A 131,384-nucleotide genomic window follows, 5' to 3' on the forward strand; every position below is an offset into this window, starting at 1 on the left:
GTTCTGGATTCAGCTCACCATCAATCCCTTGGACTTCCTTCCGGACCCGTTTACTCCTGTCCCAATCCAGCTCCCTCCAACCTCAGCCTCTACATCCGGTTTCCTACAACAGCATTTGGTTGGGGCTTAATGGGACTATAGGACAATGACCCAACACACCTCCAGGCTGTCTAAGGGTGATTATGACCAAGAAGGACAGTGATGGAGTGCTGTATCAGATGATCTGGCCTCCACAATCACCCAACCTCAACCCAATTGAGATGGTTTGGGATGATTTGGACCTCAGAGCGAAGGAAAAGCAGCCAACAAGTGCTCAGCATATGTGGGAACTCCAAGAGTGTGCAAAGCTGTCAAGGCAAAGGGTGGCTATTTAAAAAAAAACATGTTTTGGTTACTACATGTGTTATTTAATAGTGTTGATGTCTTCACTATTATTCTACAATGTAGAAAATAGCACAAATAAAGACAAAACCCTGAGTAGGTGTTGTAACACTTTCACCAGTAGTGTAGGGTAGCCTAGTGGTTAGAGTGTTGGACTAGTAACCAGCAGGTAGGCTAGTGGTTAGAGCGTTGGACTAGTAACCAGCAGGTGGCCTAGTGGTTAGAGTGTTGGACTAGTAACCAGCAGGTAGCCTAGTGGTTAGAGTGTTGGACTAGTAACCAGCAGGTAGCCTAGTGGTTAGAGTGTTGGACTAGTAACCAGCAGGTAGCCTAGTGGTTAGAGTGTTGGACTAGTAATCAGCAGGCAGCCTAGTGGTTAGAGCGTTGGACTAGTAACCAGCAGGTAGCCTAGTGGTTAGAGTGTTGGACTAGTAACCAGCAGGTAGCCTAGTGGTTAGAGTGTTGGACTAGGAACCAGCAGGCAGCCTAGTGGTTAGAGTGTTGGACTAGTAACCAGCAGGTAGCCTAGTGGTTAGAGTGTTGGACTAGTAACCAGCAGGTAGCCTAGTGGTTAGAGTGTAGAGGCGGCAGGTAGCCTAGTGGTTAGAGTGTTGGACTAGTAACCAGCAGGTAGCCTAGTGGTTAGAGTGTTGGACTAGTAACCAGCAGGTAGCCTAGTGGTTAGAGTGTTGGACTAGTAACCAGCAGGTAGCCTAGTGGTTAGAGTGTTGGACTAGTAACCAGCAGGTAGCCTAGTGGTTAGAGTGTTGGACTAGTAACCAGCAGGTAGCCTAGTGGTTAGAGTGTTGGACTAGTAACCAGCAGGTAGCCTAGTGGTTAGATTTTTGGACTAGTAACCAGCAGGTAGCCTAGTGGTTAGAGTGTTGGACTAGTAACCAGTAGGTAGCCTAGTGGTTAGAGCGTTGGACTAGTAACCAGTAGGTAGCCTAGTGGTTAGAGTGTTGGACTAGTAATCAGCAGGTAGTCTAGTGGTTAGAGTGTTGGACTAGTAACCAGCAGGTAGCCTAGTGGTTAGAGTGTTGGACTAGGAACCAGCAGGCAGCCTAGTGGTTAGAGTGTTGGACTAGTAACCAGCAGGTAGCCTAGTGGTTAGAGTGTTGGACTAGTAACCAGCAGGTAGCCTAGTGGTTAGAGTGTAGAGGCGGCAGGTAGCCTAGTGGTTAGAGTGTTGGACTAGTAACCAGCAGGTAGCCTAGTGGTTAGTGTTGGACTAGTAACCAGCAGGTAGCCTAGTGGTTAGAGTGTTGGACTAGTAACCAGCAGGTAGCCTAGTGGTTAGAGTGTTGGACTAGTAACCAGCAGGTAGCCTAGTGGTTAGAGTGTTGGACTAGTAACCAGCAGGTAGCCTAGTGGTTAGATTGTTGGACTAGTAACCAGCAGGTAGCCTAGTGGTTAGTGTTGGACTAGTAACCAGCAGGTAGCCTAGTGGTTAGAGCGTTGGACTAGTAACCAGTAGGTAGCCTAGTGGTTAGAGTGTTGGACTAGTAATCAGCAGGTAGTCTAGTGGTTAGAGTGTTGGACTAGTAACCAGCAGGTAGCCTAGTGGTTAGAGTGTTGGACTAGTAACCAGCAGATAGCCTAGTGGTTAGAGTGTTGGACTAGTAACCAGCAGGTAGCCTAGTGGTTAGAGTGTTGGACTAGTAATCAGCAGGCAGCCTAGTGGTTAGAGTGTTGGACTAGTAACCAGCAGGTAGCCTAGTGGTTAGTGTTGGACTAGTAACCAGCAGGTAGCCTAGTGGTTAGAGTGTTGGACTAGTAACCAGCAGGTAGCCTAGTGGTTAGAGCGTTGGACTAGTAACCAGCAGGTAGCCTAGTGGTTAGAGCGTTGGACTAGTAACCAGCAGGTAGCCTAGTGGTTAGAGCGTTGGACTAGTAACCAGCAGGTAGCCTAGTGGTTAGAGTGTTGGACTAGTAACCAGCAGGTAGCCTAGTGGTTAGAGTGTTGGACTAGTAACCAGCAGGTAGCCTAGTGGTTAGAGTGTTGGACTAGTAACCAACAGGTAGCCTAGTGGTTTGAGTGTTGGACTAGTAACCAACAGGTAGCCTAGTGGTTAGAGCGTTGGGCCAGTAACCAGCAGGTAGCCTAGTGGTTAGTGTTGGACTAGTAACCAGCAGGTAGCCTAGTGGTTAGTGTTGGACTAGTAACCAGCAGGTAGCCTAGTGGTTAGAGCGTTGGACTAGTAACCAGCAGGTAGCCTAGTGGTTAGAGTGTTGGACTAGGAACCAGCAGGTAGCCTAGTGGTTAGTGTTGGACTAGTAACCAGCAGGTAGCCTAGTGGTTAGAGCATTGGACTAGTAACCAGCAGGTAGCCTAGTGGTTAGTGTTGGACTAGTAACCAGCAGGTAGCGTAGTGGTTAGAGCATTGGACTAGTAACCAGCAGGTAGCCTAGAGGTTAGAGTGTTGGACTAGTAACCAGCAGGTAGCCTAGTGGTTAGAGTGTTGGACTAGTAACCAGCAGGTAACCTAGTGGTTAGAGCATTGGACTAGTAACCTGAAAGGTTGCAAGTTCAAATCCCCGAGCTGACAAGGTACAAAATCTGTCGTTCTGCCCCTGAACAGGCAGTTTAACCCACTGTTCCTAGGCCGTCATTGAAAATAAGAATTTGTTCTTAACTGTCCTATGGCCTGACAGTGACCATACAAGTTCAGAACAGGAAGCAGGATAAAATCCCTGCCCTCTTAAAAAAAGATCAAGTTGCATTCCCAGTTCAAACAAGCTACTCAGACGGAGGTTGAATACATAAAGTATCTCTATAACTATATACAAAAACAAATGAAGTGGAATGTTGGTCCATCCATAATTTTGCTTTGTTTTATTTATTTCAGACCTTTGGAGTGAACAGACACAACAACTGATGACAAATTGATTATGAGAAAGTTACAAAAAATAAACTTGAATGACTTCAAGAAACATGATAGTCAGGTGAAAGTTCTAGAAAGTTCTAGAAGAGATGATCCTTTTATTCCGTACTGGATCATTGGAGCGGTTTCTTCGTTACGAAATCACGTTCAGACGGCACAGACAAATGCCTGCATCCCAAATAGGGCCCTGTTCCCTCTATAGCATACTAGGGGGGGCCCTGTTCCCTCTGTAGTGCACTAGGGGGACCCTGTTCCCTCTGTAGTGCACTAGGGGGACCCTGTTCCCTCTGTAGTGCACTAGGGGGACCCTGTTCCCTCTATAGTGCACTAGGGGGGCCCTGTTCCCTCTATAGTGCACTAGGGGGGCCCTGTTCCCTCTATAGTGCACTAGGGGGACCCTGTTCCCTCTATAGTGCACTAGGGGACCCTGTTCCCTCTATAGCGCACTAGGGGGACCCTGTTCCCTCTATAGCGCACTAAGGGGACCCTGTTCCCTCTATAGCGCACTAGGGGGACCCTGTTCCCTCTATAGCGCACTAGGGGGACCCTGTTCCTTCTACAGCGCACTAGGGGGGCCCTGTTCCCTCTATAGCGCACTAGGGGGACCCTGTTCCCTCTATAGCGCACTAGGGGGACCCTGTTCCCGCTATAGTTCACTAGGGGGACCCTGTTCCCGCTATAGTTCACTAGGGGGGCCCTGTTCCCTCTATAGCGCACTAGGGGGACCCTGTTCTCTCTATAGTGCACTAGGGGGACCCTGTTCCCTCTATAGTGCACTATATATATATATATATATAGTTATGTAGTAAGGTAGAACTCAGACGGAGCCCTGATCTCTCACATTTACCTGGAACCCAAACACCTTCATGAGAGAAGCATTCGTTCATAAAACACAAGTGTAAAATCAGAAACAGGAAACTTCAGACCATGTCGTCATGATGTCATCATCACGTTGGAGAGGAAATCAACCCCCCCCCCCCCCCCCCCAAACAAAAAATAATTCTCTAGTGTTCATATAGTGTTACTATGTTTCACGTACATGGCATCTGTATGTACATCACTGAACAACAGTGGATTAATACATGTTACAGTGAGTTAAGAGCTAGGTACCTGGAGAGAATACAGAAATACACAACATACTTTGAAGAAAGACATTTCTGAGGAAGAGGAAGATGACTGAATCTTCATATTTGAGTCAGTCCAGTATCCAAAACGTTTCTCCATCAGACGGGAGTTTTTGTTTGTGTTTTTGTTTGTAGAAGTCAGCGATTAAATTGCATCTCGCAGAGACACAAAATACCATGATGGAGGAAGGAGTGAGAGAGTGATCTACAAGGAACGAAAACAGGAAAATCGTCAGACAGGTCTGGAGCGGTCTATTCTGTTCAGAAAAGCCTAGGCAGAGGTGAACTCAAGTCAGGACGAGCACTCTCCTCTCTGTCCCACGCAAACCGTCCTGTCGTCTCCCTCTCCTCTCTGTCCCACGCAAACCGTCCTGTCGTCTCCCTCTCCTCTCTGTCCCACGCAAACTGTCCTGTCGTCTCCCTCTCCTCTCTGTCCCACGCAAACTGTCCTGTCGTCTCCCTCTCCTCTCTGTCCCACGCAAACTGTCCTGTCGTCTCCCTCTCCTCTCTGTCCCACGCAAACTGTCCTGTCGTCTCACTCTCCTCTCTGTCCCACGCAAACTGTCCTGTTGTCTCCCTCTCCTCTCTGTCCCACGCAAACTGTCCTGTCGTCTCCCTCTCCTCTCTGTCCCACGCAAACTGTCCTGTTGTCTCCCTCTCCTCTCTGTCCCACGCAAACTGTCCTGTCGTCTCACTCTCCTCTCTGTCCCACGCAAACTGTCCTGTTGTCTCCCTCTCCTCTCTGTCCCACGCAAACTGTCCTGTCGTCTCCCTCTCCTCTCTGTCCCACGCAAACTGTCCTGTCGTCTCACTCTCCTCTCTGTCCCACGCAAACTGTCCTGTCGTCTCCCTCTCCTCTCTGTCCCACGCAAACTGTCCTGTCGTCTCCCTCTCCTCTCTGTCCCACGCAAACTGTCCTGTTGTCTCCCTCTCCTCTCTGTCCCACGCAAACTGTCCTGTTGTCTCCCTCTCCCTTCACACCATACCCACCACCATCGTCATTAACCAACCCAACCCTCTGTTGTCTGAAGGTGGTAGGTCACTTGGTAAAGGCGGCCACCACGGCCCACAACAACTCATTGGCGTTGGTCTTCGTGCTCTCCCCCTCTGGCTCCAGGTCCAGGAGCTGCCGTACTCTCTTCATGGCCAGGTCATACTGGTCGTCCAGCAGAGGGGAAAAGGCATTCTCCAGGACATCAGACGAGTGGGCCAGGAAGATGAGGGCGAGCATCCGTTTGTCCATGCGGTGCGGGTCGTTGACCCATTTCTCCAACACGGCCTCCTGAACCCTCTTGATGAGGCGTTGTTTGATGTTGTTGTTGGTGAGCGGGTGAGTGGTCATGTCGAAGAGGAGGAAGTTCTGTTTCTCCGTGGTCAGCACGCCCTTTTCCACCAGGTTCTTGGCCAGGCGCTCCCTCACGTTCCTCAGCTGATAGTGAAGCTTCAGAGGGTTCCACGTCTCACCTACAGGGAGAAGAGAACAGAGGAGTTAAGACCTATAGTGGAATGGGGACAGGTATTTGTTTCATTAGACCATTGCTGACATAAGCAAAACATTTTGGGACTGTCAGCAATCACGTTTTCAAGATATGTAACTTTCAAAAAGACAAAAACCATCCCCTATGGATTATTTTGTAAAACTATTGGGGGGAGTGGTGTTAAGACGTATAGAAGTGGTGTTAAGACCTACAGGGGGAGGGGGGGAAGAGAGAGAGAGACAGAGAGACAGAGAGACAGAGAGACAGAGAGAGAGACAGAGAGATAGACAGAGAGAGAGAGAGAGACAGAGAGAAAGAGAGAGAGAGAGACAGAGAGACAGAGAGAGAGACAGAGAGATAGACAGAGAGACAGAGAGACAGAGAGAAAGAGAGAGAGAGAGACAGAGAGACAGAGAGAGACAGAGAGAGACAGAGAGAGACAGAGAGAGACAGAGAGAGACAGACAGAGAGAACAAATTCCATTGTATTGCCTTTTTAGTTTGTTGCATCTCATTCGTTGTCTTATTTTTATTGTAATAAGTCTTGCCATTTTACAAGCCCTTCAAACCAGGTTGATGGTTACAACAGTAGCAAGGCCACACGATGTGGGCTTTGAATGTTTGCTATGACTACGAGTCTTCAGAGGAATTATAAACAACAGAAATACAGCCAAAACATCAGATGTTGTTTGATTGCGCAACATTTACAACAACAACAAAAATGTAGCCATAAACATTAGTTTAAATCTAAAAATGAAAATAAATAAAATAAACAGAATATACCCTACTATTACAACTAGGCGTTTACCAATCCAGAGTTATGATAAGCCAGATCTCAGGCGTGGGTCTGGACTCTGCCACACGGTTGAGTGACTACATCATTGCACTATATTTTGTCAAATAGTAGAGCTGGCCTGGTAACATAAAAAAAAAAAAATTAAAACATGACGTTTCAGATGTCAAATCCCTTGTTGGCTGAGCTGATTTCCCTCCTGTGTTTTTCCAACAACCGAGACACTTTGAACCGCTTTTTTTTTGGTCGTTGGCCTTGCTGAGACTCCCCCAACTTTCTCCAGAAGCTTCTATATGACCTTTGGACCCTCAGAGATGCCAGCCAATAGAGTACCACTTCCTCCTGAGGTCTCAGGCAACAAAAGCCTGTCCGTCTGAGTTAATGACTTAAATCCAAACGATGTAAAAGATGCTCTGTCCTGTGTCATCTTCACAGTGAGCGTACTTGGTATGATCGGAGTATGATAAGAGTATAAAATGACTATCTTAAAAGTAACGACTCGGGACGTCGGTTGAGAGATGAAAGCGTATTTTATTAATAAATACCTGCTCACATTACATTTCACCACTTTAGATTCTATAAAACAATAAAATAAAAGTAGATAGCGAAAGCCAGGATAAATTACTTGTCACTTGTACATAAAAAAAAAAAGAAGTTTTAAACGAGAACGCGGCAGTTAACTTCCTGTCGCAAGGCATTCTGGTACTTAAAGTCAACAGCGTAATCCAATACTAACCAATAACCAACAGAAATATGTACACAGTTCTCAATCTCCTTAACATGAAATCTAATACAATTACTCTTGTACATATGTAAATAACTAGAAAGAACATATATTTCAGATACAGCTCAATGAATTAACTGTAAACATTAACTCTGTAACCCAATAAAGTTAAAACAAAGAGAAGACGTATATAATGATACATTTCTTGGCTGAGACCACTCTGTTAGTAGTGAACCTCTGTTTGGTGGCTGAGACCACTCTGTTAGTAGTGAACCTCTGTTTGGTGGCTGAGACCACTCTGTTAGTAGTGAACCTCTGTCTGGTGGCTGAGACCACTCTGTTAGTAGTGAACCTCTGTCTGGTGGCTGAGACCACTCTGTTAGTAGTGAACCTCTGTCTGGTGGCTGAGACCACTCTGTTAGTAGTGAACCTCTGTCTGGTGGCTGAGACCACTCTGTTAGTAGTGAACCTCTGTCTGGTGGCTGAGACCACTCTGTTAGTAGTGAACCTCTGTCTGGTGGCTGAGACCACTCTGTTAGTAGTGAACCTCTGTCTGGTGGCTGAGACCACTCTGTTAGTAGTGAACCTCTGTCTGGTGGCTGAGACCACTCTGTTAGTAGTGAACCTCTGTCTGGTGGCTGAGACCACTCTGTTAGTAGTGAACCTCTGTCTGGTGGCTGAGACCACTCTGTTAGTAGTGAACCTCTGTCTGGTGGCTGAGACAACTCTGTTAGTAGTGAACCTCTGTCTGGTGGCTGAGACCACTCTGTTAGTAGTGAACCTCTGTCTGGTGGCTGAGACCACTCTGTTAGTAGTGAACATCTGTCTGGTGGCCTGGCTGAGACCACTCTGTTAGTAGTAAACCTCTGTTTGGTGGCTGAGACCACTCTGTTAGTAGTGAACCTCTGTCTGGTGGCTGAGACCACTCTGTTAGTAGTGAACCTCTGTCTGGTGGCCTGGCTGAGACCACTCTGTTAGTAGTGAACCTCTGTCTGGTGGCCTGGCTGAGACCACTCTGTTAGTAGTGAACCTCTGTCTGGTGGCTGAGACCACTCTGTTAGTAGTGAACCTCTGTCTGGTGGCTGAGACCACTCTGTTAGTAGTGAACCTCTGTCTGGTGGCTGAGACCACTCTGTTAGTAGTGAACCTCTGTTTGGTGGCTGAGACCACTCTGTTAGTAGTGAACCTCTGTCTGGTGGCTGAGACCACTCTGTTAGTAGTGAACCTCTGTCTGGTGGCCTGGCTGAGACCACTCTGTTAGTAGTGAACCTCTGTCTGGTGGCTGAGACCACTCTGTTAGTAGTGAACCTCTGTCTGGTGGCCTGGCTGAGACCACTCTGTTAGTAGTGAACCTCTGTTTGGTGGCTGAGACCACTCTGTTAGTAGTGAACCTCTGTCTGGTGGCCTGGCTGAGACCACTCTGTTAGTAGTGAACCTCTGTTTGGTGGCTGAGACCACTCTGTTAGTAGTGAACCTCTGTCTGGTGGCTGAGACCACTCTGTTAGTAGTGAACCTCTGTCTGGTGGCTGAGACCACTCTGTTAGTAGTGAACCTCTGTTTGGTGGCTGAGACCACTCTGTTAGTAGTGAACCTCTGTCTGGTGGCTGAGACCACTCTGTTAGTAGTGAACCTCTGTCTGGTGGCTGAGACCACTCTGTTAGTAGTGAACCTCTGTCTGGTGGCTGAGACCACTCTGTTAGTAGTGAACCTCTGTCTGGTGGCCTGGCTGAGACCACTCTGTTAGTAGTGAACCTCTGTTTGGTGGCTGAGACCACTCTGTTAGTAGTGAACCTCTGTCTGGTGGCTGAGACCACTCTGTTAGTAGTGAACCTCTGTCTGGTGGCTGAGACCACTCTGTTAGTAGTGAACCTCTGTTTGGTGGCTGAGACCACTGTTAGTAGTGAACCTCTGTCTGGTGGCTGAGACCACTCTGTTAGTAGTGAACCTCTGTCTGGTGGCTGAGACCACTCTGTTAGTAGTGAACCTCTGTCTGGTGGCTGAGACCACTCTGTTAGTAGTGAACCTCTGTCTGGTGGCTGAGACCACTCTGTTAGTAGTGAACCTCTGTCTGGTGGCTGAGACCACTCTGTTAGTAGTGAACCTCTGTCTGGTGGCTGAGACCACTCTGTTAGTAGTGAACCTCTGTCTGGTGGCTGAGACCACTGTGTTAGTAGTGAACCTCTGTCTGGTGGCTGAGACCACTCTGTTAGTAGTGAACATCTGTCTGGTGGCTGAGACCACTCTGTTAGTAGTGAACCTCTGTCTGGTGGCTGAGACCACTCTGTTAGTAGTGAACCTCTGTCTGGTGGCTGAGACCACTCTGTTAGTAGTGAACCTCTGTTTGGTGGCTGAGACCACTCTGTTAGTAGTGAACCTCTGTTTGGTGGCTGAGACCACTCTGTTAGTAGTGAACCTCTGTCTGGTGGCTGAGACCACTCTGTTAGTAGTGAACCTCTGTCTGGTGGCTGAGACCACTCTGTTAGTAGTGAACCTCTGTCTGGTGGCTGAGACCACTCTGTTAGTAGTGAACCTCTGTTTGGTGGCTGAGACCACTCTGTTAGTAGTGAACCTCTGTCTGGTGGCTGAGACCACTCTGTTAGTAGTGAACCTCTGTCTGGTGGCTGAGACCACTCTGTTAGTAGTGAACCTCTGTTTGGTGGCTGAGACCACTCTGTTATTAGTGAACCTCTGTCTGGTGGCTGAGACCACTCTGTTAGTAGTGAACCTCTGTCTGGTGGCTGAGACCACTCTGTTAGTAGTGAACCTCTGTCTGGTGGCCTGGCTGAGACCACTCTGTTAGTAGTGAACCTCTGTCTGGTGGCTGAGACCACTCTGTTAGTAGTGAACCTCTGTCTGGTGGCTGAGACCACTCTGTTAGTAGTGAACCTCTGTCTGGTGGCTGAGACCACTCTGTTAGTAGTGAACCTCTATGTTAAAGTGTGGTTCTAACACACTCACCGCTGAGCAGCTCAATCCAGCTCTGCACCGTCTCTGGGGGCTGGGTCTCCTTCACGTGTTTGAGAGCCTCGTCCAATAGCACGTCCCCTGTCGGAGCATCTGACTTACAGATCACCTGGAGACAATAGAACCACACAGTCAGAATCAGAATCCCACGAGGGTATAGGTTACATACAGTCAGAATCCAACTAGGGTATAGGCTATATACAGTCAGAATCAAACTAGGGTATAGGTTACATACAGTCAGAATCCAACTAGGGTATAGGATACATACAGTCAGAATCCAACTAGGGTATAGGATACATACAGTCAGAATCCAACTAGGGTATAGGATACATACAGTCAGAATCCAACTAGGGTATAGGCTACATACAGTCAGAATCCAACTAGGGTATAGGCTACATACAGTCAGAATCCAACTAGGGTATAGGCTACATACAGTCAGAATCCAATTAGGGTATAGGCTACATACAGTCAGAATCAGAATCCAACTAGGGTATAGGCTACATACAGTCAGAATCCAACTAGGGTATAGGCTACATACAGTCAGAATCCAACTAGGGTATAGGCTACATACAGTCAGAATCCAACTAGGGTATAGGCTACATACAGTCAGAATCAGAATCTAACTAGGGTATAGGCTACATACAGTCAGAATCAGAACACAACGATAATGTTACGGGTGTAAGATGGCACAGTGACGCCATCTGTTGGTCAATGTTAATTACTGCAACTCCAGTGTTTTTAAATCGATGTGCTTGAGATACCCGGATGTATTGTAATGTACTGAACAAGACTGGTTACTCGCATCAATGCCTCTGTCTCGTCATTTAACATTCAAACAGATACTGCCATGTGATGGCTTCCAGACCACCTGCAGACAACTTCAGTTGTCTAGAATGTTCCACTGGAAATGTGTCTTCGGCTCTGCTCTCCACCTCCCAGCCCAACAAAACACACATTAAAGAGGAGCTAATATGGGGAGTTAAGTGCCTTGCCTTACTTGGGGGTGTGGGGGCTCTCTACACGGAGTAAACTGGCTTCAATTTGTTTGGGTGGGGGGGGGGGGGGATTAACAGCCAGTGTTGCCTACAATTGTTCAGTGAGATTCACTATCGGGGGTGTCCATGGCCGTGGTAGGGGTGTCCGCGGCGCTGGTAGGGGTGTCCGCGGCGCTGGGAGGGGTGTTTGCAGCGCTGGTAGGGGTGTCCGCGGCCGTGGTGTCCGCGGCGCTGGGAGGGGTGTCCGCGGAGCTGGTAGGGGTGTCCGCAGAGCTGGTAGGGGGGTCCGCGGAGCTGGTAGGGGGGTCCGCGGAGCTGGTAGGGGGGTCCACAGAGCTGGTAGGGGTGTCCGTGGCCGTGGTAGGGGTGTCCGCGGAGCTGGTAGGGGTGTCCGCGGAGCTGGTAGGGGTGTCCGCGGAGCTGGTAGGGGTGTCCGCGGAGCTGGTAGGGGTGTCCGCGGCCGTGGAGAAGCACTTAAGTCCCAAGTAGCTCCGGGAAATGTTTGTTCCCTTGGACTGTCAGTGTTCAGCAGTGAAAACTCCTTTGAGTCTGCAGGGGACTCACTTTATTTCTCCATCTCATCCAGAATAATGTCCTTTATTTCTCCATCTCATCCATCATAATGTCCTTTATTTCTCCATCTCATCCAGAATAATGTCCTCTATTTCTCCATCTCATCCATCATAATGTCCTTTATTTCTCCATCTCAGCCATCATAATGTCCTTTATTTCTCCATCTCATCCAGAATAATGTCCTCTATTTCTCCATCTCATCCAGAATAATGTCCTTTATTTCTCCATCTCATCCAGCATAATGTCCTTTATTTCTCCATCTCAGCCATCATAATGTCCTTTATTTCTCCATCTCATCCAGAATAATGTCCTCTATTTCTCCATCTCATCCAGAATAATGTCCTTTATTTCTCCATCTCATCCAGCATAATGTCCTTTATTTCTCCATCTCATCCAGAATAATGTCCTTTATTTCTCCAACTCATCCATCATAATGTCCTTTATTTCTCCATCTCATCCAGAATAATGTCCTTTATTTCTCCATCTCATCCAGAATAATGTCCTCTATTTCTCCATCTCATCCAGCATAATGTCCTCTATTTCTCCATCTCATCCAGCATAATGTCCTCTATTTCTCCATCTCATCCATCATAATGTCCTTTATTTCTCCATCTCATCCAGAATAATGTCCTTTATTTCTCCATCTCATCCATCATAATGTCCTTTATTTCTCCATCTCATCCAGAATAATGTCCTTTATTTCTCCATCTCATCCAGCATAATGTCCTTTATTTCTCCATCTCATCCATCATAATGTCCTTTATTTCTCCATCTCATCCATCATAATGTCCTCTATTTCTCCATCTCATCCATCATAATGTCCTTTATTTCTCCATCTCATCCATCATAATGTCCTTTATTTCTCCATCTCATCCATCATAATGTCCTTTATTTCTCCATCTCATCCAGCATAATGTCCTCTATTTCTCCATCTCATCCAGCATAATGTCCTCTATTTCTCCATCTCATCCAGAATAATGTCCTCTATTTCTCCATCTCATCCAGCATAATGTCCTCTATTTCTCCATCTCATCCAGCATAATGTCCTCTATTTCTCCATCTCATCCAGCATAATGTCCTTTATTTCTCCATCTCATCCAGCATAATGTCCTCTATTTCTCCATCTCATCCAGAATAATGTCCTCTATTTCTCCATCTCATCCAGAATAATGTCCTTTATTTCTCCATCTCATCCAGAATAATGTCCTCTATTTCTCCATCTCATCCAGCATAATGTCCTCTATTTCTCCATCTCATCCAGCATAATGTCCTCTATTTCTCCATCTCATCCATCATAATGTCCTCTATTTCTCCATCTCATCCATCATAATGTCCTTTATTTCTCCATCTCATCCAGCATAATGTCCTCTATTTCTCCATCTCATCCATCATAATGTCCTTTATTTCTCCATCTCATCCAGAATAATGTCCTCTATTTCTCCATCTCATCCATCATAATGTCCTTTATTTCTCCATCTCATCCAGAATAATGTCCTTTATTTCTCCATCTCATCCATCATAATGTCCTTTATTTCTCCATCTCATCCAGCATAATGTCCTCTATTTCTCCATCTCATCCAGAATAATGTCCTCTATTTCTCCATCTCATCCAGCATAATGTCCTTTATTTCTCCATCTCATCCAGCATAATGTCCTTTATTTCTCCATCTCATCCAGAATAATGTCCTTTATTTCTCCATCTCATCCATCATAATGTCCTTTATTTCTCCATCTCATCCAGAATAATGTCCTCTATTTCTCCATCTCATCCATCATAATGTCCTTTATTTCTCCATCTCATCCATCATAATGTCCTTTATTTCTCCATCTCATCCAGCATAATGTCCTCTATTTCTCCATCTCATCCATCATAATGTCCTCTATTTCTCCATCTCATCCATCATAATGTCCTCTATTTCTCCATCTCATCCAGCATAATGTCCTCTATTTCTCCATCTCATCCAGAATAATGTCCTTTATTTCTCCATCTCATCCATCATAATGTCCTCTATTTCTCCATCTCATCCATCATAATGTCCTCTATTTCTCCATCTCATCCATCATAATGTCCTTTATTTCTCCATCTCATCCAGCATAATGTCCTCTATTTCTCCATCTCATCCATCATAATGTCCTCTATTTCTCCATCTCATCCAGCATAATGTCCTCTATTTCTCCATCTCATCCATCATAATGTCCTCTATTTCTCCATCTCATCCAGCATAATGTCCTCTATTTCTCCATCTCATCCAGCATAATGTCCTTTATTTCTCCATCTCATCCAGCATAATGTCCTCTATTTCTCCATCTCATCCATCATAATGTCCTCTATTTCTCCATCTCATCCAGCATAATGTCCTCTATTTCTCCATCTCATCCAGCATAATGTCCTCTATTTCTCCATCTCATCCATCATAATGTCCTCTATTTCTCCATCTCATCCAGCATAATGTCCTCTATTTCTCCATCTCATCCAGCATAATGTCCTCTATTTCTCCATCTCATCCAGAATAATGTCCTCTATTTCTCCATCTCATCCAGCATAATGTCCTCTATTTCTCCATCTCATCCAGCATAATGTCCTCTATTTCTCCATCTCATCCAGCATAATGTCCTTTATTTCTCCATCTCATCCAGCATAATGTCCTCTATTTCTCCATCTCATCCAGAATAATGTCCTCTATTTCTCCATCTCATCCAGAATAATGTCCTTTATTTCTCCATCTCATCCATCATAATGTCCTTTATTTCTCCATCTCATCCAGCATAATGTCCTCTATTTCTCCATCTCATCCAGAATAACGTCCTTTATTTCTCCATCTCATCCAGAATAATGTCCTTTATTTCTCCATCTCATCCAGCATAATGTCCTTTATTTCTCCATCTCATCCAGAATAATGTCCTTTATTTCTCCATCTCATCCAGCATAATGTCCTTTATTTCTCCATCTCATCCATCATAATGTCCTCTATTTCTCCATCTCATCCAGCATAATGTCCTTTATTTCTCCATCTCATCCAGAATAATGTCCTCTATTTCTCCATCTCATCCAGCATAATGTCCTCTATTTCTCCATCTCATCCAGAATAATGTCCTCTATTTCTCCATCTCATCCATCATAATGTCCTCTATTTCTCCATCTCATCCATCATAATGTCCTCTATTTCTCCATCTCATCCATCATAATGTCCTTTATTTCTCCATCTCATCCATCATAATGTCCTTTATTTCTCCATCTCATCCATCATAATGTCCTTTATTTCTCCATCTCATCCAGCATAATGTCCTCTATTTCTCCATCTCATCCAGCATAATGTCCTCTATTTCTCCATCTCATCCATCATAATGTCCTTTATTTCTCCATCTCATCCAGCATAATGTCCTTTATTTCTCCATCTCATCCAGCATAATGTCCTTTATTTCTCCATCTCATCCATCATAATGTCCTTTATTTCTCCATCTCATCCAGCATAATGTCCTCTATTTCTCCATCTCATCCATCATAATGTCCTTTATTTCTCCATCTCATCCATCATAATGTCCTTTATTTCTCCATCTCATCCATCATAATGTCCTTTATTTCTCCATCTCATCCAGCATAATGTCCTTTATTTCTCCATCTCATCCATCATAATGTGGCTTTATTTTGTTTGCGCAACACAGGAGTGTTATAAATGTCAAGTAATCCGACTATAGATAAGGATGTGCAACACCTCGCTGGCAACACCCACACACACACACACACGCACACACACACACGCGCACACACACACACACACACACACACATGTTAGTGAACATAGAGCAGCCGGTTGGTCAGGATCCCCTACCTTCCTGGCGAGCAGGCTTTTCCTCCTCATGCCACAGGTCTCCAGCTGTAGTCGTCCTCTGATGGCCAGCTCTATGAGCATGCAGCCACGCAACCCCGACGAGATGCAGTCGTTCCAGAATGACGTGTAGCCCTGAGAGAGGAGGAAATGGGGTGAGTGTGTGTGTGTGTGGGCAAACAGCCACAGAGCCCTGATGAACGACGTGTAGCCCTGAGAGAGAGGAGGACAGGGATGAGTGTGTGTGTGTGTGTGGGGGCATACAGCCACAGAGCCCTGATGAACGACGTGTAGCCCTGAGAGAGAGGAGGACAGGGATGAGTGTGTGTGTGTGTGTGGGGGCATACAGCCACAGGACAGAGTGTGGTCACTACAAGGTAGAACTGGGCGATATGGTCAAAAACATCCCACATCAAGATAAATAGATTGAATTATCCTAACGATAAATAGATTGAATTATCCTAACGATAAATAGATTGAATTATCCTAACGATAAATAGATTGAATTATCCTAACGATAAATAGACCGATATGTATCGAACATTAATGTGAAACCGGTTAGAATACCTTTGTATATTACCATACCATTAAAACTAGTATTTTGAATGTTGTAAATATTAAAAGTTGGCCTTGTTAGCAATATTGGCAGACGTTTAATTTCAAAACGTCATATTTCTCTAGTATAGGCTACTTACCCTGATTATCGATATCCGTAACAATGTCCTTGATAAATTGTTGGTACGGTCTCGGCTTAGCAGCCGGGCTCTACTTGCTACATACACGAGCTACATACACGAGCTACATACACTAGCTACATACACGAGCTACGTACACGAGCTACATACACGAGCTACATACACGAGCTACATACACTAGCTACATACACTAGCTACATACACGAGCTACGTACACAAGCTACATACAGGAGCTACGTACACGAGCTACGTACACGAGCTACATACACGAGCTACGTACACGAGCTACGTACACGAGCTACGTACACGAGCTACATACACGAGCTACGTACACGAGCTACATACACAAGCTACATACACGAGCTACATACACGAGCTACATACACGAGCTACATACACAAGCTACATACACTAGCTACATACACGAGCTACGTACACAAGCTACATACAGGAGCTACGTACACGAGCTACGTACACGAGCTACATACACGAGCTACGTACACGAGCTACGTACACGAGCTACGTACACGAGCTACGTACACGAGCTACGTACACGAGCTACGCACACGAGCTACGTACACGAGCTACGTACACGAGCTACGTACACGAGCTACGTACACGAGCTACGTACACGAGCTACTTACACGAGCTACGTACACGAGCTACGTACACGAGCTACGTACACGAGCTACGTACACGAGCTACGTACACGAGCTACGTACACAAGCTACGTACACAAGCTACGTACACGAGCTACGTACACGAGCTACGAGCACGAGCTACATACACGAGCTACGTACACGAGCTACGTACACGAGCTACGTACACGAGCTACGTACACAAGCTACATACACGAGCTACATACACGAGCTACGTACACGAGCTACATACACGAGCTACATACACGAGCTACATACACGAGCTACATACACAAGCTACGTACACGAGCTACATACATGAGCTACATACACTAGCTACATACACGAGCTACGTACACAAGCTATATTCTGGAGGAGGACCTGTAGCCCTGTCGCAAAGACAAGCGGACAGGGAGCACCGTCGCTACACGGTTGGTTCAATTAGTGTCCCCTTGCCTGATCTGAAGATGATCCGAACATTTACGAGTAGGCTTACGCGGTATATACCGTATCAGGAAATAGCCATGGGCTGGTTTTTCCAATACTGCTGAAACAATTTCTCAGTTGTTTTTTCCAAAACATTTAAATATTTGTAGCTACTTTAAGTGAATACCTGCAGCCCACTTGTGCAATACGTTAGGAGATAAAGATCTTCATTTCACCTGTCACGTTATGAGGCTTACTGTCGTTCTCCAGAACAGTTGAGCCAGTCACGTTATGAGGCTTACTGTCGTTCTCCAGAACAGTTGACCCAGTCACGTTATGAAGCTTACTGTCGTTCTCCAGAACAGTTGAGCCAGTCACGTTATGAGGCTTACTGTCGTTCTCCAGAACAGTTGAGCCAGTCACGTTATGAAGCTTACTGTCGTTCTCCAGAACAGTTGAGCCAGTCACGTTATGAAGCATTCTGTCGTTCTCCAGAACAGTTGAGCCAGTCACGTTATGAGGCTTACTGTCGTTCTCCAGAACAGTTGAGCCAGTCACATTATGAGGCTTACTGTCGTTCTCCAGAACAGTTGAGCCAGTCACATTATGAAGCTTACTGTCGTTCTCCAGAACAGTTGAGCCAGTCACATTATGAAGCTTACTGTCGTTCTCCAGAACAGTTGAGCCAGTCACATTATGAAGCTTACTGTCGTTCTCCAGAACAGTTGAGCCAGTCACATTATGAAGCTTACTGTCGTTCTCCAGAACAGTTGAGCCAGTCACATTATGAAGCTTACTGTCGTTCTCCAGAACAGTTGAGCCAGTCACATTATGAAGCTTACTGTCGTTCTCCAGAACAGTTGAGCCAGTCACATTATGAAGCTTACTGTCGTTCTCCAGAACAGTTGAGCCAGTCACATTATGAAGCTTACTGTCGTTCTCCAGAACAGTTGAGCCAGTCACATTATGAAGCTTACTGTCGTTCTCCAGAACAGTTGAGCCAGTCACGTTATGAAGCTTACTGTCGTTCTCCAGAACAGTTGAGCCAGTCACGTTATGAAGCTTACTGTCGTTCTCCAGAACAGTTGAGCCAGTCACGTTATGAAGCTTACTGTCGTTCTCCAGAACAGTTGAACCAGTCACATTATGAAGCTTACTGTCGTTCTCCAGAACAGTTGAGCCAGTCACATTATGAAGCTTACTGTCGTTCTCCAGAACAGTTGAGCCAGTCACATTATGAAGCTTACTGTCGTTCTCCAGAACAGTTGAGCCAGTCACATTATGAAGCTTACTGTCGTTCTCCAGAACAGTTGAGCCAGTCACATTATGAAGCTTACTGTCGTTCTCCAGAACAGTTGAGCCAGTCACATTATGAAGCTTACTGTCGTTCTCCAGAACAGTTGAGCCAGTCACATTATGAAGCTTACTGTCGTTCTCCAGAACAGTTGAGCCAGTCACGTTATGAAGCTTACTGTCGTTCTCCAGAACAGTTGAGCCAGTCACATTATGAAGCTTACTGTCGTTCTCCAGAACAGTTGAGCCAGTCACGTTATGAAGCTTACTGTCGTTCTCCAGAACAGTTGAGCTAGTCACATTATGAAGCTTACTGTCGTTCTCCAGAACAGTTGAGCCAGTCACATTATGAAGCTTACTGTCGTTCTCCAGAACAGTTGAGCCAGTCACATTATGAAGCTTACTGTCGTTCTCCAGAACAGTTGAGCCAGTCACATTATGAAGCTTACTGTCGTTCTCCAGAACAGTTGAGCCAGTCACGTTATGAAGCTTACTGTCGTTCTCCAGAACAGCTGAGCCAGTCACATTATGAAGCTTACTGTCGTTCTCCAGAACAGTTGAGCCAGTCACGTTATGAGGCTTACTGTCGTTCTCCAGAACAGTTGAGCCAGTCACATTATGAAGCTTACTGTCGTTCTCCAGAACAGTTGAGCCAGTCACATTATGAAGCTTACTGTCGTTCTCCAGAACAGCTGAGCCAGTCACATTATGAAGCTTACTGTCGTTCTCCAGAACAGTTGAGCCAGTCACATTATGAAGCTTACTGTCGTTCTCCAGAACAGTTGAGCCAGTCACATTATGAAGCTTACTGTCGTAGTACAGAACAGTTGAGCCAGTCACATTATGAAGCTTACTGTCGTTCTCCAGAACAGTTGAGCCAGTCACGTTATGAGGCTTACTGTCGTTCTCCAGAACAGTTGAGCCAGTCACATTATGAAGCTTACTGTCGTTCTCCAGAACAGTTGAGCCAGTCACATTATGAAGCTTACTGTCGTTCTCCAGAACAGTTGAGCCAGTCACATTATGAAGCTTACTGTCGTAGTCCAGAACAGTTGAGCCAGTCACATTATGAAGCTTACTGTCGTTCTCCAGAACAGTTGAGCCAGTCACGTTATGAGGCTTACTGTCGTTCTCCAGAACAGTTGAGCCAGTCACATTATGAAGCTTACTGTCGTTCTCCAGAACAGTTGAGCCAGTCACATTATGAAGCTTACTGTCGTTCTCCAGAACAGTTGAGCCAGTCACATTATGAAGCTTACTGTCGTTCTCCAGAACAGTTGAGCCAGTCACATTATGAAGCTTACTGTCGTTCTCCAGAACAGTTGAGCCAGTCACATTATGAAGCTTACTGTCGTTCTCCAGAACAGTTGAGCCAGTCACATTATGAAGCTTACTGTCGTTCTCCAGAACAGTTGAGCCAGTCACATTATGAGGCTTACTGTCGTTCTCCAGAACAGTTGAGCCAGTCACATTATGAAGCTTACTGTCGTTCTCCAGAACAGTTGAGCCAGTCACATTATGAAGCTTACTGTCGTTCTCCAGAACAGTTGAGCCAGTCACATTATGAAGCTTACTGTCGTTCTCCAGAACAGTTGAGCCAGTCACATTATGAAGCTTACTGTCGTTCTCCAGAACAGTTGAGCCAGTCACGTTATGAGGCTTACTGTCGTTCTCCAGAACAGTTGAGCCAGTCACATTATGAAGCTTACTGTCGTTCTCCAGAACAGTTGAGCCAGTCACATTATGAAGCTTACTGTCGTTCTCCAGAACAGTTGAGCCAGTCACATTATGAAGCATACTGTCGTTCTCCAGAACAGTTGAGCCAGTCACATTATGAAGCTTACTGTCGTTCTCCAGAACAGTTGAGCCAGTCACATTATGAAGCTTACTGTCGTTCTCCAGAACAGTTGAGCCAGTCACATTATGAAGCTTACTGTCGTTCTCCAGAACAGTTGAGCCAGTCACATTATGAAGCTTACTGTCGTTCTCCAGAACAGTTGAGCCAGTCACATTATGAAGCTTACTGTCGTTCTCCAGAACAGTTGAGCCAGTCACATTATGAAGCTTACTGTCGTTCTCCAGAACAGTTGAGCCAGTCACATTATGAAGCTTACTGTCGTTCTCCAGAACAGTTGAGCCAGTCACGTTATGAAGCTTACTGTCGTTCTCCAGAACAGTTGAGCCAGTCACGTTATGAAGCTTACTGTCGTTCTCCAGAACAGTTGAGCCAGTCACGTTATGAAGCTTACTGTCGTTCTCCAGAACAGTTGAACCAGTCACATTATGAAGCTTACTGTCGTTCTCCAGAACAGTTGAGCCAGTCACATTATGAAGCTTACTGTCGTTCTCCAGAACAGTTGAGCCAGTCACATTATGAAGCTTACTGTCGTTCTCCAGAACAGTTGAGCCAGTCACATTATGAAGCTTACTGTCGTTCTCCAGAACAGTTGAGCCAGTCACATTATGAAGCTTACTGTCGTTCTCCAGAACAGTTGAGCCAGTCACATTATGAAGCTTACTGTCGTTCTCCAGAACAGTTGAGCCAGTCACATTATGAAGCTTACTGTCGTTCTCCAGAACAGTTGAGCCAGTCACATTATGAAGCTTACTGTCGTTCTCCAGAACAGTTGAGCCAGTCACATTATGAAGCTTACTGTCGTTCTCCAGAACAGTTGAGCCAGTCACATTATGAAGCTTACTGTCGTTCTCCAGAACAGTTGAGCCAGTCACATTATGAAGCTTACTGTCGTTCTCCAGAACAGTTGAGCCAGTCACATTATGAAGCTTACTGTCGTTCTCCAGAACAGTTGAGCCAGTCACGATATGAAGCTTACTGTCGTTCTCCAGAACAGTTGAGCCAGTCACGTTATGAAGCTTACTGTCGTTCTCCAGAACAGTTGAGCCAGTCACGTTATGAAGCTTACTGTCGTTCTCCAGAACAGTTGAACCAGTCACGTTATGAAGCTTACTGTCGTTCTCCAGAACAGTTGAGCCAGTCACATTATGAAGCTTACTGTCGTTCTCCAGAACAGTTGAGCCAGTCACATTATGAAGCTTACTGTCGTTCTCCAGAACAGTTGAGCCAGTCACATTATGAAGCTTACTGTCGTTCTCCAGAACAGTTGAGCCAGTCACATTATGAAGCTTACTGTCGTTCTCCAGAACAGTTGAGCCAGTCACATTATGAAGCTTACTGTCGTTCTCCAGAACAGTTGAGCCAGTCACATTATGAAGCTTACTGTCGTTCTCCAGAACAGTTGAGCCAGTCACATTATGAAGCTTACTGTCGTTCTCCAGAACAGTTGAGCCAGTCACATTATGAAGCTTACTGTCGTTCTCCAGAACAGTTGAGCCCGTCACGTTATGAAGCTTACTGTCGTTCTCCAGAACAGTTGAGCCAGTCACGTTATGAAGCTTACTGTCGTTCTCCAGAACAGTTGAGCCAGTCACGTTATGAAGCTTACTGTCGTTCTCCAGAACAGTTGAACCAGTCACATTATGAAGCTTACTGTCGTTCTCCAGAACAGTTGAGCCAGTCACATTATGAAGCTTACTGTCGTTCTCCAGAACAGTTGAGCCAGTCACATTATGAAGCTTACTGTCGTTCTCCAGAACAGTTGAGCCAGTCACATTATGAAGCTTACTGTCGTTCTCCAGAACAGTTGAGCCAGTCACATTATGAAGCTTACTGTCGTTCTCCAGAACAGTTGAGCCAGTCACATTATGAAGCTTACTGTCGTTCTCCAGAACAGTTGAGCCAGTCACATTATGAAGCTTACTGTCGTTCTCCAGAACAGTTGAGCCAGTCACGTTATGAAGCTTACTGTCGTTCTCCAGAACAGTTGAGCCAGTCACATTATGAAGCTTACTGTCGTTCTCCAGAACAGTTGAGCCAGTCACATTATGAAGCTTACTGTCGTTCTCCAGAACAGTTGAGCCAGTCACATTATGAAGCTTACTGTCGTTCTCCAGAACAGTTGAGCCAGTCACATTATGAAGCTTACTGTCGTTCTCCAGAACAGTTGAGCCAGTCACATTATGAAGCTTACTGTCGTTCTCCAGAACAGTTGAGCCAGTCACATTATGAAGCTTACTGTCGTTCTCCAGAACAGTTGAGCCAGTCACATTATGAAGCTTACTGTCGTTCTCCAGAACAGTTGAGCCAGTCACGTTATGAAGCTTACTGTCGTTCTCCAGAACAGTTGAGCCAGTCACGTTATGAAGCTTACTGTCGTAGTCCAGAACAGTTGAGCCAGTCACATTATGAAGCTTACTGTCGTTCTCCAGAACAGTTGAGCCAGTCACATTATGAAGCTTACTGTCGTTCTCCAGAACAGTTGAGCCAGTCACATTATGAAGCTTACTGTCGTTCTCCAGAACAGTTGAGCCAGTCACATTATGAAGCTTACTGTCGTTCTCCAGAACAGTTGAGCCAGTCACATTATGAAGCTTACTGTCGTTCTCCAGAACAGTTGAGCCAGTCACATTATGAAGCTTACTGTCGTTCTCCAGAACAGTTGAGCCAGTCACATTATGAAGCATACTGTCGTTCTCCAGAACAGTTGAGCCAGTCACATTATGAAGCTTACTGTCGTTCTCCAGAACAGTTGAGCCAGTCACATTATGAAGCTTACTGTCGTTCTCCAGAACAGTTGAGCCAGTCACATTATGAAGCTTACTGTCGTTCTCCAGAACAGTTGAGCCAGTCACATTATGAAGCTTACTGTCGTTCTCCAGAACAGTTGAGCCAGTCACATTATGAAGCTTACTGTCGTTCTCCAGAACAGTTGAGCCAGTCACATTATGAAGCTTACTGTCGTTCTCCAGAACAGTTGAGCCAGTCACATTATGAAGCTTACTGTCGTTCTCCAGAACAGTTGAGCCAGTCACGTTATGAAGCTTACTGTCGTTCTCCAGAACAGTTGAGCCAGTCACGTTATGAAGCTTACTGTCGTTCTCCAGAACAGTTGAGCCAGTCACGTTATGAAGCTTACTGTCGTTCTCCAGAACAGTTGAACCAGTCACGTTATGAAGCTTACTGTCGTTCTCCAGAACAGTTGAGCCAGTCACATTACGAAGCTTACTGTCGTTCTCCAGAACAGTTGAGCCAGTCACATTATGAAGCTTACTGTCGTTCTCCAGAACAGTTGAGCCAGTCACATTATGAAGCTTACTGTCGTTCTCCAGAACAGTTGAGCCAGTCACATTATGAAGCTTACTGTCGTTCTCCAGAACAGTTGAGCCAGTCACATTATGAAGCTTACTGTCGTTCTCCAGAACAGTTGAGCCAGTCACATTATGAAGCTTACTGTCGTTCTCCAGAACAGTTGAGCCAGTCACATTATGAAGCTTACTGTCGTTCTCCAGAACAGTTGAGCCAGTCACGTTATGAAGCTTACTGTCGTTCTCCAGAACAGTTGAGCCAGTCACGTTATGAAGCTTACTGTCGTAGTCCAGAACAGTTGAGCCAGTCACATTATGAAGCTTACTGTCGTTCTCCAGAACAGTTGAGCCAGTCACATTATGAAGCTTACTGTCGTTCTCCAGAACAGTTGAGCCAGTCACATTATGAAGCTTACTGTCGTTCTCCAGAACAGTTGAGCCAGTCACATTATGAAGCTTACTGTCGTTCTCCAGAACAGTTGAGCCAGTCACATTATGAAGCTTACTGTCGTTCTCCAGAACAGTTGAGCCAGTCACATTATGAAGCTTACTGTCGTTCTCCAGAACAGTTGAGCCAGTCACATTATGAAGCTTACTGTCGTTCTCCAGAACAGTTGAGCCAGTCACATTATGAAGCTTACTGTCGTTCTCCAGAACAGTTGAGCCAGTCACGTTATGAAGCTTACTGTCGTTCTCCAGAACAGTTGAGCCAGTCACGTTATGAAGCTTACTGTCGTTCTCCAGAACAGTTGAGCCAGTCACGTTATGAAGCTTACTGTCGTTCTCCAGAACAGTTGAACCAGTCACATTATGAAGCTTACTGTCGTTCTCCAGAACAGTTGAGCCAGTCACATTATGAAGCTTACTGTCGTTCTCCAGAACAGTTGAGCCAGTCACATTATGAAGCTTACTGTCGTTCTCCAGAACAGTTGAGCCAGTCACATTATGAAGCTTACTGTCGTTCTCCAGAACAGTTGAGCCAGTCACATTATGAAGCTTACTGTCGTTCTCCAGAACAGTTGAGCCAGTCACATTATGAAGCTTACTGTCGTTCTCCAGAACAGTTGAGCCAGTCACATTATGAAGCTTACTGTCGTTCTCCAGAACAGTTGAGCCAGTCACATTATGAAGCTTACTGTCGTTCTCCAGAACAGTTGAGCCAGTCACATTATGAAGCTTACTGTCGTTCTCCAGAACAGTTGAGCCAGTCACATTATGAAGCTTACTGTCGTTCTCCAGAACAGTTGAGCCAGTCACATTATGAAGCTTACTGTCGTTCTCCAGAACAGTTGAGCCAGTCACATTATGAAGCTTACTGTCGTTCTCCAGAACAGTTGAGCCAGTCACGTTATGAAGCTTACTGTCGTTCTCCAGAACAGTTGAGCCAGTCACGTTATGAAGCTTACTGTCGTTCTCCAGAACAGTTGAGCCAGTCACGTTATGAAGCTTACTGTCGTTCTCCAGAACAGTTGAACCAGTCACATTATGAAGCTTACTGTCGTTCTCCAGAACAGTTGAGCCAGTCACATTATGAAGCTTACTGTCGTTCTCCAGAACAGTTGAGCCAGTCACATTATGAAGCTTACTGTCGTTCTCCAGAACAGTTGAGCCAGTCACATTATGAAGCTTACTGTCGTTCTCCAGAACAGTTGAGCCAGTCACATTATGAAGCTTACTGTCGTTCTCCAGAACAGTTGAGCCAGTCACATTATGAAGCTTACTGTCGTTCTCCAGAACAGTTGAGCCAGTCACATTATGAAGCTTACTGTCGTTCTCCAGAACAGTTGAGCCAGTCACATTATGAAGCTTACTGTCGTTCTCCAGAACAGTTGAGCCAGTCACATTATGAAGCTTACTGTCGTTCTCCAGAACAGTTGAGCCAGTCACATTATGAAGCTTACTGTCGTTCTCCAGAACAGTTGAGCCAGTCACATTATGAAGCTTACTGTCGTTCTCCAGAACAGTTGAGCCAGTCACATTATGAAGCTTACTGTCGTTCTCCAGAACAGTTGAGCCAGTCACGTTATGAAGCTTACTGTCGTTCTCCAGAACAGTTGAGCCAGTCACGTTATGAAGCTTACTGTCGTTCTCCAGAACAGTTGAGCCAGTCACGTTATGAAGCTTACTGTCGTTCTCCAGAACAGTTGAACCAGTCACATTATGAAGCTTACTGTCGTTCTCCAGAACAGTTGAGCCAGTCACATTATGAAGCTTACTGTCGTTCTCCAGAACAGTTGAGCCAGTCACATTATGAAGCTTACTGTCGTTCTCCAGAACAGTTGAGCCAGTCACATTATGAAGCTTACTGTCGTTCTCCAGAACAGTTGAGCCAGTCACATTATGAAGCTTACTGTCGTTCTCCAGAACAGTTGAGCCAGTCACATTATGAAGCTTACTGTCGTTCTCCAGAACAGTTGAGCCAGTCACATTATGAAGCTTACTGTCGTTCTCCAGAACAGTTGAGCCAGTCACATTATGAAGCTTACTGTCGTTCTCCAGAACAGTTGAGCCAGTCACGTTATGAAGCTTACTGTCGTTCTCCAGAACAGTTGAGCCAGTCACGTTATGAAGCTTACTGTCGTAGTCCAGAACAGTTGAGCCAGTCACATTATGAAGCTTACTGTCGTTCTCCAGAACAGTTGAGCCAGTCACATTATGAAGCTTACTGTCGTTCTCCAGAACAGTTGAGCCAGTCACATTATGAAGCTTACTGTCGTTCTCCAGAACAGTTGAGCCAGTCACATTATGAAGCTTACTGTCGTTCTCCAGAACAGTTGAGCCAGTCACATTATGAAGCTTACTGTCGTTCTCCAGAACAGTTGAGCCAGTCACATTATGAAGCATACTGTCGTTCTCCAGAACAGTTGAGCCAGTCACATTATGAAGCTTACTGTCGTTCTCCAGAACAGTTGAGCCAGTCACATTATGAAGCTTACTGTCGTTCTCCAGAACAGTTGAGCCAGTCACATTATGAAGCTTACTGTCGTTCTCCAGAACAGTTGAGCCAGTCACATTATGAAGCTTACTGTCGTTCTCCAGAACAGTTGAGCCAGTCACATTATAAAGCTTACTGTCGTTCTCCAGAACAGTTGAGCCAGTCACATTATGAAGCTTACTGTCGTTCTCCAGAACAGTTGAGCCAGTCACATTATGAAGCTTACTGTCGTTCTCCAGAACAGTTGAGCCAGTCACGTTATGAAGCTTACTGTCGTTCTCCAGAACAGTTGAGCCAGTCACGTTATGAAGCTTACTGTCGTTCTCCAGAACAGTTGAGCCAGTCACGTTATGAAGCTTACTGTCGTTCTCCAGAACAGTTGAACCAGTCACGTTATGAAGCTTACTGTCGTTCTCCAGAACAGTTGAGCCAGTCACATTACGAAGCTTACTGTCGTTCTCCAGAACAGTTGAGCCAGTCACATTATGAAGCTTACTGTCGTTCTCCAGAACAGTTGAGCCAGTCACATTATGAAGCTTACTGTCGTTCTCCAGAACAGTTGAGCCAGTCACATTATGAAGCTTACTGTCGTTCTCCAGAACAGTTGAGCCAGTCACATTATGAAGCTTACTGTCGTTCTCCAGAACAGTTGAGCCAGTCACGTTATGAAGCTTACTGTCGTTCTCCAGAACAGTTGAGCCAGTCACGTTATGAAGCTTACTGTCGTTCTCCAGAACAGTTGAGCCAGTCACATTATGAAGCTTACTGTCGTTCTCCAGAACAGTTGAGCCAGTCACATTATGAAGCTTACTGTCGTTCTCCAGAACAGTTGAGCCAGTCACGTTATGAAGCTTACTGTCGTTCTCCAGAACAGTTGAGCCAGTCACGTTATGAAGCTTACTGTCGTAGTCCAGAACAGTTGAGCCAGTCACATTATGAAGCTTACTGTCGTTCTCCAGAACAGTTGAGCCAGTCACATTATGAAGCTTACTGTCGTTCTCCAGAACAGTTGAGCCAGTCACATTATGAAGCTTACTGTCGTTCTCCAGAACAGTTGAGCCAGTCACATTATGAAGCTTACTGTCGTTCTCCAGAACAGTTGAGCCAGTCACATTATGAAGCTTACTGTCGTTCTCCAGAACAGTTGAGCCAGTCACATTATGAAGCATACTGTCGTTCTCCAGAACAGTTGAGCCAGTCACATTATGAAGCTTACTGTCGTTCTCCAGAACAGTTGAGCCAGTCACATTATGAAGCTTACTGTCGTTCTCCAGAACAGTTGAGCCAGTCACATTATGAAGCTTACTGTCGTTCTCCAGAACAGTTGAGCCAGTCACATTATGAAGCTTACTGTCGTTCTCCAGAACAGTTGAGCCAGTCACATTATGAAGCTTACTGTCGTTCTCCAGAACAGTTGAGCCAGTCACATTATGAAGCTTACTGTCGTTCTCCAGAACAGTTGAGCCAGTCACATTATGAAGCTTACTGTCGTTCTCCAGAACAGTTGAGCCAGTCACGTTATGAAGCTTACTGTCGTTCTCCAGAACAGTTGAGCCAGTCACGTTATGAAGCTTACTGTCGTTCTCCAGAACAGTTGAGCCAGTCACGTTATGAAGCTTACTGTCGTTCTCCAGAACAGTTGAACCAGTCACGTTATGAAGCTTACTGTCGTTCTCCAGAACAGTTGAGCCAGTCACATTACGAAGCTTACTGTCGTTCTCCAGAACAGTTGAGCCAGTCACATTATGAAGCTTACTGTCGTTCTCCAGAACAGTTGAGCCAGTCACATTATGAAGCTTACTGTCGTTCTCCAGAACAGTTGAGCCAGTCACATTATGAAGCTTACTGTCGTTCTCCAGAACAGTTGAGCCAGTCACATTATGAAGCTTACTGTCGTTCTCCAGAACAGTTGAGCCAGTCACATTATGAAGCTTACTGTCGTTCTCCAGAACAGTTGAGCCAGTCACATTATGAAGCTTACTGTCGTTCTCCAGAACAGTTGAGCCAGTCACGTTATGAAGCTTACTGTCGTTCTCCAGAACAGTTGAGCCAGTCACGTTATGAAGCTTACTGTCGTAGTCCAGAACAGTTGAGCCAGTCACATTATGAAGCTTACTGTCGTTCTCCAGAACAGTTGAGCCAGTCACATTATGAAGCTTACTGTCGTTCTCCAGAACAGTTGAGCCAGTCACATTATGAAGCTTACTGTCGTTCTCCAGAACAGTTGAGCCAGTCACATTATGAAGCTTACTGTCGTTCTCCAGAACAGTTGAGCCAGTCACATTATGAAGCTTACTGTCGTTCTCCAGAACAGTTGAGCCAGTCACGTTATGAAGCTTACTGTCGTTCTCCAGAACAGTTGAGCCAGTCACGTTATGAAGCTTACTGTCGTAGTCCAGAACAGTTGAGCCAGTCACATTATGAAGGTTACTGTCGTTCTCCAGAACAGTTGAGCCAGTCACGTTATGAAGCTTACTGTCGTAGTCCAGAACAGTTGAGCCAGTCACATTATGAAGCTTACTGTCGTTCTCCAGAACAGTTGAGCCAGTCACATTATGAAGCTTACTGTCGTTCTCCAGAACAGTTGAGCCAGTCACATTATGAAGCTTACTGTCGTTCTCCAGAACAGTTGAGCCAGTCACATTATGAAGCTTACTGTCGTTCTCCAGAACAGTTGAGCCAGTCACGTTATGAAGCTTACTGTCGTTCTCCAGAACAGTTGAGCCAGTCACGTTATGAAGCTTACTGTCGTAGTCCAGAACAGTTGAGCCAGTCACATTATGAAGGTTACTGTCGTTCTCCAGAACAGTTGAGCCAGTCACATTATGAAGCTTACTGTCGTTCTCCAGAACAGTTGAGCCAGTCACATTATGAAGCTTACTGTCGTTCTCCAGAACAGTTGAGCCAGTCACATTATGAAGCTTACTGTCGTTCTCCAGAACAGTTGAGCCAGTCACGTTATGAAGCTTACTGTCGTTCTCCAGAACAGTTGAGCCAGTCACGTTATGAAGCTTACTGTCGTTCTCCAGAACAGTTGAGCCAGTCACATTATGAAGCTTACTGTCGTTCTCCAGAACAGTTGAGCCAGTCACATTATGAAGCTTACTGTCGTTCTCCAGAACAGTTGAGCCAGTCACATTATGAAGCTTACTGTCGTTCTCCAGAACAGTTGAGCCAGTCACGTTATGAGGCTTACTGTCGTTCTCCAGAACAGTTGAGCCAGTCACATTATGAAGCTTACTGTCGTTCTCCAGAACAGTTGAGCCAGTCACATTATGAAGCTTACTGTCGTTCTCCAGAACAGTTGAGCCAGTCACATTATGAAGCTTACTGTCGTTCTCCAGAACAGTTGAGCCAGTCACATTATGAAGCTTACTGTCGTTCTCCAGAACAGTTGAGCCAGTCACATTATGAAGCTTACTGTCGTTCTCCAGAACAGTTGAGCCAGTCACATTATGAAGCTTACTGTCGTTCTCCAGAACAGTTGAGCCAGTCACATTATGAAGCTTACTGTCGTTCTCCAGAACAGTTGAGCCAGTCACATTATGAGGCTTACTGTCGTTCTCCAGAACAGTTGAGCCAGTCACATTATGAAGCTTACTGTCGTTCTCCAGAACAGTTGAGCCAGTCACATTATGAAGCTTACTGTCGTTCTCCAGAACAGTTGAGCCAGTCACATTATGAAGCTTACTGTCGTTCTCCAGAACAGTTGAGCCAGTCACATTATGAAGCTTACTGTCGTTCTCCAGAACAGTTGAGCCAGTCACGTTATGAGGCTTACTGTCGTTCTCCAGAACAGTTGAGCCAGTCACATTATGAAGCTTACTGTCGTTCTCCAGAACAGTTGAGCCAGTCACATTATGAAGCTTACTGTCGTTCTCCAGAACAGTTGAGCCAGTCACATTATGAAGCTTACTGTCGTTCTCCAGAACAGTTGAGCCAGTCACATTATGAAGCTTACTGTCGTTCTCCAGAACAGTTGAGCCAGTCACATTATGAAGCTTACTGTCGTTCTCCAGAACAGTTGAGCCAGTCACATTATGAAGCTTACTGTCGTTCTCCAGAACAGTTGAGCCAGTCACATTATGAAGCTTACTGTCGTTCTCCAGAACAGTTGAGCCAGTCACATTATGAAGCTTACTGTCGTTCTCCAGAACAGTTGAGCCAGTCACGTTATGAAGCTTACTGTCGTTCTCCAGAACAGTTGAGCCAGTCACGTTATGAAGCTTACTGTCGTTCTCCAGAACAGTTGAGCCAGTCACGTTATGAAGCTTACTGTCGTTCTCCAGAACAGTTGAGCCAGTCACGTTATGAAGCTTACTGTCGTTCTCCAGAACAGTTGAACCAGTCACATTATGAAGCTTACTGTCGTTCTCCAGAACAGTTGAGCCAGTCACATTATGAAGCTTACTGTCGTTCTCCAGAACAGTTGAGCCAGTCACATTATGAAGCTTACTGTCGTTCTCCAGAACAGTTGAGCCAGTCACATTATGAAGCTTACTGTCGTTCTCCAGAACAGTTGAGCCAGTCACATTATGAAGCTTACTGTCGTTCTCCAGAACAGTTGAGCCAGTCACATTATGAAGCTTACTGTCGTTCTCCAGAACAGTTGAGCCAGTCACATTATGAAGCTTACTGTCGTTCTCCAGAACAGTTGAGCCAGTCACGTTATGAAGCTTACTGTCGTTCTCCAGAACAGTTGAGCCAGTCACGTTATGAAGCTTACTGTCGTTCTCCAGAACAGTTGAGCCAGTCACGTTATGAAGCTTACTGTCGTAGTCCAGAACAGTTGAGCCAGTCACATTATGAAGCTTACTGTCGTTCTCCAGAACAGTTGAGCCAGTCACATTATGAAGCTTACTGTCGTTCTCCAGAACAGTTGAGCCAGTCACATTATGAAGCTTACTGTCGTTCTCCAGAACAGTTGAGCCAGTCACATTATGAAGCATACTGTCGTTCTCCAGAACAGTTGAGCCAGTCACATTATGAAGCTTACTGTCGTTCTCCAGAACAGTTGAGCCAGTCACATTATGAAGCTTACTGTCGTTCTCCAGAACAGTTGAGCCAGTCACATTATGAAGCTTACTGTCGTTCTCCAGAACAGTTGAGCCAGTCACATTATGAAGCTTACTGTCGTTCTCCAGAACAGTTGAGCCAGTCACATTATGAAGCTTACTGTCGTTCTCCAGAACAGTTGAGCCAGTCACATTATGAAGCTTACTGTCGTTCTCCAGAACAGTTGAGCCAGTCACGTTATGAAGCTTACTGTCGTTCTCCAGAACAGTTGAGCCAGTCACGTTATGAAGCTTACTGTCGTTCTCCAGAACAGTTGAGCCAGTCACGTTATGAAGCTTACTGTCGTTCTCCAGAACAGTTGAACCAGTCACGTTATGAAGCTTACTGTCGTTCTCCAGAACAGTTGAGCCAGTCACATTACGAAGCTTACTGTCGTTCTCCAGAACAGTTGAGCCAGTCACATTATGAAGCTTACTGTCGTTCTCCAGAACAGTTGAGCCAGTCACATTATGAAGCTTACTGTCGTTCTCCAGAACAGTTGAGCCAGTCACATTATGAAGCTTACTGTCGTTCTCCAGAACAGTTGAGCCAGTCACATTATGAAGCTTACTGTCGTTCTCCAGAACAGTTGAGCCAGTCACATTATGAAGCTTACTGTCGTTCTCCAGAACAGTTGAGCCAGTCACATTATGAAGCTTACTGTCGTTCTCCAGAACAGTTGAGCCAGTCACGTTATGAAGCTTACTGTCGTTCTCCAGAACAGTTGAGCCAGTCACGTTATGAAGCTTACTGTCGTAGTCCAGAACAGTTGAGCCAGTCACATTATGAAGCTTACTGTCGTTCTCCAGAACAGTTGAGCCAGTCACATTATGAAGCTTACTGTCGTTCTCCAGAACAGTTGAGCCAGTCACATTATGAAGCTTACTGTCGTTCTCCAGAACAGTTGAGCCAGTCACATTATGAAGCTTACTGTCGTTCTCCAGAACAGTTGAGCCAGTCACATTATGAAGCTTACTGTCGTTCTCCAGAACAGTTGAGCCAGTCACGTTATGAAGCTTACTGTCGTTCTCCAGAACAGTTGAGCCAGTCACGTTATGAAGCTTACTGTCGTAGTCCAGAACAGTTGAGCCAGTCACATTATGAAGGTTACTGTCGTTCTCCAGAACAGTTGAGCCAGTCACATTATGAAGCTTACTGTCGTTCTCCAGAACAGTTGAGCCAGTCACATTATGAAGCTTACTGTCGTTCTCCAGAACAGTTGAGCCAGTCACATTATGAAGCTTACTGTCGTTCTCCAGAACAGTTGAGCCAGTCACATTATGAAGCTTACTGTCATTCTCCAGAACAGTTGAGCCAGTCACATTATGAAGCTTACTGTCGTTCTCCAGAACAGTTGAGCCAGTCACATTATGAAGCTTACTGTCGTTCTCCAGAACAGTTGAGCCAGTCACATTATGAAGCTTACTGTCGTTCTCCAGAACAGTTGAGCCAGTCACATTATGAAGCTTACTGTCGTTCTCCAGAACAGTTGAGCCAGTCACGTTATGAAGCTTACTGTCGTTCTCCAGAACAGTTGAGCCAGTCACGTTATGAAGCTTACTGTCGTTCTCCAGAACAGTTGAGCCAGTCACGTTATGAAGCTTACTGTCGTTCTCCAGAACAGTTGAACCAGTCACATTATGAAGCTTACTGTCGTTCTCCAGAACAGTTGAGCCAGTCACATTATGAAGCTTACTGTCGTTCTCCAGAACAGTTGAGCCAGTCACATTATGAAGCTTACTGTCGTTCTCCAGAACAGTTGAGCCAGTCACATTATGAAGCTTACTGTCGTTCTCCAGAACAGTTGAGCCAGTCACATTATGAAGCTTACTGTCGTTCTCCAGAACAGTTGAGCCAGTCACATTATGAAGCTTACTGTCGTTCTCCAGAACAGTTGAGCCAGTCACATTATGAAGCTTACTGTCGTTCTCCAGAACAGTTGAGCCAGTCACATTATGAAGCTTACTGTCGTTCTCCAGGACAGTTGAGCCAGTCACGTTATGAAGCTTACTGTCGTTCTCCAGAACAGTTGAGCCAGTCACGTTATGAAGCTTACTGTCGTAGTCCAGAACAGTTGAGCCAGTCACATTATGAAGCTTACTGTCGTTCTCCAGAACAGTTGAGCCAGTCACATTATGAAGCTTACTGTCGTTCTCCAGAACAGTTGAGCCAGTCACATTATGAAGCTTACTGTCGTTCTCCAGAACAGTTGAGCCAGTCACATTATGAAGCTTACTGTCGTTCTCCAGAACAGTTGAGCCAGTCACGGTATGAAGCTTACTGTCGTTCTCCAGAACAGTTGAGCCAGTCACGTTATGAAGCTTACTGTCGTTCTCCAGAACAGTTGAGCCAGTCACGTTATGAAGCTTACTGTCGTAGCCCAGAACAGTTGAGCCAGTCACATTATGAAGCTTACTGTCGTTCTCCAGAACAGTTGAGCCAGTCACATTATGAAGCTTACTGTCGTTCTCCAGAACAGTTGAGCCAGTCACATTATGAAGCTTACTGTCGTTCTCCAGAACAGTTGAGCCAGTCACATTATGAAGCTTACTGTCGTTCTCCAGAACAGTTGAGCCAGTCACATTATGAAGCTTACTGTCGTTCTCCAGAACAGTTGAGCCAGTCACATTATGAAGCTTACTGTCGTTCTCCAGAACAGTTGAGCCAGTCACGTTATGAGGCTTACTGTCGTTCTCCAGAACAGTTGAGCCAGTCACATTATGAAGCTTACTGTCGTTCTCCAGAACAGTTGAGCCAGTCACATTATGAAGCTTACTGTCGTTCTCCAGAACAGTTGAGCCAGTCACATTATGAAGCTTACTGTCGTTCTCCAGAACAGTTGAGCCAGTCACGTTATGAGGCTTACTGTCGTTCTCCAGAACAGTTGAGCCAGTCACATTATGAAGCTTACTGTCGTTCTCCAGAACAGTTGAGCCAGTCACATTATGAAGCTTACTGTCGTTCTCCAGAACAGTTGAGCCAGTCACATTATGAAGCTTACTGTCGTTCTCCAGAACAGTTGAGCCAGTCACATTATGAAGCTTACTGTCGTTCTCCAGAACAGTTGAGCCAGTCACATTATGAAGCTTACTGTCGTTCTCCAGAACAGTTGAGCCAGTCACATTATGAAGCTTACTGTCGTTCTCCAGAACAGTTGAGCCAGTCACATTATGAAGCTTACTGTCGTTCTCCAGAACAGTTGAGCCAGTCACATTATGAGGCTTACTGTCGTTCTCCAGAACAGTTGAGCCAGTCACATTATGAAGCTTACTGTCGTTCTCCAGAACAGTTGAGCCAGTCACATTATGAAGCTTACTGTCGTTCTCCAGAACAGTTGAGCCAGTCACATTATGAAGCTTACTGTCGTTCTCCAGAACAGTTGAGCCAGTCACATTATGAAGCTTACTGTCGTTCTCCAGAACAGTTGAGCCAGTCACGTTATGAGGCTTACTGTCGTTCTCCAGAACAGTTGAGCCAGTCACATTATGAAGCTTACTGTCGTTCTCCAGAACAGTTGAGCCAGTCACATTATGAAGCTTACTGTCGTTCTCCAGAACAGTTGAGCCAGTCACATTATGAAGCTTACTGTCGTTCTCCAGAACAGTTGAGCCAGTCACATTATGAAGCTTACTGTCGTTCTCCAGAACAGTTGAGCCAGTCACATTATGAAGCTTACTGTCGTTCTCCAGAACAGTTGAGCCAGTCACATTATGAAGCTTACTGTCGTTCTCCAGAACAGTTGAGCCAGTCACATTATGAAGCTTACTGTCGTTCTCCAGAACAGTTGAGCCAGTCACATTATGAAGCTTACTGTCGTTCTCCAGAACAGTTGAGCCAGTCACGTTATGAAGCTTACTGTCGTTCTCCAGAACAGTTGAGCCAGTCACGTTATGAAGCTTACTGTCGTTCTCCAGAACAGTTGAGCCAGTCACGTTATGAAGCTTACTGTCGTTCTCCAGAACAGTTGAGCCAGTCACGTTATGAAGCTTACTGTCGTTCTCCAGAACAGTTGAACCAGTCACATTATGAAGCTTACTGTCGTTCTCCAGAACAGTTGAGCCAGTCACATTATGAAGCTTACTGTCGTTCTCCAGAACAGTTGAGCCAGTCACATTATGAAGCTTACTGTCGTTCTCCAGAACAGTTGAGCCAGTCACATTATGAAGCTTACTGTCGTTCTCCAGAACAGTTGAGCCAGTCACATTATGAAGCTTACTGTCGTTCTCCAGAACAGTTGAGCCAGTCACATTATGAAGCTTACTGTCGTTCTCCAGAACAGTTGAGCCAGTCACATTATGAAGCTTACTGTCGTTCTCCAGAACAGTTGAGCCAGTCACGTTATGAAGCTTACTGTCGTTCTCCAGAACAGTTGAGCCAGTCACGTTATGAAGCTTACTGTCGTTCTCCAGAACAGTTGAGCCAGTCACGTTATGAAGCTTACTGTCGTAGTCCAGAACAGTTGAGCCAGTCACATTATGAAGCTTACTGTCGTTCTCCAGAACAGTTGAGCCAGTCACATTATGAAGCTTACTGTCGTTCTCCAGAACAGTTGAGCCAGTCACATTATGAAGCTTACTGTCGTTCTCCAGAACAGTTGAGCCAGTCACATTATGAAGCTTACTGTCGTTCTCCAGAACAGTTGAGCCAGTCACATTATGAAGCTTACTGTCGTTCTCCAGAACAGTTGAGCCAGTCACGTTATGAAGCTTACTGTCGTTCTCCAGAACAGTTGAGCCAGTCACGTTATGAAGCTTACTGTCGTTCTCCAGAACAGTTGAGCCAGTCACGTTATGAAGCTTACTGTCGTTCTCCAGAACAGTTGAGCCAGTCACGTTATGAAGCTTACTGTCGTTCTCCAGAACAGTTGAACCAGTCACATTATGAAGCTTACTGTCGTTCTCCAGAACAGTTGAGCCAGTCACATTATGAAGCTTACTGTCGTTCTCCAGAACAGTTGAGCCAGTCACATTATGAAGCTTACTGTCGTTCTCCAGAACAGTTGAGCCAGTCACATTATGAAGCTTACTGTCGTTCTCCAGAACAGTTGAGCCAGTCACATTATGAAGCTTACTGTCGTTCTCCAGAACAGTTGAGCCAGTCACATTATGAAGCTTACTGTCGTTCTCCAGAACAGTTGAGCCAGTCACATTATGAAGCTTACTGTCGTTCTCCAGAACAGTTGAGCCAGTCACGTTATGAAGCTTACTGTCGTTCTCCAGAACAGTTGAGCCAGTCACGTTATGAAGCTTACTGTCGTTCTCCAGAACAGTTGAGCCAGTCACGTTATGAAGCTTACTGTCGTAGTCCAGAACAGTTGAGCCAGTCACATTATGAAGCTTACTGTCGTTCTCCAGAACAGTTGAGCCAGTCACATTATGAAGCTTACTGTCGTTCTCCAGAACAGTTGAGCCAGTCACATTATGAAGCTTACTGTCGTTCTCCAGAACAGTTGAGCCAGTCACATTATGAAGCTTACTGTCGTTCTCCAGAACAGTTGAGCCAGTCACATTATGAAGCTTACTGTCGTTCTCCAGAACAGTTGAGCCAGTCACATTATGAAGCTTACTGTCGTTCTCCAGAACAGTTGAGCCAGTCACATTATGAAGCTTACTGTCGTTCTCCAGAACAGTTGAGCCAGTCACATTATGAAGCTTACTGTCGTTCTCCAGAACAGTTGAGCCAGTCACATTATGAAGCTTACTGTCGTTCTCCAGAACAGTTGAGCCAGTCACATTATGAAGCTTACTGTCGTTCTCCAGAACAGTTGAGCCAGTCACATTATGAAGCTTACTGTCGTTCTCCAGAACAGTTGAGCCAGTCACATTATGAAGCTTACTGTCGTTCTCCAGAACAGTTGAGCCAGTCACATTATGAAGCTTACTGTCGTTCTCCAGAACAGTTGAGCCAGTCACATTATGAAGCTTACTGTCGTTCTCCAGAACAGTTGAGCCAGTCACGTGTTTTTTGTTTGTAAATAGTACAGCGGGAGAAAGAGGCGGCAGGTGTGTTGACAGGTGTTGGGATTTATATTGAATGTTATTTTTTGTTGTGTGTTTTCAACAAACTGATCAGGGACATAGAAAATATACAGTGGGGCAAAAAAGTATTTAACAAAGGATTGAGAAACTTTTGTTATTGACCAAATACTTATTTTCCACCATAATTTGCAAATAAATTCATAAAAAATCCTACAATGTGATTTTCTGGATTTTTTGTCTGTCATAGTTGAAGTGTACCTATGATGAAAATTACAGGCTTCTCTCATCTTTTTAAGTGGGAGAACTTGCACAATTGGTGGCTGACTAAATAATTTTTTGCCCCACTGTACCTCCTAGATTGACCCATTTTGCAAACCAGGCAAACTAGACTCAAAAGCTTTATTAGCTGAAGTAACAGCCTTGCTATGCCACAGAGCGAAACAGAGATGCCATTTCCTGAAGTAACAGCCTTGCTATGCCACAGAGCGATACAGAGATGTCATTTCCTGAAGTAACAGACTTGCTATGCCACAGAGAGGTACGGAGATGTCATTTCCTGAAATAACAGCCTTGCTATGCCACAGAGAGGTACGGAGATGTCATTTCCTGAAGTAACAGCCTTGCTATGCCACAGAGAGGTACGGAGATGCCATTTCCTGAAGTAACAGCCTTGCTATGCCACAGAGAGGTACGGAGATGTCATTTCCTGAAGTAACAGCCTTGCTATGCCACAGAGCGGTACGGAGATGTCATTTCCTGAAGTAACAGACTTGCTATGCCACAGAGAGATACGGAGATGTCAATTCCTGAAGTAACAGCCTTGCTATGCCACAGAGAGGTACGGAGATGTCATTTCCTGAAGTGACAGCCTTGCTATGCCACAGAGAGGTACGGAGATGTCATTTCCTGAAGTGACAGCCTTGCTATGCCACAGAGAGGTACGGAGATGTCATTTCCTGAAGTAACAGCCTTGCTATGCCACAGAGCGATACGGAGATGCCATTTCCTGAAGTAACAGCCTTGCTATGCCACAGAGAGGTACGGAGATGCCATTTCCAGTTACACTTCTCAACCTTCCTAAAAATTCTCTATTGTATTAGAAATAATAGGATCAAAATACAGTACATTTCTTATTAGATATACCAGAAAATAACATCCTGCAGTCTAATAGGAAACAAGTCCTTGCTCAATAGTTCTAAGAGACTGAAGTAGACGGACCAAACCATTCTCTAAACGGGAGTGCCTGGAAAGACTGCTGGTATAAATACTAACATTCGGTAAGTCCACCACTTCTGTCATTGTTAACGCCTCAAACCCGTTCTTTAGATGTTTGCCATTCCAAAGGTATTGACGTATACGTTTATCAATCGTTCCCCAAAAGCTTACTGGGATCATGATGCCCCGGATTCAATTTAAAAAAAAATATATTTTACCTTTATTTAACCAGGCAAGTCAGTTATGAACAAATTCTTATTTTCAATGACGGCCTAGGAACAGTGGGTTAACTGCCTGTTCAGGGGGCAGAACGACAGATTTGTACCTTGTCAGCTCGGGGATTTGAACTTGAAACCTTTCGGTTACTAGTCCAACGCTCTAACCACTAGACTGCCTGCTGGTTACTAGTCCAACACTCTAACCACTAGGCTACCTGCTGGTTATGAGTCTAACAACTAGGCTACCTGCTGGTTATGAGTCCAACACTCTAACCACTAGGCTACCTGCTGGTTATGAGTCCAACACTCTAACCACTAGACTACCTGCTGGTTACTAGTCCAACGCTCTAACCACTAGGCTACCTGCTGGTTACTAGTCCAACACTCTAACCACTAGGCTACCTGCCGCCTCTACACTCTAACCACTAGGCTACCTGCCGCCTCTACACTCTAACCACTAGGCTACCTGCTGGTTACTAGTCCAACGCTCTAACCACTAGGCTACCTGCTGGTTACTAGTCCAACACTCTAACCACTAGGCTACCTGCCGCCTCTACACTCTAACCACTAGGCTACCTGCTGGTTACTAGTCCAACACTCTAACCACTAGGCTACCTGCCGCCTCTACACTCTTAACCACTAGGCTACCTGCCGCCTCTACACTCTAACCACTAGGCTACCCTGCCGTCAAATACATGGCAACACATTAATGTTTTATGGAAGCGACCCTAGTTTGCAAGGAAACAGGCTGAAACCCATGCGGCCAAATGTTTAAATCTCGTTCCCAACCTCCTTGTGAATGTACTCATAATAAAACCTTCACCAGGCCGTGCAGAGATGTTTGTATACTAACACCCAAATAAGTGAACTGCGTTTTCAGAGAAATTGTTGAGGGAAGTGAAACTTTTTTTGGGCCGATTATTTTGTACAATTTATCTTATACCCGGACAGCAATTGGAATTCTTCAAATGTAGATAATAAAGATGGGATTGAATTCTGGATTATATATATATATATATATATATATATATATAGGAGGATATCATCCACATGATTGGATGATTTAATCAGTATAGGAGAAGAAATTCCATCCTGTCTCAGATGTTGGGATAAAGGCTCTAGCGACAGAATGAATAACGTTGGGGATCGGCCGCCACCTCATCTGCATCCCCAAAGAAAAGGGGATGGACCTCTGAGAGTATGGCGTCACTAGACACACCATAGCAACAGGGTTAGCATATAAAACACACAAACCATATCGATAACATTCTTTCCCAAACCAAATTTCTCCATGTACTGCCATTCAAGCCTGTCAAAAGCCTTCTCAGCATCTAGAAATCAAATCTAATTTTATTTGTCACATACACATATGGTTAGCAGATGTTAATGCGAGCGTAGCGAAAATGCTTGTGCTTCTAATTCCGACCATTCAGTAATACCTAACAAGTAATCTAACCTAACAATTTCACTACAACTACCTTATAAACACAGGAACAAATAAGAATATGTACATAAAGATATATGAATGAGTGATGGCCGAACGGCATAGGCAAGATACAGTAGATGGTATAGAGTACAGTATATACATATGAGATGAGTAATGTAGGGTGTGTAAACTGTAAACGGCACAGCACACGATACAACTGCTGTGTTTAATGTATTACATTCACTCATCATCTATTATTAAATTGACGGACAGGTGCCCCCCCTTGTGTAGTAAGCCGGTAATACCGTAAATCTCAGGATCAGAGAAGAACGGTATGACTATATGGAAACATCTGAATACAGTCCAACCCTGTGTTAGGAGCCAAACAAGTTTTCGTTTACCGTCATCAGATCTCTGCTTGAGGGAAACGTTCATCCTACAGCATATTCTTAGCCAGCTATTTCAGCTATCCTGTCTGAGAAGTCCTTCAGCTCTATGCCATTATCTGGATCAACGGGCCTCGTAGCCATATCCTTAACGCAGAAGATGCTATCCTAGGCCTCCCGGGTGGCGCAGAGACCCTGGGTTCGCGCCCAGGCTCTGTCGTAACCGGCCGCGACCGGGAGGTCCGTGGGGCCGACGCACAATTGGCCTAGCGTCGTCCGGGTTAGGGAGGGTTTGGCTGGTAGGGAAATCCTTGTCTCATCGCGCACCAGTGACTCCTGTGGCGGGCCGGGCGCAGTGCGCGCTAACCAAGGTTGCCAGGTGCACAGTGTTTGCTCCAACACATTGGTGCGGCTGGCTTCCAGGTTGGATGCGTGCTGTGTTAAGAAGCAGTGCGGCTTGGTTGGGTTGGGTATCGGAGGACGTATGACTTTCAACCTTCGTCTCTCCCGAGCCCGTACGGGAGTTGCAGCGATGAGACAAGATAGTAGCTACTAAAACAATTGGATACCACGAAATTGGGGAGAAAAAGGGGTAAACAACAAAAAATAAGAAGAAGTCCTTCAGCGCTAGCTGACTAGTTATCATATCCATCCATTTTCCTGAAACAGGAGAATGATTCTACATACCCTTAGATTTACAGATGATTTACTGCTTGCTTCCCCGACAGCCACATGGTTTCAATTCAACATCAAACATCATTGGGCTCGGCTTGGGGCGGAACTCAGGGGAACTCAGGGAAACCCAGCATCAACATCATCTAAGACTACTCTGTCATTAAGGAAAAACAAGATGGTCGCCACCGATACCCAGCAAAGACAGCTGGTTACCATTCCCTCCCTCTGTGTCGGGGGACTGGAGAATTCAGAGGGGGGGTCTGAATGGAGTAAGGAGAGAATGGGCCGTGTTCATCTCATGTTAGACTAGTGGGCTGTGTTCATCTCATGCTGCCTGTTAGACTAGCGGGATGTGTTCATCTCATGTTAGACTAGCGGACTGTGTCCATCTCATGTTAGACTAGTGGGCTGTGTTCATCTCATGTTAGACTAGTGGGCTGTGTTCATCTCATGCTGCCTGTTAGACTAGTGGGATGTGTTCTTCTCATGTTAGACTAGTGGGATGTGTTCATCTCATGCTGCCTGTTAGACTAGTGGGATGTGTTCATCTCATGTTAGACTAGTGGGATGTGTTCATCTCATGCTAGACTAGTGGGCTGTGTTCATCTCATGCTAGACTAGTGGGCTGTGTTCATCTCATGTTAGACTAGTGGGCTGTGTTCATCTCATGTTAGACTAGTGGGCTGTGTTCATCTCATGTTAGACTAGCAGGATGTGTCCATCTCATGCTGCCTGTTAGACTAGTGGGATGTGTTCATCTCATGCTGCCTGTTAGACTAGTGGGATGTGTTCATCTCATGTTAGACTAGTGGGATGTGTTCATCTCATGTTAGACTAGTGGGATGTGTTCATCTCATGCTGCCTGTTAGACTAGTGGGATGTGTTCATCTCATGCTGCCTGTTAGACTAGTGGGATGTGTTCATCTCATGCTGCCTGTTAAACTAGTGGGATGTGTCCATCTCATGTTAGACTAGTGGGCTGTGTTCATCTCATGTTAGACTAGTGGGCTGTGTTCATCTCATGTTAGACTAGTGGGCTGTGTTCATCTCATGTTAGACTAGTGGGCTGTGTTCATCTCATGTTAGACTAGTGGGCTGTGTTCATCTCATGCTGCCTGTTAGACTAGTGGGATGTGTTCTTCTCATGTTAGACTAGTGGGATGTGTTCATCTCATGCTGCCTGTTAGACTAGTGGGATGTGTTCATCTCATGCTGCCTGTTAGACTAGTGGGATGTGTTCATCTCATGTTAGACTAGTGGGATGTGTTCATCTCATGCTAGACTAGTGGGCTGTGTTCATCTCATGTTAGACTAGTGGGCTGTGTTCATCTCATGTTAGACTAGTGGGCTGTGTTCATCTCATGTTAGACTAGTGGGCTGTGTTCATCTCATGTTAGACTAGTGGGCTGTGTTCATCTCATGCTAGACTAGTGGGCTGTGTTCATCTCATGCTAGACTAGTGGGCTGTGTTCATCTCATGTTAGACTAGTGGGCTGTGTTCATCTCATGTTAGACTAGTGGGCTGTGTTCATCTCATGTTAGACTAGTGGGCTGTGTTCTTCTCATGTTAGACTAGTGGGATGTGTTCATCTCATGCTGCCTGTTAGACTAGTGGGATGTGTTCATCTCATGCTGCCTGTTAGACTAGTGGGATGTGTTCATCTCATGCTGCCTGTTAGACTAGTGGGATGTGTTCATCTCATGTTAGACTAGTGGGATGTGTTCATCTCATGTTAGACTAGTGGGATGTGTTCATCTCATGCTGCCTGTTAGACTAGTGGGATGTGTTCTTCTCATGTTAGACTAGTGGGATGTGTTCTTCTCATGCTGCCTGTTAAGACTAGTGGGATGTGTTCATCTCATGCTGCCTGTTAGACTAGTGGGATGTGTTCATCTCATGTTAGACTAGTGGGATGTGTTCATCTCATGCTGCCTGTTAGACTAGTGGGATGTGTTCTTCTCATGTTAGACTAGTGGGATGTGTTCATCTCATGCTGCCTGTTAGACTAGTGGGATGTGTTCTTCTCATGCTGCCTGTTAGACTAGTGGGATGTGTTCATCTCATGCTGCCTGTTAGACTAGTGGGATGTGTTCATCTCATGCTGCCTGTTAGACTAGTGGGATGTGTTCATCTCATGCTGCCTGTTAGACTAGTGGGATGTGTTCATCTCATGCTGCCTGTTAGACTAGTGGGATGTGTTCATCTCATGCTGCCTGTTAGACTAGTGGGATGTGTTCATCTCATGTTAGACTAGTGGGCTGTGTTCAGCTCATGCTGCCTGTTAGACTAGTGGGATGTGTTCTTCTCATGCTGCCTGTTAGACTAGCGGGATGTGTTCATCTCATGCTGCCTGTTAGACTAGTGGGATGTGTTCATCTCATGCTGCCTGTTAGACTAGTGGGATGTGTTCATCTCATGCTAGACTAGTGGGATGTGTTCATCTCATGTTAGACTAGTGGGCTGTGTTCAGCTCATGCTGCCTGTTAGACTAGTGGGATGTGTTCTTCTCATGCTGCCTGTTAGACTAGTGGGATGTGTTCATCTCATGCTGCCTGTTAGACTAGTGGGATGTGTTCATCTCATGTTAGACTAGTGGGATGTGTTCATCTCATGTTAGACTAGTGGGATGTGTTCATCTCATGCTGCCTGTTAGACTAGTGGGATGTGTTCTTCTCATGTTAGACTAGTGGGATGTGTTCTTCTCATGCTGCCTGTTAGACTAGTGGGATGTGTTCATCTCATGCTGCCTGTTAGACTAGTGGGATGTGTTCATCTCATGTTAGACTAGTGGGATGTGTTCATCTCATGTTAGACTAGTGGGATGTGTTCATCTCATGCTGCCTGTTAGACTAGTGGGATGTGTTCTTCTCATGTTAGACTAGTGGGATGTGTTCATCTCATGCTGCCTGTTAGACTAGTGGGATGTGTTCTTCTCATGCTGCCTGTTAGACTAGTGGGATGTGTTCATCTCATGCTGCCTGTTAGACTAGTGGGATGTGTTCATCTCATGCTGCCTGTTAGACTAGTGGGATGTGTTCATCTCATGCTGCCTGTTAGACTAGTGGGATGTGTTCATCTCATGCTGCCTGTTAGACTAGTGGGATGTGTTCATCTCATGCTAGACTAGTGGGATGTGTTCATCTCATGTTAGACTAGTGGGCTGTGTTCAGCTCATGCTGCCTGTTAGACTAGTGGGATGTGTTCTTCTCATGCTGCCTGTTAGACTAGCGGGATGTGTTCATCTCATGCTGCCTGTTAGACTAGTGGGATGTGTTCATCTCATGCTGCCTGTTAGACTAGTGGGATGTGTTCATCTCATGCTAGACTAGTGGGATGTGTTCATCTCATGTTAGACTAGTGGGCTGTGTTCAGCTCATGCTGCCTGTTAGACTAGTGGGATGTGTTCTTCTCATGCTGCCTGTTAGACTAGCGGGATGTGTTCATCTCATGCTGCCTGTTAGACTAGTGGGATGTGTTCTTCTCATGTTAGACTAGTGGGATGTGTTCTTCTCATGCTGCCTGTTAGACTAGTGGGATGTGTTCATCTCATGCTGCCTGTTAGACTAGTGGGATGTGTTCTTCTCATGTTAGACTAGTGGGATGTGTTCTTCTCATGCTGCCTGTTAGACTAGTGGGATGTGTTCATCTCATGCTGCCTGTTAGACTAGTGGGATGTGTTCATCTCATGTTAGACTAGTGGGATGTGTTCATCTCATGCTGCCTGTTAGACTAGTGGGATGTGTTCTTCTCATGTTAGACTAGTGGGATGTGTTCATCTCATGCTGCCTGTTAGACTAGTGGGATGTGTTCTTCTCATGCTGCCTGTTAGACTAGTGGGATGTGTTCATCTCATGCTGCCTGTTAGACTAGTGGGATGTGTTCATCTCATGCTGCCTGTTAGACTAGTGGGATGTGTTCATCTCATGCTGCCTGTTAGACTAGTGGGATGTGTTCTTCTCATGTTAGACTAGTGGGATGTGTTCATCTCATGCTGCCTGTTAGACTAGTGGGATGTGTTCATCTCATGCTGCCTGTTAAGACTAGTGGGATGTGTTCATCTCATGTTAGACTAGTGGGATGTGTTCATCTCATGCTAGACTAGTGGGCTGTGTTCATCTCATGCTAGACTAGTGGGCTGTGTTCATCTCATGTTAGACTAGTGGGATGTGTTCATCTCATGTTAGACTAGTGGGATGTGTTCATCTCATGTTAGACTAGCAGGATGTGTCCATCTCATGCTGCCTGTTAGACTAGTGGGATGTGTTCATCTCATGTTAGACTAGTGGGCTGTGTTCAGCTCATGCTGCCTGTTAGACTAGTGGGATGTGTTCATCTCATGCTGCCTGTTAGACTAGTGGGATGTGTTCAGCTCATGCTGCCTGTTAGACTAGTGGGATGTGTTCATCTCATGCTGCCTGTTAGACTAGTGGGATGTGTTCATCTCATGCTGCCTGTTAGACTAGTGGGCTGTGTTCAGCTCATGTTAGACTAGTGGGATGTGTTCTTCTCATGCTGCCTGTTAGACTAGTGGGATGACTTCAGTTCAACACACCTAGTTAAGGAAACAAGAGTCGCACCACACCAGTACTTCACTGGCGAGATGAGACCTGCATCCAAAGCTGTTGAACTAATGGACTGTCACCTCTCAATGCATTAAGCCTCTGGTTCAGATCTTTACCGTGCTCTACTGCAGTGTGTGGGCTCAGCTACAGTCAGAGACACAATCACATGATAGTTGCTGAATAAGACATGTTTCCTAGTATAGGACTGAGTTCAGCGCAGCATTGGGGGGGGGGGGGGGGGGGTTGTGTAACTTTGAAATATGCATCATGACACTTCTCTTTCACAGCAGAGCCGGCTCAGCTAGTTCCAGTGAGAGATGTCACTCATTTCTGCCACACTCTGTGATTTATTATATTCAGATGGAAATGCATTTGCTCCAGTGAATCTCATACCCAGAGCATCAAGCCTGAAGCATTTCCAGGACACAAATTAAGCCTCGTCCAGAAGTAAAATATATAAAATATATGCTCAATGGAGAATCTTCACTGAAAGTATTTCTTAGATCCGGACTTTAGAAGCCATGGAAACTTGGAAATAATGAGAAACATATCCTGACTAAAACAATGACAACAGGAGACCAGAACAAGCATTCAAATTAGAGCAAGTTGGGCAACTTTGATGGGGGTGAAGTCATCATGGGGGGAGGGCTCACGGGTCTGCATATCCATACCCACACATGTAGTCAGAGCCAGCCCTATGAAGAACCTCATCAACAGCCCAAGGACCCGGTTAGAAGAACCTCATCAACAGCCCAAGGACCCGGTTAGAGGAACCTCATCAACAGCCCAAGGACCCAGTTAGAAGAACCTCATCAACAGCCCAAGAACCCGGTTAGAGGAACCTCATCAACAGCCCAAGGACCCGGTTAGAAGAACCTCATCAACAGCCCAAGAACCCGGTTAGAAGAACCTCATCAACAGCCCAAGAACCCGGTTAGAAGAACCTCATTACCAGCCAGAGGAGCCGGTTAGAAGAACCTCATAATTTCAGGCTAATACACGACAATGCTGATAATCTGTGGTCTCCGGTTGCACGATACATTGTGTGTTCGAAGCACTTCATCACCCGTAAGTGGCAAGCACTTGTTTGTATCTAACTAGCTATGTGTATTGCATAAAGCTTGCTAATTAGCTTGTAGTAAGGACTAGTGAGATGTATCTGTCTAAATAACAGCTATAATATTCTTCTGCATTTGGATATTTATACAACCCTGGAGATTCCACTATGTAGGTGTAGATATCGCCATAGGCTACTTTAGGCCATTTGGTAGGGTTGTCTGCACAGCTGGTCTCCAGGAAGTTGAAAGAACATACAGACGGACGGAGGGCAAGTCAACAACAAATAAACTTTTCTAAATACCTAGAAGGTTCAAGGTTAGCGAAAAGACTGGAAGTAGTAACGAGACATATCTAATGGCGAAAAATATCGACATTAACTTCTCTCGCTAGCCAGCCAGCTAACTTCAGTTTACTGGCAAAACAAACAAAAAAAATATAGAGGGGGGTAAACAAACCGTGACGTAGATATGCTGCGACAGCTTTACTATATTCACTGTCAATGTCAGCAGGTCGAGTAACAACCTCCCGAGTGGCAGAATTAACTATCATGCAAATAAGTTATTGTTGTGACAGCCCATGTGTGTTTAAAATGACACTTGGGACTATTGAAAACGTTTATAGAAACAATAGTCTGCTTAGGATACCGCCAAAAAATAAGGGTAATTACAATGAGAGTACCCGATTAGCTGTACTTTACACGGGGGCGTGGTGAAATGAAGCCATGCCTCGCCGTGTGTATCTTTAAAAAGGTATCAAGTTAACATCTAGGTTTTATTCATTTTTTTAAATATATTTTATTATCGCTGATATTATGAAAATTCCTTATGCTTCCAAAACCTTGATCATCAAAGTCTCTTTTTGGCGCTAAACTACCTATCTAAAACCCTGGTCAATGTAGCCAGCAAGTCAATATAAACCTAACTGCACAGTTAACTAGCAATAATTATATTGACAAAATCTATCGAGTTAACGTTAGCTATCGCCTATTAGTACATGCTATTTTGACGTCTTTGAATTAACGTTACCTAACTAGCTAAATATAGTTTTAGTTACAAAATAAATACACAATTATACCTCGCGGTCCTTTAATCCTAAGAGTAGTACTTCTTCCATCAAAGTGAGTCGAGTTTCTTTGGAGTCTCCTTTGTCCTGTTCCTCTTGTTCTTCCCCGCTGCAGCGGCGGCGGGGCTCGAAGTCGTCATCCCCGGACCCTCGGTCCTTGTCGGCGGCAGCCGTACGAGAGGCCTCGGTCCGTCTCTGCACTAGGCCCGAGCTCCGCTGTATCAGGGAAGTCATGTCTACAAGTTCCAACAAGCAACGAAGGGGGAAAAAAAAAACACCCAGCTCGACTCGGTCTCTCACTACTCTGCCGTGATTTTTGAAAACCACTTTACATTTTCCCCCTCGGATACATACAGCTACGGACTCCCAATTATTATTTTTTTTAAATATATATTTAATTTTTTATCTCTGGTAAATGACAACTATACCACAACCAATTTAGCGACATATAAGCAATATTTCAGTGTTTCCCTCAGCCTCCATTCTCCCCCCCACCCCACCGTCCACTGGTAGTTTATCCAATATGGCGGTGAGCGATGACGAGAGCAGTGGATGTGGCACTTGAGTTGAGCTTGTTTGCGCGTCCCACAGGTAAAGACAGGGGAGGAGAAAAGTAGATGTCAATAACAGGGGACAGATTCCCATTTGGCTGACGACAGTTTTGAACACTTTCAGGTATGATGTCCCTAGGTCAACCTATAGGTATGCCCCCGGCCTAGCGCAACAGATATATGGGGGGTGTAATACACTGAGTGTACAAAACATTAGGAACACTTGCTCTTTCCATGACAGACTAATCAGGTGAAGGCTATGATCCCTTCTTCTTCGTGATTGGGTTGGCCCGGTCGCATCCAACTAAAGGTGCATACACCACCAACTACTGTGCTAAAGTGAAGAGGCCAGTCACGGCCTACCTGCATTAAAGTCTCTTCATTATTCCTGTTCCTAAAATAATTAATTGCACCAGCCACTAGGCCTACACCTATATACCACCCTGTCACTCTTCTGGAGTCAAATCTGGTATACACCCAAATACTTCTCTGCAGCTGCCACCACAACATCTATTCTCTGTGATTTACTTTCCAGTTTTTTGTGGTACAGTTGATAACTATTGCAATGAATGCTAAGAAGCCAACCTTACTGAAGCATAACTCACTCATTACCCTATCCCTCTGTGCTGGCACAAATCCTCTCAGGATCCCCTCACCCTTGACCCATCCTCCTTCACTTTCTTCACTGCCTCAGCATACGACACCCTCTGCACTACTCTGACTATGGCCACTTCAATCTGCCTTTCTTGAACCGGACACTTCTGATCCCCAGCAATATGAGCACCCCGACAATTGACACACACAACTTCATCCACTGAAACAACACAATCCTCTGTCCCATTGCCCTCCGCACACTTCCCACATCTTGGAATTTCCCTCCTACACCCTGCTGCAACATGACCATGAACCTACACCCTGCTGCTACAGGACCATGAACCTACACCCTGCTGCAACATGACCATGAACCTACACCCTGCTGCAACATGACCATGAACCCACACCCTGCTGCAACAGGACCATGAACCTACACCCTGCTGCTACATGACCATGAACCTACACCCTGCTGCAACATGACCATGAACCTACACCCTGCTGCTACAGGACCATGAACCTACACCCTGCTGCAACATGACCATGAACCTACACCCTGCTGCAACATGACCATGAACCTACACACTGCTGCAACATGACCATGAACCTTCACCCTGCTGCTATAGGACCATGAACCTTCACCCTGCTGCAACATGACCATGAACCTACACCCTGCTGCAACATGACCATGAACCTACACCCTGCTGCAACATGACCATGAACCTACACCCTGCTGCAACATGACCATGAACCTACACCCTGCTGCAACATGACCATGAACCTACACCCTGCTGCAACATGACCATGAACCTACACCCTGCTGCAACATGACCATGAACCTTCACCCTGCTGCAACATGACCATGAACCTACACCCTGCTGCAACATGACCATGAACCTACACCCTGCTGCAACAGGACCATGAACCTACACCCTGCTGCAACATGACCATGAACCCACACCCTGCTGCAACAGGACCATGAACCTACACACTGCTGCAACATGACCATGAACCTACACCCTGCTGCAACATGACCATGAACCTACACCCTGCTGCTACATGACCATGAACCTTCACCCTGCTGCTACAGGACCATGAACCTACACACTGCTGCAACATGACCATGAACCTACACACTGCTGCAACATGACCATGAACCTTCACCCTGCTGCTACATGACCATGAACCTACACCCTGCTGCAACAGGACCATGAACCTTCACCCTGCTGCAACATGACCATGAACCTACACCCTGCTGCAACATGACCATGAACCTACACCCTGCTGCAACATGACCATGAACCTACACCCTGCTGATACATGACCATGAACCTACACCCTGCTGCTACATGACCATGAACGTGGCACCTGAAACAGCGCAGTGAATTCGGCACAAAAGCAGTCTTTTTAAAAAATATATTTTTATTTCTACCTTTATTTAACCAGGTAGGCTAGTTGAGAACACCTTTATTTAACCAGGTAGGCTAGTTGAGAACACCTTTATTTAACCAGGTGGCCAGTTGAGAACTAGTTCTCATTTACAACTGCGACCTGGCCAAGATAAAGCAAAGCAGTGTCGACACAAACAACAACACAGAGTTACACATGGAATAAAAACAAACGTACAGTCAATAACACAATAGAAAAGTCTATATACAGTGAGTGCAAATGAAGTAAGATCAGGGAGGTAAAGGCAATAAGTAGGACATAGTGGTGAAATAATTACAATTGAGCAATTAAACACTGGAGTGATAGATATGCAAGTAGAGATACTGGGGTGCAGAGGAGCAACAAAAAAACAAAACAAAAATATGGGGATGAGGTAGTTGGGTGGGCTATTTACAGATGGGCTATGTACAGCTGATGCTTAAGTTAGTGAGGGATAACTGATATATCCTAATCTGACTTTGTCTGGTAGAGACTCTGACTCAAAACTCTAAAGGAGTGACAGCGGGCTTCACAAACACCGGGAATTTCAATTGCTCCACCTCCACACGTAACACTACCCCAGAAACCCCTCCTTTCACTGACGCACTGTTCCTAAGAGCAAAGCAAGAAACAGATCTTGACCCAAGTTGTGTGACACGAAGCGTCTTCTCACTCTGGTCAGAGGTAACAAAAACAAATAACAGAAGTCCACTACAGGTTACCGAGGTTACCTTCACTGATTCAACTACACCCAACTCCTTTCTCACCCAGCCTGAAACCACAAATGGATCGGCCAAAAGGCAAGGGTCCACGTTCTCCAAAAATGTCACTCGTCCACATTCTTCTTTATCATGTCATTCTTCCTCAAAACACATCTTCCCACTCCACTCGGATCATCTTCTTTCTCGTTGTCCATAACCACATCTATCTGTTCACCAGTGCCACGCCTTCATCCACTGCATTGCTTGCACAGCACACACTGATAGTGTTTCTCCAAAGCCCAACTTCAGTTCCTTAGCCCACTTTACAAGTCTGGCTATCTCTGACTTCTCCAAGCGTCCTCCGTCTCCTTCCGAGCGCCTACAAACTCCTAACTCAACTACCAAGCAACAAATCATGGTCACAGCAGCTATGATCCCTTATTGATGTCACTTGTTAAATCCACATCAATTGGTGCAGATGAATGGGAGGCAGGTTAAAGAAGGATTTTTAAGCCCTGAGACTTTTTTATTTATTTTCATTTTTTTAAAATATTTTTTATTATAATATATATATATTTTTTTTACCCCTTTTTCTCCCCAATTTCGTGGTATCCAATTGTTTTAGTAGCTACTATCTTGTCTCATCGCTACAACTCCCGTACGGGCTCGGGAGAGACGAAGGTTGAAAGTCATGCGTCCTCCGATACACAACCCAACCAAGCCGCACTGCTTCTTAACACAGCGCGCATCCAACCCGGAAGCCAGCCGCACCAATGTGCCGGAGCAAACACCGTGCACCTGGCAACCTTGGTTAGCGTGCACTGCGCCCTTAACCACTGCGCCACCCGGGAGGCCCCGCCTTGAGACATTTGAGACATTGATTGTGTATGTGAATGGACAAGACAAATATTTGTGTCTTTAATTGAGTTATGGTAGTAGCCAGGCGCACCGGTTTCAGTCAAGAACTGAAACGGGTGGTAAGTTGGTGGTTGAAGATATCCCTCTAGTGGTGTGGGGGCTGTGCTTTGGCAAAGTGGGTGGGGTTATATCCTTCCTGTTTGGCCCTGTCCGGGGGTGTCCTCGGATGGGGCCACAGTGTCTCCTGACCCCTCCTGTCTCAGCCTCCAGTATTTATGCTGCAGTAGTTTATGTGTCGGGGGGCTAGGGTCAGTTTGTTATATCTGGAGTACTTCTCCTGTCCTATTCGGTGTCCTGTGTGAATTTAAGTGTGCTCTCTCTAATTCTCTCTTTCTTTCTCTCTCTCGGAGGACCTGAGCCCTAGGACCATGCCCCAGGACTACCTGACATGATGACTCCTTGCTGTCCCCAGTCCACCTGGCCGTGCTGCTGCTCCAGTTTCAACTGTTCTGCCTTATTATTATTCGACCATGCTGGTCATTTATGAACATTTGAACATCTTGGCCATGTTCTGTTATAATCTCCACCCGGCACAGCCAGAAGAGGACTGGCCACCCCACATAGCCTGGTTCCTCTCTAGGTTTCTTCCTAGGTTCTGGCCTTTCTAGGGAGTTTTTCCTAGCCACCGTGCTTCTACACCTGCATTGCTTGCTGTTTGGGGTTTTAGGCTGGGTTTCTGTACAGCACTTTGAGATATCAGCTGATGTACGAAGGGCTATATAAATAAATTTGATTTGAAACGCTGCTGTTTTTTTCACACTCAACAGTTTCCAGTGTGTATCAAGAATGGTCCACCACCCAAAGGACATCCAGCCAACTTGACACAACTGTGGGAAGCATTGGAGTCAACATGGGCCAGCATCCCCGTGGAACGCTTTGGACACCTTGTAAAGTCAGTCCATGCCCCTATGAATTGAGGCTGTTCTGAGGGCAAAAGGGGTATTCTTGAATATGGTCCCTACTGGGACACCATAGGCCTACATGAAGTCCCTGGGACAATATGGACAAAAACCTGTATGATGAGACAACATTAAGATTTGTTCCTGAATGAGGCCCAAGACAAACATCTCTCAAACCATGAACCCTCAGCTATTTGACTGCAGTCTGAGTGTGACATTGTCACGCAGTAAGCCTAAGTAAGTAAGCAGTAAGTCAGTAAGTGAGCAGTAAGTCTAGACACATTTTGCACATCATTAACATTTGATGAGATCACTTTTTTTGGAGGTCCAGAGTTTATATGACTCCAGTATTGTGACAGATTGAAGGCCCAGCTAGTCCTCTTCGGGATTGTTCAATTCTGTTAAGTCTAGAAATCCAGCCTAATCCTGATCAAATTACCCCTTCTTTTTACATTCCATTCTCAAATTGCAACCACAGAGCTATCTATGTGCAGTGATAGATTTAGGTATCGGCGACATGGGAAGTGGCCCAGGGCGGCATCTTGCCGGGCACGGCACGGCACGGCACGGCACGGCACGGGGCACGGCACGGGGCACGGCACGGCACGGCACGGCACGGCACCCAAAAATTCGGAATGGTGACATTTTGTGCAATAGGTTTTCTATCGCTCATTTGCACGTCAAGTCAATGATATCATGTCACCGTGTGGGACTGTGGGTCAATGATATCATGTCACCGTGTTGGACTGTGGGTCAATGATATCATGTCACCGTGTGGGACTGTGGGTCAATGATATCATGTCACCGTGTTGGACTGTGGGTCAATGATATCATGTCACTGTGTTGGACTGTGGGTCAATGATATCATGTCACTGTGTGGGACTGTGGGTCAATGATATCATGTCACCGTGTGGGACTGTGGGTCAATGATATCATGTCACCGTGTGGGACTGTGGGTCAATGATATCATGTCACCGTGTGGGACTGTGGGTCAATGATATCATGTCACCGTGTGGGACTGTGGGTCAATGATATCATGTCACTGTGTTGGACTGTGGGTCAATGATATCATGTCACTGTGTTGGACTGTGGGTCAATGATATCATGTCACTGTGTTGGACTGTGGGTCAATGATATCATGTCACTGTGTTGGACTGTGGGTCAATGATATCATGTCACTGTGTTGGACTGTGGGTCAATGATATCATGTCACTGTGTGGGACTGTGGGTCAATGATATCATGTCACTGTGTGGGACTGTGGGTCAATGATATCATGTCACTGTGTTGGACTGTGGGTCAATGATATCATGTCACTGTGTTGGACTGTGGGTCAATGATATCATGTCACTGTGTTGGACTGCGGGTCAATGATATCATGTCACTGTGTGGGACTGTGGGTCAATGATATCATGTCACCGTGTGGGACTGTGGGTCAATGATATCATGTCACCGTGTGGGACTGTGGGTCAATGATATCATGTCACCGTGTCGGACTGTGGGTCAATGATATCATGTCACCGTGTGGGACTGTGGGTCAATGATATCATGTCACTGTGTGGGACTGTGGGTCAATGATATCATGTCACTGTGTGGGACTGTGGGTCAATGATATCATGTCACCGTGTGGGACTGTGGGTCAATGATATCATGTCACCGTGTGGGACTGTGGGTCAATGATATCATGTCACTGTGTGGGACTGTGGGTCAATGATATCATGTCACTGTGTTGGACTGTGGGTCAATGATATCATGTCACCGTGTTGGACTGTGGGTCAATGATATCATGTCACCGTGTGGGACTGTGGGTCAATGATATCATGTCACCGTGTGGGACTGTGGGTCAATGATATCATGTCACTGTGTGGGACTGTGGGTCAATGATATCATGTCACCGTGTGGGACTGTGGGTCAATGATATCATGTCACTGTGTGGGACTGTGGGTCAATGATATCATGTCACTGTGTGGGACTGTGGGTCAATGATATCATGTCACTGTGTGGGACTGTGGGTCAATGATATCATGTCACCGTGTTGGACTGTGGGTCAATGATATCATGTCACTGTGTGGGACTGTGGGTCAATGATATCATGTCACTGTGTGGGACTGTGGGTCAATGATATCATGTCACTGTGTGGGACTGTGGGTCAATGATATCATGTCACCGTGTTGGACTGTGGGTCAATGATATCATGTCACCGTGTTGGACTGTGGGTCAATGATATCATGTCACTGTGTGGGACTGTGGGTCAATGATATCATGTCACTGTGTGGGACTGTGGGTCAATGATATCATGTCACTGTGTGGGACTGTGGGTCAATGATATCATGTCACCGTGTTGGACTGTGGGTCAATGATATCATGTCACTGTGTGGGACTGTGGGTCAATGATATCATGTCACTGTGTGGGACTGTGGGTCAATGATATCATGTCACTGTGTGGGACTGTGGGTCAATGATATCATGTCACTGTGTGGGACTGTGGGTCAATGATATCATGTCACTGTGTGGGACTGTGGGTCAATGATATCATGTCACCGTGTGGGACTGTGGGTCAATGATATCATGTCACTGTGTGGGACTGTGGGTCAATGATATCATGTCACTGTGTGGGACTGTGGGTCAATGCAGCCTACTTCCTGGGAAGGTCTCCCACTCAGAAGTACGAGATGGGGGGGGGGGGGGGGGGGTAGGTTGACCTCAGGTCTCCCCACTGGAAGCCCGAGGTAGGGGGGTGGGGGTAGGTTGACCTCAGGTCTCCCCACTGGAAGCCCGAGGTAGGATGGCGGGGGTAGGTTGACCTCAGGTCTCCCCACTGGAAGCCCGAGGTAGGGGGTGGGGGTAGGTTGACCTCAGGTCTCCCCACTGGAAGCCCGAGGTAGGGGGGGCGGTGGAATCTATCAAATAGCGTGCCTCTAACTTAGTACAGTTCTAAGGCAGTTAGTAAAATCAGTCACACTACGACAGGGCTGCCCAACCCTCTTTCCGGATATCTACTGTCCTGTAGGTTTTCAGTCCAACCCTAATTTACTGTATCTGATTCAGCTAGTTAAGGTCTTGTTGAGCAGCTAATTAGTAGAATCAGGTGTGTTAAATAAGGGTTGGACTGAAAACGCACAGGACAGTAGATCTCCAGGAAGAGAGTCGGGCTGAACCTACAGGACAGTAGATCTCCAGGAAGAGAGTTGGGCTGAACCTACAGGACAGTAGATCTCCAGGAAGAGAGTTGGGCTGAACCTACAGGACAGTAGATCTCCAGGAAGAGAGTTGGGCTGAACCTACAGTACAGTAGATCTCCAGGAAGAGAGTCGGGCTGAACCTACAGGACAGTAGATCTCCAGGAAGAGAGTTGGGCTGAACCTACAGGACAGTAGATCTCCAGGAAGAGAGTTGGGCTGAACCTACAGGACAGTAGATCTCCAGGAAGAGAGTTGGGCTGAACCTACAGTACAGTAGATCTCCAGGAAGAGAGTTGGGCTGAACCTACAGTACAGTAGATCTCCAGGAAGAGAGTCGGGCTGAACCTACAGGACAGTAGATCTCCAGGAAGAGAGTTGGGCTGAACCTACAGGACAGTAGATCTCCAGGAAGAGAGTCGGGCTGAACCTACAGGACAGTAGATCTCCAGGAAGAGAGTTGGGCTGAACCTACAGGACAGTAGATCTCCAGGAAGAGAGTTGGGCTGAACCTACAGGACAGTAGATCTCCAGGAAGAGAGTCGGGCAGCCCTGCTCTACAGAATGCTACCAAATAAACCCCAATTCATTCATAATACTGTGAATATATAATTTTGACATATTGTTGCATTTTTTTTCTGGTTTGTGTGAAATCGTTAATAATAATATAAAACCAGTCTGCAGACCACCAGGTGAACTGGTTTAGTCTTGACTCTTGGTTGACAGTGTTGGGTGATGGGTAATGTAGTCTTGACTCTTGGTTGACAGTGTTGGGGGATGGGTAATGTAGTATTGACTCTTGGTTGACAGTGTTGGGGGATGGGTAATGTAGTCTTGACTCTTGGCTGACGGTGTTGGGGGATGGGTAATGTAGTCTTGACTCTTGGTTGACAGTGTTGGGGGATGGGTAATGTTGTCTTGACTCTTGGCTGACGGTGTTGGGGGATGGGTAATGTAGTCTTGACTCTTGGTTGACAGTGTTGGGTGGATGGGTAATGTAGTCTTGACTCTTGGCTGACGGTGTTGGGGGATGGGTAATGTAGTCTTGACTCTTGGTTGACAGTGTTGGGGGATGGGTAATGTTGTCTTGACTCTTGTCTGACGGTGTTGGGGGATGGGTAATGTAGTCTTGACTCTTGGTTGACAGTGTTGGGGGATGGGTAATGTAGTCTTGACTCTTGGTTGATAGTGTTGGGTGATGGGTAATGTAGTCTTGACTCTTGGTTGACAGTGTTGGGGGATGGGTAATGTAGTCTTGACTCTTGGTTGACAGTGTCGGGGGATGGGTAACGTAGTCTTGACTCTTGGTTGATAGTGTTGGGTGATGGGTAATGTAGTTTTGACTCTTGGTTGACAGTGTTGGGGGATGGGTAATGTAGTCTTGACTCTTGGTTGACAGTGTTGGGGGATGGGTAATGTAGTCTTGACTCTTGGTTGACAGTGTTGGGGGATGGGTAACGTAGTCTTGACTCTTGGTTGACGGTGTCGGGGGATGGGTAACGTAGTCTTGACTCTTGGTTGACAGTGTTGGGGGGATGGGTAATGTAGTCTTGACTCTTGGTTGACAGTGTTGAGGGATGGGTAATGTAGGTTTGACTCTTGGTTGACAGTGTTGAGGGATGGGTAATGTAGTTTTGACTCTTGGTTGACAGTGTTGGGGGATGGGTAATGTAGTCTTGAGTCTTGGTTGACAGTGTTGGGGGATGGGTAATGTATTCTTGACTCTTGGTTGACAGTGTCGGGGGATGGGTAATGTAGTCTTGACTCTTGGTTGACAGTGTCGGGGGATGGGTAATGTATTCTTGACTCTTGGTTGACAGTGTTGGGGGATGGGTAATGTTGTCTTGACTCTTGGTTGACAGTGTTGGGGGATGGGTAATGTAGTTTTGACTCTTGGTTGACAGTGTTGGGGGATGGGTAATGTAGTCAAATCAAATGTATTTATAAAGCCCTTCGTACATCAGCTGATATCTCAAAGTGCTGTACAGAAACCCAGCCAAAAACCCCAAACAGCAAGCAATGCAGGTGTAGAAGCACGGTGGCTAGGAAAAACTCCCTAGAAAGGCCAGAACCTAGCCAGCCAGTCCTCTTCTGGCTGTGCCGGGTGGAGATTATAACAGAACATGGCCAATATGTTCATAGATGACCAGCAGGGTCAGATAATAATAATCACAGTGCATGACCCTGCTTGAGCTGCTGATATTAATACACAAAAGAGAGCTGTCAGAAATGTATCCACATTTGTGGCCTGCTCTCAGAATGTCTTACTCTTCCAGTGACCGTAGCTGAAGCTCAACAAATCCTACCTGAGGTCCACCATGTCACAGGAACGCCTTAGTGGCCTTGCAGTCATCAGTATTAACCATGCAATTGCTGGGCAGATTTCTTATGATGTAATTGATGACTTTGCATCAAGGAAGGTCAGAAAGGTCAGGGTTCAGATGGCGGTTGTGCAATTTAGTTTGTGTGTTTCTTGTTTGTAGACCAATAGTGTAATCAGGTTCTCTTCTGTATAAGTGTGTTATTCTATTTGTGCAATTTAGTTTTGTTTGTTGTTTTGTTGTTGTTAGTAATAGTGTAATAATTCAATTCTCTTTTTTTATTTGTATTTAAATTGTACAATGTGTTTTTCTATTTGTCTTTGTTACTTCTTTTTGATATTTCGGTGGGGGGGGGGGCGGTAGGTTAATCAATTCCAGATACACACTGTATTACTGAGTAGGCGAATCTATTCCAGATTCAGATTGTTACAGAGTAGGCCTGGAGCGAAGCCAAAGTCATTCCGCTACCCAAGAGTGGTCAGTTAGGATCACCACTTTATTTTAAGAATGTGAAATGTCAGAATAATATTAGAGAGAATGATTTATTTAAGCTTTTATTTCTTTCATCACATTCCCAGTGGGTCAGAAGTTTACATACATTCAATTGGTATTTGGTAGCATTGCCTTTAAATTGTTTAATTTGGGTCAAATGTTTCGGGTAGCCTTCCACCTTCCACAAGCTTCCCACAATAAGTTGGGTGAATTTTGGCCCATTCCTCCTGACAGAGCTGGTGTAACTGAGTCAGGTTTGTAGTCCTCCTTGCTCGCACACACTTTTTCAGTTCTGCCCACAAATGTTCTATAGGATTGAGGTCGGGGCTTTCTGATGGCCACTCCAATACCTTGACTTTGTTGTCCTTAAGCCATTTTGCCACAACTTTGGAAGTATGCTAGGGGTCATTGTCCATTTGGAAGACCCATTTGCGACCAAGCTTTAACTTCCTGACTGATGTCTTGAGATGTTGCTTCAATATATCTACATAATTCTCCATCCTCATGATGCCATCTATTTTGTGAAGTGCACCAGTCCCTCCTGCAGCAAAGCACCCCCACAACATGATGCTGCCACCCCCATGCTTCACGGTTGGGATGGTGTTCTTCGGCTTGCAAGCCTCCCCCTTTTTCCTCCAAACATAACGATGGTCATTATGGCCAAACAGTTCTATTTTTGTTTCATCAGAACAGAGGACATTTCTCCAAAAAGTACGATCTTTGTCCCCATGTGCAGTTGCAATCCATAGTCTGGCTTTTTTATGGTGGTTTTGGAGCAGTGGCTTCTTCCATGCTGAGCGTCCTTTCAGGTTATGTCGATATAGGACTCGTTTTACTGTGGATAAAGATACTTTTGTTCCTGTTTCCTCCAGCATCTTCACAAGGTCCTTTGCTATTGTTCTGGGGTTGATTTGCACTTTTCGCACCAAAGTACGTTCATCTCTAGGAGACAGAACGCGTCTCCTTCCTGAGCGGTATGACGGCTGCGTGATCCCATGTGTTTACACTTGCGTACTGTTTGTACAAATTAACATGGTACCTTCAGGCGTTTGGAAATTGCTCCCAAGGATGAACCAGACTTGTGGAGGTCTACAATTTATTTTCTGAGGTCTTGGCTGATTTCTTTTGATTTTCCCATGATGTCAAGCAAAGAAGCACTGAGTTTGAAGGCAGGCCTTGAAATTCATCCACAGATACACCTCCAATTGACTCAAATGATGTCAATTAGCCTATCAGAATCTTCTAAACACATGACATAATTTTCTGGAATTTTCCAAGCTGTTTAAAGGCACAGTCAACTTCTGACCCACTGGAATTGCGATACAGTGAAATATAAGTTAAATAATCTGTCAGTAAACAATTGTTAAAAAAATGACTTGTGTCATGCACAAAGTAGATGCCCTAACCGACTTGCCCAAACTATAGTTCGTTAACAAGAAATTTGTGGAGTGGTTGAAAAACTAGTTTTAATGTAACCAACCTAAGTATATGTAAACTTCTGGCTTCAACTGTATCAGGTTGCTGCCAACTCTTAGCGAACTGTTGGAAAAAATGCTGAGCCTTTACGTTGAAGCACAGGTCAGGAGTTGCCATACCAGGCTTTGATGCAACCAGGTTGCTCTCGATGTTGCAGCTGAGGAATCTTTTGAGGATCTGAGGACCCATGCCAAATCTTTTCAGTCTCCTGAGGGGGAAAAGGTTTTGTCGTGCCCTCTTCACAAATGTCTTGGTATGTTTGGACCATGATAGTTTGTTTGTGATGTGGACACCAAGGAACTTGAAACTCTCGACCCGCTCCACTACAGCCCCGTTGATGTTAATGGGGGCCTGTTCGGCCCACCTTTTCCTGTAGTCCATGATCAGCTCCTTTGTCTTGCTCATTGAGGGTGAGGTTGTTGTCCTGGCACCACACTGCCAGTTCTCTGACCACCTCCCTATAGGTCGTCTCATCGTTGTCGGTGATCAGGCCTACCACTGTTGTGTCGTCAGCAAACTTAATAATTGTCGTGTTTGGCCACGCAGCCGTGGGTGAACAGGGAATACAGGAGGGGACTAAGTACACACCCCTGAGGGGCCCCAGTGTTAAGGATCAGCGTGGTAGACGTGTTGTTACCTACTCTTACCGCTTGGGGGCAGCCTGTCAGGAAGTCCAGGATCCAGTTGCAGAGGGAGGTGTTTAATCCCAGAGTCCTTAGCTTAGTGATGAGCTTCGTGGGCACTATGGTGTTGAACGCTGAGCTGTGATCAATGAACAGCATTCTCACGTAGGTGTTCCTTTTGTCCAGGTGAGGAGTGTGGAGTGTGATTGAGATTGCGTCATCTGTGGATCTGTTGGGGCGGTATGCGAATTGGAGGGGGTCTAGGGTGTCCGGGAGGATTCTGCTGAGTGAGCCATGACCAGCCTTTCAAAGCACTACTGACATGAGTGCCACGGGGCGGTAATCATTTAGGCAGGTTACCTCCACTTCCTTGGGCACAGGGACTATGGTGGTCTGTTTGAAATAAACATGTAGGTATTACAGACTCGGTCAGGGATAGGTTGAAAATGTCAGTGAAGACACTTGCCAGTTGGTCAGCGCATGCTCGGAGTACACGTCCTGGTAATCCGTCAGGCCCTGTGGCGTTGTGAATGTTGACCTGTTTAAAGGTTTTGTTCACATCAGCTACCGAGAGCATTATCACAGTCATCCAGAACAGCTGGTGCTCTCGTGCTTCAGTGTTGCTTACCTCGAAGCGACGTATGCTGATGATTCAACCATATATGTGTCAGCAACCACAGCAAATGAAGTCACTGAAACCCTTAACAAAGAGTTGCAGTCTGTTTTGTAATGGGTCCAGTCAAGTGCTGCAAAGAAATACCTAGTTAGGCTGCAGCTGGCCCAGAACAGAGCAGAACGTCTTGCTCTTCATTGTAATCAGAGGGCTGATATTAATACTATGCTGCCAGTCTCTCTTGGCTAAGAGTTGAGGAGAGACTGACTGCATTATTTTTATTTATTTATAAGAAATATTAATGTGTTGAAAATTCCAAGTGGTTTGCATGGTCAACTAACCAACTAACACACAGCTCTGACACACACACTTATCCCACCAGACATGCCACCAGCGGTCTTTTCACAGTCCCCACAGTCCCCAGAACAAATTCAAGAAAACATACGCTATTATATAGAGACATTATTGCATGGAACTTCCTTCCATCTCATATTGTTCAAATAAACAGCAAACCTGGTTTCAAAAAACAGATGAAGCAACACCTCGCGGCACAACGCCTCGCGGCACAACGCCTAGCGGCACAACGCCTCGCGGCACATCGCCTCGCGGCACAACGCCTCGCGGCACAACGCCTCGCGGCACAACGCCTAGCGGCACAACGCCTCGCGGCACATCGCCTCGCGGCACATCGCCTCGCGGCACATCGCCTCGCGGCACAACGCCTCGCGGCACATCGCCTCGCGGCACAACGCCTCGCGGCACAACGCCTCGCGGCACATCGCCTCGCGGCACAACGCCTCGCGGCACATCGCCTCGCGGCACAACGCCTCGCGGCACATCGCCTCGCGGCACAACGCCTCGCGGCACAACGCCTCGCGGCACATCGCCTCGCGGCACAACGCCTCGCGGCACAACGCCTCGCGGCACAACGCCTCGCGGCACATCGCCTCGCGGCACAACGCCTCGCGGCACATCGCCTCGCGGCACATCGCCTCGCGGCACAACGCCTCGCGGCACAACGCCTCGCGGCACAACGCCTCGCGGCACATCCCTTCGCAGCACAACGCCTTTCCCCTATTTTGACCTCGATAGTTTGTATGTGTGTTTTAATATGCAGACTTCGTGTGCCACTTTTAAATGCATGTCATTCTGTTCTTGTTTGTTAATGTTCTGTACTATGTCATGTTTCATGTTTTTGTGTGGACCCCAGGAAGAGTCGCTGAGGCTTTCACAACAGCTAACTGGGATCCTAAAAAAAATAATAAATCTATTCCAGATTCAGAGTATAAAACAAAAAACGCATTATTCAAATCATTATTAAGCAACCTTTTGATTTTGTATGTATGTAATAAAACGATTATTTTAACATTTTGTAGAGAGACACGTGGGGATCATCTGACAAGTTAGATATGTTTACAGTATCAGACAGGGATACAATGTGCAATTTAGGTGTGACAATTTAGGTGCGACAATTTAGGTGTCACAATTTAGGTGTGACAATTTCAGTTTCTGCCATAAAAAAATAGAAAGCGACTCATTTCAGTAGCAAATATCTTATTTCTTTACGTATTTCAGTGCTCTCTGGAATCTGCGGAAGGGGGGAACCAGCGCCACCGTTGTTACTGTTGTTGTCGAGCTGAGGAGCGTCGCACAGCATAATAAATATTAGTAGTACTATATGCTGTAGTAGTACTATATGCTGTAGTAGTACTATATGCTGTAGTAGTACTATATGCTGTAGTAGTACTATATGCTGTAGTAGTACTATATGCTGTAGTAGTACTATATGCTGCTGTTCTATCGTGCATGCAATAATGTCCGAGGGGGAAAAACATATTTTGCAGTAACTTCATTGTTGTTGTAACATCGCAAACAGACGTGGCAGTTTCACCATTTTAAGGATTCACAGGTTTTAATTTCATTAAAGTAGGCTGCAGTACAGGATGGTCCATAAGAAAATAAAGTTTTCATATTTTCTAAATGGCTTCATAACTACGGTAAACATGCATAAAGATTGTGGGCACAGGACATTATCAATGCTTCCTTGAAAAGGGCATGCTATATGGATCAAATGTAAAATGCATGCATTCAATATGCACATTTACAGTATATCAATATTTGGGCATCAGTTTCAATATAGTTCAACCACCATTTATTGCCACATCCCAACTTTCAAATACAAATCAAATTATAATTCTCATAAAAATTAACAGAATTTTGCCATTAACAGTTAAGATTCTTATCTTAGTTGTGGAGCCACTAGAGTTTTCCTGAGCTGACCATTTTCAGTCATCAATCTTTTCTACTGTGGGAGAATAATACAATGCTGCTTCCTCCTGACGTTACAGAGCGCAGTTATTCTAGTCACCAGCAGAGGGCGCTGCATTGCAATAATAACCAAACTTACTGTACATTTCCCTGAAGAGGAAATCATCAAACCAGCCAAGAGCAGTAGTCATCAAACCAGCCTAGAGCAGTAGAGTCATCAAACCAGCCTAGAGCAGTAGAGTCATCAAACCAGCCTAGAGCAGTAGAGTCATCAAACCAGCCTAGAGCAGTAGAGTCATCAAGCCCAGAATAACACAGTCATCAAGCCCAGAACAATACGGTCATCAAGCCCAGAACAACACAGTCATCAAGTCCAGAACAACACAGTCATCAAACCCAGAACAATACGGTCATCAAGCACAGAACAACACAGTCATCAAGCACAGAACAACACAGTCATCAAGCCCAGAACAACACAGTCATCAAACCCAGAACAACACAGTCATCAAGCCCAGAACAACACAGTCATCAAACCCAGAACAGTCATCAAGCCCAGAACAACACAGTCATCAAGCCCAGAACAACACAGTCATCAAGCCCAGAACAACACAGTCATCAAACCCAGAACAACACAGTCATCAAGCCCAGAACAATACGGTCATCAAGCCCAGAACAACACAGTCATCAAGCCCAGAACAACACGGTCATCAAGCCCAGAACAACACAGTCATCAAGCCCAGAACAATACAGTCATCAAGCCCAGAACAACACAGTCATCAAGCCCAGAACAATACGGTCATCAAGCCCAGAACAATACGGTCATCAAACCCAGAACAACACAGTCATCAAGCCCAGAACAATACGGTCATCAAGCCCAGAACAACACGGTCATCAAGCCCAGAACAACACAGTCATCAAGCCCAGAACAATACGGTCATCAAGCCCAGAACAATACGGTCATCAAGCCCAGAACAACACAGTCATCAAACCCAGAACAATACGGTCATCAAACCAGCTTTATATATTATTTATATATACCTGTATATATTAAAACAACTGCAGCTATATGGGCTGTATTGTAATACCTGTATATATTAAAACAACTGCAGCTATATGGGCTGTATTGTAATACCTGTATATATTAAAACAACTGCAGCTATATGGGCTGTATTGTAATACCTGTATATATTAAAACAACTGCAGCTATATGGGCTGTATTGTAATACCTGTATATATTAAAACAACTGCAGCTATATGGGCTGTATTGTAATACCTGTATATATTAAAACAACTGCAGCTATATGGGCTGTATTGTAATAGCATTTGATATTATTGACCCTAACCTGTTGTTGAAAAAACGTATGTGTTATGGCTATTCACCCTCTGCCATACAGTGGATTCAGAGCTACCTATGTAATAGAACTCAAAGGGTTTCCTTTAATGGAAGCGTCTCTAATTTCAAACATGTAAAGTGTGGTGTACCGCAGGGCAGCACTCTAGGACCTCTACTTTTTTCTATTTTTTTACCAATGACCTGCCACTGGCATTAAACAAAGCATGTGTGTCCATGTATACTGATGATTCAACCATATACCCATCAGCAACCACAGCAAATGAAGTCACTGAAACCCTTAACAAAGAGTTGCAGTCTGTCTAAAAGTATTGTATTTGGCAGAAATCATTCCTTAAGTTCTAGACCTCAGTTGAATCTGGTAATGAATGGTGTGGCTGCTGAACAAGTTGAGCTAGCAACAACAAGCTTCTGCCATGTGGGTAATCGTATTGGTGGCTCGTTTCAGCTCTTCTTGTTATTGAGAACATGTCATTTTGTGTTTTGACAGATTTCATGTCTATGCTAATATGTCAAAAACAATTCACTAGCTAACCAACTAATGTCTATGCTAATATGTCAAAAACAATTCACTAGCTAACCAACTAATGTCTATGCTAATATGTCCAAAACAATTCACTAGCTAACCAACTAATGTCTATGCTAATATGTCCAAAACAATTAACTAGCTAACCAACTAATGTCTATGCTAATATGTCCAAAACAATTCACTAGCTAACCAACTAATGTCTATGCTAATATGTCCAAAACAATTCACTAGCTAACCAACTAATGTCTATGCTAATATGTCCAAAACAATTCACTAGCTAACCAACTAATGTCTATGCTAATATGTCAAAAACAATTCACTAGCTAACCAACTAATGTCTATGCTAATATGTCCAAAACAATTCACTAGCTAACCAACTAATGTCTATGCTAATATGTCCAAAACAATTAACTAGCTAACCAACTAATGTCTATGCTAATATGTCAAAAACAATTCACTAGCTAACCAACTAATGTCTATGCTAATATGTCCAAAACAATTCACTAGCTAACCAACTAATGTCTATGCTAATATGTCAAAAACAATTCACTAGCTAACCAACTAATGTCTATGCTAATATGTCAAAAACAATTCACTAGCTAACCAACTAATGCGTTTGATACAAAGTGCTCAATGTACGGTTCCAATAAAACAGAGACTAAAATAGTTGATAAGCCGTATGTTTTGCCCCACAAGTTGTGCTCGCGTCAGTTTTGTTGTTAAACAACCAACACATCTGTAGGTTTTGTTGCTAAACAACCAGTCCGTTTGTATTTATGGATCCCCATTAGCACACTCTCCCTGGGGTCCAGCAAAATTAAAGGCAGTTTATAAAATTTTTAAAAAACATTCACATATTTTACAACACACCGTGTGCCCTCGGGCCCCTACACCACCACATATCTACAGGTCTAAATCCATGTGTGTATGTTATCGTGTGTGTTCATGCATGTGTCTGTGCCTTTGTGTTGCTTCCGTCCCATAAGGTGCATCAGTTACCCGATGTGGAATAGGTGTTCCATGTAGTCATGGCTCCATATAGTACTGTGTGCACCTCCCATAGTTTTGGGGACTGTGAAGAGACCTCTGGTGGCATGTCTTGTGGGGTACGCAGGAGTGTCCAAGCTGTGTGCCAGTAGTTCAAACAGACAGCTTGGTGCATTCAACATGTCAATACCTCTCATAAAAACAAGTAGTGATGAAGTCAATCTCTCCTCCACTTTGAGCCAGGAGAGATTGACATGCACATTATTAATATTATCTCTCTGTGTACATCCAAGGGCCAGCAGTGCTGCCCTGTTCTGAGACAATTGCAATTTTCCTAAGTCCCTTTGTGGCACCTGACCACACGACTGAACAGTAGTCCAGATGCGACAAAACTAGGAACCTGTAGGACCTGCCTTGTTGATAGTGTTGTTAAGAAGGTAGAAACTAGGGCCTGTAGGACCTGCCTTGTTGATAATGTTGTTAAGGTAGAAACTAGAGCCTGTAGGACCTGCCTTGTTGATAGTGTTGTTAAGAAGGTAGAAACTAGGGCCTGCCTTGTTGATAGTGTTGTTAAGAAGGTAGAAACTAGGACCTGTAGGATCTGACCAATCAGTCAAAAAGGAAGCCCCACTAGAACAGTTTCCTAGAGAAAGACTTAACCTGATGAAGTAAACCGAGGAGAAACAATTTAGGTTATCGTCTCAGAGATTACCTTTACTCTCAAGTCCGTGTACTAAAATGAGACCTGGTGTGAGGTGGACTGTTGAACAGAGAGCAAAAAACACAAACTTCACCACGAGTCCTTCATTGAGGAAATGTCTTTATTCTGCCCATGGTAAAGCAGGTACTGAGACAGAGAGGCTGACAGTCAGGCATCAAAGAGTGGCTCTACATTTAAACCTCAATTACAACATCAACATTACAATTTTTTTAATTTTTACTCAACAGTTTTTTTTCATTTTCTATAGATTTTTCAAATTAAACTATATGTATACAACATTAAACCAAGATTAGGGGCAAGCCATTACATTTCCCATTATAATTCATCTGTAAAAACCAAAACATGTTAAAAGCCATAAAATAACAAAAAAAAAAAATAAGTGAACACACAGCCATGCGCACTCTTCAACAAACCAAACACTTTATTTTGATCCGTTGCGAGATTATTAAAGGTATATTTTCGTATGTTAGAGAATAACTGCATTACTAAACAACGAATAAGAAAATCAGTCTTTTCTTCAGATAACGTAGTATAACGGGGGGGGGGGCCTGTGTGAAACATTAGAACACATTGCAGTCTGGCCTTATTGAGGACAAGACCATTTTACACCACTTTATGCATTATGCCACTTAAAAAAAAGAAAAAAAGAAACTATATTCAAAATTACAGCTTATTAGGAAAAGAAAACATTACTGGCGACTGATTAAATTATGGGCTTCACAACGAGGTATTAAACTCTCTCACTAACAACCAACACTGACTGTATGCAACTAGAAATAACATACATGTTAGGTAGTAACATGGATCATGATCCTCCGGATTTATTAACAATTAGATGAGTCTTTTTCATAACTTCAACCAGGGAAGTCGGTCCCGAAAATAAGAGGGAGGGTGGGGGGGTCTAAAAGGAGTAGATGCTGAGGAGGCCCCGTTGTCATGGAGAAGCAGAGAGGGTACAAGTAGTATCAGCTTGGAAGGAGAAGTTTTAGGTCCCAACCACAGGTCGTATCAAATCGCTAGCCAAAACAGAAACATCGTGGACAAACTGGGTGCTGCAGTAAGCCTATACAGTGAGCTGCAGAACAAAATAGGGTCTTATTTATTAGGCAACAAACGGAAGAAAACAGACTCCCATTTGTTTGAAAATTGTCCGAATTAGAACTCGTTTCTTTTTTTCTGTTGCAAAACACTTAAAAAACGTGTGCCCTAATGAACGCGTCGCTAGTCTATACGGCTGACAGGACCAGGCCCTATCCGATGTGGTCTTTAGATTCTAAACAAACCCCTTGGTTAATATCAGAGACAACAGAATTAAAAAAAGGTACATATAGGCAAGCGTTTCAGGCCGACTACATTGCAGTCTTTCTACGGGAATCAACCAATGGCGATGTGTCACGTTTATGACTGCGCAAACTGGCATATCATACAATGCGGTTAACTCACATTTTTAAAAACACCTATCCAGGTGTCGTGAGATCTGGCAGGCGACTGTAATGTAGTCTGTCTGGAACGTGGCCACAGACTACTTTAAATGAATAAGGGGTGACTGGGAGGGAAGGGGGGGGGGGGGGACAGGTCCTAGTAACTACTGTCGAAATCTTTCTTGTCCTTCTTCCCTTCGCCCTCGAAGCCGTCCGCTCCGTCGTTGTCGCGGCGACGCTTGCGGTTGTGGTGGACGTTGAAGCGAGGGTTCGTCTGGGGCAGTGGGTCCATGCCCAGCACCTTGTGGATCTGACGGAAGGCTAGCAGCCGCAGAGCAAACTGGACAGAGACACAAGCGAGTCAGCCCAGTAACTACACACGGTACATTTATATTTATGGTGTACCTCAAGGATCTGTTGTTGCGCCGTTATCGTGTATATAGAGACCAATCAATATGTGCCTCTGGAGGATCAAGTACCACAGGATTACAAATCAGACACCATTTTATATTTAATCCCAGGCCCTCTTCCCCGCAGGAAGCCTTTTGGTAGGCCGTCATTGTAAATAAGAATTTGTTTTTAACTGACTTGCCTAGTTAAATAAAGGTTAAATGAAGACTATGTTCATGGTCATCGGTTCCTGGGTCATTATGGTTTTATATAAAATGATTCGGCAGCGGTATCACGTACAACCATTTTTTTATTTTTTATTTTTTTACAGACGATGAGTTTATACTGCTTTCCAACAAGTCTCAAAACCTTTAAGGAAAAACCATTACAATGCATGTTGGATGGCCAGTACCTTCTATTGATGGTGTAGCTCAAATTATCCTTTCTGGAGGCTTTTATAACGTGGACATTATATAGGAGTTATTCTAAACCCCCGTCAGTACCTGGGCACTTGAGGTGATGTCCTCTCTGTGCTGCTCCTCCATGGTTGTCAGGGTGTCAGTGGGGTTCTTCTCACACGGGTCGACCAATCCCGGACCACCTAGGGAGGACAGACCGACACCTATCAGCATTCTGCTAACCCCACAACACCGGGGAGGGGGGGGGGGGGGGGATGTGTATCAGGATCGTCAAAAATAGTCGGCCATGATGGTCAAAATCCAGGTATAAAAATAAAGATAAACACTGGTACTGACAGGTAAGAATGTCTATACCACCAGCCACGTTGGTGGGCGGCCCATTTGAAGGGCTCTACAGTGCGAGCATTACACTAGGGCATTTACACTAGGGCATTTACACTAGGGCATTTACACTAGGGCATTTACACTAGGGCATTTACACTAGGGCATTTACACTAGGGCACTAACACTAGGGCACTAACACTAGGGCATTTACACTAGGGCATTTACACTAGGGCATTTACACTAGGGCATTTACACTAGGGCACTAACACTAGGGCACTAACACTAGGGCATTTACACTAGGGCATTACACTAGGGCATTACACTAGGGCATTTACACTAGGGCATTTACACTAGGGCATTTACACTAGGGCATTTACACTAGGGCATTAACACTAGGGCATTTACACTAGGGCATTAACACTAGGGCACTACACTAGGGCATTTACACTAGGGCATTAACACTAGGGCATTTACACTAGGGCATTAACACTAGGGCACTACACTAGGGCATTTACACTAGGGCATTACACTAGGGCATTACACTAGGGCATTTACACTAGGGCATTTACACTAGGGCATTAACACTAGGGCATTTACACTAGGGCATTAACACTAGGGCACTACACTAGGGCATTACACTAGGGCACTACACTAGGGCATTTACACTAGGGCATTTACACTAGGGCATTTACACTAGGGCATTTACACTAGGGCATTAACACTAGGGCACTACACTAGGGCATTTACACTAGGGCATTAACACTAGGGCATTTACACTAGGGCATTAACACTAGGGCACTACACTAGGGCATTTACACTAGGGCATTACACTAGGGCATTACACTAGGGCATTTACACTAGGGCATTTACACTAGGGCATTAACACTAGGGCATTTACACTAGGGCATTAACACTAGGGCACTACACTAGGGCATTACACTAGGGCACTACACTAGGGCATTTACACTAGGGCATTAACACTAGAGAATAACTGTCCAAAGTGTGAGCACATTTAAGGTTAGAAGAACACTGCAGTAGCCGTTTTCAAAGTGTTTCTGCGGTTCTGTTTCATAGCTGCACTAAGAAATACGAATCCTATATCCAGCCTCGCGCAGCAACAACACCGCCTGCCCAGTGTGAAATAGTGGAGGTGCTGCACACAGGCAAAAACAGTCTAATTTACACAACAGTCTACAAAAATGAGACTGTCCTCATATTTCTTGGCTGTTTACATTTGTTTTGTTCGCAAGCTTGCCTGTTTATCAATGTTAGTTTGTTAGTTTGAGTCTGCTGCGTCAACTGATCGCGAAGAGACGCCCTAGTCAGGTCCCCACAGGTGACTCAAATGGCTACGTTACCACGGCAACCTCCCGCCCCCTTAAAAAGGGACAGCTGAACATTTTTTTGTCTTGCTATTTTTGTTGAAAAGACTGAGGTCGCAAAAAACGATTATGAAATGTAGCCGTACACGACTAATTCTTACGAATACATTTTCTTGATTTAGAAACATTTACAAAGCACATTTAATGCAATTATAGGAGAAACTAAAATTTGGCTAGTAAAATGTTTTACAATCTACCTGCCACGGTGACTAGTGGGACCAGAAAGCACACGTTACACCCTGATCAAAATAGTCTATCACAATAGGATGTCGTCATGGTTACCGGGGAGCAGAATCCCAGAGGAAATACACTCAAAGACTCGTCTCAGTGCGTCGCCTGGGCTCAGGGGGCCAGAGGCACTGCTAATGGTCTTCTCTACCAGCAGCTCCATGGCCTGGAGGAAAAAAAAGACACCAAAATCACAGGAAAGGGAGAATGTACAGGTCAGTAAAGCAGGAGAACATTTAAAAAAAAAAAAAAAAGGTCCTTCTGGCTTTTAATTCCAGTCTGGAAAGACTAGGGACACAAGAGAAGTCATTTCTATCACGCTCCCTCTGCTTCAAAAACATTATAGAGAGGGAACACAGCCATCACTTTATAACGTGGAAGATAAAGAGAAATATCAGCCTGACAACGAACTCACCCAGCTGGGGAAGGAGGACCACGTGGGGACCCTCTGACAGAGGTCACGCAGGATTCGAATAACAATCACGCAGGACTGGAGTCCGTTGGCCCTAGCCTTGCGGTGCAACGACACGTTTAGTTTAGAGACAGTAAGAGACTGGGGCAGACAACAAGGGATCATAGTACACAATATATATACACACACACACACACATTACAACAGGTCTGTCAGAGGTCCAAATACTACTGTGCACAATGGAAGCTTGTGATTGGTTGATTGATTGAAGCATTGTTATAAATGGCCGTAATTGGTTGGGAATCAGCTGCCATTTCCAGGAGTATTTCACCTCGTCGTAACGTTAGTGAAGAGAGAGAGAGTTCACAGTTTGCAAGATGAAACAAGAAAAATGTAGGTTTTAGTTTCCTTGTCATCTTATAAACTTTGACTTCTCGGGTTGTTCCAGGTGTTTCACAGACAGTCCGGTACTAAAGAAGATATAGGGGGACAGAGAGTGGAGGGAATCCGCTTTACTTTGCCTGTGTGTTTGCTTTTCGGACATGGCAGCGACACAGTAAACTAATCAGATGTCCCTTCTCTCAATCCCCATCATTCTACTAACAGAAAATAAAAGCTACAAATGCTCAACATGGAAGCTCTTATCAGATGACAAAGATATCTCTGCAGCCTTATGGAATCATGTGTTAACACTAAGAAAACTGTCTGTTATGGAGCCAAGGGAAAAACAAAAGGAATGCCATTTATTCTAAAAAATTTTGGACCAGAAAATTAAACAATTCTAAAGTTTAACGGAATAAATATCATAAAGATGAAATAGTCAAATCTGGTCAAAAACAAACATCATTACAAGGCTGGCATCCTTGAATATTCGTATTTATAAATTAAAATCAGTTTTGTTGACGCTTAAAATTCATTATTAAATAATTCCTTCATTAAAAAAAAATTAAAACCCAAAAGGTAAATCAAAAAATAAATGCATCTCATAAGGCTACAATAAGAAAGTAAGATGGATGTGTCCGAACCTGGAACCACTTAGCGTGCCGCAGAGCCGCCAGAGCGGCAAGGCATTTTAGCCTGTCCAAGACGTCCTCTGGGTCTTTCACCAAGGTTACATCTAAAAACGGATGAGTCCAATTGTCAAAATGGTGATCGGTTGAGTTGGTGGTTGTGGTGAGGAAGAGGAGGAAGGAGAAGGAGGAGGAGGAGGAGGAGGAACGGGTGTTTGACCAGGTAAAGCAAGACTCATTGGGCTTGAAGACACAAACACATTGCCACACATACCAAGTTTCAGGGTTTCAGGAAGGAACTAGGAATTTAACTACTCTTTTATTTATTTTCTGCCAAATGAACGACCAAGCAACCTGAACTCACCTCGATATTACTAGGGATTGGAGATGTAGTGTCATGAACGTAACATTAGATTCACATTGGTGTGAGGTGTTTGGTTATATGTTTAGGTTAGGGGGGGGGGATTGTCAATTATGGGACTGGCGTAAAATGCTGACCAAAATAGAAGCAGGATGAGTTCAACCACAGAGCTACAACAGCCAGAGAATGATCAAACAACTCTTGCTTAGGTCTTGCGTGAAGGCTGACCTAGTTGTCCCCACAGTGATCATATAGCCCCCCCCCCCCAAAAAAAAACTCAACTGTAATATATTGGTAACGTGTTGAAATGCAACACCCGACAGAGAAGTTTAAAATCTTTGAAAAAAAAAAAACGGAGAAGTTTGCTCGTTAATGTAAGCAACGTTACGCCAATCATTAGTCAATTTTCAGTCTTACAATCCTCTACCGAGTTGACAGTGTAGGTGGATTCCAATGGGTCTATGGGTATAAATAAATATAAATAAAATATATATAAGTAGAACAAACAAAGGAGAGACAGAATCTGAAGTCCATCTGTGAACAGTAATGACTTGTTGCTTGGCGTGTGAACGCAGTTGCTACTAACAGCAAGTGGCGTGGCAATGGTAGGTGTGGCAGAGTGTTTAGCTGTTTGGAAGGGGGGGGGGGGGGGGGGGACCTTGGTCAAAAATCCTTCCGCAGGAGCTGGTTGGCTGGGGTTGGAAACCTCTCATACATTTCAGAGGGCTTTGGGGCTGGACCAGTCAGAAAGATGGAAATTATGGTGACAGCAGCGTGTTGGAAAGCAGACACAACAACATGCTCCCCAGCAGCAAATATAATGGTTAGATTGGACATCACTGCATGCATGGCTGGGGTGAGTCATACCTGGCTGATAGGTTGGCAGACACTACTGATACTAACTCAGGTCCAACCACAGAGTCCTCTGCCAAAAGCCTTCATCCCTGGCCTACCGGAGGTGGACCACGTCCCCATTTTGTGCAACTTTTCTCGTGAAGTGTGCACTTGCTCAATTTCTGGACACTGGATTTACCACTGGGGGACAATCAGGGAAATAGTCTCGGGGACAGAACACCAATCCCATGCTTTCAAATCCATTGACAAGAGTGCACAAGTGTACACTTCTGGAAAGGGTGGAACATTTGGCACAACAAAACATATAGGTGCGTGCTAGAAACACGAGTGTTCCATTGTTGAGACGGACATAGACCAAAAACAATAAGAGGTCCATTTCAGCCTGGCAACACTCACTACTTCAACCCTCCATTGTCAACAAATGCAAAAGAGGATCGAAAAGGGCTTTAAGTCATATCTGACAGAAGGATGAGCTACAATCAGGAAATGGAGTGCGATCGTTCTGAACACTAGGCTTTGGTATGAAGGAGGACACCAGTTCACTCAGGGAGTACTTCACAACTACCTCACTGCCAGACAAAAAAGTATGATTTGTTTCCTGTGTGGGGGGGGGGGGATGTGTGATCCTACTTCCTGTTTCCTGTTTGTGTTTAGAAAACGGTCTGTTCTGTAACCCTTTTCTATCTACACTAGTCATTTGGGCAAATCCCAAATAAAATAAACTTTTTTTTTTTTTTTGCTGAAAAATCTCCCCGGTGACATCAATCTATGAACGATTTGAGTTCTGAGCACATTTCAGTGAGCCCACCACTTCCCTGTCCAAATGGTATCCTCTGTAGAGAGAAAAACAAAAAAAGTTTCTCTGATGTGTGTAGTTCTGAGCTAAATAACGATTGACCCGGTAGGAAAGTTGGTTTAACGTAGCGATGCAACTGAAAAAAAAAAAACCCGAAACCAAAAAATGTATCTTACCTGTGAACAAAAAAAAAAGGAAAAACAGACTGCGTTGTCAAACACTGATCATGCTTTGTTTGTAAAGGGGACAGCTTTTCAAGAGGGCACCGACGCCGAGTTGGAGATCTAAGATCTACTCTGCTGGCACCATGACAACAGGATCTGAACTTCACAAGGAGTGCTGAGCTAACCATGACTAGAGGGAAGGGGTTTATTTCCCTCCAATGACGAGTCTTTGATGCAGATTTTCCTTTACGGCACAGATTTGTTATTTATTTTTATTAAAAAGATGGCTTCTCGAACTTCAAAAAATAAAAAATTATTATTTTTTTTTTTTAAGTATTGGACAATCTGAATTCTTGACCAAATGGTAGTTCCTTGTATTATTTTTCATATCGTGAGTTAAAAAAAAAAAAAAACACTAAGCTAAATTAGAATGTCTACCCCAAGGTTTAGACGACACGCTAAGCACGAGTACTGTTTTTGAGAATGAACCAACCAGCTTCTCCTGTCATGACATGCTCCGGCACCTCCTTGGTTGAAGTTTAAAACAACTAGCGTTTCTAAAAGACAAAAAAAATGAAAAGATAAAAAAATCTTGAGCGAGAGGCTTGGATGCCCAATAGATTAAATCCACTTAGTGGCCAGGGCAAACTATAAAGTCACATTTAAAGTGCCACCAGGGTAGGTCTCTTCAGGATCAATCAACATAAAGGAATTTATCTTACAGGGTACATTTATTTGTGCTTGCCCAGTGGCCCCAGGTGAGCAGAGATGTCACATTAGGACTATTGAAATAGCCCAAAACATGTAAACTCCACACATCCAGCGCTCCTGGACAAACTAAACTAACACACCCATAGCTAGGTGGCAGAGAGAAGGAGAAGGAGCAAGGGCTGAGAGAAGAGGGAGGGAAGGGCTGAGAGAAGGAGGAAGGGAAGGGCTGAGAGGAGGAGGAGGAAGGAGGGCGATGTCTTTCCAACCTCCATCCCGTGGCGGGGGTGTGGCAGGGGTCTCCTCCTCTCGGATGCTTGGGGAGGTCAGGGTGACGGTGACTGTCATTTTGGGGTCGGCTTCTGACGTCAGGATGATGGAACAGTCCTCGATGGAACTCTTTACCTCGTACTTCTCTGGGGTCACCAGCTGTCAATCAACCAAATCAAATCAACAGCTGGCACACAGGAAGGAAGTGTGTGACGCTATGCAGAGTGGACTGTGTGTGCGCGCGCAGAGTGGAGTGTGTGTGTGTGTGTAAGAGAGAGACGCTGTGCAGAGTGGACTGTGTGTGTGCGTGTGTGTGTGCGCAGAGTGGAGTGTGTGTGTGTGTGTAAGAGAGAGACGCTGTGCAGAGTGGACTGTGTGTGTGTGACGCTGTGCAGAGTAGTGTGTGTGTGAGACGCTGTGCAGAGTAGACTGTGTGTGTGTGACGCTGTGCAGAGTGGACTGTGTGTGTGTGTGTGTGTGTGTGTGACGCTGTGCAGAGTAGACTGTGTGCAGAGTGGACTGTGTGTGTGAGACGCTGTGCAGAGTAGACTGTGTGTGCGTGAGACGCTGTGCAGGGTGGACTGTGTGCAGGGTGGACTGTGTGCAGAGTGGACTGTGTGCAGAGTGGACTGTGTGCAGAGTGGACTGTGTGCAGAGTGGACTGTGTGCAGGGTGGACTGTGTGCAGGGTGGACTGTGTGCAGGGTGGACTGTGTGCAGGGTGGACTGTGTGCAGGGTGGACTGTGTGCAGGGTGGACTGTGTGCAGGGTGGACTGTGTGCAGGGTGGACTGTGTGCAGGGTGGACTGTGTGCAGGGTGGACTGTGTGCAGGGTGGACTGTGTGCAGGGTGGACTGTGTGCAGGGTGGACTGTGTGCAGGGTGGACTGTGTGCAGGGTGGACTGTGTGCAGGGTGGACTGTGTGCAGGGTGGACTGTGTGCAGGGTGGACTGTGTGCAGGGTGGACTGTGTGCAGGGTGGACTGTGTGCAGGGTGGACTGTGTGCAGGGTGGACTGTGTGCAGGGTGGACTGTGTGCAGGGTGGACTGTGTGCAGGGTGGACTGTGTGCAGGGTGGACTGTGTGCAGGGTGGACTGTGTGCAGGGTGGACTGTGTGCAGGGTGGACTGTGTGCAGGGTGGACTGTGTGCAGGGTGGACTGTGTGCAGGGTGGACTGTGTGCAGGGTGGACTGTGTGCAGGGTGGACTGTGTGCAGGGTGGACTGTGTGCAGGGTGGACTGTGTGCAGGGTGGACTGTGTGCAGGGTGGACTGTGTGCAGGGTGGACTGTGTGCAGGGTGGACTGTGTGCAGGGTGGACTGTGTGTGTGTGTGCGTGTGCGTACCACCAGCTGTTTGGGCAGGTGTTCCACTATGCAGCTCAGCAGGGTCTTGGTGGGCTTCTCTGAACAGAGCAGGACCAGGTTGACGTTCTTGTCTCCGCGGAGCAGCAGTCCTTTAGCCAGCACCCCCACCCGCATCACCCCCTTCAGAGCTCTACAGGAGGGAGGTGTTCATTAGGTATCTAACGTTAGAAAACAGACTGAAACAGAGCAGCAGTCCTTCAGAGCTCTACAGGAGGGAGGTGTTCATTATGTATCTAACGTTAGAAAACAGACTGAAACAGAGCAGCAGTGCTTTAGACATCACCCCCTTCAGAGCTCTACAGGAGGGAGGTGTTCATTAGGTATCTAACGTTAGAAAACAGACTGAAACAGAGCAGCAGTCCTTTAGACATCACCCTCTTCAGAGCTCTACAGGAGGGAGGTGTTCATTAGGTATCTAACGTTAGAAAACAGACTGAAACAGAGCAGCAGTCCTTTAGACAACACCCTCTTCAGAGCTCTACAGGAGGGAGGTGTTCATTATGTATCTAACGTTAGAAAACAGACTGAAACAGAGCAGCAGTCCTTTAGACATCACCCCCTTCAGAGCTCTACAGGAGGGAGGTGTTCATTAGGTATCTAACGTTAGAAAACAGACTGAAACAGAGCAGCAGTCCTTCAGAGCTCTACAGGAGGGATGTGTTCATTAGGTATCTAACGTTAGAAAACAGACTGAAACAGAGCAGCAGTCCTTTAGACATCACACCCTTCAGAGCTCTACAGGAGGGAGGTGTTCATTAGGTATCTAACGTTAGAAAACAGACTGAAACAGAGCAGCCGACTCAGAGTTCTATGCTTGACGTAGACGTTCCGCTATGCAGTGACGCAGGGTCTTGCTGGGCTTGTCTGAACAGAGTAGGACCAGGTTAAGCCAAAGGCAACAAATCAGATGTCACACGGGAAAAAATGACCCCAGGAATCAATAGAACGTGGCTCAGGTGGACAAAAACAATATAACATTCAAAATGGGTGAACCTCCTCCTCCTCCTCACCTGTCTTGGGCAGTCTTTGGGACCTCCTTCTCTTTCTCCTCCCCAGTCGTCTCCTTGGTCTTCTCCTGATCTGTGATGTCCGAGACCAGTTTGAGGGCTCTCTCTGTGATGGAGACGATCTTCTGGACGGCCTGCAGCTCCTCCTCAGAAGGGTAGATGGCCGTGTGCTTCGTCATCACGTAGCGATCGTCTGACGAGTCCGGGCGACGGGGAGGCTGTCAAGACAACACAAAAACGTCTCAAATCGTCTGTAGAGTAAAAACATCACGGGGTTTGGGCCAATTAAAATGCCACAGCACTGCCTTGGACTGGATTGATGCCTCTTTTATAGTCCCCAGTGCATTTTCACTAGATCATGCAGCAATTACATCGAGTGTGTGTGTGTGTATATATACACATGGGGTTGTCTTCTACCACAGGTCCCTGTGGCTGAGAGATGGGCATGGTGGATTGTGTGTGGATCTACGTGTGTGGATCTGTGTATGTGTGTGGACTGGTAGATATGCTACCACAGGTCCTTGTGGCTGAGAGATGGGCATGCCAGGCCGAACCCCCAGTAGTCCAGGTGGGCCAGGAGGCCCCTGGAGGTATGGTCCGTCCCCTGGCATCCTGGGCCCCCCACGTCTCTCGTCCCAGTGGTGCTGCTCCTCCATACAACGCCAGTACATGTCCTCCTCATAACGTCTAGAGCGACACACGCACACACACACACACGAGAGAGAAAGAGTCAGTTTCTCCACCCTTCCCCCTTTAGTGTTCACTCAGTTAACATAAGAGGGTTAGCTAAGGAGGTTCGTCCGTACACTAGGCCGGGGGCCTCTGTACACTAGGCCGGGGGCCTCTGTACACTAGGCCGGGGGCCTCTGTACACTAGGCCGGGGGCCTAGTACTACTAGGAGTAGTACTGTTGACTAGTACCCCTGAAGGGGGTGTACACTTCAGCTATCGAACTTTAGACTTCGCACAAACAGACAGAAAAAAAACCTGTCGAACTACAAAAAAATTACAATTTTACTTAAAAACTATAATTTTATCATAATATGAGTGTGAACTGTTTCAACTGGGAAGCGACAGGCTTTAGTGACGTGTGTCCCCCCCCCCACCCCGTACCTCATCTCCATCCTCCATCTCTCCTCTTCCTCTCTCCTCCTCCAGTACTCCTCCTTCTGCATCTGTTTCCTCATCTTCTCTTCCTGGATCTTCCTGGCTCTGATAGAGGGCTTCACCTCCACCTGCAGCTCCGGGTTCACCTTTTTCTACAGGGAGGGGGGGGGGGGGGGGGGGGGCAACAACGTGCTGTTGAGAATGGCGCTGCGTTGCATAGCAACCGTTTAAGGGGCTCGTGACCAATTCATGAGCTCCGTTGGAGACTGTCCTAGCAACGGGATCTGAAGAACTAATATCCTGTTTCACAGAGTCGTGGCTGAGCGAGGACAACACATCTAGCTGGTTTCTTTTCTTTACGCAAACGGCAGGACAGTACAGCAGCGTCGGCTAAATTCAAGGGAGGTGGTGTTTTTTAAATTTTTTTATGTATTTATACTTTTCGAATGCACTGTAAGCATGTGATGAATAAAATTGGATTTTGATCTCAGCTCTGATAGAGGGCTTCACCTGTAACGTCTCATTTAAGGGTTACCCAAAAAGGGTCATCCGAAATGGCCTGGTCAGACAGCCACACCTTCAAATACCAATGTGACTGACTGGATATTCAAACACTTGTGGTTTCATGACAGTGGGCAACAGAGTCGACCTGTTAAAAAAAAAAACTCCACTATCTTCGTACTGCAGGCGGTGTCTCCTGCCCTTCAGTGACTCCACTAACCTCATACTGCAGGCGGTGTCTCCTGCCCTTCAGTGACTCCACTAACCTCATACTGCAGGCGGTGTCTCCTGCCCTTCAGTGACTCCACTAACTTCTTACTGCAGGCGGTATCTCCTGCCCTTCAGTGACTCCACTAACCTTGTACTGCAGGCGGTGTCTCCTGCCCTTCAGTGACTCCACTAACTTCTTACTGCAGGCGGTATCTCCTGCCCTTCAGTGACTCCACTAACCTTGTACTGCAGGCGGTGTCTCCTGCCCTTCAGTGACTCCACTAACCTCATACTGCAGGCGGTGTCTCCTGCCCTTCAGTGACTCCACTATCTTCGTACTGCAGGCGGTGTCTCCTGCCCTTCAGTGACTCCACTAACCTCATACTGCAGGCGGTGTCTCCTGCCCTTCAGTGACTCCACTAACCTCATACTGCAGGCGGTGTCTCCTGCCCTTCAGTGACTCCACTAACCTCGTACTGCAGGCGGTGTCTCCTGCCCTTCAGTGACTCCACTAACCTCATACTGCAGGCGGTGTCTCCTGCCCTTCAGTGACTCCACTAACTTCTTACTGCAGGCGGTATCTCCTGCCCTTCAGTGACTCCACTAACCTTGTACTGCAGGCGGTGTCTCCTGCCCTTCAGTGACTCCACTAACCTCATACTGCAGGCGGTGTCTCCTGCCCTTCAGTGACTCCACTAACTTCTTACTGCAGGCGGTGTCTCCTGCTCTTCAGTGACTCCACTAACCTTATACTGCAGGCGGTGTCTCCTGCCCTTCAGTGACTCCACTAACCTCATACTGCAGGCGGTGTCTCCTGCCCTTCAGTGACTCCACTAACTTCTTACTGCAGGCGGTGTCTCCTGCTCTTCAGTGACTCCACTAACCTCATACTGCAGGCGGTGTCTCCTGCCCTTCAGTGACTCCACTAACTTCTTACTGCAGGCGGTATCTCCTGCCCTTCAGTGACTCCACTAACCTTGTACTGCAGGCGGTGTCTCCTGCCCTTCAGATGCATCTCTTTGGCGTTGGGATCGTTGAAGCTGCATTCACACAGCTTACAGTGGAAACGGATCACCTTGCCTTCATCGTTACGCACCTACAGATAGAAAATAAATTTTACATTTTTTTTAAAGGCTATAGAAGTTAGTGTTTCAGATACTGCTTTCATTATCCAACAGTGAAGACCTAGGTCTCTTTTTCAAAATGTGCCCTGTATACAAAACATTCCCCCCCCCCCCCATATCCACACACGACCAAATAAAAATGTGTGGACACCTGCTCTTCAAACATCAAATTCCAAAATCAAGAGCATTAATATGGAGTTGGTCCCCCCTTTGGTGGAACAGCCTCCACTCCTCTGGGAAGGCTTTCCACTAGATGTTGGAACATTGTTGCTATAACAGCCTCCACTCTTCTGGGAAGGCTTTCCACTAGATGTTGGAACACTGGTGTTGGGCGATTAGGCCCGGGTGTTAGAATTAATCCCAAAAGGTGTTCGATGGGGGATGAGGTCAGGGCAGCAGTGGAGGCTCCTCAGAGGCCATAGACTTACACAGTAATTATGACAACTTCCGGAGGATATCCTCCAACCTATCAGAGCTCTTGCAGCTTGAACTGACATGTTGTCCACCCAATCAAAAGAAGAAATCTAGTACTGAAAGCATAAGCTTCAGCATAAAATGCAGTGTTTACTAACACATTAGTTCTATTAGCTATGCTGACTATGATGTTATGTTATCTACTTTGGGGACAACGATGTAGGCTGTGTGTAGCGGATTGGCTTGGAAAAGGTTCTCTCCTTGTCACATACAGCTGATGTGTTCTGCATTGAAGCCCACAAGCGAAGGGAAAAGGTGAGAAGGAATACAACGTGGCTGCTATGAAAGTGAACTGTGTTTGTGTGATCGGGTGTATTCATTCCACCGATTATGTTGAGAAACATTCCTTAAAAACGGAAACGAACAGAAAAGGTGAGAAACATACCCGAATTTGTCCAATAGAAACTCTCGTTTGCTACGGTTGGACCGTGGATTACATCCTAGATCAGCTAGATGCAGGCAAGAGTGTTCAAGGCGGTATTGAATGTCACCGTCTGTCACCTCAAATTTCTTGACCGGTGTGCAGCCATGTTTTAATCTTTCAGTCGTAGGCTTCGTTGTAGCAACCTCATGATGGGTATAGGGAACATTCTAGTAGCCTAAACCTGTCAATATTACATTGAACTGGGTGAATGGAATATGAATGACAGTCATCCAAAATGCTCTAATGCGGCACCAGAAATAAAACTATAAACCGTGAGTCTCAAATAGCCACCTGTCCATTTTAATAGCCCGGGCAACGACAAACATTTCAGTCCAGACCCCCAGAAAGCGGTCGATCGCACTCTAGTGACGAAAGTAAGAAATGGCTCAAATGCACAGTGAGAATAATTATTATTAAAGTCCTTACTTATTATAAAACATTTTGTAGAGTAATACTAAGACAATAAATGATAGTGCAGGAAATGAAGAAATTGATTTAAATGCTAGCAGTAAATGCTGGAATTAAACAATTATGCAAATGAGCAAAAGCTGTGTGCATTAGAGAAATATGCTTCTATTTGGCTGTCTGTCTCTAATAAGCACCTATTGTGTTATAAATAGGACATTCTACTACACCTGTCAGTCATTCAGGTGTTCTAGATGTGAACCCTACCTCTTCCACATAGTCATGTCCAACAGGCTGCACATCACTCTGCAGGGCAGCCAGGGTGGACGCAGACAGGGAATCAGAGGACTCGTTCTTGGACTCCTGAACATGGGGGACCAATGAGGGCAGAGGAGGTTTGGATGCCTCCACTTTGGCTTCCTCTGTCACTTTCCCGGTAGTCTGGAGCTTGTTTCCTCCTGGGAGAAAAAGAAGAATTCCAGAATGAGAACAACCAATGAGTTGCAGCTTTACAGGAAACAGATGTCATTCCATATACATTTCAGCAATACCATTACACCAGAATGTTTTGAAATCATTTGTAGTTAGAAACCTGTAGGATTAGCATTCCTGAAACATTTAGTTAATTTAGGTTCAATTACTATTACTATTTTAATTTAATCTCCGATTTGGACCAAACTTTGCATCGCACCCAACAAATCTAAAACCTATACAAATTTAATTTAAAAAAGCCAATTTGGGTGCAATCAATTAGCTTAATTTCTCAGAGATCAAATATTTCAAGAACGCTAAATCGTGTTGGTTACCAACTCCAGAAACGATTTCAGAATAATCTGAGATTGGCATCAAAGCCTCTTTCTGGTGCTTTGAAGTTGAATGACCCAGATGTCAAAGAGTCGTAAATTGTAATCTATTCCTGTCAGAGAGCTATCCTCTAACAAAACATAGGAATTTTCAGCCACAGAGCAGAAACAAGTCAGTAGTTGCTTAGTGAAAAGGTTTGGGAATGCTAGTGATTGTTAAGATTACGGCGTTGTTGGCTTGGTGCAGTAGTTAAACTCGGCAAAAAAAAAAAAAGTCAAACGTCCCTTTTTCAGGACCCAGTCTTTCAAGGGTAATTCGTAAAAATCCCCCAAAAACTTCAGATCTTCATTGTAAAGGGGTTAAACACTGTTTCCCATGCTTGTTCAATGAACCATAAGCAATTAATGAACATGCACCTGTGGAACGGTCGTTAAGACACTAACAGCTTACAGACGGTAGGCAATTAAGGTCACAGTTATGAAAACTTAGGACACTAAAGAGGCCTTTCTACTGACTGAAAAACATCAAAAGAAAGATGACCAGGGTCCCTGCTCATCTGCGTCAACATGCCTTAGGCAAGCTGCAAGGAGGCATGAGGACTGCAGATGTGGCCAGGGCAATAAATTGCAATGTCCGTACTGTGAGATGCCTAAGACTACAGGGAGACAAGACGGACAGCCGATCAACCTCGCAGTGGCAGACCACGTGTAACAACACCTGCACAGGATCGGTACATCTGAACATCACACCTGCGGAACAGGTACAGGATGGCAACAACTGCCCGAGTTACACCAGGAACGCACAATCCCTCCATCAGTGCTCAGACTGTCCGCAATAGGCTGAGAAAGGCTGGACTGAGGGCTTGTAGGCCTGTTGTAAGGCAGGTCCTCGCCAGACATCACCGGCAACAACGTCGGCCATGGGTACAAACCCACCGTTGCTGAACCAGACAGGACTGGCACAAAGTGCTCTTCACTGATAAGTCGCTGTTTGGTCAGATCCGCGTTTATCTCTGAAGGAATGAGCGTTACACCAAGGCATTGAGACCTGTACTCTGGAGCAGGATCGATTTGGAGGTGGAGGGTCCATCATGGTCTGGGGCGGATGGGTCACAGCATCATCGGACTGAGCTGGTTGTCATTGCAGGCAATCTCAACGCTGTGCGTTATACAGGGAAGACATCCTCCTCCCTTATGTGGTACCCTTCCTACAGGCTCATTCTGACATGACCCTCCAGCATGACAATGCCACCAGCCACACTGCTCGTTCTGTGTGTGATTTCCTGCAAGACAGAAACGTCAGTGTTCTGCCATGGCCAGCGAAAAGCCCGGATCTCAATCCCATTGAGCACGTCTGGGACCTGTTGGATCGGAGGGTGAGGGCTAGGGTCAGGGCCATTCCCCCCGCAGACGTTAGTTTGGTTCAAGAGCGGTTTCAAAAGAGGCCCTATTGGAATGTAAATGCATGATTATCTGAAAACAAACATTACATTGTAATTCACACTATAGAGTAGCATGTTCTACACTGAAGATATATAAAAATGCAACATGTAAAGATACCAATGATTCATGAGCTGAAATAAATACAAATCTGAAATGTTCAATATGCACAAAACAAGCTAAATTCACAAAATGTGTTTACATCCTTGTTAGTGAGCATCTCTCTTTTGCCAAGATAATCCATCCACCTGACAGCTGCGGTATAGCAAGAAACTTGATGTCCAGTCATTTCATACAAATAGTTTATAAATTCCTCCAGTAGATAAAGCATGAGAATTCAATTATATGCATTTTTGGTACATCTGATAGGTAAGAGTCCTAGAACTCAGTTTGAAATGGTCATAAATCCAAGAATAAAAAGAGAAAACATTGTGAAACTGCATCAAATTAACAAACAAGTTTGTAATAACAAAGACAGAGATAATCAGAATGAAAGAGAGATGTCAGAGATGCTCCTGTCAGAACAATCTGGCTGAATACTGGCCTTAGTTGACTCGGCCTCAGCTTGGGCCTGGCTTTAACCTCCGTGATTAATCTCTTCATTAGCAAGGACTGCCAACTATGGCTAACCTCAATTTAGCTGACCGTTTGGTCGATGGGCTGTTGGTCGACCGATTATTTTCTCAAGAGAAGTGGTAAATATGCAAATTTAAAGTCGAGACAACCGTCTGATTGGACTAATCCATTGCAGAGGCCGCGACCAGTATCACATTTAACATGAATTACCTTCATTTATAATGTACCATGTTTATGGTAATTTATGTTAATGCATTCAATATATCAGTCTTGTCGTTGTCAGAGTTGTTCGCAGAGCGCACTACAAAAAAAAAAAAAGCAAGTAAACAAAGTCTGTTTAAAAATAAATGTATTTAGACTGACAGTTCCTCAACGTAGCCTATTTCAAAAATCTGTCCAGCACGCTCCCATTCGGGGGGGGGGGTGTCAGGCTCCGATGGAAATGTCATAAATTAGGCCTACCTGATTCCAGCCCTTAGCTGTCTGGAGATTACTGGTGAGAGAAACCAAGGGCCTAGAATATTTTATACAACGTTGCAAGTTTGCTAGCCCCAAGTTCAGGTCGGTTCAGTTCCTTGCAGACACAATGTGTTTTATAGGATATTTATTTAAAAAAAAAAATCAGGATATTTTCTACCTGCAGGCTGCAATGTTTTTATTTGTTGGCTTTATGTGTGTTGGCCATTTTGACATATTGGCAATGGAAGCCACAAATCTAAAAGTATCATTTTCATATCATTTTGATTTTAAAAAAACGTGACAATGATTGAGATATGAAGACTTAAATGAAACTGTTCCACGAAAATCTGCTTATGAAAAATCACAACTGGCACACAGATCAGTAGAAACGGTAAGACTTAACTTGGCACCCCAAAATGGGAAAAGGTTTCCAATCCCTGATGTAGCCTGTTACCGGTAACTTCAGAAGCGTAAACGGTAGAATCTGGCCAGCAGCGGCAGGAGGAGGGGAGGGTCAGGCTTCCCCCCCCGTTAGTAATTTGTGTGTCATAATGATTTGATCAAAGCACTTAAAAAAGCAACAGACCAGCTCAATGGCCTACATATAGTTGATTTGATTAAAACATAGGGGGTGTGTCTACGGAAAAATAGACGTTTAAAAATGTAGACCAATTAATTGGTCAAAAGAACGGACTGTCGGTCGACCAATATCTGTTTTTATTTTTTTGGGTCTAGGAAGCCCTACTGCCAACACAACACCAGACTAACCTAGTGCAGACCAAGCCCCTTGTCATTCATTAGGAACCATGTTCCACATTGCAAAGCTTATTTCAGTAGGGGGCAAAACGGTCATATAATTATTTATTTTTTAATATCCTATGGTTTTTGGAAGGGAAAAGATTCTCCAAGTCTTTCAGTACTTCCCATTAGATTTTTTTTTTTTTAAAGATATGTAACAGACAAGACAGCCCCTTCTTACCAACAAAGTTGATCTTGGGGGTGTTGACCTTCTTGACGGCTGTGGTGGCATTGGCTGCTGATAGGCTGTTGACGGCTGGACCCTTGCCAATCCCAACCCCACCCTGGCTGACAATGTTGACCGGTTTCAGGTAGGAGGAGTTAGACGTGGAGCCTGTGAGGGTGGAAGAAGAGGAAGCAGGGGTCTTGGAGGAGGAGGAGGCGGCCGTGGTTGACGTAGGGGTCTGGGTCACGACATTGGGTTCTGTAGAGGGGATGGGCTTCCCCAGCTTGGTGTGGAGCTTCACCACCTTTACACAGGGAACAAGAGACATTTTAGCCGTACTTCTCAACCAGTGCGGCCGTAAACATTTCAGAGAGTCCGGGGGAAAATATACATGTAAAGCTTCTCAGTGGGGCATCAGCATAAAACATCCCTGATATGCAACCCCAGCAGTTTTAAAACTAAAAATAAAATGTTGACTGGGATCGGGATGAATATATTAGAGGAAGTGACCAACACGGCACTTGTAGATGGAGGCGTTTCTGAAACATGCCAGCTCTTACAACGCCGTCACACGTGTCAGCAACGTGGTGACAGAACGCACAGTCGACGACGACGTGGCACGCAACCACTGGTTGAAACCGATGACCGGATGAGTGATGCAGTCATAGATCGAGTGCTCATTGGGTGACCAAACAGCATGTGGTATCCTTCTCCCCTAAGCCCCCCCCCCCCCCCCCCCCCCCCAGACTGGCCCTGAGGTCTGGAAGTATTTGATAAGAGTTGTTGACCCATTAAGCAGATAGCTGTCTGGTATTGTTGGTGTCTAAGTAAAGCTAAGACTCTGTAATTGTGGAACTCCCCTCAGAGTCTGATTCTCTGGGTCCATGTGAAAATGTAAAGCATTGTGACAACTGCTTCATACAAGCATTTTTTTTTATTTTTTAAAAGCAGGTAGCCTACCTTCTGGTGCTTGGCTCCTCGGATGTGTGCAGCATATGCATCTGCCCCGGTGCAGGAGATGTCACAGAGCTCACAGCGGAGCTGGTTCTGAGTCCCCCGGGCTGAGCCTCCTCCACCTCCACTACTACTGCTGCTGCTGCTCTGGGAGACTTTCAGGGCCACCTCCTTCTTCTTGTGCTTCTGGCCCTCCAGGTGCTCCTTGTAGGTCTGGGTGGGAGGTCGGGGAGACATGTAAAAATCATGTTCTCTAGATCGTTTTTTTTTTAGCTCAGAGTTCAGGTGGACCTTCGCGCTTCAGCACACAATGGAAAGGAGGGGTGTGTTCAACAATGACAAAAATCATCAAGGGCTTACTAAGAAAACCCCCCAAAAAAGACTAAGTTTGAGGTAGAAAGGAGTTGGAACACTCAGAAAGAAGTAGCTGGATTTATTTTAGCTCACTTTAAATCCACTGTTACAGAATGGCGTTTGGACATTAAGCCGACAACTCCCTCAGAGGGACCTGACCATTGAACTTAGCTCCTATTTCTAGCCCAGTGGCCCCATTGAGACAATGTAACTAAATAATGATACGTTAAGGTAAATTATAGCTAGAGGGACAGAGGTGCTCTCTAACCTCACCCCCGGGGGTCCCGGCCAGAGGTGCTCTCTAACCTCACCCCCGGGGGTCCTGGCCAGAGGTGTTCTCTAAGCTCACCTGGGGTCCTGGCTAGAGGTGTTCTCTAAGCTCACCTGGGGTCCTGGCTAGAGGTGTTCTCTAAGCTCACCTGGGGTCCTGGCTAGAGGTGTTCTCTAAGCTCACCTGGGGTCCCGGCTAGAGGTGTTCTCTAACCTCACCTGGGGTCCCGGCTAGAGGTGTTCTCTAACCTCACCTGGGGTCCCGGCTAGAGGTGTTCTCTAACCTCACCTGGGGTCCCGGCTAGAGGTGTTCTCTAACCTCACCTGGGGTCCCGGCTAGAGGTGTTCTCTAAGCTCACCTGGGGTCCTGGCTAGAGGTGTTCTCTAACCTCACCTGGGGTCCTGCACAGCTGATCTTGCAGACGTCACAGTAGTGGATCTGTGGTGGTTTGGGGGGCTGCTTTGGTTTCAGCTGCTTGCTCTGGAAGGGGGGGGGGGGGGGGGTAAATAATTAATTTGAATCTTAACAATAACAGCAGTTAAGATACCAAAAACATATATCCTTAAAACAGTAATCAACCACTAATAGAAATATGACCTGGAAGGGAGGTTTCTTGGTGAAGGAGCTGCCTGTCCAGGCTGCTGAAGCTGCGACAGCCGCCACCGCCTGTTTCTGCTGCTGCTGCTGTTGCTGGTAGTAGGTAGAGGCAGCAGAGTACACCGCAGCTTCGTAGCCAGAATACGAGGTGCCTTGGGGGGGGGGCATTGATAAGAGGACAACAGGGATAAGAGGAGGAGAGGACAACAGGGATAAGAGGAGAGAAGGACAACAGGGATAAGAGGAGAGAAGGACAACAGGGATAAGAGGAGAGAAGGACAACAGGGATAAGAGGAGAGAAGGACAACAGGGATAAGAGGAGAGAAGGACACCAGGGATAAGAGGACACCAGGGATAAGACGAGGACACACCAGGGATAAGAGGACACACCAGGGATAAGACGAGGGGACACCAGGGATAAGAGGACACACCAGGGATAAGAGGACAACAGGGATAAGAGGAGAGGACAACAGGGATAAGAGGAGAGGAGGGGTTTAGGACAGGCAGGCCAGAAGTCAGACAGTTGGGTAGGCAGTGGTGAAGTTAATTACAAAATTACAGTAACAATCCCAAAATTCAGAGAGGTTTTCCAGAAATCTTGGTTGGAGGACTTCCTCCTTCAGACTCTAGGAATACTCCAACCGCGATTTCTGGAATCCTGGGAGGGAATTTGGAGGGGTGGGGGAGATGTGCCCAATTTTACAACCCCTAGGTGTATTTGAAAGCTTACCAGGGTAGGCAACGGGGTTGGTACTATACGTGGGGCTCTGGGAGTACGTGACTGCGTTGGTGGAGTAGGTAGTTGGCAGGTAGTGCATGCTGGTTACGGCTTGCAAGTCGTGCTTACCAGAGTACGTGACTGCGTTGGTGGAGTAGGTGGGGCTCTGGGAGTAGGAGGGGACCACAGAGGCGGCGGCTACGGGCTGAACGGTGGAGGAGACCGGGTAGATGGAGAAGGTGGAGGGCACAGCAGGCTTGATGGCCGTCACCTGCCTGGTCTGCTGGGTCTGGGTGTAGGGGGCCAGACTTGTCTGGGTGTAGCCTGTTTTAGAAGCTGCAGAAGCAGAGACGTGAATATTTGCACGGTTTCCGTGTAAATATAAATAAAATTTTAAAAAACAGGTACATTTTCCCAACAGATATGTTTCCATCATATTGACTTTTTGCAGATAAGTCTGTGCGTGATGACAGTGTAGATAATAATGCAAGTTCAATAGTTCACATTCAACACTAATGAATAAAAAAAATTATACAAATATATATTTTTTAAGTGTCTACACCAGAGGTCCCCAACAGGCAGATCTAGTGTCCCCAACAGGCAGATCTAGTGTCCCCAACAGGCAGATCTAGTGTCCCCAACAGGCAGATCTAGTGTCCCCAACAGGCAGATCTAGTGTCCCCAACAGGCAGATCTAGTGTCCCCAACAGGCAGATCTAGTGTCCCCAACAGGCAGATCTAGTGTCCCCAACAGGCAGATCTAGTGTCCCCAACAGGCAGATCTAGTGTCCCCAACAGGCAGATCTAGTGTCCCCAACAGAGGTCCCCAACAGGCTGATCTAGTGTCCACAACAGAGGTCCCCAACAGGCTAGTGTCCACAACAGGCTGATCTAGTGTCCACAACGGAGGTCCCCAACAGGCTGATCTAGTAACTACCAGCCCACCTATGAGAATCTCGCCAATTCTAAAACATAGATATAGATTTTTTATATGCGTTCCGTCGCAAACTGTCATAAACAAAGATCCCAGCTACTATCCAATCAGACACATCGATATGATCCCACCCCTGGTTAGCCACAATTGGCTTAAAAAATAAATAAAAAAGCCAAACATAACACAATATCTACCAATGACTTTCCAGCACTACTGCCCTGGTCTGTCAGGTGGCGGCATCTGTCCCTCTGTATATAACCAGTTAACAATGCTAATGACAGCAGTCATGTGGGGAAACCGACTTTCCCGCCCAAAACTTTTAAATTTAAACTGACAGCACTATATGAGTATTATTTGTATGAATTGGGCGTCGATTGTTTGGCTAAGTGTGTATTGACGTGCAGCATCAGTCCTAACAGGACCAACACATTTCTCTTGTTAAAATTAAAAAGGGGAATTTACATTCACACACCCCACCCCCCACCCCTCTTTGGTTGTGATTTAAGCATTGACATTGTTCGGAGTCATTCATTTCATTGTTTGGTCGGTGAATAATTAATACAGAGAGTAAAAAAACAGAAATAAATATAATGTTATGGGGTCTTAGAGTTAATTATTAACTATTATTTTACCAAATATATTGACAGAAAACACATTTTACACCAAGGACCGCGGGGAAAGAGTTGTAGGGTAGAGGAGAAGACTGTGCCCATTTGAAAATACAAAAATAAAAAGTCTCTCTCATGCCAGAAAATGTTGGAGACCCCTGGCCTATACGATGAGATTATTAAAAGACGAGAGAGATTATGTCAATCTAATCGAATGTCCCAAAAAAAGGAATATGTAGCAAAAGTGTAAAGTCGCCATCACCTGGTAGGGATTTCTTCCACGGGGTGTCCCAGGAGGTGTTAAGGGAGGCGGTCTGGTAGTAGGACTCGGCCGTGGGTTGGGGCTGTACGGCTACCGCAGCGCTAGCTACGGGCTGCTGGTAGTACTGCTTAGGGTCGTAGGTTACCGCCGGGGCCGTAGACCGTACGTAGGAGTAGGAGTCCTGAATGAGGAGAGCACAGGGGAGTTGTCAGGGAAAAACAAAATTATTTCACCTCCCATATTTATTATTATTATTATTATTATTATTATTATTATTATTATTATTATTATTATTATTAATCTAAACATAAAAGATGTGAAACAAGGTGATTCAGTACAGCATCCTGATTCTCTAACCTTCTCTCAAAATGTGTAGCTAGCTAATGCTACGCTCGTTATACTTGCTATGCTAGACCTAATTGAAGACATTGCAAGAAGTTTTGATCACAGCTGACAGCAGTACTGGGTAAAGATGATCACCAGCTGCAGTTTAAAGACCCCCCCCCCCCCCCCAAAAAAAATTCAGCTGTTCTGTGATTAAAAACCAAACAGAATCTGGGAACAGACTTTAAATTAATATCTGATGTCCAACACATTCAAAATCGGTCTGGAGAAAAAATAAATACTTAAGCCTAAAAACCGAGTAGACACTCCAAAATAAGTACTGAAATGGGGAGCCTTCGCAACGCTTCTGAAAAAGAAAAGGATCTTAAAGGGGAAAGCAGTCTATTCGCTATATCTTCACCAGCCGTTTCCTTGTTTGTTATTACCCAGGGTACATTTTCCCAGGGTACATTTCAGAACGCTTTAGCCTAAAAATGTCATGAAAACTCAAAACAGTGTGTTGAATTAAAAACAGAGTTGGGCAGTTAGTTACCTGGTAACCCACCTGGTAGTTCTGGGAGGTGACCGGGGGAGGCGGGGGTGGGACGTCCGGCTGGCGTTGTGCGTAGCCGTAGTCTGCGGTGGCGTGCGCCGGCTGGTACCCGCCGTAGGCTGCGGCGGTGGCTGCGGCTGCCACGGCAACTGGGGCGGGCCTGGCTACAGCAACCGTGGCAGCGGTGGGAGCGTAGGCTGCTGCCACGGTGTGGGCAGCCACCGGTGCCTGGTGTACTGTGTAGCTGGCCACGGTGGTAGGGTGGGTGTAGGCCACCGCGCCCGGCTGCTGACTGGAGAAAAAAGAGGGCAGTGTTAACGGCTGCGTGCCAATAGGCCAGAGTTCTGATTGCAGGTCATGTCTGCGGTCCATAAAAACGCAGACGACGGCTAAAACGACCAATCAGACTCACTGGGAGCTTCTTTTTCCACTTCATAAATTAAATTATCCTTTTACATTTTAGTTTCAATTCGCTGTGTCAGAAAAGTCTGTTTAACCCTTCTCCCGCTAGAATGAACAATACGCATCTTCTAGTGATCTATTGATAGGACAGGCACCTGTCAGTCAAAGCCAGCGATGACATGGGGAAGAAGAGCTGGTTTGTCAGTCTGCCCAGCCTCCTCGGTACCAGTGTTATTTGTTGTACGCTGTGGTTGCCCGCAGTCAAATTTATTTTCACAGAGCTTTATGCTTCATCATCGTCTTCGGTGAGTGAATTTACATGTCTCATGTAAGTGGTAATGAGTTGAAATCCACGTTGTTTTTGTGGCACACTCATTGTCTTTTGCATGATTCATAGGCCTATACAGCCACTGAGTTGGGCGCCAAGGCTATTTTACTGTGCTTTGATGAGCGAACAGCGAGCGTGGACTAGGTTTATATATAAAAAGGTGCGGAACTGAATGAAGTCTATCCTATATCCATCACAGAGGTCTATTCAAAGCCCATGTTTAACACCTGCTTCATTCTCCAACCACACCCGTCTGTTTAGTACGACTGACGTCATATAAAAGTGGCGGTGCATAATCTGTGTATGCATTTTTAAAACAATTTTTCCTGCAATTCTATATGGTTTCTCAACAGGAAATCCATAGACAGAACCCCTTAGTTTTTTTGCCTCAAAATGTAAATCGATAAACTTCCTTCAAAGTCCCACCCACTGTGATTGACGGACAGGTCTGAAACCCTACCAACTGATAGGTCAGTTTACATGACACATTGGTTTCTTTACTCTGAAGTGTCCAGAGCAGCAGAGACAATGAAATGCATACATTTGAAGATCATCATTGTGGCAATTCATACACACAAATAGTATGTGGACACCCCTTCAAAATGTGTAGGTTTGGCTATTTCAGCCACACAAGTTTGCTGACAGGTGTATAAAAACACAAGCTCACAGTCATGCAATCTCCATAGACAAACATTGGCAGTAGAACGGCCTTAAGAGCTCACCATCATAGGATGCCACCTTTAAACAAATCAGTTCGTCAAATTTCTGTCCTGCTAGAGCTGCCCCAGTCAATTGTGACATTATTGTGAAGTGGAAACGTCTAGGAGCAACAATGGCTCAGTTGTGAAGTGGTAGGCCACACAAGCTCAAAAGAACAGGATGAACAGCCGAGTGCTGATGCACAAAGTCTGTCCTCGGTTGCAAACTGCCCCTGGAAGCAACATCAGCACAAGAACTGTTCGTCGGGAGCTTCATGAAATGGTTTTCCATGTCCGAGCAGCCGCACACAAACCTAAGATCACCATGCTCAAAGCCAAGCGCCGGCTGGAGTGGTGTAAAGCTTGCCGCCATTTGGAGCAGTGGAAACGCGTTGTCTGGAGTGATGAATCACGCTTCACCATCTTGCAGTCCGACGGACAGATCTGGGTCTGGCGGATTCGAGGATAACGCTACCTGCCCTAATGCATACTGCTGTCGTGTCTTTGGCTATGCCGGATTGAGTGATATGTCATGCTATTCTATAAAATAATTTCTCCGTAATTAATATCACCTGATTGAGCCAATCACGTAAATGTAATTAGAGAGTCGGGCACCACAAAATAATATTTATAGAGCTGTTATCTTCCGAAATAAACTCTTAAAGACCTAGTAATATTTTACGTCAATATCAATCGTCATCTTAATTCAGTCTCATCTGAAAGTTGTAAATTCTTGGTTATCTGCACGAACCCTGGCTAGCAATTTTGCCACAACGCTTCACCGTAGGGATGGTATTGGCCGGTGTTGAGCGGTTCCTGGTTTCCTCCAGATTGAACTCTTTGGCTTGAATGCCAAACGTCACATCTAGGTTTCATCAGACAAGAGAATCTTGTTTCTCCTTTAGGTGCTTTTTGGCTAACTCCAAGCGGGCTGTCATGTGCCTTTTACTGAGGGGTGGCTTCTGTCTGGCCTCTACCATAAAGGCCTGATTGGTGGAGTGCTGCAGAGATGGGAGAACCTTCCAGAAGGACATCCATCTCTACAGAGGAAGTCTGGAGCTCTTTCAGAGTGACCATCACCTCCCTGACCAAGGCCATTCTCCCCTATTTGCTCAGTTTGACTGGGAAGAGTCTTGTCTCCAAACTTCTAAGAATTCTTCTAAGAATGATGGATGCCACTGTGTTCTTGGGGATCTTCAATGCGGCCGACATTTGTTGGTACCCTTCCCCAGATCTGTGCCTCAACACAGTCCTGTCTCGGAGCTCAAGGGACAATTCCTTTGACCTCATGGGTTGGTTTTCGCTCTGACGTGCACTGTCAACTGTGGGACCTTTATATAGACAGGTGTGTGCCTTTCATAACCCATGTTCAATCAATTGAATTTACCCCAGTTGGACCTCAATCAAGTTGTAAAAAGTTCAATGGAAACAAAATGCACCTGAATCTCAGAGCAAGGGGTCTGAATACTTATGTAAATAAGTGTTTTATTTTTAATACCTTTACAAAAATTTCTAAAAACCTGTTTTCGCTTTTTCATTATGGGGAATTTTGTGTAGATTGATGAGAAAACTATTCAAATCCATTTTAGAATAAGGTAGTAACAAAATGTGGAAAAAGTGAAGGGTTCTGAATACACTTTTCAAAACACATACTGCCTTCAGCTCATTGCAAAGTGGTGTGATGCACTAAAGCCTACCTATCATTGCCTATGCACTTTAATGGTGAATGGGAACCGCGCTTCAATTGAGAAATAAAAATGATTTAATGAACTAACACACAATTGCATTCAGAATTGTTGCGCAATGATTGGGCTTATAAAAAGCAGAACTTTCAATACAGCAGCGCAGAGCCGCTGTCAGAGGGGCAGAGCCGCTGTCAGAGGGGCAGAGCCGCTGTCAGAGGGGCTGGGGCGCCGCTGAGATTCAGTTCACAGTCGTTTATCGAAGCCTAACGAAAATCCACACAGCAATTTAATTCCACTAAATTATACAAAAGTAACCTATTGACCGATAAGCATGACTGGTCAAATGCATTTCTATTGACTGGTATTTCCATCAATGAATAAGCTAAACAGCATTCACGTGCAGTTGGACTCGTGGTTTTTCTACTCCATAGCACAATTCAAAAAAAATATGAGGTGTAAAGTGAAGTATTAAATCATTTCTCTGTGGATTTCAGACTGGACTCAAAAGGCATTAGGATACACCGAAGGATGCACACACAGGAGACCGATGCAGCTCAGCTCCTGAACACCATCAGATTCAAATATGAATTGAGAACAAAAAGTGAAATATGTATCAAATCCATATCTAGATGGGTATCGAAGCATAGGCACCAATCAATTTCTGGCTGTGGTGCTCAATTCCTGGTTCTCATTCCCTGCATGAGACCATCTATCCACTTGGCCCGTGTGTCAGTCCTATCAGTTTCACTCCTCTTCGCCGATTGGCAGGGTGATCCACCCCAAAGTGTAATAGTGAGAGAGGTTATTGTGCGCGTCTCCATCTGAAATGCCAAAATGACTGATTTTTTTTTTTTTTTTTAAAAGGCAGGACTAAAAATAAAAAGGAAAAATCTCATCCATTTGGGAATCATTCAGCCTTTTAACATGAACTGAAACATTACACCAGGGGGACAAAATTCAAGGCATTAAAGTGGATCTAAACCCAATTCAGGGCATTAAAGTGGATCTAAACCCAATTCAGGGCATTAAAGTGGATCTAAACCCAATTCAGGGCAGTAAAGTGGATCTAAACCCAATTCAGGGCATTAAAGTGGATCTAAACCCAATTCAGGGCAACCCAATTCAGGGCATTAAAGTAGATCTAAACCCAATTCAGGGCAGTAGTGGATCTAAACTCAATTCAAGGTGGCCATATAACATGGAGATGTTTACAGTTTACTTTTAGAGGAAAATATGACAAGTACCTAGCTTAGTGGGTGACAGCAAGATAGCGAAATCGCTTAGTTACTGTAAAACACATTGTGTCAAATAGATATTTTCAGCTGTCACGCTAGGTAAACATCTCACGCAAGTCAAACTGCACGCAAAGAAGTTGGCCGTCAGCTGAATAACTTGCCGTCTGATTTGATAAGCTAAAAATGATACGGCAACTCCACTAAAAAAGAGGCTATTCTCATTGAATGAAATGTCAAAAAGAGAATGCCAGAAACATAAATCATGAAAATGGTAAATTTGGTGGAAGTCTGTTCTCTCAGTGGGCCCGCATGTAAGAATCAGTAAATTGTGTAGGAACATGTCATAACTATAATTCTGATCCCTGGAGAATTACTCACATTTCATAGCGCTTTTAAAACAATGACCTTGCACTCCAGGGTGGCTATAAAAATAAATTTAAACCAATAGACGGTATGGCCATACTGGTCGGTCTAGAACACTTTATATCAGGATATATGAGGTAAACTGGGGGTGTGCATCTTTCAAAATCTACACTTAAACAAAACAATTTCAAAGACTTACTGAGTTAATTCAAATAAGGAAATTAAACCAATTCAGACCCAATATGGATTTCACATTACTGAATATAGATATGCTTCGGTTGGTCACAGATGCCTAAACAACAAGGTAGGGGGCGTGGATCAGAAAACCAGTCAGTATCTGGTGTGACCATTTGCCTCATGCAGCGAGACACATCTCCTTCACAGAGCAGATCAGGCTGTCGATTGTGAAATGTTTTCCCACTCCTCTTCATTGGCAAGACCCTGAGAAGGATGACGAGCAGATGAGCTTCCCTGAGACAGTTTGTGCAGAAATTCTTCAGTTGTGCAAACCCAGTGTCATTAGCTGTACGGGTGGCTGGTCTCAGACAATCCAGCAAGTGTAGAAGTCAGATGTTGAAGTCCTGGGCTGCCGTGGTCTGTGGTTGTGGCCAGTTGGACATACTGCCAAATTATCTAAAAAAAAACGATGTTGGAGGTAGCTTGTGGTAGAGAAATCGCTGGCGTACATTGCTGCAGTGAGCATGCCAATTGCACGCTCCCTCAACTTGAAACATCTGTGGAGTTGTGTGACAAAACAGCACTTTAAACTGGCCTTTAAAATTGTCCCCATCACAAGGTGCACCTGTGTAATGATCATGCTGTTTAAATCAGCTTCTTGATATGCCACACCTGTCAGGTGGACGGATTATCTTGGCGAAGGAGAAACGCTAACTAAAAAAGGGATGTAAAACAAATTTGTGCACAATTTAAGAGAAATACACCGTGTGCATGGAACATTCCTGGTATTTTTTATAATTTCAGCTCCTCAAAAACATGGGACCCACCACATGTATATTTTTGTTCAGAATAGATATTCTCGGGCGCCGAGACAACACGTTTTAATTTGAAACAACTCTGAACGAGTGGGTTTGATTAGAGGAACAAATCAATGCACTGACATGTTTTTTTTTATTTCACCTTTATTTAACCAGGTAGGCACTAACATGTTGCATACACACATCCATTTTCCATTCTAAATTAATATCGGCTGCGGATGGATCTGCCGGCATCTGTCCGTCCCCACCTGAACCATAAGGGAGACTAGGCATTTACCACTATCAAATTTGTCCACCCACTTTGGTTATGAAATCACCCACTAATTAACATGTCATTTTTTTCACTAGTAATACATACTTAAGTTGGAGTCATTAAAACTCATTTTTCAACCACTCCACAAATTTCTTGTTAATTAACAAACTATAGTTTCAGCAAGTCAGTTAGGACATCTACTTTGTGCATGACACAAGCCATTTTTCCAACAATTGTTTACAGACAGATTATTTCACTGTATCACAATTCCAGTGGGTCAGAAGTTTACATACACCAAGTTGACTGTGCCTTTAAACAGCTTGGAAAAATCCAGAAAATTATGTCATGGCTTTAGAAGCTTCTGATAGGTATTTCTGGTATTCGGTACTTCTGGTATTTCAAGGCCTACCTTCTGTACAAACAATAGTACGCAAATAAACACCATGGGACCACGCAGCCATCATACAGCTCAGGAAGGAGACGTCTTCCGTCTCCTAGAGATGAATGTACTTTAGTGTGAAAAGTGCAAATCAATCCCAGAACAGCAGCAAAGGACCTTGTGAAGATGCTGGAGGAAACAGGTACAAAAGTATCTTCATCCACAGTAAAACGAGTCCTATATCGACATAACCTGAAAGGCCGCTCAGCAAGGAAGAAGCCACTGCTCCAAAACCGCCATAAGCCAGTCTACAGTTTGCAACTGCACATGGGGACAAAGATCATACTTTTGGAAAAACATCCTCTGGTCTGATGAAACAAAAATAGAACTGTTTGGCCATAATGACCATCGTTATGTTTGGAGGAAAAAGGGGGAGGCTTGCAAGCCGAAGAACACCATCCCAACCGTGAAGCACGGGGGTGGCAGCATCATGTTGTGGGGGTGCTTTGCTGCAGGAGGGACTGGTGCACTTCACAAAATAAATGGCATCATGAGGTAGGAAAATGATGAGGATATATTGAAGTAACATCCCAAGACATCAGACAGGAAGTTAAAGCTTGGTCGCAAATGGGTCTTCCAAATGGACAATGACCCCAATCCTGCTTCCAAAGTTGTGGCAAAATGGCTTAAGGACAACAAAGTCAAGGTATTGGAGTGGCCATCACAAAGCCCTGACCGCAATCCTATAGAAAATGTGTGAGCAGAACTGAAAAAGCGTTTGCGAGCAAGGAAGCCTACAAACCTGACTCAGTTACACCAGCTGTCAGGGGGAATGGGCCAAAATTCACCCAACTTATTGTGGGAAGCTTGTGGAAGGCTACCTGAAACGTTTGACCCAAGTTAAACAATTTAAAGGCAATGCTACCAAATACTAATTGAGTGTAAGCTTCTGACCCACTGGGAATGTAATGAAAGAATTAAAAGCCAAAATAAATAATTCTCTCTACTATTATTCTGACATTTCACATTCTTAAAATAAAGTGGTGATCCTAACTGACCTAAGATTTTTTTTACCAGGATCAAATGTCAGGAATTGTGAACTGAGTTTAAATGTATTTGGCTAAGGTGTATGTAAACTTCAACTGTGTTGTGGGAAGCTTGTGGATGGCGATTGCATCATCCCACCTGGACAAGAGGATTACCTACGTAAGAATGCTGTTCATTGACTTTAGCTCAGCATTCAACACCATAGTACCCTCCAAGCTTATCATCAAGCTCGAGGACCTGGGTCTGAACCGGGCTCTGTGCAACTGGATCCTGGACTTCCTGACTGGCTGACCGCAGGTGGTAAAGGTAGGAAACATCTCCAATTTGCTGATACTCAACACTGGGGCTCCACAAGGGTGTGTGCTCAGCCCCCTCCTGTACTCCCTGTTCACCCATGACTGTGTGGCCAAGCACACCAACTCCATCAAGTTTACAGATGACACAACAGTAGTGGGCTTGATTACCAACAAGACAGCCTACAGGGAGGAGATGAGGCACTCGGAGTGTGGTGTCAGGAAAACAACGTCCCACTCAACGTCAACAAAACAGATGATCGTGGAGGGAGCACCCCCTATCCACGGACAGGACAGCAGTGGATAAGGTGGAACGTTTTAAAGTTCCTCGGCATACACGTCACTGACAAACTGAAATGGTCCACCCACACAGAGTGTGCTGAGCGCCTAATATAATGTTTACATACCCTACATTATTCATCTCATATGTATATACTGTACTCTATATCATCACTGCATCTTTATGTAATACATGTATCACTAGCCACTTTAACTATGCCACTTTGTTTACATACTCATCTCATATGTATATACTGCACTCAATACCATCTACTGTATCTTGCCTATGCCGCTCTGTACCATCACTCATTCATATATCTTTATGTACATATTCTTTATCCCTTTACACTTGTGTCTATAAGGTAGTAGTTTTGGAATTGTTAGCTAGATTACTTGTTGGTTATTACTGCATTGTCGGAACTAGAAGCACAAGCATTTCGCTACACTCGCATTAACATCTACTAACCATGTGTATGTAACCAATAACATATGTTATGATTTCTAGCTAGGCTAGGGTTACTTTTAGGAGTTAACTTAACTGTTATCTGAACATGCTAAGTAGTTGCTCGTGGTTGAAAAATGGCTAATTAGCTAAAATATTAAAGTTGTGCATGATAAGATTTTAACTCACTAGACATTCAGTATATACACCCATCCATTCACCCACCCTGGGTTTCTGCCTTAAGTAACCATACCAAAACGTAACATCATACTAATTACGAGTGTCCCGGAATCACGTTTACTATGTTACATCTAGTCAATGAGACCAGGCTGCCTCCATATTGGCACTCCCAAAAATATTGTTTAGAATGATGGGGAAGCTATAGAAATGCATTTATTAATGTCTACATTCATTTTAACACATTTATTCAATTAGACACCTTATTGTTCCAGGTTTATTATGGGTGCTAGCTACAGAACTCAGCACTGTGTATTATATCAAAATGTGGGTTGGACTTCGCTGTCTGTGAGACGAGAACAACATGCTCTAGTGTTTGTCTATAAAGAATAATTCTGAATAAGCTACCTTCTTATTTATCGTCGGTCATCAATATTAAAATTCCTAAAACCAGGTCTCAAGCATGGATTCCACTTGAGGCCCATGCGATCTCCACAGAGTTGGGTATGGCTGGCCTTTTCCTGTTATGCTCCTTGCCTATGGAAGAGCCTGCAGACTAAACTTAAACCTGAGACTCTTGTCCCCCTGTCGCCCATTTTAAATATTTATTGGAGGATTTTTATTTTCGTGTTGCTTGTAACTGTTTTGGGTAATGCAAGTTCTTGTGCTGTTAGGGGAATAACCTACGTGTAAAATGTAATCTGTTGCTGTATGTTTTTGTGTTATCTGTGATGGTTTTATTTGTCTTGTGTAGTTTCTTAAAATCATTGGACCTAAACTGTATATGTGTAAACATGTATATGCAGGGCCCCGCTGTAAAAGACACCTTGGTCTCATTCTATGTTCCTTGTTGAAATAAAAAGTAAAATAATAATAAATGTTTAATTATGTGAGTTAAAAACACAAGATACCTAAAAACATTTTCCTTAAAAGTATACTTTTTTTTGATGACCAATGTTACCATCCTCACGACAAAAATACATGTTAATTTTTTATCCTTGAAATATTTATAAATTGTAATAGTGTAGGATTTCATTCATCACTATGGATGACTGCTCCTACGGGACAGTGCCAATATGGCTGACCATTGGCCTTCAAATCCTCTCATGTCCAATACAAAGCATCAGCAATCCAGGATTTACATACACGTTGCTTACTAACCCCCTTCAGAAGATTCGGACAAATTACTAGGCAGACTTGATCCACTCAATCAGTACATAACGTAAAGACATTTCACAGAAGTAACAATTTATGTTCTAGTACCGGAAAAAAGTACCGAATATCGTTATAACAGAGTAGTACAATCTGTAGCTACTGTTGAACGAGTGTCATGTGTAACCTCCGGCTGTAACGTAGGAGACGTGAGAAACTTACAATTCACTCGAGAATCGATACCTCTCGAAATCCTCGTCAATGAGAATAAAAGACCCTTGTTCTTAATTAACTGGCCAGCCACTGGCAGATATCAGCTCCGCAGAATACTTACTATTATCACCCCCTCCCCCAACCTGAAACAATAGCAACCTAACTATGGGTTGGGGGGTATCTGAACTGACAGTAAATTGGTCTCGTACGGTGATGGATCGCATCTCCCAATGCGTCGTTTCTTACCTGTACTGCGCGGCAGCACCGTGGGTAAATCCAAAGTAGTTGCCGGTAGCCATTTTAGCATCTTCACCTAGCCGGCTGGGCACTGCAGAATAGATATATTGAGGGTAAACGGTAGGCTAGTACTGGTTGGCTAGCTAGTTAACAGCTATACCCCCGCATTAGCGCAAAGAGAGCTCCTCAATCCAAGACCCACCGACCCAAAACCAAGCTTTCCTCGTAAACATGATAAATAATGAATAGTTTTTAAATGTATGTATTTGTTTTTCATAAAGATTTACTCACCATAGGTGAAGGAGACCACTGGACATATGGGAATCATTGGTTCGTGTTTCTCAGACTACGAACTCTGACTCATAACCCTGCGTATGGTATTTATATGAGAAGGTCGGACCAGGAAATGGATCCGCACATGCGCTGTACACACGGACACGATGGGAATTGTAGTTCTTACTAGGCCGAATCATTTGTTTTCCTCAAGGTCAGATGACTGTGCCACACAATTATATCAAATCATAGACTCTTTATAGGAAATGTGTCTGTATGCGTTGGGTCTAAGTAACTGTTACAAGGAAAGTAACACCATTCATTTGTTATATTTTTCTCTTAGAGTAGTATAATATGCCATAGCAGATGCTTTTATGACATAGGTGGTTCGAAGCCATGCATGATGATGATTAACCTTGCCAGAGAGCAGAAGACGGATTTAGCTCAGTGGGATATTTTCCTAGCCACTGTACTTCTGCCTCTGCGTTGCTTGTGTAACGGATGTGAAACGCTAGTTTAGTAAGCGGTGGTGCAGCGCTAAATAGTGTTTCAATCGGTGACGTCACTTGCTCTTTTGTGGAGCGATGGGTAACGATGTTTCGTGGGTGACTGTTGTTGTGTGCAGAGGGTCCCTGGTTCGCGCCCGGGTATGGGCAAGGGGACGGTCTAAAGTTATACTGTTACACTTGTTCTTTGGGGTTTTAGGCTGGGTATCTGTGAATCCCGTTCGTGACAACTTCTGATGTAAAAATATATAAAAAAGGGCTTTATAAAATAACATTTGAATGATTAATGTGAATAGCAGGAAACCTGGGGTTGAAGAGCGGTGTGATTATGGTGGCACAGAGGGAGACTGTGTGGTGTGTGCTCAAAACATGCTAGGTAAGCAACAGGTGTAGACTAACAGGGAAATGTTTGGTAAACAACAGGTGTAGACTAACAGGGAAATGCTTGGTAAACAACAGGTGTAGACTAACAGCGAAATGCTTGGTAAACAACAGGTTTAGACTAACAGCGAAATGCTTGGTAAACAACAGGTGTAGACTAACAGGGAAATGTTTGGTAAACAACAGCAGGAACATTTACACAAGATCAGCTCAGAATGATATGCACAGGAGGTTGGTGGCACTTTATTTTATTTTTTTCACCTCTATTTAACCAGGTAGGCCAGTTGAGAACAAGTTCTCATTTACAACTGCGACCCTGGCCAAGATAAAGCAAAGCAGTGTGACAAAAACAACAACACAGAGTTACACATGCAATAAACAAACGTACAGTCAATAACACAATAGAAAAGTCTATATACAGTGTGTGCAAATGTAGTAAGATAAGGGAGGTAAGGCAATAAATAGGCCATAGTGGTGAAATAATTACAATTTAGCAAATAAACACTGGAGTGATAGATGTGCAGAAGATTAATGTGCAAGTAGAAATACTGGGATGCAAAGGAGCAAAAAATAAATTAAATAAATACAATATGGGGATGAGGTAGTTGGATGGGCTATTTATGGGCTGTGTACAGGTGCAGTAATCTGTGAGCTGCTCTAACAGCTGGTGCTTAAAGCTAGTGAGCGAGATATGAGTCTCCAGCTTCAGTGATTTTTGAAATTCGTTCCAGTCAATAGCAGCAGAAAACTGGAAGGAATGGCGACCAAAGTACGTGTTGGCTTTGGGGATGACCAGTGAGATATACCTGCTGAAGCGCGTGCTACGGGTGGGTGTTGCTATCGTGACCAGTGAGCTGAGGTAAGGCGGAGCTTTACCTAGCATAGACTTATAGATGACCTAGAGCCAGTGGGTCTGGCGATGAATATGTAGCGAGGGACAGCCGACTAGAGCATACAGGTCGCAGTGGTGGGTGGTATAATGGGCTTTGGTGACCAAATGGATGGCACTGTGATAGACTGCATCCAGTTTGCTGAGCAGAGTACTGGAAGCTATTTTGTAAATGACATCGCCGAAGTGGAGGATCGGTAGGATAGTCAGTTTTACGAGGGTATGTTTGGTGGCGTGAATGAAGGAGACTTTGTTGCGAAATAGGAAGCCAATTCTAGATTTGATTTTGGATTGGAGATGTTTAATATGAGTCTGGAAGGAGAGTTAACAGTCTTGCCAGACACCTAGGTATTTGTAGTTTAAGTCAGAACTGCCCAGAATAGTGATGCTAGTCGGGCGGGTAGGTGTAGGCAGTGAACTGTTGAAAAGCATGCATTTGGTTTTACTAGCGTTTAAGAGCAGTTGGAGGCCACAGAAGGAGTGTTGTATGGCAGTGAAGCTCGTTTGGAGGTTAGTTAACACAGTGTCCAAAGAAGTGCCAGATGTGTACAGAATGGTGTCGTCTGCGTAGAGGTGGATCAGGGAATCACCCGCAGCAAGAGCGACATTGTTGATATGTTCAGAGAAAAGATTCGGCCCGAGAATTGAACCCTGTGGTGCCCCCATAGAGACTGCCAGAGGTCTGGACAACAGGCCCTCTGATTTGACACACTGAACCCTGTCTGAGAAGTAGTTGGTCATTTCAGAAACCAAGGCTGTTGAGTCTGCCGATAAGGATACGGTGATTGACAGAGTCGAAAGCCTTGGCCAGGTCGATGAAGACGGCTGCACGGTACTGTCGTTTATCAATGGCGGTTAAGATATCGTTTAGGACCTTGAGCGTGGCTGAGGTGCACCCATGACCAGCTCTGAAACCAGATTGCATAGCGGAGAAGGTACAGTGGGATTCGAAATGGTCAGTGACCTGTTTATTAACTTGGCTTTCGAAGACTTCAGAAAGGCAGGGCAGGATGGATATAGGTCCGTAACAGTTTGGGTCTAGAGTGTCACCCCCTTTGAAGTGGGGGATGACCGCAGCAGCTTTACAATCTTTAGGGATCTCAGACGATACAAAAGAGAGGTTGAACAGACTAGTAACAGGGGTTGCAAAAATGGCAACGAATCATTTTAGAAAGAGAGGGTCCAGATTGTCTAGCCCAGCTGATTTGTACGGGTCCAGGTTTTGCAGCTCTTTCAGAACATCTATCTGGATTTGGGTGAAGGAGAAACTGGGGAGGCTTAGGCAAGTAAGCTGCGGGGGGGGGGGGGGGGGGGTATGGAGCTGAGCTGAGATCAGCTAAGAATGATATGTACAGCACAGGAGGTTGGTGGCACCTTAATTGGGGAGGACGGGCTCGTGGTAATGTCTGGAGCGGAGTCAGTGGAATGGTATCAAATACCTCACCAGCGGCTGAAGAACAGTTTTGGGGAAACGTATCTTTAGTACAAACCATCACGCACTGTAGCAAACGTTGTATCGAAACTGAACGCACCAACCGTTTTTCAAACCCTCTTGGTCACATTAGTGCTGTGAATTTGATGGGTCTCTGTGAGGTGGCGGTCAAAAGTGAGTTAAGTCTAACTCATGAACTCATTTGATGAGTGCCAAGGCTTTTAGCTCAGTGGAGCTCAGGGAACTAAGGTTTGAACCAAGACATTGTTTTAACTGATCAGTCAGCTAAATAGGTGGTTCAGCAGCCAGAATGTTGTTAGTTTAAGTCCTAGTCTCTGTCTGGGGGTGTTGGGGAAAGGCAGAAGACAAGTTGTATTCAAATTGACAATAGAGTCTGTATTTTAATCAATTATATTCTGTAATATGCAACTGCACTACATACATAAAAATGTATCCAAATATGATTAAAATAAAAATACCAAAATATATATATTATGTTGACTGTTTATATATTCATTATGGTGCAGATACATGATGTGAGTGTGACCATTCAGAGTCAATGCGTCCGTCCGTCCTTCGGAAACAGTGAAACTACATTTCCCAGAATTGCATCGGTTCGCGCTAATCAAAAGCACAAGCTTCCGGACCTCGCTTGCTAAATTAACCAACCACAAATCTTTAGCATCTCTCCATACTGCCTGCCTGTATCAACTGCTTGCCTGTATCAACTGATCCTTATTCATAACAAAAAAAACAGGTAAATTGTCTTTTTGTACCGGGTCAAGAAATGACAATGCACAGACACACCTGCTCAAGTCTTTGGCTAGTTAACTGCAAGAGAGGTGGCAGTCGGTAACTAACGTTAGTTCTCTAGCTAGCTGGTAATTCGTGCATGTGTTGAGTTGTTAAGTTATATTCGCGTTAACTAGCTAGTTAACGTGTTAGGACATTTTTAAAAAGCTATTTCACCTACGAGTAATCTAATTATAATATAATAACACACAGAAATACGAGCCTTGGGTCATTAATAGAGGTTAGTCGGGATTGAAGCTTTCACCTGCAGTAACAAGGCAAGGGAACTTTTAACTACTTCCTATGCCATGAAAACCCAAACCTTTTGGTAGGTCATATGATTGATAAGTCTGTAATGTACTGACGGCCATTACAAACTATACTGCTATAGACCACTGTGTCTATGAAGTGTTTAGTGTTGGTATACACCGTACTCTATGTGGATACCTGGTGGCAGTGTTGAACATCACATGGCTGCTACTCTAATGGCGATGTCCTTGTTTCCTGGCAGAATGCCCAAATCAAGGGAAGTGGTGTCATCCACATCGGGCAGTGACTCTGACAGTGAGGTGGAGAAGACCAAGGTGTGTGTCTTGGGAAAGGGGGGGGGGGGGGGTTGAGATGAAACAAATGGTGTCCTGTGCTGTGACTACCGAAGCCCTCCTCCTTAACTGGACATGTGTTTCAGGCCAAGAGAAAGAAGGCCAGTGCTCCACCAGAGAAGCCCGAGGCCAAGAAACCGAAGCTGAGTGGAGAGGGCTCTCGACCTGGCGCAGGAGGGTCCTCTAAGGCTGCAGACAGCAAAACGGAGGCTGGCATGTTCCAGGTTAGTCATCTCTGGGTTACAGACGCAGGTAATGCTGCTACGGCTACATTATCAGACTGTTACAGTCGCAGGTAATGCTGCTATGGCTACATTATCGGACCGTTACAGGCGCTACATTATCGGACTGTTACAGACGCAGGTAATGCTGCTATGGCTACATTATCAGACTGTTACAGACGCAGGTAATGCTGCTATGGCTACATTATCGGACCGTTACAGGCGCTACATTATCGGACTGTTACAGACGCAGGTAATGCTGCTACAGCTACATTATCGGACTGTTACAGACGCAGGTAATGCTGCTACGGCTACATTATCGGACTGTTACAGACGCATGTAATGCTGCTACGGCTACATTATCAGACTGTTACAGTCGCTACATTATCGGACTGTTACAGACGCAGGTAATGCTGCTACGGCTACATTATCGGACTGTTACAGACGCAGGTAATGCTGCTATGGCTACATTATCGGACCGTTACAGGCGCTACATTATCGGACTGTTAGACGCAGGTAATGCTGCTACAGCTACATTATCGGACTGTTACAGACTCAGATTATGCTGTTATGGCTACATTGTCGGACTGTTACAGACGCGGATAATGCTGCTACAGCTACAGGGTCGGACTTAGATGTGATGTCATCACTGTTCCTACTTAGCAGTGTAGTGTCGTCCCTGTCTCGACTCACTGTCTGTACAACTGAGCTGAGCCCTTTGCCCCTTCGCAAAAACACACACGTGACTTCTAGCTTGACAACATTACTAGCCAGTCGCGCCACATAAAAGGTAGCAATAGGGCAACACATGTCCCTCGGGAAGAAAAGAGTGAGCTTGATTGGTCTGTTTTGTGTGTTCCAGATTGGGAGAATGCGATACGTCAGCGTGAGGGAGTTCAAAGGGAAGTGTTTAGTTGACATCAGAGAGTACTGGATGAACCAGGACGGGGAAATGAAGCCTGGCAAAAAAGGTACGAGAACTGCTGTCCCTCACTTCAAATGGTAGTCGTGGAAACTGAACCGTTGTCATTTTAATAGGCCGCCGAGGTACTGTACATGCCAACATCCTGTCTGTGACACAGATATTCAAGCCCGTTTATTACAATTGTCCTAGTCATCCTCTTCTGTAATTGTACCATGGCTATGTTCTGTTATAATCTCCACCCGGTACAGCCAGAAGAGGACTGGCCACCCCTCACAGCCTGGTTCCTCTCTAGGTTTATAATCTCCACCCAGCACAGCCAGAAGAGGACTGGCCACCCCTCATAGCCTGGTTCCTCTCTAGGTTTATAGTCTCCACCCGGCACAGCCAGAAGAGGACTGGCCACCCCTCATAGCCTGGTTCCTCTCTAGGTTTATAATCTCCACCCGGCACAGCCAGAAGAGGACTGGCCACCCCTCATAGCCTGGTTCCTCTCTAGGTTTATAATCTCCACCCGGCACAGCCAGAAGAGGACTGGCCACCCCTCATAGCCTGGTTCCTCTCTAGGTTTATAATCTCCACCCGGCACAGCCAGAAGAGGACTGGCCACCCCTCATAGCCTGGTTCCTCTCTAGGTTTATAATCTCCACCCGGCACAGCCAGAAGAGGACTGGCCACCCCTCATAGCCTGGTTCCTCTCTAGGTTTCTTCCTATGTTTTGGTCTTTCTAGGGAGTTTTTCCTAGCCACCGTGCTTCTACACCTGCATTGCTTGCTGTTTGGTGTTTTAGGCTGGGTTTCTGTACAGCACTTTGAGATATCAGCTGATGTACGAAGGGCTTTATAATACATTTGATTGTGCTCGAACCCCTCTGTGTGTCTCCGGAAGTTTTGTATAAAACTGAAAGACTAATGTCTTTATTGTGGCTGTTTTTTTATTAGTGTAGTTTTGTTGATTTTTTTTTCATTTTCCTCCAGGTATCTCCTTAAACCCGGAGCAGTGGACCCAGCTGAAGGACCAGATGTCAGAGATCGACGACGCGATCAAGAGAACATGATGACCGTTCCCAGGGTGCTGACAGTCCAGCTTGTCTATCTAGTGATCTTAATGTCCCACATGGCACCCTATTCCCTATATAGTGCACTACTTTAGACCAAGGCCCTATGGAGCACTATTCCCTATATAGTGTACTACTTTAGACCATGGCCCTATGGAGCACTATTCCCTATATAGTGCACTACTTTAGACCAAGGCCCTATGGAACCCTATTCCCTATAGTGCCTTGGTCTAAAGTAGTGCACCCTATTCCCTATAGGGCCTTGGTCTAAAGTAGTGCACCCTATTCCCTATAGGGCCTTGGTCTAAAGTAGTGCACTATATAGGGAATACGGTACCATTTGGACTTTCCCAAAAACCTGTGTAAGGACTGAATTATTTTATAATTCTAAGTTTGCTGTTCTGTTGAATTAGTTATTTTGGGCGTGTGCTGTTTTAGTTTGCTCAGTGAAAGAATTGCTTTGTGTTTTGACCTGTGAAGATAATGTGTGTTTGATTGGTATGGTTATATTACTTTCTTTTTTTTTCTCTTCCTACCTTTTATTTAACCAGGCAAGTCATTATTTTCAATGACAGCCTAGTTAACAGTGGGTTAACTGGTCTAGGAACAGTGGGTTAACTGCCTTGTTCAGGGGCAGAACGACATAATTTGTACCTTGTCAGCTCGGGGGTTTGAACTTGCAACCTTACTAGTCCAACACTCTAACCACTAGGCTACCTGCTGGTTACTAGGCCAACACTCTAACCACTAGGCTACCTGCTGGTTACTAGTCCAACCCTCTAACCACTAGGCTACCTGCTGGTTACTAGTCCAACGCTCTAACCACTAGGCTACCTGCCTCTAACCACTAGACTACCTGCTGGTTACTAGTCCAACACTCTAACCACTAGGCTACCTGCCACCTCTACACTCTAACCACTAGCCTACCTGCCGCCTCTACACTCTAACCACTAGGCTACCTGCCGCCTCTACACTCTAACCACTAGCCTACCTGCCGCCTCTACACTCTAACCACTAGGCTACCTGCCGCCTCTACACTCTAACCACTAGGCTACCCTTTGAATAATTGACTTTGTTGTTGTTGTTGTATGAACATGATTTAAAAGCCATGTAAAGTTCTCATGATTCTCTCTACCTATGGTATTTTCTTACTTTCACCCCCTCGTGGTCAGTGTAGTTTTAGACAGTATTACAAAGGTCAGATAATGAATCCTGGTGCCACAAGACTGTTAGCCCGCTGAACATTAACACATCGATCTAAAACAAGTCTTGGGGTGTCTGGGTAAAGTGAAGCTACTCACCAAGCCACCTCCGTTGCTTCCAAACAACCACTGTTAGCAGTAGCATCACCCCCCCCCCACCCTCCCCAGTCACAGTTCTGTTATCTAGATCCAGACCAGCTGGTAGCACCACAGTTGTATTCCCTCTTGTCGGCCTCCATCCAATTACATTTGATGTCTAAATCAGATCAGAGCCTTTTGTTGAGTCACCTGGCCAGGAAAGCCCTGGCACGGCACACGCTGGTGACATGGTGGCTCTGAGCGAGACGTGCTGAACCACACATCCATGATGAGTTTTTGTTTTTTAAGCTGCTGCTGCTGCTAGGACACTACTGAGCTGGATAAGGTATTGTAGTGAAATTGTTTCCCAATACAATACTTGCATATATATATCACCGTATAAACTACAAAGGGATACAATGACCTGATACTATAAAGTACATTAGCAGAGCATGCTGACGGACATCAGTCTTGTCCAGACACTCTTCCTACAAACTTTACATGAAACTAAATCATTTTCTTTAATAAACACTTGAAAACAAGAGGGACACGTGACCATCGAATTCACTAGATGTCTGGTACCTTCTGTCTAAACCGCTAGATGGAATCAGAGATGGTCTAAATCAAGGGATGGCACCAGAGACTGCCTAAATCACTATATGGTACCAGATACTGCCTTAATCACTAGATGGGTAACAGAGACTGCCTTAATCACTAGACGGGTAACAGAGACTGACTGAATCACCAGACGGGTAACAGAGACTGCCTTAATCACTAGATGGTACCAGAGACTGACTGAATCACTAGATGGTACCAGAGACTCGAAATCACTAGACAGGTAACAGAGACTGCCTCTACCACTAGATGGTACCAGAGACTGTCTCTACCACTAGATGGTACCAGAGACTGTCTCTACCACTAGATGGTACCAGAGACTGCCTCTACCACTAGGTGGTACCAGAGACTGTCTCTACCACTAGATGGTATTTGGCACCATCTAGTGATTTAGACAGTATCTGGTACCGTCTAAATCACGGGATGGTACAGGAGACTGATTAAATCACAGGATGGTACCATACACTCTAAATCACTAGATGGTATCAGACACTCTAAATCACTAGATGGTACCAGACACTGACTAAATCACTAGATGGTACCAGACACTGACTAAATCACTAGATGGTACCAGACACTCTAAATCACTAGATGGTACCAGAGACTGACTAAATCACTAGATGGTACCAGAGACTGACTAGATGGTACCAGACACTCTAAATCACAGGATGGTACCAGACACTAAATCACTAGATGGTACCAGACACTCTAAATCACTAGATGGTACCAGACACTCTAAATCACTAGAAGGCACCAGACACTCTAAATCACTAGATGGCACCAGACACTCTAAATCACTAGATGGTACCAGACACTGACTAAATCACTAGATGGTACCAGACACTCTAAATCACTAGATGGTACCAGACACTCTAAATCACTAGATGGTACCAGAGACTGACTAAATCACTAGATGGTACCAGAGACTGACTAAATCACTAGATGGTACCAGAGACTGACTAAATCACTAGATGGCACCAGACACTGACTAAATCACTAGATGGCACCAGACACTAAATCACTAGATGGTACCAGACACTCTAAATCACAGGATGGTACCAGAGACTGGCTAAATCACTAGATGGTACCAGAGACCGACTAAATCACTAGATGGCACCAGACACTCTAAATCACTAGATGGCACCAGACACTCTAAATCACTAGATGGTACCAGACACTCTAAATCACTAGATGGTACTAGACACTCTAAATCACTAGATGGTTCCAGACACTCTAAATCACAGGATGGTACCAGACACTCTAAATCACAGGATGGCACCAGAGACTGACTAAATCACTAGATGGTACCAGACACTCTAAATCACTTGATGGTACCAGACACTCTAAATCACTTGATGGTACCAGACACTCTAAATCACTAGATGGTACCAGACACTCTAAATCACAGGATGGTACCAGACACTCTAAATCAGTAGATGGTACCAGACACTCTAAATCACTAGATTGTTCCAGACACTCTAAATCACTAGATGGTACCAGACACTCTAAATCACTAGATGGTACCAGACACTCTAAATCACTAGATGGTACCAGAGACTGATTAAATCACAGGATGGTACCAGACACTCTAAATCACTAGATGGTACCAGAGACTGATTAAATCACAGGATGGTACCAGACACTCTAAATCACTAGATGGTACCAGAGACTGATTAAATCACAAGATGGTACCAGACACTCTAAATCAGTAGATGGTACCAGACACTCTAAATCACTAGATGGCACCAGACACTCTAAATCACAGGATGGCACCAAAGACTGACTAAATCACTAGATGGTACCAGACACTCTAAATCACTAGATGGTACCAGACACTCTAAATCACTAGATGGTACCAGACACTCTAAATCACTAGATGGTACCAGACACTCTAAATCTCTAGATGGTACCAGAGACTGACTAAATCACTAGATGGTACCAGAGACTGACTAAATCACTAGATGGTACCAGAGACTGACTAAATCACTAGATGGCACCAGACACTGACTAAATCACTAGATGGCACCAGACACTAAATCACTAGATGGTACCAGACACTCTAAATCACAGGATGGTACCAGACACTCTAAATCAGTAGATGGTACCAGACACTCTAAATCACTAGATGGTACCAGAGACTGGCTAAATCACTAGATGGTACCAGAGACCGACTAAATCACTAGATGGCACCAGACACTCTAAATCACTAGATGGCACCAGACACTCTAAATCACTAGATGGTACCAGACACTCTAAATCACTAGATGGTACCAGACACTCTAAATCACTAGATGGTTCCAGACACTCTAAATCACAGGATGGTACCAGACACTCTAAATCACAGGATGGCACCAGAGACTGACTAAATCACTAGATGGTACCAGACACTCTAAATCACTTGATGGTACCAGACACTCTAAATCACTTGATGGTACCAGACACTCTAAATCACTAGATGGTACCAGACACTCTAAATCACAGGATGGTACCAGACACTCTAAATCAGTAGATGGTACCAGACACTCTAAATCACTAGATTGTTCCAGACACTCTAAATCACTAGATGGTACCAGACACTCTAAATCACTAGATGGTACCAGACACTCTAAATCACTAGATGGTACCAGAGACTGATTAAATCACAGGATGGTACCAGACACTCTAAATCACTAGATGGTACCAGAGACTGATTAAATCACAGGATGGTACCAGACACTCTAAATCACTAGATGGTACCAGAGACTGATTAAATCACAAGATGGTACCAGACACTCTAAATCAGTAGATGGTACCAGACACTCTAAATCACTAGATGGCACCAGACACTCTAAATCACAGGATGGTACCAGACACTCTAAATCACAGGATGGCACCAGAGACTGACTAAATCACTAGATGGTACCAGACACTCTAAATCACTTGATGGTACCAGACACTCTAAATCACTTGATGGTACCAGACACTCTAAATCACTAGATGGCACCAGACACTCTAAATCACAGGATGGTACCAGACACTCTAAATCACAGGATGGCACCAGAGACTGACTAAATCACTAGATGGTACCAGACACTCTAAATCACTTGATGGTACCAGACACTCTAAATCACTAGATGGTACCAGACATTCTAAATCACTAGATGGCACCAGAGACTGACTAAATCACTAGATGGTACCAGACACTCTAAATCACTAGATGGTACCAGAGACTCTAAATCACTAGATGGCACCAGTTTCTCATCTTTGCTTTCGGGCTTCCTCCAAGCAGCTTTATTCAATTGGGACCAAGTTACCTCTTAAATATGAGTAAATCCAGCACGGAGGCTGATATCAATGTCATAATTCACAGACTATGGAGGTGAAATCTTCTTTTGTACCATGGCGTTGTTGCATACTCATTCCTGATTGGCTTGAAGGGCATTGTAGAGCATACATTATTTAAGTGATAATGCCCGTGAAGCCGGTGTTTGTTGGATATATTGGCACGGGTGTTGTTAGGTCCCTATTTCCTCCAAACACCGCTCTAATTACGTAACCAGTTTATAATAGAAATAAGGCTTTGTGTTATATGGCCAATATCCCACCGCTGAAGGGCTGTGTCCAGGCACTCCGCGTTGCGTCGTGCCTGGACACAGCCCTTAGCCATGGTTTACCCCCTCTGGTATTTATTGCTTAAATAATACACGGTATATCAGGTAGAATTCCATGACTATAGTTCACTCTTACAGGATCTATTTGTACTGCTTTTGATAGCAAATGTCGAATTGAAAACATTGACATTGTTGAATTAGATTTTCATAATAGTAAATTTAGAGTTGTGGTTTTGAGTAGCTCAACTAGCAAGTCTGTTTGTTTGGTGACCACGTTAACTACTGTATCTGCTATCTAGTAAACTTACTAGCAGTTTAGGTGGATGTTGAACACATTTCTACCGGGGAAAAATGAACACATTTGTAGCAGCAAATAGCCATGATATATAAATAAGAGATAATCAACTCTCCTCTATGCAGTGTACATGTACTAGAGTGCACTGTGCTCCACTGATAGTACATAACATAAGAGATAATCAACTCGCCTCTATGCAGTGTACATGTACTAGAGTGCACTGTGCTCCACTGATAGTACATAACATAAGAGATAATCAACTCGCCTCTATGCAGTGTACATGTACTAGAGTGCACTGTGCTCCACTGATAGTACATAACATAAGAGATAATCAACTCGCCTCTATGCAGTGTACATGTACTAGAGTGCACTGTGCTCCACTGATAGTACATAACATAAGAGATAATCAACTCGCCTCTATGCAGTGTACATGTACTAGAGTGCACTGTGCTCCACTGATAGTACATAACATAAGAGATAATCAACTCGCCTCTATGCAGTGTACATGTACTAGAGTGCACTGTGCTCCACTGATAGTACATAACATAAGAGATAATCAACTCGCCTCTATGCAGTGTACATGTACTAGAGTGCACTGTGCTCCACTGATAGTACATAACATAAGAGATAATCAACTCGCCTCTATGCAGTGTACATGTACTAGAGTGCACTGTGCTCCACTGATAGTACATAACATAAGAGATAATCAACTCTCCTCTATGCAGTGTACATGTACTAGAGTGCACTGTGCTCCACTGATAGTACATAACATAAAAGATAATCAACTCGCCTCTATGCAGTGTACATGTACTAGAGTGCACTGTGCTCCACTGATAGTACATAACATAAGAGATAATCAACTCGCCTCTATGCAGTGTACATGTACTAGAGTGCACTGTGCTCCACTGATAGCACATAACATAAAAGATAATCAACTCGCCTCTATGTAGTGTACTTGTACTAGAGTGCACTGTGCTCCACTGATAGTACATAACATAAGAGATAATCAACTCGCCTCTATGCAGTGTACTTGTACTAGAGTGCACTGTGCTCCACTGATAGTACATAACATAAGAGATAATCAACTCGCCTCTATGCAGTGTACATGTACTAGAGTGCACTGTGCTCCACTGATAGTACATAACATAAGAGATAATCAACTCGCCTCTATGCAGTGTACTTGTACTAGAGTGCACTGTGCTCCACTGATAGTACATAACATAAGAGATAATCAACTCTCCTCTATGCAGTGTACATGTACTAGAGTGCCCTGTGCTCCACTGATAGTACATAACACAAGAGATAATCAACTCGCCTCTAGGCGTTCTCTGGAAAATAAGGTAACTGTAACACACTTTCCACGTCGTTCCTTATATTCCATAGAATACCGTCGTTGATGATCTCTTATGTTATGTACTATCAGCACAGTGCACTCTAGTACATGTACACTGCATAGAGGAGAGTTGATTATCTCTTATGTTATGTACTATCAGTGGAGCACAGTGCACTCTAGTACACATACACTGCTTTGTACCTGTTATTCACAATACTGACCCACTGGAGAGGACGCTAGGCTGAGACGTCTCTGCTTTACTGTCCTGTAATTATGTAGGCCTAATCTCTTGTTTATCGTCCTGTTTCTCTCCGTTGGTATGAAACGTGGCACTACTAGTCGTGAATGCCAAAGTTGGATTTTCAATTCCTATACAGTAGCATGTGCTACTGTATAGCCTGTTTTAGGATTTAAGTAAAAGTGTCTGCTAAGAGTTGCCACTGTTTGGGGACAGAATTGATCTCTCAGGTACTGTATGCTAATTTAGTGGTGCTGGTATAGCTTCCGTCCCTCTCCTGACCCCTACCTGGGCTCGAACCAGGGACCCTCTGCACACATCGACAACAGCCACCCTCGAAGCATCGCTCCACAAAAGCCGCGGCCCTTCGCAGAGCAAAGGGGAACAACCACTTGAAGGTCTCAGAGAGAGTGACGTCACCGATTGAAACGTTATTAGCGCGCACCACCGCTAACTAGCTAGCCATTTCACATCAGTTATACAGCGCTGTGCTCTGCTCAGATCCATCCACATGGGCTAATGGACATTTTTAGAAGAATGCAACGTGGGTACTTTATATTTGTCCAGTTTCTCACATGTACCAGTGTTTTATTTTATGGATGTGTGTTTTGCATATCCCAACTCCCCCCTGAGAGTGGGGTCACAGCCAGAGTCAGCCATTATCAACGGTTAGGGTTATTTTCATTGGTCAAGGGGCACGTCAACAGATTTTTTTCCGCCCTGTCGTCTCAGCGGATTTGAACTAGCTACTTTGCAGTTACTGGCCCAACGCTCTAACCACTAGGCTACCCGCTGGTTTCTAGTCCAACACTCTAACCACTAGGCTACCTGCTGGTTACTGGCCCAACGCTCTAACCACTAGGCTACCTGCTGGTTACTGGCCCAACGCTCTAACCACTAGGCTACCTGCTGGTTACTAGTCCAACACTCTAACCACTAGTCTACCTGCTGGTTACTAGCCCAACGCTCTAACCACTAGGCTACCTGCCTCTAACCACTAGGCTACCTGCTGGTTACTGGCCCAACGCTCTAACCACTAGGCTACCTGCTGGTTACTGGCCCAACGCTCTAACCACTAGGCTACCTGCCTCTAACCACTAGGCTACCTGCTGGTTACTGGCCCAACGCTCTAACCACTAGGTTACCTGCCTCTAACCACTAGGCTACCTGCTGGTTACTGGCCCAACGCTCTAACCACTAGGCTACCTGCCTCTAACCACTAGGCTACCTGCTGGTTACTGGCCCAACGCTCTAACCACTAGGCTACCTGCTGGTTACTGGCCCAACGCTCTAACCACTAGGCTACCTGCCTCTAACCACTAGGCTACCTGCTGGTTACTGGCCCAACGCTCTAACCACCTAGGCTACCTGCCTCTAACCACTAGGCTACCTGCTGGTTACTGGCCCAACGCTCTAACCACTAGGCTACCTGCTGGTTACTGGCCCAACGCTCTAACCACTAGGCTACCTGCCTCTAACCACTAGGCTACCTGCTGGTTACTGGCCCAACGCTCTAACCACCTAGGCTACCTGCCTCTAACCACTAGACTACCTGCTGGTTACTGGCCCAACGCTCTAACCACTAGGCTACCTGCTGGTTACTGGCCCAACGCTCTAACCACTAGGCTACCTGCCTCTAACCACTAGGCTACCTGCTGGTTACTGGCCCAACGCTCTAACCACTAGGCTACCTGCTGGTTACTAGTCCAACACTCTAACCACTAGGCTACCTGCTGGTTACTGGCCCAACGCTCTAACCACTAGGCTACCTGCCTCTAACCACTAGGCTACCTGCTGGTTACTGGCCCAACGCTCTAACCACTAGGCTACCTGCCTCTAACCACTAGGCTACCTGCTGGTTACTGGCCCAACGCTCTAACCACTAGGCTACCTGCCTCTAACCACTAGGCTACCTGCTGGTTACTGGCCCAACGCTCTAACCACCTAGGCTACCTGCCTCTAACCACTAGGCTACCTGCTGGTTACTGGCCCAACGCTCTAACCACTAGGCTACCTGCTGGTTACTGGCCCAACGCTCTAACCACTAGGCTACCTGCCTCTAACCACTAGGCTACCTGCTGGTTACTGGCCCAACGCTCTAACCACCTAGGCTACCTGCCTCTAACCACTAGACTACCTGCTGGTTACTGGCCCAACGCTCTAACCACTAGGCTACCTGCTGGTTACTGGCCCAACGCTCTAACCACTAGGCTACCTGCCTCTAACCACTAGGCTACCTGCTGGTTACTGGCCCAACGCTCTAACCACTAGGCTACCTGCTGGTTACTGGCCCAACGCTCTAACCACTAGGCTATCTGCTGGTTACTGGCCCAACGCTCTAACCACTAGGCTACCTGCTGGTTACTGGCCCAACGCTCTAACCACTAGGCTACCTGCCTCTAACCACTAGGCTACCTGCTGGTTACTGGCCCAGCGCTCTAACCACTAGGCTACCTGCTGGTTACTGGCCCAGCGCTCTAACCACTAGGCTACCTGCTACCCAAAGTTGTTTCAGATTTGAGGCTGACTTTGATTTGCTTAACACACAAAGAAACGACATGGCATTATTTAAACACAATGTATGTTTTGAACTGTTTGTTTTTGGAAACTGTCATGATAACAGCACATGTAAGTAGGAGGAACTGAGGATTCATTTGTTTCCAGTGGCAGCAATGTGGTTGAATCATTCCAGCTGTGGAAATGATGGCCATTATGAAGTATTAAAACAGGAGTATTAAAACAGGAGTGGGAGTTGTGTTCTAATGGAAAAGAGATGTTTTCTGTTACACACGCAATACGTGTCCCTTTAAATTCAATCTTCTGGAGGGGGATACTCCTAGCTGGAACCGGTCGACCGTGCAACCAGCACCTGGGAGCTACTAGACGGAAACTAGACTTGGCCCGCAAGGAAAGGTGGGTTCTCAGGAAACGCTGCGTTTCTCACTCAAACGAACCGTAAGAACACTTTGATGGTTTTATGATGGATCGAGGCATTGCAAAGTGTATCCTGGCAAAAAAAAAAAAAACGAGTGAGGGAGAGAGAAAGAGGCGAGACGGTAGGGTGTGCGCTCCAATAAGGAGGGTCACTAATGCCTCTGAAGCTGTGAAACTTCCTGACCGACATCTGCTTCCATTTCAGGGCCCTGAAATAAGGCAGTCTGATGGTCGGTGCGTCGCGCCCCGAAACATCCACAGCCTTCCTTGTGGTTGTTGGACCGCAGAGGCTCCTGTCACTCCAGACCCCAGGATTCCATCCATGACTGGTGTTCCATTGCTAGTCGCTAGACTCGCTACCTCAAACCCAGGTTAGGGCCTGTCTGGCCCTCTCTCTCTCTCCGGTTCCCTGGAAGGAATGTGTTGGTCCATTGAGATGTGAAGTGCGTATTGATTATGGGGCTCCTTCAGTTTCCTGTCTGTGACGCCGATGCTACTGGCACGAATCACTTTGGTTATTAACTAGCCGCCTCCAGCTCGCCAATTTGTCTTAACTTTTATTATCTTAGCAACAGACAAATGATATCTGCAAATGAACAGCCCAAAAATCACTTCACCGGAGAGAGAAAGAGAGATGGGGGAGAGAGAGAGGTAGAGATGGAGAGACAGAGAGAAGGAATCATTTATCTTTGGTCTGTCAGTGGGAGACAAATGATACTGCTGCAGCACAAGAGTTAAACGTCAGATACCACGTCTCGTCAGATACCATCAGATACCATGTCTCATCAGATACCACGTCTCATCAGATACCACGTCTCATCAGATACCACGTCTCATCAGACACCACGTCTCATCAGATACCAACAGACACCACGTCTCGTCAGATACATACTGTCTACAGCTACAGTATGTATCTAGTTCTGGTCCAACTTTAAACCAACTCTAGTTCTGGTCCAACTTTAAACCAACTCTAGTTCTGGTCCAACTTTAAACCAACTCTAGTTCTGGTCCAACTATAAACCAAGTCTAGTTCTGGTCCAACTATAAACCAAGTCTAGTTCTGGTCCAACTATAAACCAACTCTAGTTCTGGTCCAACTATTAACCAACTCTAGTTCTGGTCCAACTATAAACCAACTGTAGTTCTGGTCCAACTATAAACCAACTCTAGTTCTGGTCCAACTATAAGCCAACTCTAGTTCTGGTCCAACTATAAACCAACTCTAGTTCTGGTCCAACTTTAAACCAACTCTAGTTCTGGTCCAACTATAAACCAACTCTAGTTCTGGTCCAACTATAAACCAACTCTAGTTCTGGTCCAACTTTAAACCAACTCTAGTTCTGGTCCAACTATAAACCAACTCTAGTTCTGGTCCAACTATAAACCAACTCTAGTTCTGGTCCAACTATAAGCCAACTCTAGTTCTGGTCCAACTATAAACCAACTCTAGTTCTGGTCCAACTATAAGCCAACTCTAGTTCTGGTCCAACTATAAGCCAACTCTAGCTCAGGTTCCTCCATAGAAGCCGTTCCTCCGTTTAATTCTGTGGACCTTTTTTCAGATAATGATGTCATAACAAGATGCCCAGAGCTTCAAGCCTCCTCTTTCCCCACCCTCAAAATGTCAGTCGCATGTCATTTTTTAAAATTTAACTAGGCAAGTCAGTTAATTAAAACAAATTCTTATTTTCAATGACGGCTTAGGAACAGTGGGTTGTTCAGGGCCAGAACGACAGATTTCTACTTTGTCAGCTCGGGGATTCAATCTTGCAACCTTCCGGATGCTAGTCCAACACCATAACCACTAGGCTACCTGCCACCCCATGCCCTACACTTGTCTGTCAATCACACATGTAAACAACTATAGCCTAGGCAACCGATTGTGCCCATGCACTACCGGTTGTCTAGGTTAAAACAACTATAGCTGGCCCTCTCCATAGCAAGCTACTGGTTGTCTAGGTTTAAACAACTATAGCTGGCCTGCTCCATAGCAAGCTACTGGTTGTCTAGGTTAAAACAACTATAGCTGGCCTGCTCCATAGCAAGCTACTGGTTGTCTAGGTTAAAACAACTATAGCTGGCCTGCTCCATAGCAAGCTACTGGTTGTCTAGGTTAAAACAACTATAGCTGGCCCGTTCCATAGCAAGCTGCACTATCGGCTGTCTAGGTTAAAACAACTATAGCTGGCCTGCTCCATAGCAAGCTACTGGTTGTCTAGGTTAAAACAACTATAGCTGGCCTGCTCCATAGCAAGCTACTGGTTGTCTAGGTTAAAACAACTATAGCTGGCCCGCTCCATAGCAAGCTACTGGTTGTCTAGGTTTAAACAACTATAGCTGGCCCTCCCCATAGCAAGCTACTGGTTGTCTAGGTTTAAACAACTATAGCTGGCCTGCTCCATAGCAAGCTACTGGTTGTCTAGGTTTAAACAACTATAGCTGGCCTGCTCCATAGCAAGCTACTGGTTGTCTAGGTTAAAACAACTATAGCTGGCCCACCCCATAGCAAGCTACTGGTTGTCTAGGTTAAAACAACTATAGCTGGCCCTCTCCATAGCAAGCTACTGGTTGTCTAGGTTTAAACAACTATAGCTGGCCTGCTCCATAGCAAGCTACTGGTTGTCTAGGTTAAAACAACTATAGCTGGCCCTCTCCATAGCAAGCTACTGGTTGTCTAGGTTAAAACAACTATAGCTGGCCCGCTCCATAGCAAGCTACTGGTTGTCTAGGTTTAAACAACTATAGCTGGCCTGCTCCATAGCAAGCTACTGGTTGTCTAGGTTAAAACAACTATAGCTGGCCCGCTCCATAGCAAGCTACCGGTTGTCTAGGTTAAAACAACTATAGCTGGCCCGCTCCATAGCAAGCTACTGGTTGTCTAGGTTAAAACAACTATAGCTGGCCCGCTCCATAGCAAGCTACTGGTTGTCTAGGTTAAAACAACTATAGCTGGCCTGCTCCATAGCAAGCTACCGGTTGTCTAGGTTAAAACAACTATAGCTGGCCCGCTCCATAGCAAGCTACCGGTTGTCTAGGTTAAAACAACTATAGCTGGCCTGCTCCATAGCAAGCTACTGGTTGTCTAGGTTAAAACAACTATAGCTGGCCCGCTCCATAGCAAGCTACTGGTTGTCTAGGTTAAAACAACTATAGCTGGCCTGCTCCATAGCAAGCTACTGGTTGTCTAGGTTAAAACAACTATAGCTGGCCCGCTCCATAGCAAGCTGCACTACCCGCATTGATTGGGGTAAAAAAAAAAGTAAAACGTTGATTTTAGAGATTTCAAAAGGGAAATAAAGGACTTTCTGGGGGTTGGAACCGGTTCAGAACTTTATTTTGCAGGTCGGAACAATTATTTATGGTTCTGTTCAGAATAAAACGACTGGAAAATTATTATTATCTATGATTGAACCCGAGGCATTTCTTAGGGCATTGACGTTCATTCTGTCATCAAGCTCCTGACTTCATACAAGTCAGTCTTGGTTTGGCTGGATAAGTGTTGTGAGTGTTTAATGTGGGCCCGTGTGGAATTTTACTGTGACAGGAAGCTCTGAGCTTGTCTCTGTTTTACACGACTGTGTTAAATTCCCCAGTCAGCCCTGTCTGAGGTGTTTGTGTGGTGGCTAGCTTTACCCACGCCGCTCAACACCCACCGTCACATCCATTTACATGCGATCCATGCAACATACCCCTGGGCACACACTGGTTGAATCAATGTTGTTTCAACATAATTTGTCGATTTTTTTTTTTGTGACGTGGAATCAACAAAATAAATCAACCAGTACTGTTTAAAAAAAAAAAAAAATCTCAATTCAACCAGCGTTGTAATAATTTAAATTAGGGTAAAACTTTAACTTAAATACATTGACTAAATACTAAATACTAAAATTAAATACTTAACCTGACTGACAGGTTGTTACATCAACATCATTGTTCAAACGTCACGCCATCAACTTAAATAAAGAGGTAATGTATATAAGTCACATTCAAACAATTCCTGCCTGAACAGTGACTCCTACTGGTATATGAGGGGTAATGCACACATCTAGCATCCTGAAACCCACCTGAAACCCACAAGCTGTGTACGTTTCAGCTGAGCTATGATGTCAACAACCTATGGATACTGATGGACTAGTAACTGGAAGGATGCTAGTTCAAATCCACGAGCTGACAAGGTAAAAAAAAATCTGTCGTTCTGCCCCCTGAACAAGGCAGTTAACCCCACTGTTCCTAGGCTGTCACTGTAAATAAGAATTTGTTCTTAACTTACTTGCCTAGTTAAATAAAGGTATTTTTTGTTGTTGAAGTTTTACAGTATATTACTATGTAAGAGCTCAGACACATCAATAGCATTTGCTAGCCGAGAGTACTTAGCACCTCAGAACAGAGTGCCGGCCATAATTAAACAAGTTTTACATGTAGAATCGTCTGAAAATGACTTTCAGATGTCTACAGAGGCTGGTCTCTAAAACACTGCACGGCTGGTCTCTAAAACACTGCACGGCTGGTCTCTAAAACACTGCACGGCTGGTCTCTAAAACACTGCACGGCTGGTCTCTAAAACACTGCACGGCTGGTCTCTAAAACACTGCACGGCTGGTCTCTAAAACACTGCACGGCTGGTCTCTAAAACACTGCACGGCTGGTCTCTAAAACACTGCACGGCTGGTCTCTAAAACACTGCACGGCTGGTCTCTAAAACACTGCACGGCTGGTCTCTAAAACACTGCATGGCTGGTCTCTAAAACACTGCACGGCTGGTCTCTAAAACACGATGAACGATTGGCAGACAAACGGTAGATCCACATTGAGTGCGATATGTGTGAGCCTTAACATTATTAAACCTAATGATAACTAAAACTCAACTACACACACACACACACGCAAACACACACACACACACACGTCTATTAATTCCATAAGGGATGGGTTGCCAATTGCCGATTTGACACGAAAATAACATTTCATTTTATTCATTTTCATTCATTCATTCACACACACACACACACACACACACAGGCCTTCATGGATCAGCGAGGGACTCAAGGCTCCAGTTGTAGTGCATGCAGAGCACCTAACACATTCCCCCGAGCGTGATCACACATCAGTATTAGGAGGTTGTTGGGTCAGCCAGGGATCTTATATGTTGATTTTAGCCCTCCGGCCCAGCCTCTGGCCCTCTTCCGACCCAGCCCCTGGCCCTCCTCCAGCCCAGCTCCAGCCAAGCTCCGGCCCAGCCCCTGGCCCTACTCCGACCCAGCCCCTGGCCCTCCTCCAGCCCAGCTCCAGCCAAGCTCTGGCCAAGCTCCGGCCCAGCCCCTGGCCCTCCTCCAGCTCCGGCCCAGCCCCTGGCCCTCCTCCAGCCCAGCTCCGACCCAGCCCATGGCCCTCCTCCGGCCCAGCCCCTGGGCATCCTCCAGCCCAGCTCCATCCAAGCTCCGGCCCAGCTCCGGCCCAGCCCCTGGCCCTCATCCAGCCAAGCTCCGGCCCAGCTCCGGCCCAGCCCCTGGCCCTCCTCCAGCCCAGCTCCGGCCCAGCCCCTGGCCCTCCTCCAGTCCAGCTCCGGCTTAGCCCCTGGCCCTCCTCCAGCTCAGCTCCGGCCCAGCCCCTGGCCCTCCTCCAGCCCTCCTCGGGCCCAGCCCCTGGCCCTCCTCCAGCCCAGCTCCGGCCCAGCCCCTGGCCCTCCTCCAGCCCAGCTCCGGCCCAGCCCCTGGCCCTCCTCCAGCCCTCCTCGGGCCCAGCCCCTGGCCCTCCTCCAGCCCAGCTCCGGCCCAGCCCCTGGCCCTCTTCCAGCCCTCCTCGGGCCCAGCCCCTGGCCCTCCTCCGGCCCAGCCCCTGGCCCTCCACCAGCCCAGCTCCGGCCCAGCCCCTGGCCCTCCTCCGGCCCAGCCCCTGGGCCTCCTCCGGCCCTACTCTGAATAAGCTCCGGCCCAGCTCCGGCCCAGCTCCTGGCCCTCCTCCGGCCCAGCCCCTGGCCCTCCTCCGGCCCAGCCCCTGACCCTACTCCGGCCCAGCCCCTGGCCCTCCTCCGGCCCAGCCCCTGGCCCTCCTCCGGCCCTTCTCCGGCCCAGCCCCTGGCCCTCTTCCAGCCCTCCTCGGGCCCAGCCCCTGGCCCTCCTCCGGCCCAGCCCCTGGCCCTCCACCAGCCCAGCTCCGGCCCAGCCCCTGGCCCTCCTCCGGCCCAGCCCCTGGGCCTCCTCCGGCCCTACTCTGAATAAGCTCCGGCCCAGCTCCGGCCCAGCTCCTGGCCCTCCTCCGGCCCAGCCCCTGGCCCTCCTCCGGCCCAGCCCCTGACCCTACTCCGGCCCAGCCCCTGGCCCTCCTCCGGCCCAGCCCCTGGCCCTCCTCCGGCCCAGCCCCTGGCCCTCCTCCGGCCCAGCCCCTGGACCTCCTCCGGCCCTTCTCCGGCCCAGCCCCTGGCCCTACTCTTGCCCAGCTCCGGCCCAGCTCTGGCCCAGTGGTACATCGAGTGGTACAAGTGGTGGTTGTGGGGAGACCTCAAACCCCGAGGCTCAGCATGGCTCCTCCCGCTGTGGGCTGAGGCATCAGCAGCAAGGCCCCCAGCCCACAGTCCTGGCATCAGCAGCAAGGCCCCCAGCCCACAGTCCTGGCATCAGCAGCAATGCCCCCAGTCCACAGTAATTCTGGTGAGCTGCCAGCCTGTCAGAATGGGCAGAGCCATGGGGACTCTCTCTCTTCCTCTCTAGTTCTCTCTTTCTCCATCTCACTCACTCACTCACTCACTCATTCTCTCTCCCAACCCCTCTCCATGGCTGCCTGCTGTTGATTTTGGCCCTTGTCACAGCTGTGTGGATTGAAATGTAGAGGGCTTGTTGATCGCCTTGGCTCTCTATGCCCTCCACTGCCACACCTCACCCCATTCCCCTCCCCTCCCACACCTCACCCCACTCCCCTCCCACGCCACACCTCACCCCTTTCCCCTCCCCTCCCACACCTCATCCCACTCCCCTCCCACACCACACCTCACCCCACTCCCCTCCCACACCACACCCCACTCCCCTCGCCTTCCACACCACACCTCACCCCACTCCCCTCCCACACCACACCTCACCCCATTCCCGTCCCACATCACACCTCACCCCACTCCCCTCCCACACCACACCTCACCCCATTCCCCTCCCACACCTCACCCCACTCCCCTCCCACACCACACCTCACCCCATTCCCGTCCCACATCACACCTCACCCCATTCCCCTCCCCTCCCACACCACAGTTACCACAGAGATCAGACAGATTTGCTAGTTCCAGATTTGCCAGTTCTTGCTGTGAGATGTTACCCCACTCTTCCACAAAGGCGTCTGCAAGTTCCCGGACATTTCTGGGGGGGGGGGGGGATGACCCTAGCCCTCACCCTCCGATCCAACAGGTCCCAGACGTGCTCAATGGGATTGACATCTGGGCTCTTCGCTGACCATAGCAGAACACTGACATTCCTGTCTTGCAGGAAATCATGCACAGAACGAGCAGTATGACTGGTGGCATTGTCATGCTGGAGGGTCATGTCAGGATGAGCCTGCAGGAAGGGTACCACATGAGGGAGGAGGATGTCTTCCCTGTAACACACAGCGTTGAGATTGCCTGTAATGACAACAAGCTCAGTTCGATGATGCTGTGACACCCCGCCCCAGACCATGACGGAATCTCCACTTCCAAATCGATCCCACTCCAGAGTACAGGCCTCGGTGTAACGCTCATTCCTTTGACGATAAACGCGAAACCGACCATCACGCCTGGTGAAACAAAACCGTGACTTGTCAGTGAAGAGCACTTTTTGCCAGTCCTGTCTGGTCCAGCGACGGTGGGTTTGTGCCCATAGGTGATGTTGTTGCCGGTGATGTCTGGTGAGGACCTGCCTTACAACAGATCTACAAGCCCTCAGTCCAGCCTCTCTCAGCCTATTGCGGACAATCTGAGCACTGATGGTGGGATTGTGCATTCCTGGTGTAACTCGGGCAGTTGTTTTTGCCATCCTGTACCTGTCCCGCAGGTGTGATGTTCGGATGTACCGATCCTGTGCAGGTGTTGTTACATGTGTTCTGCCACTGCGAGGACAACCAGCTGTCCATCTTGTCTCCCTGTAGCACTGTCTTAGGCGTCTCACAGTACGGACATTGCAATTTATTGCCCTGGCCACATCTGCAGTCCTCATGCCTCCTTACAGCATGCCTAAGGCACGTTCCGCAGATGAGCAGGGACCCTGGGCATCTTTCTTTTGGTGTTTTTCAGAGTCAGTAGAAAGGCCTCTTCAGTGTCCTAAGTTTTATAACTGTGAACCTTAATTGCCTACCATCTGTAAGTTGTTAGTGTCTTAACGACCGTTCCACAATGTCACGCCCTGGTCTAAGTATTTTGTGTTTTTCTTCATGTATTGGGTCAGGCCAGGGTGTGGCATCGGGTTTTTTGTATTGTGGTGTGTTTTGTCCTGGGGTTTTGGTGTGTATGTATTGGGATTGTAGCTAGTGGGGTTATCTAGCAAAGTCTATGGCTGTCTGGAGTGGTTCTCAATCAGAGGCAGGTGTTTATCGTTGTCTCTGATTGGGAACCATATTTAGGCAGCCATATTCTTTGAGTTTGTCGTGGGTGATTGTCTTGATGTCCTTGTTTGATGTTAGTTGACACAAGTATAGGCGGTTTTCGTTTCGTTTATTGTTTTGTAGTGTTCGTGTTTAGTCGTGTTTACGTTTGTTTAAATAAACATGGATCGCAATCGACACGCTGCAGTTTGGTCCGACTCTCCTTCACTATATGAAAGCCGTTACACACAAGTGCATGTTCATTAATTGTTAATGGTTCATTGAACAAGCATAGGAAACAGTGTTTAAACCATTTACAATGAAGATCTGTGAAGTTATTTGGATTTTTTCATTTTTATCTTAGAAAGACAGGGTCCTGAAAAAGGGACGTTTCTTTTTTTGCTGAGTTTAGAACAGTTACCAGAGAGATCATACATCCACATAGACAGCATCAGAGTTATCCCTAGTGAACAGTTACCAGAGAGATCATACATCCACATAGACAGCATCAGAGTTATCCCTAGTGAACAGTTACCAAAGAGATCGTATATCCATATTGACAGCATCAAAGTTATCCCTAGTGAACAGTTACCAGAGAGATCATACATCCATGTAGACAGCATCAGTTATCCTCAGTGAACATGTTCAGATAGAATAATGTTATAATATCCATGTTTGTTTTTGGGGGCGGCAGGATGGCTAGTGGATAGAGTGTTGGGCTAGAAACCAGCAGGTAGCCTAGTGGTTAGAGCGTTGGGCTAGAAACCAGCAGGTAGCCTAGTGGTTAGAGCGTTGGGCTAGAAACCAGCAGGTAGCCTAGTGGTTAGAGCATTGGGCTAGAAACCAGCAGGTAGCCTAGTGGTTAGAGCATTGGGCTAGAAACCAGCAGGTAGCCTAGTGGTTAGAGCGTTGGGCTAGAAACCAGCAGGTAGTCTAGTGGTTGGAGCGTTGGGCTAGAAACCAGCAGGTAGCCTAGTGGTTAGTGTTGGACTAGTAACCAGCAGGTAGTCTAGTGGTTACAGTGTTGGACTAGTAACCAGCAGGTAGCCTAGTGGTTAGTGTGTTGTGCCAGTAACCAGAAGGTAGCCTAGTGGTTACAAGTCCAATGCTCTAACCACTAGGCTACCTGCTGGTTTCTAGTCCAATGCTCTAACGACTAGGCCACCTGTTGGTTACTAGCCCAATACTCTAACCACTAGGCTACCTGCTGGTTACCAGCCCAACGCTATAACCACTAGACTACCTGATGGTTACTAGTTCAATGCTCTAACCACCAGGTCATGTGCTGGTTACTAATCCAACGCTCTAAACACGAGGCTACCTGCTGGTTACCAGTCCAACACTCTAACCACTAGGCTACCTGCTGGTTACTAGTCCAACACTCTAACCACTAGGCTACCTGCTGGTTACTAGTCCAACGCTCTAACCACTAACCTACCTGTTACTAGTCCAACACTCTAACCACTAGGCTACCTGCTGGTTACTATTCCAATGCTCTAACCACTAGGCTACCTGATGGTTACTAGTCCAACACTGTAACCACTAGACTACCTGCTGGTTACTAGTCCAACACTCTAACCACTAGGCATTCTCTTCCTGGTTACTAGTCCAACACTCTAACTTCTAGGCTACCTGCTGGTTACTAGTCCAATGCTCTAACCACTAGGCTACCTGCTGGTTACTAGTCCAACACTCTAACCACTAGGCTACCTGCTGGTTACTAGTCCAACACTCTAACCACTAGGCTACCTGCTGGTTACTGGCAAAAAGCTTTAGCCAACACACTCAGTAGCTGGAAACACGTGTCCTTTCTCTCCGCTGTGCACTGCCCAAGTTGAAGAGGAAGAAAGCCTGGTGGCTATATTGTATGTGACTGAGCTGAGGAGAGAGACAACAAGGCCCGGTGGATATATGTGACTGAGCTGAGGAGAGAGACAACAAGGCCCGGTGGATATATGTGAC

At 45.6% G+C, this 131,384-nt stretch overlaps 3 protein-coding genes across 15 annotated transcripts; 1 reads left to right on the forward strand and 2 right to left on the reverse strand.

Moving 5' to 3' along the window:
• Positions 1 to 5,085: 5,085 nt before the first annotated feature.
• LOC110536491 (Golgi phosphoprotein 3) lies at positions 5,086 to 49,101 on the reverse strand. Its single transcript, XM_036936526.2, has 4 exons — positions 48,543 to 49,101; positions 15,747 to 15,878; positions 10,343 to 10,457; positions 5,086 to 5,854 (listed from the first exon to the last, which is right to left on the reverse strand). The coding sequence occupies exons 1-4, from the start codon at positions 48,762 to 48,764 to the stop codon at positions 5,430 to 5,432; spliced, it is 894 nt and encodes a 297-aa protein (XP_036792421.1). The 5' UTR covers positions 48,765 to 49,101; the 3' UTR covers positions 5,086 to 5,429.
• A 19,157-nt stretch (positions 49,102 to 68,258) lies between these two features.
• On the reverse strand, positions 68,259 to 103,900 carry LOC110536490 (zinc finger RNA-binding protein). 12 transcript variants are annotated; one of them, XM_090191273.1, is made up of 21 exons: positions 103,819 to 103,900; positions 103,537 to 103,618; positions 93,362 to 93,641; positions 92,473 to 92,653; positions 90,798 to 90,992; positions 89,951 to 90,102; positions 89,747 to 89,833; positions 88,735 to 88,941; positions 87,790 to 88,078; positions 83,800 to 83,990; positions 82,082 to 82,201; positions 80,401 to 80,546; positions 79,842 to 79,974; positions 79,291 to 79,505; positions 78,260 to 78,410; positions 76,916 to 77,075; positions 73,778 to 73,869; positions 72,756 to 72,851; positions 72,395 to 72,506; positions 70,491 to 70,588; positions 68,259 to 69,937 (listed from the first exon to the last, which is right to left on the reverse strand). In XM_090191273.1, exons 1-21 carry the CDS (start codon positions 103,853 to 103,855, stop codon positions 69,755 to 69,757), a joined length of 3,207 nt encoding a protein of 1,068 aa, XP_090047399.1. In that variant the 5' UTR covers positions 103,856 to 103,900; the 3' UTR covers positions 68,259 to 69,754. The 12 variants fall into 12 exon arrangements, 9 of the variants coding, with proteins under 9 accessions (XP_090047399.1, XP_090047397.1, XP_090047395.1 ...); XM_090191271.1 differs by having other exon boundaries at positions 79,800 to 79,974; XM_090191269.1 differs by having other exon boundaries at positions 90,798 to 91,004.
• A 3,635-nt stretch (positions 103,901 to 107,535) lies between these two features.
• LOC110536489 (activated RNA polymerase II transcriptional coactivator p15) lies at positions 107,536 to 111,736 on the forward strand. Of its 2 annotated transcripts, none has more exons than XM_021622260.3 (5): positions 107,536 to 107,765; positions 108,312 to 108,384; positions 108,489 to 108,626; positions 109,486 to 109,594; positions 110,523 to 111,736. In XM_021622260.3, exons 2-5 carry the CDS (start codon positions 108,313 to 108,315, stop codon positions 110,600 to 110,602), a joined length of 399 nt encoding a protein of 132 aa, XP_021477935.2. In that variant the 5' UTR covers positions 107,536 to 107,765; position 108,312; the 3' UTR covers positions 110,603 to 111,736. The 2 variants fall into 2 exon arrangements, with proteins under 2 accessions (XP_021477935.2, XP_090047401.1); XM_090191275.1 differs by lacking the exon at positions 107,536 to 107,765 and adding an exon at positions 107,807 to 108,128.
• The last annotated feature ends 19,648 nt before the right edge of the window (positions 111,737 to 131,384 follow it).

The sequence above is a fragment of the Oncorhynchus mykiss genome, chromosome 11 (assembly GCF_057628025.1).
Source record: "Oncorhynchus mykiss isolate SJ-2025 chromosome 11, ASM5762802v1, whole genome shotgun sequence".
Lineage (NCBI taxonomy): Eukaryota > Metazoa > Chordata > Actinopteri > Salmoniformes > Salmonidae > Oncorhynchus > Oncorhynchus mykiss.

Excerpts from the sequence above, each read along its gene's own strand:
- LOC110536489 (XM_021622260.3), top strand. The coding sequence starts at position 108,313 with ATGCCCAAATCAAGGGAAGTGGTGTCATCCACATCGGGCAGTGACTCT. Across the intron at positions 108,627-109,485 it reads CGGAGGCTGGCATGTTCCAG|ATTGGGAGAATGCGATACGT; the intron begins GTTAGTCATCTC and ends TGTGTGTTCCAG. Across the intron at positions 109,595-110,522 it reads AATGAAGCCTGGCAAAAAAG|GTATCTCCTTAAACCCGGAG; the intron begins GTACGAGAACTG and ends ATTTTCCTCCAG.
- LOC110536491 (XM_036936526.2), bottom strand. The coding sequence starts at position 48,764 with ATGACTTCCCTGATACAGCGGAGCTCGGGCCTAGTGCAGAGACGGACC. Across the intron at positions 10,458-15,746 it reads AAAGCCTGCTCGCCAGGAAG|GTGATCTGTAAGTCAGATGC; the intron begins GTAGGGGATCCT and ends TATTGTCTCCAG. Across the intron at positions 5,855-10,342 it reads CTGGATTGAGCTGCTCAGCG|GTGAGACGTGGAACCCTCTG; the intron begins GTGAGTGTGTTA and ends TTCTCCCTGTAG.
- LOC110536490 (XM_036936527.2), bottom strand. The coding sequence starts at position 103,855 with ATGATTCCCATATGTCCAGTGGTCTCCTTCACCTATG. Across the intron at positions 91,005-92,472 it reads GTGGAAGAAATCCCTACCAG|CTTCTAAAACAGGCTACACC; the intron begins GTGATGGCGACT and ends CTGCTTCTGCAG. Across the intron at positions 78,411-79,290 it reads CCAAAGACTGCCCAAGACAG|AGCTCTGAAGGGGGTGATGC; the intron begins GTGAGGAGGAGG and ends TCCCTCCTGTAG.